The sequence below is a fragment of the Panicum virgatum genome, chromosome 9N (genome assembly GCF_016808335.1).
Source record: "Panicum virgatum strain AP13 chromosome 9N, P.virgatum_v5, whole genome shotgun sequence".
NCBI lineage: Eukaryota > Viridiplantae > Streptophyta > Magnoliopsida > Poales > Poaceae > Panicum > Panicum virgatum.
The window spans coordinates 58,127,849-58,270,525 of record NC_053153.1 but is presented as its reverse complement, the minus strand read 5'-3'; the positions used below and the strand labels follow the sequence as shown (position 1 = coordinate 58,270,525).

General features: G+C 46.3%; 8 protein-coding genes, 1 long non-coding RNA gene and 2 pseudogenes across 12 annotated transcripts; 4 read left to right on the top strand and 7 right to left on the bottom strand.

Annotated features, from left to right (window-relative positions):
• Positions 1-39,279: 39,279 nt before the first annotated feature.
• LOC120692380 (probable 2-oxoglutarate-dependent dioxygenase AOP1) lies at positions 39,280-41,039 on the bottom strand. Its single transcript, XM_039975647.1, has 3 exons — positions 40,568-41,039; positions 39,844-40,171; positions 39,280-39,749 (listed from the first exon to the last, which is right to left on the bottom strand). Exons 1-3 carry the CDS (start codon positions 40,918-40,920, stop codon positions 39,477-39,479), a joined length of 954 nt encoding a protein of 317 aa, XP_039831581.1. The 5' UTR covers positions 40,921-41,039; the 3' UTR covers positions 39,280-39,476.
• A 14,808-nt stretch (positions 41,040-55,847) lies between these two features.
• LOC120688587 (UDP-glycosyltransferase 73C4-like) lies at positions 55,848-57,506 on the top strand. The gene is made up of 2 exons (XM_039970951.1): positions 55,848-56,995; positions 57,263-57,506. Exons 1-2 carry the CDS (start codon positions 56,778-56,780, stop codon positions 57,294-57,296), a joined length of 252 nt encoding a protein of 83 aa, XP_039826885.1. The 5' UTR covers positions 55,848-56,777; the 3' UTR covers positions 57,297-57,506.
• Positions 57,507-61,159: 3,653 nt separating this feature from the next.
• On the bottom strand, positions 61,160-63,262 carry LOC120688588. Its single transcript, XR_005681169.1, has 3 exons — positions 63,054-63,262; positions 62,713-62,974; positions 61,160-62,618 (listed from the first exon to the last, which is right to left on the bottom strand). It is a non-coding gene; the product is annotated as an uncharacterized LOC120688588 (long non-coding RNA).
• A 1,704-nt stretch (positions 63,263-64,966) lies between these two features.
• On the top strand, positions 64,967-67,133 carry LOC120688585 (UDP-glycosyltransferase 73C4-like). 2 transcript variants are annotated; one of them, XM_039970950.1, is made up of 3 exons: positions 64,967-66,559; positions 66,647-66,683; positions 66,716-67,133. In XM_039970950.1, the coding sequence occupies exons 1-2, from the start codon at positions 65,061-65,063 to the stop codon at positions 66,678-66,680; spliced, it is 1,533 nt and encodes a 510-aa protein (XP_039826884.1). In that variant the 5' UTR covers positions 64,967-65,060; the 3' UTR covers positions 66,681-66,683; positions 66,716-67,133. The 2 variants fall into 2 exon arrangements, with proteins under 2 accessions (XP_039826884.1, XP_039826883.1); XM_039970949.1 differs by having other exon boundaries at positions 64,973-66,559; positions 66,647-67,133.
• Positions 67,134-68,949: 1,816 nt separating this feature from the next.
• Positions 68,950-70,982, bottom strand: LOC120691583 (UDP-glycosyltransferase 73C5-like). Its single transcript, XM_039974680.1, has one exon. It carries the CDS (start codon positions 70,616-70,618, stop codon positions 69,062-69,064), a length of 1,557 nt encoding a protein of 518 aa, XP_039830614.1. The 5' UTR covers positions 70,619-70,982; the 3' UTR covers positions 68,950-69,061.
• Positions 70,983-79,050: 8,068 nt separating this feature from the next.
• On the bottom strand, positions 79,051-84,844 carry LOC120693265 (annotated as a pseudogene).
• A 4,026-nt stretch (positions 84,845-88,870) lies between these two features.
• Positions 88,871-93,453, bottom strand: LOC120690394. Of its 2 annotated transcripts, XM_039973037.1 has the most exons (3): positions 93,322-93,430; positions 93,117-93,227; positions 88,871-89,961 (listed from the first exon to the last, which is right to left on the bottom strand). In XM_039973037.1, the coding sequence occupies exon 3, from the start codon at positions 89,897-89,899 to the stop codon at positions 89,102-89,104; it is 798 nt and encodes a 265-aa protein (XP_039828971.1). In that variant the 5' UTR covers positions 89,900-89,961; positions 93,117-93,227; positions 93,322-93,430; the 3' UTR covers positions 88,871-89,101. The 2 variants fall into 2 exon arrangements, with proteins under 2 accessions (XP_039828971.1, XP_039828970.1); XM_039973036.1 differs by lacking the exon at positions 93,117-93,227 and having other exon boundaries at positions 93,322-93,453.
• Positions 93,454-108,417: 14,964 nt separating this feature from the next.
• LOC120689774 (probable ubiquitin conjugation factor E4) lies at positions 108,418-115,652 on the top strand. The gene is made up of 16 exons (XM_039972173.1): positions 108,418-109,351; positions 110,328-110,532; positions 111,156-111,307; positions 111,408-111,675; positions 112,101-112,256; positions 112,799-113,002; positions 113,089-113,201; positions 113,296-113,410; positions 113,521-113,610; positions 113,688-113,891; positions 113,982-114,077; positions 114,302-114,424; positions 114,521-114,613; positions 114,689-114,853; positions 115,060-115,149; positions 115,235-115,652. Exons 1-16 carry the CDS (start codon positions 108,501-108,503, stop codon positions 115,397-115,399), a joined length of 3,090 nt encoding a protein of 1,029 aa, XP_039828107.1. The 5' UTR covers positions 108,418-108,500; the 3' UTR covers positions 115,400-115,652.
• Positions 115,653-118,326: 2,674 nt separating this feature from the next.
• Positions 118,327-122,112, bottom strand: LOC120688624 (pentatricopeptide repeat-containing protein At4g31850, chloroplastic-like). Its single transcript, XM_039971013.1, has one exon. The coding sequence runs from the start codon at positions 121,872-121,874 to the stop codon at positions 118,593-118,595; it is 3,282 nt and encodes a 1,093-aa protein (XP_039826947.1). The 5' UTR covers positions 121,875-122,112; the 3' UTR covers positions 118,327-118,592.
• Positions 122,113-126,790: 4,678 nt separating this feature from the next.
• On the top strand, positions 126,791-128,749 carry LOC120691699 (annotated as a pseudogene).
• Positions 128,750-129,190: 441 nt separating this feature from the next.
• On the bottom strand, positions 129,191-133,605 carry LOC120690598 (putative pentatricopeptide repeat-containing protein At3g01580). Of its 2 annotated transcripts, XM_039973305.1 has the most exons (3): positions 133,092-133,590; positions 130,518-132,980; positions 129,191-130,124 (listed from the first exon to the last, which is right to left on the bottom strand). In XM_039973305.1, the coding sequence occupies exons 1-2, from the start codon at positions 133,199-133,201 to the stop codon at positions 130,796-130,798; spliced, it is 2,295 nt and encodes a 764-aa protein (XP_039829239.1). In that variant the 5' UTR covers positions 133,202-133,590; the 3' UTR covers positions 129,191-130,124; positions 130,518-130,795. The 2 variants fall into 2 exon arrangements, with proteins under 2 accessions (XP_039829239.1, XP_039829238.1); XM_039973304.1 differs by having other exon boundaries at positions 130,518-133,605.
• Positions 133,606-142,677: the final 9,072 nt, after the last annotated feature.

Below are 142,677 nucleotides of genomic sequence, written 5' to 3'. Positions count from 1 at the left end.
GCCGTGGACGTAGGGAGGGACTTTGGTGTCCTAACCGAACCACGTTAAATCGTGTGTCTTGGTGTCTTCACGGGAGTTTGCATATCCTCTCCCTTACTGCTTTACTTACCACATTACGTTTCGGCATTTACTCTTTCTTGCTTACCTTTACTTTCCTAGTTAGTTTGATTAGGATTGGCTATAGGTTGCAAGTCTTTTTGGGTAAGTAGAGGGTAGCATAGATAAACCTTAGTCATAACTAGTATGTGTAGGACGTGTTAGGTTTATCTTATGCGCTTAGATTGAGCCCTAGGTTAAAAAGCGATTAGCGACCCTATTCACCCCCTCCCCCTCTAGGGTCGGACACCCCGGTGATCCTTACATTCTTCTTTGGCGCCGCTGATTCTTCTTTCTGTTGCGGCTCTTTACCTTTGGCTTCATCTGTCGCTATCTGTGCTTTGGGATCAACCGCCCTAGATTCCTTGGCCGATTGTGATGTGATCATCTTTTTTTGTAATGCATTCCCCTTCTTCCCAACATCTACCATGTTTGATGGCAAAGGATGCCCATCAATCTTCATCGGCTTTTTGGGTGTCTCAAACATGAGCCTTCCCTGTTCTATAGCCGAATGTATCTGTCGACGAAACACTTTGCACTCATTGGTGTCATGAGACGTTGCATTGTGCCACTTGTAGTATTTGATATTCTTCAACTCTTAATCTGTTGGGATTGTATGATATGGCTTCAGCTTGATCTGCCCCTCTGACACTAATAGGTCAAAGATCTTGTCAGCTTTGGTAATATCAAATCCATACTTCTTGGGTTCTTTGTTACTGAAAGGACATGAGATCGGCTTCTTATTGTTTTGAACCCACTCAGCCGATCCCACCATCTGATCACCATCTGAATCAGAAGCATCTGAGCAGTCAACGAAATTGACCTTTTTCTGGAAGTTGCTTCTCTTCTGCTCATATGGTCTTGCCTCCCCTGTCATCGTGTTGGCCATCTGACTGATGCTGTGAAACTCCTGGGAAGCATATTTCTCCTTGATATGTGGCAGGAGTCCTTGGAAAGCAACTTCTGCAAGATGTTGATCAGATAGAACCAGACTAAAACACCGGTTCTTAACATCTCTGAACCTCTGAATGAAGGCAGCGACCGATTCATCATTCCTTTGTCTCAAGTTGGTCAAATCGGTCAGTTTCATCTCTTCTATACCAGAGTAGAAGAACTGGTGGAACTGTTTCTCTATATAGGCCCAGTATATAATAGAGTTGGCTAGCAACATTATGAACCACGTAAAGGCCGATCCAGACAAGGACATAGAAAACAAACGCACTTTTAATGCGTCTTGTTGAGCTGCTTCTCCACACTGTATGATGAATCTGTTGATATGTTCGACTATGGAGACTTCCTCCTGTCCAGAAAACTTGGTGAAATCTAGAAGCTTGTACTTGTGGGGCAACGGCAACTGATCATAAGCAGCTGCATACGGAGTTCTGTACATCAGATTCTGCTACTTTGGCTTTAAACCAAACTAATCTCTCATCACCTCAGCAATCTTCGATGCCCAGTCCATCTGTTGACCACCAGCTGATGTTGCCTGTGGTGTTGGTGGAGTCAACGGCAAGGCTGCCGATGCTGGCTGGACATTTGGTGTGGTCATCGGCTGAGCAGCCGATGCAATCTGTGCGACTTGCTGAGGGGGTTGATTGGATGGTGATTGATAAAGTACCATCTCATTACCATGGCTGTTCTGTGCTGTCCTCTGATTAGGCTGTTGCTGTACTACAGAAGGCACATTCACATGACGCACAAAGCCGGTTGCAAGATCATGGAAAACCCAGGTGACTCCATTAGCATGTGGGACTTTGTTTGCCAGGACTTCTGTAGAAGACTTAGGCTGCAGTATCATCGCCAAATTCTATTATTAAGGTGTCGGCCATGGAGCCGACACATTGCTTGGGCTTGCTGGCGAAGGTACAGACGTAGGTGTAACCGTTGGTTGTGAAGCTGGTGCGGCATCTTGAAGCTGGGTTGGCTGTGCAGCCGACGTATTGACTTGCTGATTCGTCGGCTGAGAAGCCGATGTGTTTGGCTGCCCTGTTGGAGATGGAATCATGAATTCTGGAGGCACACCAAGTCCAGTAGTTGGATCCCAACCAGCTGGGTATCCTGACATAAAGCTTCCCTGTGTATATGTAGCCATCGGCATAGAATTGGTGTACAGAGGAGGAAACTGAGTTGACGTTACAGTACTAATCGGCTGTGCATCTATGACACCCTCATCTACCTGAGCTTGAGGATGAATCTATGATGTCCCAGTAGTCAATCCAGTAGGAGAGAAGACCATCTGACTAGCCTGATGATAAGCTGGTCCCAAAAAGCCAGGTGTTCCCCTATCTTGCAGTGTCTTGAGCACAGCATTGTGGACATAGCCATAATCGGAGCATGATTCACAAAAGCATGTCCAATTGCCTGATTCATCTGATGTATCATCCTATCCGCCTTCTGTGACTCTTCATATGGTACAAAAGTGGGAAAACTAAACTTTTTGATTACTTCCCCACTCCTGTTGGTGCTAAAGGATAAAAGGCACTGCTGCTCAAAAGCTTCTGTGATTGCTTTAAGTTCTACCTTATGTTCTTCCTTCAGCTTCTCCTTATCGATCGGGATCTAGTTTTGCCCAGAAACCTCTGCTTTCCCCTTGGTTGTCATCTTGATGTTACTGTCCCACCTGACGTGCCAAAAGATGTGTTGACATGAGATGATCACACACCAAGCCTAGGAGCCCCGTACGCCAAGCCCAGACTGCACTTGATTTGAACCAAGGCATGCCATTCAATTTGACCTGTAAATTGACAAGGAAACAGCAAACAGTCAAATTCAAGAGTGTATCGGCTGGATTTCCGAATCACTCTTAAGCGAGGTATCAGCAAGGCCCTGCCAATACAGAAAATGACAAAAGATCGGGTATGATGAGCGTATAATAAAAGCGATCTGCAACGGATCAGCAATGATCTGCCGATGATGATAAGCAACTAGATGGCTAGATCTAAAGCCGACACGTGCCGGGTAACAATGTACAAACCCACGAATGTATGGATCTGGACAAAGCTAAGCTTATGATTCAATCTAATCGGCTTTACAAGATTTATCGTGATAAACAAGTAGCTTACGGCCGATTAAACAGATCACTAAGCCGGGTAGTTTGTGAATAAATCTAAACGAGAAAACAGCGATGCGCCCGAGATCAAAGCTTAGATAAATTCGATAAATTTTGAATAGATCAGAACGAAGCCACAGCGATGCGTCCGAAAGCTAAAGCTCAGATTTACTCGATAAACAAAAACTTACCAGCAAACCAAGTCGCTCAATTGTGAGACGTCCTTGATCAGCTTGAAAGAACTCGCAGAAAGAAAAGGATGGCGAAGCCGCCCACGAGAACGTAAATTGCAAGTACAGTAAAGTTTATTTGTTGGATGTGTATCAACTTTTACAATAGCCAAGGGGTTCATATTTATACCCCACGCTAACACAATCCTAGCCGATTACGGCAAAGTACGATTCTATCTCAGGGAATAAAAACTACTTCTAAAAATAAGATAACCCTTGCCAAACCGAAGCCAAAAAATCTGGTCAACTTCCTCCCCTTTGGTCAATAAGATCTTTGACCGTGTCACACGACCATTTTTCCAAATCCACCGATTGTGCAATGCAGAACTTTTTTTCCTTCGCAACACGTGCCAAAATCTGGTGTCAACACAACTGCGTAACGGCCAGGCAATGTGATGGTGAGGCGGTCATGTCACGTGGCTGCGCGGAGTGGCTAGGCAGCGTCGTGTACACAGTAGGCAGAGCCGGCAGCACTCTCCTCCGAGATCTGATTTGGATTTTTCGAGTCACAGGCTGGCCCGTGGGCTGTCGGGCCATGCGTCGGGCGGGCTGGGGCCAGGTTTTTTTGGCTCGGAGCTCGGGTCGGGTCGGGTCGGGCCCGGGCCAGCAAAACAATATCGAGTTTCTTTTGGCCCTGTCCGAGATACGATCAGGTATAGCAGCGACGGCTAGCGGCGGCGTTAGCGGTGGGAGGCGGTTGGCGGTGGGCGATGGCCGGCAGGCGCTGAACGGGCAGTGGGCTCCAGATGGGCTTGGCAGGCCCTAGATGGGCTTGGCCGGCTTGCTCTTTCTTTGTTTTTTCTATTCTATTAACTGAGGCGGGCAAGAAACCGCCTCAGTTATTGCTCTATTTACATTGACTTTAGCTCAAGGCGGTAGGTGTTGACCGCCTCTGTTAATAGGTTTTAACCGCCTTAGAAAAGATTTTTTAGTAGTGATTTGTGCTTGTAAAAAACACAAAGCTTTCTTCTCTTACTACCTTAGCTTTGGCCCAGCCAAATCCCCTCTATCTTTCTTTTTTTCTCCCTCTTTTATTTCCTGCGCAGCCCAACACATTGGCCCAATCTTCTCCCGGCCCATTTCCACCTCCCTATCCCTCTCTGTCACCGCTGGTCGGGTCCCGCCCGTCAACTCCTCTGTCAAACCCAGGACAGCGGGACTGCTTATAGACATAGAATGTTCTAGAGTAAGGGATAGCTCATGGATGTACCTTACCTCTTTTGTAACTACCCGAATAGGCATAGAACTAGCTGCAGTACAAAGGAAACTACCCGATTGTGTTGTAGTAGGACTCCACCTGTACTCGACTAGGACCTTCCATGTAACCCTGTCCCCCCGGATACATAAGGGCGGGCAGGGACCCCCTCCAAACAATCATCAATACCTAAGGCAAAACAAACCACACAGGATGTAGGGTATTATGCAAACTCGCAGCCCGAACCTGTCTAAATCTTTGTGTTTCTTGTACCATCGAGTTCTAGAGCAGTCGATCCCTACCTACAAACCCTACTGCTAAGGGTATCCCTGAGCAGGCTTGACAGTAAACACCGACAGCTGGCGTGCTAGGTAGGGGATTCGGCGAGTTCACCAACGAATTCGATGGCCGGATCAAGCAACGCCAACAGCGTGCGAGAAGGCACGACTTTCATTTTTGGTTCCTGGGCTTGCACGGCTGACGGAATGGGAGGCTTTTCCAGCCACCTTGTCACGCCTAACTGCCTAAATCGAAAACCCACTCCCGATTCGCCGACATTCGTGAGTCCGCGGGTCTCGACGAAGAAAGAGTTCCATCTGAACTCGACTCGGACAACCCGGAAAACATATCAACTCAAAACCGAATTCCTGGTTTGGTCGAGTTCGACATAAATTCTTATTCCGAAAAGCCTCACTTTTCCAAAACTCTTGGAAAATACCTGGCTCATCTCAAGACAATCAAACGCCCTAAGATCAAAAACTCAGAACTACTCGCCAGAGTAGATCAAGTTTCATGATCAATTGAGGGCTGCATCGAACTTGCAGAAACAGCTCTCAGCTCATCTGCGCCACAGTAGAACCCTAAAGCACTAAACCCACCGCAGAAGAGGTCGGGCGATGTGCTCTCAGGGGTCGATCGGGTAAATCTGAAGCTTGCCAACTGCATTAAGGTGGCTAAAAGCATTCTGCAAAACAAAGAGCAGAAATCGGGAGGAGGAATCTGCGGGGGAGCTGGTGAGACAAACCCCCAGCTTGTTCGGATGGGACCGTCTATCTCCAGGATAACTGAGAGCCCTTAACCGAAACCTGCTCACACTTGGACTCCGAAACCAGTCGAGTCCAAGTTCGATCAGGACTTTGATCACTTCATGAACGGTCTCGAGAACTTGGAACCATTTGACGATCTTAAAGAGTGGTCAGACAACGTCGAGCTGTTCATGGACGCTATGGCCAAACCAACCGAGCATGTCGATGCTCTTTGGGAACCGGCCAAGCTTAAAAAAGGAAAAGCCCAGGCCCCAGATCAATCCAGCGACTCAATCTATGACAAACCCTGGATTAAGGATCCTGAAGGTCTAACTCCTACTCAATCATAGCTACACTGGATGAACGAGAACGCCCCCCGTGTAGAGATGGGCATACCGCTTCTCGCTCACCCAAAGCATACATACTCAAAAATCGGTGGGCTAACCGACTCCGAATCCGAGTACTCCTCCGATCCGGAGGAACAACTGGACGACCTAATCCAGTATAGTAAACAAGTCGAGTCCAACTCGGCTAAGAACCTCAAGTCCGATCAGGACTCCCTCCCTAACCTGATTATATATGCAATGCAGCAAGGACGGACGGTGCACCTCAGGAAGGCACAAGATCCCAACGCTCCTGCCTCACAGCTAGCGGATCTGCCTTACCAACAGAGCACTCCTTTAGACCCGTCCTCAAGCAAACAAGACCAAGAAATTCAAGACCTCTGCCATGAAATCCTCATGGTTCGTATCGCCGAAGAACCTGAGAGCGATCCCACGGAGCGTCTCAACCTCGACGACTACAATTCTGATGATTTCAACGAGTACCTTTCCGACAGCATAGAAACTACTCCTCCTACCATCACAGAAGCCCAAGTCACTACCAAGGAGGATCTATCCGCTCCTCCCCCTCCCCCAGCAGTGACCGTCACTGTCCAACTAGATAAGAAGCATCCAGCTGAAGATCTCTACGAACGTCATCACCAGCTCAACCAAAAGAGGGCGCTCAGGCGTCAGCGCCTTGCTAACAGCCTATAGGAACAGCAAGGCGACAACTACGACTACTCCAACTGCGACCTCCGCAGTATGATCAATGTTGGGCGCGATGCGCGCAACGTCATCATCTCAAGAAGAAAGGAACGGGAGGAAGTCGAGGCATACAGTCCTTCCAACTACCGCATCCCGCCAAAGGCTTCCGCATCTTTCAAGAAGTACAAGTCGTTAACCAGCAGTACCCATCCTCAGGGTAAACCACGCACCCAGCATCAAGCTGAATCGTCTCAGAATGGAAACAGGATCAACAAAGTACTACTACGCAAGTGCTTTATCCACCCAAAGAGTTCTCACACGATCTTCCAGTGTGACTCACTCCGCAAGGCCCTTGGGGCACCTCTCCTGAAGGAGACCCCACCAATAAATCCAGTCGACCTCTGCATTGACTAGCTCTACCCCAAATCTAGTCGACCCCCATATCGACTAGTACTATCTTCGAATAAGTTTTATTTAGTTATGTAAACCATTGCTCGCGTCCAACGAGCAAGGCATAGGTCTTAAGAGTCAGAGTATGTCACTTCACAGTTATTGTAATTTCGACAAATCCAAATAAAGTTGATTTCTCCTATATCGACAACTTGGCTCTCGCTCACACGACCAATACCCCACCTCGAAAGTCTTGCTCAGCATTAGAGCAGCTATCGAGTAGTTTTTATGGTTCTCACTCGAGTGCTTTTTTGACATTTATGTCTTGGGCAACCCGACGGGGTTCGTACCTAACAGTTCTGTCCTAAAAGACACTTTAGTCCTCCGGTAGGACATCCTACTCGCCCTGCTTGAGTAGGTCTTGGATACTCTTTCGGCACCTTCATCTTGGGCAACCCAACGGGGTTAGTACCTAACAGACTTGCCCTAAGAGTTACTCCAGTCCTTGGTTAAAGGATACCTTACTCGCCTTGCTCGAGTAAGTTTTGGATATCTTTCTGACATTTACGTCTTGGGCAACCCGACGGGGTTCGTACCTAACAGTTCTGTCTTAAGGATTACTCCAGTCCTTGGTTAAAGGACACCTTACTCGCCTTGCTCGAGTAAGTTTTGGATATCTTTTTGACATTTACGTCTTGGGCAACCCGACGGGGTTCGTACCTAACAGTTCTGTCATAAGGATTACTCCAGTCCTTGGTTAAAGGACACCTTACTCGCTTTGCTCGAGTAAGTTTTGGATATCTTTCTGACATTTACGTCTTGGGCAACCCGACGGGGTTCGTACCTAACAGTTCTGTCTTAAGGATTACTCCAGTCCTTGGTTAAAGGACACCTTACTCGCCTTGCTCGAGTAAGTTTTGGATATCCCTTCGACATTTACGTCTTGGGCAACCCGACGGGGTTCGTACCTAACAGTTATGTCTTACGGATTACTCCAGTCCTTGGTTAAAGAACACCCTACGTGCTGGCTCGAGTAGGTCTTGGATACTCTTTCAGCACCTTCATCTTGGACAACCCGACGGGGTTAGTACCTAACAGACTTGCCTTAGAGTTACTCCAGTCCTCAGGTAGGACACCTTACTCGCTCTGCTCGAGTAAGTTTGGGATGTTTCTAGAATATTCACGTCTTGGTTAACTCGATGGAGTTCAATCCTAACAGTCCTATTCTAGAAATAAATCCAGTCCATTAATAGGGCATACTACTCGATACGATCGAGTAGTTCGGGCCATTTTCGTAAACAGCTGCATACTATCTGGGAAACCAGACAAGGTCTATCCTAAATGGTCAACTACGAAAACCCCTCAAAGAGTATAGATAAGCCCTTGATACTCTAAAATAAGTTGACACAAGTTTCCCGCTTGCTTGGTTTACTATGGGAATCTCCGTTACAGAATCTTTTTGCCTCGAGTACTTGACGGGTACTACTCGCTTGCTTGAGATACAAAAAGAACTCCCGTTTTCCCTTAGTACTCTGAGTAGTTGTCGAGAGCTGCCTGTCTTCATATCTATCAAGAAACTTATTATACCTCCTAAAATACTCAATAAGAGTTCTCCCCTGATTTGACAACAAAGTTCATATTAGCCACGTGCTAATAAAAAAATTTTCCTTCAAAAAGGAAATTCATACTAAGCTACGGCTTCTCACACCTTTAAGTGCTATTCCTACTTGGTTAATCCCGCAGGATTCAATCCTAACCGGTCAGCACTATGGTTATGATTCAGAACCATACAAACTCAATTTGATTCGAGAATATGTTGCCTCCTAAGGCACCCACGGATACAATACATAGTATCTACTATTATGACTGAGTGGGCCCAATGCTGCCTACACTCAGGACCCACGAGTACAACTACTCGATACATTAAGGGATTCCATAATCCTAACAAGTACTTGACTTTACACAAACATCCAGCATTTGTTCAAAGTACTTCTGGCTCACACGCCAACTCAAATACAAGAAAAGCTTAAGGAGACTCTGCTCTGCTCAAGGCTTCTACAATCTGATCAGCCACCCCGGAAGTTTCCGCCAAATACCGACGGAACTGATCATCAGTACAATCAGCCTTGGCTCCTCGTCCAAGAGCATCTAGACGAGTGGTTGGCCAATAAGATTTCATCAACCCAAGTACGTGACCCACGTACTGGCGGGTGATGGTTGAAACAAACCTCTCAAAAGCTCCGGGAACTTTGCGAAGCCTCCCTGCCAGTGTGAACAGCTCATCTCCATCTCTAACTGGGATATCCATGGCCTCAGCTACCTCCAGGGCGGCATCTCTGACTTCTTTCAGATCCACGAGCTCATGCTGCATCGAGTCTCGAGACTCTCACAAAGTCTTGAGTTGTTGCAGCATCGATGCTGCCTCACGGTCTGAGTTCTCCTTGATCTTCTTGAGTTTCTCTATTTCATCTGTGTTTCGGTACATAAGAATCTTTAAATCTAGTACCAAGCTTTCCTGAATCCTTAAAGATTTGGCACAAGCTGTGTACTCAATTAACAAGAAAATCTTATAAACACCAAGCGGATCTACTAGTCGAGTGCATATCAAATGCTAAATACTAACCTTTCCTAGATTGGGAAAGCTTTTTCAGCTTCCCTTCAAGCGCAGTCTTCTCAGATGAGAGCGTCTTAACCCTCTCCTTGAGAGCATTCAGCTCTGTCTCATCTGGCGACTAGACACCCTTTCATCTCAGTGCCTCCTGCAAAACAAAAAGATCAGTATACTACTCGATCTACTCTAAAAGTACTCAAAGCATTCGACTACTTACCTCCAGCAGCTTGAAAGCTAGCTCCACCTTCTCTCTTGGCAAGTCACTTCCCGATATGACTGGGGAAGTACTCGCCACAACAACAGCCTTCTTGGGTACTTCTTCAATCCTTCCTACAGTATTCCCCGTGTTTTGGGAATCTAAAGGAAGAACATGCTACTTAATTACACTAAGACCAAACAAAAGGATACCTTTCTACAAGGCACTACAAGCTTACCTGCATGGGTCTCCGCAGGTTGTTTATCACCACCTCTCTCAGGAAGCTTCTTGCATTCTCCTTCTCCTGGAAATCTGCTGCTTCTGCCATTCTCTGGGATTTCCTCATTGGCCCTCTCCAAGTTCGGCAATGGAGAATCCAGAAGCATAGCGTTGGCCATCGCCTCCGCATCGCGAGCACTCATCTCAGGAGTACTCGGGGGCTTCTCCAGCCCCGGCTGAGAATCCGAGTGGCTCTCAGCCCCCACGTCCTCTCCCAGGACTGCATCTCTGTAAAGACAAAGTAGTTACAAACTACTAGATTCAAAATAGATCCTACACATACAAGTTCTAACGAACTTACGCAGGAGCTCTTATTAGGGCAAACCCCTTGATGCCAAATTTGCGGGCAGGCTTTGCGATCATGGCCAGCTTACCCGCATCGACGGTCTTATTTATATCGGAACTACTCACTAAATGAGTAGCCCCGATCCCACTTGATGGGTCCACTGTGGTGGATGGGACAGTTTGTCCCACCGCAGTATCATCCCCAGATGGTGAGGTCCGCGGCATCTTAGCCGCCAGACTAGGAAAAGAAAACACTCACATCCCTAGTCGACTACTTGACACTCTTTTCCTTAACTGGGATTACATTCCAATACAAGGATAAGTACTCGACACAGTACAACTACTCGACATTACAACTCGAGTACTTTTTACATAACTTTACAATGACTCGGACCTGCATGCCCATCGCCTGGATCTCTTGGAGCTTCTAGTCGACTCTCGCTGCAGACTAGATCGGTCCGAGGCCATTACAGTAATCACCTCGCAAGTCCTCTTGTAGCATTTGGTGAAGAAATTTCTCCTTCTCCCAGAATATGTTGTGACAAAATTAAGTCTCCCACCAGAGATGCAGTTCTTGGGCACCTAGAAACAGGCCACCCCAAGAATAGGACACAATGTGGTGTCACTCAACCTCTGAAACCCTACCTCATTGGAATATGCAAGGACATGATGTCCTGAATGGATCCGATGAGAGCACTAGGGATGCAGGATGAGGTAGCAGGGACTTCTCTTGTCACTCGCAAGTTCTCTTCTATCATCTCTTGCTGGAAAGGACTACACAAACTTCAGGAGGGCAAGAGCAAGAACACCAAGGAAAAGCCATGGCTGCTATACTTCGGTGCTTCTGCTAAGGACCTCTCCCCTGCCATTTATAGCCACAAGGAGACTTGCTGAAGGAGAATCCATGAATCAACAGTGCAAGTTTCATGGACGCATTCATGGCAGCATTCACGGACGCAGTCAAAGCTGCAATAATGCAGATTCTCCAAACAGTAACGTCTCATGTGAGCACTGAATAAAGAGCTGTACATCCCGGGTTTTATTCCTGAAATTATTTCGGATGCAATCAGTGTGGCGGATCCAATTGTATCATTTTTCTGGAATTTTACCCGAAAAAGAGGTCTTTTCGGATTCCGGATCTGATGAATCCTGCAAATAATCTGAAGGATAAAATTTGATGCCACAACTTAAATCCTGAATTCCAAAATCTAAGCTCGAGGGCTACTCGCAGCAAAAGGGATTTTGATTTAAGGCTCGGGGGCTCTGGATATAGGCATCAGAGATTTATTTTTCAATTTTTTTGAAAAATGGTCTGAAGTGACCCTCAGCCTGATTCTGCGATTCAACCTAAGGCTCGGGGGCTGCTCCATATGGAGCGCGAGTACTTCGCGCACCATGTATGATCAAGATTTCAGGGCTTGAGCACCTCATAGCCTCGAAGCACCTCACAGGGGGGAAGTACTTGAAGGACTACTCGACGTATTTGAAGCAAGGACCAGAAGCAACCAGAAGGATGTTCTGACTACTTGAAGTACTCGAAGACGCCCAGCCAAGTACTCGACGCCAGCAGGACTCGGCTACGAAGAGCTCGGGGGCTTGTCAGACCCGGGACAGCGGGACTGCTTATAGACATAGAATATTCTAGAGTAAGGGATAGCTCATGGATGTACCTTACCTCTTTTGTAACTATCCGAATAGGCATAGAACTAGCTACAGTACAAAGGAAACTTCCCGATTGTGTTGTAGCAGGACTCCACCTGTACTCGGCTAGGACTTTCCATGTAACCCTATCCCCCCGGATATATAAGGGCGGGCAGGGACCCCCTCCAAACAATCATCAACACCTGAGGCAATACAAAACACACAGGACGTAGGGTATTACGCAAACTCGCGGCCCGAACCTGTCTAAACCTTTGTGTTCCTTGTACCATCGAGTTCTAAAGCAGTCGATCGCTACCTACAAACCCTACTGCTAAGGGTATCCCTGAGCAGGCATAGCGGGAAACACTGACATCCTCCTTCCTCCTCCCCGCATTTCTTCCGTGTCGCACGCCCCGCTCACCGTTACTCCTTCGCATCATGCGCCCTCCCTCCTTCACTCTCCTCCTTTACTCGGCATCTTCAAGGCCTAGTGATGAGCCTCATTACCTCCCTCTTCCATTTCTCTCAATCAAAGCTCCCTCTTGAATGTTGCCATTGATGGCTGGCCGACCGAGCTCTGGGCACCCATTCCCTTCTGGCCCCTCTGCTTCCTTCCTCTCCCTCTAAATCGAGTGCCCAAGCACTCTACTCATCCCTTTCCAAACACGGCGCATGCATGCAGGCAGCCTTGGGTAACATAACCTCACTAAAGATTCTGCAAGTGTACAGATACCAATGTAAATTTCAACTTAGAGTATTCCAAGGGTTATCAAATCCAAGGGAACATGAGTATGATATCTACGGTTCAGACTCAACGAAGGACACAGCACCGGTAGAATCAATGGGTAGAGAGGATTATTAAGAATCAAGGAAAGATCGGACTAAGAGTCAGCTGTAAACGTCGAGCACCGGCTTTGCCTGGTCAAACTAGAAGTTCGGACATAGGCTCCTATCATGCAACCGAACATGGAGGGTCACGATAGCACAAAACGGGGATGTCACCATCTGTAGGCTACTTCTACAAACCATGGGAGACACAACAATCGAATGGTAAAGTCTAGCCTAGGCACCACACCTACACTATTGTTTACTAACACTAGTCTCGGCCAAGAACATATGTCTCTATAAGGAGTCTTAGACTAGAGATAACAACTAAATACTAGTAAACACTCAATCCAGTAAACAGCATGAAACTACTAACATGAACTTGAAATATAAATTATGAAACTGAAGTAGTCATGAACACTTACAGACTGAGAACTTACAGATCAATAAGGATCCGTCGAGGTACAAGCAGAGAAGAGTGTCGATAGGCCCGGCACTTCCCCCGACTTCTTCTCACTCTACCTATTTCTCCTGACCTCCTAGGCTGCCTAAGTTCCTAGGAAGAACTCCAAGCTCCAAGTGAAGGGTGAGAGGAGGGGTGAGATGTGTGTGTGTGTGTGTGTGTGTGTGTGTGTGTGTCCTATTCTATCCCCCCCCCCTCGCCCTCTCATATTTATAGGGAGGAGCTACAGGGCCTTCACACCGTAAATGCAGTAGCGGAGGCACTGGGAACCGACTTAGGGAAGCTGCCAGGAGCACGCGAAGGCTGGAGGTCGGTGGTGGGGCCCACCAGTCGGTCGACTAGTGGGTCCCACCACTGGCCACCGCCTTTGGCCAGGAAGCTTCCTGGTGGGTCCCCTTAGCCTTGCCACGTGCCTAAGCTTCTGTCATGTCGGTTTCCTTGCTCTGGTAGGCCATTTGATCCATGCGATGACACATTGCGCGTTTTGATTCGTTGAACTTTTGTACCTCGGATCATGACCTGCCATGTATCTCCAAATTAAGCTCAATTCCACCTGCATACATTCTCAAACTAGCATTTGTGGAATTTGTTAATAATTAATCATATGCTACCATAAATTCCACTTTCATGCACGATTTTCATGCCGAAGTTGATGGTCAAAACGGGTTGAATTAGATCGTCAACACTACCAATGGAGCTCCACGTTGGGGTAAGGATTGCCGCCTGTTGGGGATGCTACCTTCGAGCGTTGCGGGAGGCGACCATCCGGAGAACGGGAAGAAGCGACAAGATCAGCGAAGAGGCTGCCGGCGCAGCCAAGCCGACGGGGTGCCCAAAGGGACGAGGCCTTTGGGCGTCGCGAAGCCCAACACTCGAAGACATAGGGCTGCTGGCGAAGCCGAGCCGACGGGTCGCCCGTAGGGACGAGGCCTTCGGGCCTAGCAAATCCCAACGCCCGAAGGCGAAGGCCGCGAAGACATAGGGCGGGTCTCCGGCCGCAGCCGAGCCAAGAAGCCGAAGAGGGTCCGCTGCAGGCAGACCCAGCGAAGGACGCCTGGCTGAGCAGGCCCATAAGCATGACGTGAGATGGATTTATGAGTCTAGCTGTAATCCACTCAGGTGTAAATGTACTTAATTGCCCACAGAATATTTTGGGAATCTAGTAGTTAGGGGGCATTATGGGGAATCTAGGCCGGCAGGTAGGTGAACCGCCGGCTATAAATACTCTTGTATCTATTGATGATGGGACATTGAATACAAGTGAGCAGTTATGCTGATATTGATTTTCGTGTTCTTGCTCTTTGTGCTATCTGCGAAGGAGGCTTTGACCTTTAGTCTTCTGGCTGTTGTGATACTCCTTTGCCCCGAAGGGTATCTTCCACCAATAGTTTTAGCGCCCACCATGGTTCATCCCAACACACCACATGGTAGCGAAGAAGAAGGCCAACGGTAGCACTTCGACGGAGCCTCCCGTATCTATGGAGAACGCCATCGTCATGACCAACAACGCCGACAACAATGAAGACGCCTCAGTCGACCACGTCACCGAGGGGGAGCTCGAAGTCGAACTCCATGACTTGGGCATCCCATCCGAAGACATCCAAGACATGAGAAGAATTGAAGCGTGCCTCACGGAGAGGTCCCGCAACGCGCGGTAGGCGGCCGCCCAGGCTGACCTGTCAGCCGCGCCGATAATCACAAGAGCGAAGCGAAAGCAGAGGGCACTCATTGCCGAAGAGTTGGAGAAGCAACTCAACAAGCTCCGAGAAAGAGGAGCTTCGCTGCAATACGATGCGCCAACGCATTCATGAACGCATGGCGACACTGCAGCAAGAACAAGCCCCGGTCGTGGAGCCGGAGGTAGTGGCTCCGCCCACCCATAGACCCATCAGGCATCGGCCACAACCCATCGTCGTCGACGAAGACCTGTACTCCGACGAAGAAGAAGGCGAGTACAGACGAATGCAGCAGCAGCGTCGGCAGAACCGCGGAGGCCCAGGCACCCCCCCCCCTCTCTGCTGAGTTCGAAGAGCTCCAGTGACCAATGCGATTCAACCCGGCAATCCACCCGCAATACGACAGCGAGTCTGACCCGAGAGAGTTTCTACTCAAGTACAAAGCCGCCATTGAGGCAACCGGAGGAGGCGGCCAACGCCGAAGAAGGCGGCGAAGACGGGCATCAGGATGCCCTCGATCCACCTGTCCTCGGCTGCCCAGGCAGTCACAAACTAGCCTTGCTGAACGGGGAAGCACCGGCAGGCCATGTACTCCCCGACAAGGTCGTGGGAACTGAAGGCCTTCGTGACCTCCCACAGCAGTGCGATGAAGGCCCGGAGCTTCGTGGTCTCCACCACCTCCACCACCTGTGTCTCCCTAAGCAGCGGGATCCTCTCCATCATTAGCAGACTGGTCTTCATCTCAGGATCCACCAGCACCTTGTGGTAGAACCAGAACGTTGCCTAGTCAATGGGTCACTTGTTCCGATACGCCGCGACCGGGCTAGGAACCATTGTCTTGCAAGCGAAGGTGTAGCACCCATATTGGGGCTCGGCTTTGCCACTCCCCTCTTTGCGCTTGTGCACCGTTATGCTCTTCGGCTGATAATGGATGCGGAAGCCTCGGGCGAACCCTTCGGCGCTCAATGTGACCTTGCCCGTCTTCGCCAACCGCATGTACAAATTCAAGCGGACGAAAGAAGTGGGGGTTATTTGATGGAGGTATATCTTTAACAAGCCGAAGATATCCACCACCATGGGGTCCAACTGAAAACGAAGACCCACGGTAAAGAAATCCCAAAAAACCCACCACCTCGTTGGCTTCCGGGCGCGCCAAGGTCTGGTCCGCGGACGGAGCCCGCGCCAGTCCACGGGAAACAAAGCCGCGTGAGACCATGTCCTCCAGGAGTGCGGGTGTCATGCTACTCAGACCCAAGGATTGTGTCGGAGGGTTTTTCGCGCAAACTCGAGGCGCCATCTCCGCGGACGAAGCCGTCATAGCTAGCGGGCCAAGAACAAAAGAGAGTGAATTAAGCTCAATTTCACCTGCATACATTCTCAAACAAGCACTTGTGGAATTTGTTAATAATTAATCCTAAGCTACCATAAATTTAACTTTCATGCACGATTTTCATGTCGGATTTGACAGTCAAAACGGGCCGAATTACACCATCAACACTGCCACCGGAGCTCCACGTTGGGGTAACGATCGCCGCCTGTTGGGGATGCCACCTTCGGGCATCGCGGGAGGCGACCGTCCTGAGAACGGGAAGAAGTGACAATATCAGCAAAGAGGTTGCTGGCGCAACCAAGCCGACGGGATGCCCGAAGGGACGAGTCCTTCAGGCGTCGCAAAGCACAACACCCGGAGACAAAGGCCGCGAAGACATAGGGCCGCTAGCAAAGCCGAGCCGACGGGTGGCCTGAAGGGACGAGGCCTTCAGGCGTAGCAAAGCCTAACGCCCGAAGGCAAAGACCGCGAAGACATGGGGCGGGTCTCCAGCCGCAGCCGAGCCAAGAAGCCGAAGAGGGTCCGCCGCAGGCAGACCAAGCGAAGGATGCCTGGCGGAGCGGGCCTACGAGCATGACGTGAGACGAAGTTATGACTCTAGCAGTAAGCCACTTAGGTGTAGATATTCTTAATTGCCCATGGAATATTTTAGTAATCTAGCAGTTAGGGGGCATTACGGGAATTCTAGGCCGGTGGGTAGGTGAACCGCCGGCTATAAATACTCATGTCGCTATTGATGATGGGACATTGAATACAAGTGAGCAGTTACGCTTGCATCGATTTTCGTGCTCTTGTTCTTTGTGCTATCTGCGAAGGAGGCTTCGATCTTCGGTCTTCGGGCTATTGTGATACTCCTTCGTCGTGAAGGGTATCTTCCACCAACACCGCCGACCCATTCCTCCCCTTCTTTGCCCCCCTCGGCCATGCGATATTGCTCTTCGGAGTTCAGGAGCTGCGCCTCACCGCCGAGCTACCTCTGCCGCTCCAACTCATCTCCCCAATCCCACCATCGCATTCCCCTCCGCGCCCCCAATCTCCTTGGCCAAACCACATGCCGAACCGAGCCCCAGACGACCGCATAGGCCAAGTCCGGTGAGGTACGCTGCCCACAGCTGTCGTGCATTGTGGTGCACCTACTTTTTGACTCCGTGCTACCTGTCCAAGCCATCCACCGCAATTGCCATCACTTCCTCTCTCTCCATGTGCAAACTACGCTCGAAACGAGCAACAGAGTGTCGTTTTCGGCTTTCTCCGGTGACCTAACACCATGGTTCGCTCGCCGCCGACGCGCAGTGCCTCCCGCCCGAGCCGCCCAGACCCAATCAGCACCGTTGGATCAAGATCCAACAGACCAGATCCGCCTGATCTGGGTCAATATCGATCAACCTTTGGCATTTTTGCTAAAGAGCCCCTGGGTTTCCGATATTCAACCCGCGGTCCAACGTAGTTCAAAAGTAATTAGAATTAGGTCCTTTTCTTCCTGTTTTAGCCCCTGATCTTTCTAAAAATAGGTCCCACCATCCAAGACCATTCCTTTTGCAAACTAGCCCTTGTATCCAATGTTTTATTAGATTTTAGCCCTCGATTTCTTCAAGTCTAACCCCTGGAAGTATAAACATATCACAAATAAGCCCCTACAACCTTGTTTTAGCCATATCTTATTCATTTTAAATCTGATTTCAGCGATTCTCGCACTCACGCTATCCTTGATTATGCTCTACATCTTTTTTAGCTTATTCAGTTCTGTTTATACTATTTTATATATTGTTCCTTATTTTGTGCATGTGTTTTTCTTGTGTGATCGTGTAGACGACATGTCGTTCGAGGGTGATCAAGAGCAAGTGTTCAAGGAAGAGAATCCACAATTTGATGAGGAAGGCAAGTGGCCTCCCCCTCTGCATTTTCTATTTTGTCCCAATAATAGCATGTTAATTCACTTTACTTTGTTGTTGAATTGCATAAACTTGATGGGAAACCTGTTAAGGACATTACCTAGCCTTTTTACCCAAGCCTTGGTACACCGGGTTTAAAATAAATTTGTTAGGTACAATTGCTTAGATGCTTTATCTTGGGATGGTTATGGTTATAATTTTTGGAATATTAAACATGACTTTATTTACTGTTATGTTATGGTTAATGTACAAGATCACTTTGTTTAAATGGAACATGAAGAACCACCCAAGATAATCGTACAACCACAATGTCACATGGCTATAACCTTAGCCAATTAAGTAGGCACGTAGTTGACTAATGGCCTTACCGAAAGGGCAGGAGTGAGTCGGTGATGGGGGTATAGCTAGGTCCTCTTGGGGTAGTAGCCTTTGCTAAGGTGCTGACTATTAGGGAAGGTTATGGTCCACTCCGCTACTGAAACTCTAGCGGTTTGTTAGTTTTTTGCGTGTCTTTGTAAAGACTTCGTAGTATACCCCTCGCCAGTCACCAAAGCAAGTGTTTAAGGGTCTTGCAAACCCAGGTGACACAGGGGAACATGAATTGTGGGAAAAGTGTACAACCTCTACAGAGTGTAAAATTGATATATCAACCATGCTCACGGTCAAGAGTGGCTTGGACCCTCACATGATAATTGAACTTGAAGAATAATTAACTTGTGGTTCCTTGGCTTATGTTGGTTCCTTTATGCTTTTATGATTCAGTGGGTTGGTATAAACTTACACCTAGTAAATAGGTGCTTGCTAAAAAAATTGACCAACTAAACTGCTAACATCTATAAACCTTAGCCTTTCTTTGATGGTCTTGCATCTTCCTCCACTTGCTGAGTACCAAACATAAATGTACTCACCCTTGCCTAATTGATGTTCAAAAGATAACAATGGAATGGAGTACTTCAGTGATTTTGAGGAGTTCTAGGCGCGTTCACCAGTCAATTGCCTATGGGACTTAATAAAACTTTGTTGAAAAACTCGTTTAGGTTATCAGTGGAATGTTAAGACCTTCGTGTCTATTATTCGAAGTGTGTAATAAAGTACTTATTTCCTTTTGTTTACGTTGTTGAACATTATCTTTGATATATTCACTTATTACGTCTTCCATATGTGTGAAACTTGATCTTTGCGTACATATAAGACACATCTGGTCTTCTTTTCGAAACTGGGTGTGACACCTCCCCTCCATCCCATCCTATTACTCTCCCTCCATTCACTTCCCAGCACGCACTGCAATGACGCGGTGGTGCACGAATGGCAGTGCAGGTGCGGCGGCACGCGGACGGCAGTGCGGGCACGGCCGTGGTCGAGGCGGCGGTGCAGGCACGATCGAGACAAGGACTTCCTCGCGATAGTGGCGGAGCCGGATCCGGCGGTCGGCGGCGCGGACGAGGCAAGGGGGGCGGTCAGCTGCGTGGCCGAGGCCGGCGGCGCAAGCGCGGGCGAGGCTGAGTCGGGGATGGATCCAGCGGCAAAGACGCCGGATCCGTCGACAGTGGTGGAGGTCCCGGTGGCGGTGGACGTCCCGTGGGCAGATCGGGCGATGGCCGGCCAGACCCCGGCGGTAAGCACCGAGCGGCGGCGAAGGCCATGGATGGGCTTGGTGGGTCCATCCATGGGTTTTTTTCTTTTTTTACCTGTTTGATTAACAGAGGCAGGCACTCTAACTACCTCCATAGCTCTATTAAAGGTGACCTTTCATTAGAGCCAGTTGCCTTACGGGCCTCCGAAAATAGAAAATGACCGCCTCCGAAAAGAATTATATAGTAGTGTTTATCCTGACATTACCACAAGAACATCTAAGTATAACGACAGCAATGCGCCCGAAAGTTACAGCTTAGATGTGCGGGTAGCAATGGGTCAATCTAAACCTCACAAGCCAATGGATCTAATGACAATAGAACTCGATCCCAACAATACACGAGAGGTAGCCAAGATTAAGATGCAACAGGCCATCAAATAATCTATCATCTATTTCAACAAGATAAAAACTAACTAAAACAGATTAGCCAGCAAGATGATATATTGAATGAATATCAGCTGATGCGAGCTTAATTAAGGCTAGGATAACCATGATTCTACCTCATCTAGCAAGGGATCGAATGATGTGGCCTTACGATATAAAATAAAACTGATAACTTGTGAACACAAAATAGAGGTAGGGCAGGGAAGCCTAAAATGACAACCTAACTAGATCTATTGAATGTTTGGTAACTGGTGAGTAAACTATATCAAGATAGAAGCGATGCGTTGTAAATCATAGATCTAATAAACTCGAAAAAATTGTGACGGTGGAATTTTGGTACCCCTTCGCCGGAGATCAAAACCATGCAGCCCCACGTCAAGTGCCAAGTTCCATCAGCAGCAAAGTAAAAACGAGACATAAAAGTAGAGGGTGCTGAGTTGGCTAGATCTAGAAGTGATGTCTTTTACAATAGCCATAGGTCTGCTATTTATAGCCTAGGCTTGAGACAAAACTTGACTATCAAGAAATATCTAGACAAACTTGCCTAACAAGAAATATCTAGACAAGATATACATTCATTTATATAATATTTATTCAGGATATTTTCCATATATAGGAATTCACATATCCATATGTGTATTTGTATACACGTATGTATATGTGAATTTCTATATATATGAAAAGTATTAAGGACAGCCATTTTCGTCCTCGAACTATTGGCCAAGGCTCACTTTCGCCCCTGAACTATTAAAATGATCGATTTAGTCCTTGAGCTTTCTCAAACAGACCAATTTTATCCTTTTGCTGACATGCCTCGCCACATTAGAATGCCATGTCAGCTTCTAGTCAGCTAGGCCTGTAAAATATTATTTCTGTAACGAACATGGCACCATTTATGCCATTTCGAGTGATTTTGGTGATCGTATGACAACGCAATCAATGGGACTAATGGTTTTGTTGAGTGAACATTTCTAGATCCCAGGGATGATGTAAAAAGGCCATACAAACAAATACATGAAGAAAGACCTCAAAGAAATGCTGAATTAGACGAGTTCTACTGAAACTAGTAGCACCGAAAGAACCGATGCATATAGCATCGGTGCATCCGATGATTGCCGGAAGATCCGACGGCATGGCTTTGGTGCAAGATTGAGCGCCTCTGGAGATCAAGTGAAGAAAGAATGAAGCACCGGTTGAACCGATGGTGTCAAGAGAAGCGTTAGTGCAATCAACGCACTATGTTCCAGAGACGATGTCAAGCGCGAGGGAGCCACGCCTTCAGCACCGGTTGAATCGGTGGAGTGTCGGAGCAAGGCGTCGGTGCAATGACGTCAGCAAGGGCAACAGCTACATGGAGATCAAGAGGCACCGGTTGAACCAACACTAAGTCATCGGTTAAACCGGTGGTTGCCAACTCAACTGCAGAAGCGTCAGAGAAGCCAACGGCTAGTTTCAGCTTGTGAGTGACCGGATCTTCCGATGCCCTATGGTCGGATGTTCCGATGCCTACGCAGAAAACTGGCCAATGGCTAGTAACGGCTCTCTTGAGTTGGTGGCCTATATATATGTGTTCCCCCGACCATTTGAAGTTTGCTGGAGTCCCAAGACATCTCATACACATCCAAGAACACCTCCAAGCCATCCAAGAGCATAAAGATCAAATCCTTAGTCCTTAGCACAAGCTTTGTGAGTGTTAGTGCTAGGTTAGCTCTTGAGTGAGTGATCAAGCAAGGTTTAGATCCTTGTGCTGTGGTTCTAGAGTGAACCAACATTGTATCTTAGTGCGCCGGCCAACCTTGGAGCTTTGGTGGCTCGCCGGCAAGTCAACAACCCTCCGGCTTGGTGTGGAGCGGCGTCGACGATATTGTGCGGGGGACGGAGACCCCTCCTTCGTGGGCAATCTTCCTTAGTGAAGATCGGGATCAAGGTGACCGTGATTGTGTTCACGAAAGAGACTTGATTGCCGGGAAGCGATACTTTTCGTGAGTGCTTCAACAACGTGGATGTAGAGGCGCCTTTGTGGCAATCCGAACTACGGGATAAATCCTCGTGTCGAGAGTTCGCTTCCTCTCATCCCTCTCCTTAAGCTTCCGCATTTCATATTGCAACTTGTGTGCCTTTACTTTCTTAGTGTAGTATCTTGCTAGGATTGGCTATAGGTTGCTAAACTCTTTTGAGATGAGGGTTACACACTAAGGTGAACCATAGTTGCACATCTAGATAGCTTGTTTAGTTTAAGTTTTGTGCAAACTAGTTGGAGCCATAGGTTAAGGTTTTAATTGTGCCTAATTCACCCCCTCCACCTCTTAGGCTAGAGCACCTGATCGCTTTCAATTGGTATCAGAGCCAGGACTCACTTCTCTCACAAAGAAAGCCAATTCCATTGGCAAATTTGTGTTTACCGGCTCATTAGATCGGTAGGCTTCACCGCCTAGTGAGTTAGCTCTTAGGGGGAAAGGATGGATCCTTTTAGACCCGCTCCACGGTTCGACGGCACGAGCTTCCAACGATGGAAAGTTTTGATGCAATCCCATCTCCAAGCGACGGGGCTAAATGTTTGGAGAGTTATGAGTGAAGGTGTAAAAATAATGGTCAATAAGAGAAGCAATATGATGTCACCGCTAAATGCATAATCTTGTCTTCTCTTAGTGATAATGTGTTCAATCGTGTTTATTCTTGTGAAAATACTAAAAAGCTATGGACGACTATCATCGAGAACCATGAGGGCACAGAGGATGTTGCCAACGAAAGATATCATGTTCTCATTGATAAGCTTAAAAGATTTAAGCAACTTGATGATGAGAATGCCAAATCTATGTACTCATGATTGAATACTCTTGTGAATGAGGTTAATTCATTAGGTGTGAAGCAAATTGAAGATTTGTAACTCATTCGCAAGATTCTTCACTCACTCCGAAGGCCGGGTTATGATTTGTTGACCACAATTCTATATGAGAAAGATCTCAACACAATGACACCAAATCAAGTCCTCAACAAGGTGATCGCCCATGAGCTATGCAATGACATCAAGGCAAAAGCGTCATCTTCCTCACCAACACATAGTGCACTTGCATGCAAGCAACTCAAGAAGTTGAAGAAGATGGCCATCAAAGGTAGCTCAAGTGATGAGGAAGAAGAGGATGTAAGAAGTTCCTCAAATGATGAAAAAGAGCCAATGAACCCCAACCTCTACAAGCAAGTAAAGAAGATGAACAAATGCTTGAAGGAAATCAACTCAATGGGGTATATGGTCTTCCTCAAAGATGGGCGTCACCATCAACTTATGAAGGTTGAGAAGAAGTTCAAGAAGAACGAGCAAAAGAAGGAGAAGAAGCCCAAGCATGAATCATTTGCCATATTTGGTGAATGGGTTAGTGGTGGTGAAGAATCAAGTGCAAGTTCAAGTGATGAATCAAACAAGAAATTCACCACCCGCATGGGATCATCATCCAACACTTGCTTCATGGCAAAAGGTATGGATAGCGATGCAAGTGATGATGACTCCGACTCTCCTTCAATTTATGAACTTCTTGACTTAGTTCATGAGCACCAAAAAGTCAGTAAGAAGCAACCAAAAAAAATTAAAAACCTTAATGCTCTCAATGATCTAAATGCTTCTCTTGCTACAAATTTTGAAGATTTGATGTGCAAATTCAAATTGCTTAGCAAGGAGCATGAAGAACTCAAATTAAAATTTGAGAGCATTAATGATACTAATGACTCTTTGGAAATGGAGCAAACTATCCCTTGTGCAATTCCAATTCTAGGGTAGATGCTTCAACTTCTTGCATTGATTTAATTGATGAATCTTTCTCTAACCTTTGCAATGAGAAATGCTATGAGAATATTGTTGTAGAATCATACGATGATCTCATTGTCAAAGAGCTTGATGAGCTCAAGCAAGAAGTGGAAAGGCTCATGAAGGACTTGCATAGAGAGTAATGTCCAACCTTCTCAAGATAACCGTGAAGACATGGTGAAGAAGCTTGAGAAGGGGTCCACCGTGACTTGCTCAAAGTGCCACAAAGAAGGCCACAAGTCCAACAAGTGTCCTCAACCAAGAAAGAAGCTTCTGGATGAGAAGAACAAAAAGAAGCTCACAATCAAGAGTTCTCTCATCTACACCAAGTCCAACCAGAGGAACAAAAGCAATAGCACCTCCTATGTGATCAAAAAGAAGACCAATGGCAAGGTGGTTGCTCACAAGGTTGGGAAGAAAGAAAGGAGTTGGAACCACTCCATTTGGGTGCCCAAGGACATCATCACCAACATGAAGGGGCCTCAAATGGTGTGGGTTGCAAAGGAAACTTAAAAGCCAAGAACAGCTTCGGGGGATTTGGAGGCTTAGATTACAAGTTGAAGTGAAGATTCAAGTCAAAACAAGCTAAGCTCACAACTTGGATATTTATTGCCCAAGTCCCCCATAAGGTAATGGTAGCTAGATTTCAATTCAAGCATCATGTAGCTCCATTGCTTTTGCTAGGTTATTTGCATGCATTGCATCTCCAAGTGTTATATATGGTAGGTTGCTTGTGTCATGACTCTAACCCATGAGCAACCTACATGGTTTGATAAGTGTGTAAAAAGCTACATAAGGTTACCCTTCTTGGTACATGGATCTCATGAGTTATGTATTTCATATGTGTACCATGAACACAAGCTAAAGGGTAAACTTCCAAATTGTGTCAAAATCAATGTGCATACATTTGCTTGGTGATTCAAACATTAAATGCACACATATAGGGGGAGTTCATCCTATGGCTTGTGATTTTGAGACTAACATGTTTGCAAGTTTATTTTTTATAGTCTCACGTGGTGTTAGCACTCTAAGAGAATATTATTCACGATTAATGTGAACAAACAACTCTATAAGAGTGATTAGATAAATTGTGCTTTCATGCATATTGAGTCATTCTCTATTGAACTTAAATGCTCATATCTAAGTTCATAGGCTATGTACTCATACATTTGCTCAACCTTGGTGTATCAAGTGCTCTTCGTTTAAGGACTTTCAATTGATTGCAAGTCACTTTCAATTGCTACATGCAAGTGAAAGGCCCTTGTTTGGTTTTGGTAATTGAGTGACAACTTAGGTGGACTAATAAGTATTTATGTTGAGATACACAGGAAATTAGTCCGCACAAAGACACTAGTATGAGCAACATGTGCCATGGTGGAGAAATGGCTAAGGGATTGATGCTATGCTCATATAGTGTGATCGAGGAGCTCATTGCATATGAGACATGACATGGAGTCATGTGACCAAAGTGGAGAAGATCAAGACAATGCTTGGCTTGATGGACCGGTTGCAATGGAGAAGGGCAAGTCAAGGCTTTGAAGCGATGGACCGCGAGGCGGTGAAGCTTGGGCAAGATTTGGCGCCAATGGACCGAGGCAACGGTGAAGAGCGAGCAAGGTCAAGATCGATGGACCAAAGAGGTCATGTGATGATATGGAGTGGATCATATCATTCAAGGAAGATCAAGCCAAGTGTTGACTCATGAAGATGATCAAAAGGCTTGATGGAGTTTGGTGCTTGTGTGGCATCAATATTTGGAAAGATGAAATGGAATGCGCAAGGCAAAGGTATGACTTGTAGGGCATTTCATTTCACCGGTCAAAGGTTGTGTAGAGAAGTGCATGACCGGATTTAGGATAGATGGCCGTTCTATCAAGAGAGGCAAACTTGTTTGCATATCGGTCATCTAGTGCCACTTGAGCGATCTAACATTACAATGTAGCTAGGATCGAGTGGCGTGGTGAGATCAAGTGAAAATCCTTTGAAAATGATTGTGAAATGCTAACACACATGCACATGGTGTTGTTCACGTGGTTGTGTTGGCACATTTGCAAAGGAGAAAGAGTTGGAGTTGTTGTTGATCAACTTTGGGAAGCAAGAAAGGTCTTTTGGTTTTCTCCGGAAATTAGGTTGTCTCTTGGAGTGGAATACTGCTTTGATCCATTGTGTTTTGGATCAAGAATTCAGTTGGGTTGTGTAGCCCTCTGAATTAGCTTTCCATAGAGTCCAAGATCACCTAATTTGGACATCGGAGCTAAGAGTTATGGCCGTTTTACCGAGGTACATTTCTGCTGGAAATAGACCTGCGGACGGTCCGCCGTTATCTCGGTTGAGCTCAAACAGAACCGTTTTTGGCTCTGTGGGTGGTCCAAAATGACCTGCGGACCGTCCGGTCCATGGGGGCGGACGGTCCGCCTTTAAAAGCTGAAACGGGCGCAGAAACTTGGTTGTTCTGTCTTGGGTGCCCAAAATGACCTGCGGACCGTCCGGTCCTTGGGGGCGGACGGTCCGCCTCCTACTGAAATTTCTGGGACAGAAACACTGCGGTTTCTGTGTGTGCTCACGTTTTGAACTGCGGACAGTCCGCCCCTGGGGAGCGGACAGTCCGCCGGTAACTTCCAGATTTAGTCAGAGACGTTTGCAAATCGGTTGGTTCGAAGTTTTGAACCGCGGACAGTCCGCCCCAGGGGCGCGGACAGTCCGCCCGGGGCTCTAACGGTCGACTCTGACACATAATCATTGCAGTTCTAGCCGTTGGTTTTAAATGGCGGACAGTCCGGTTTTTGTGAGGCAGACAGTCCGCGAAAACTCAAGTTTTCACGGAATTTGAGTGTAACGGCTAGTTTGGGGCCTCCCTCTATAAATAGAGGGTGTGGCCGGCCATTTGAGATGGCTGAGCACCTTGGGGACTTAGTGTCCATATGTGAGAGTGCTTGAGAGCCCTCTACTCACTCTAACTTGATAGTGATCATCCGATTGAGTGAGAGAGCGATTCTAGTGCGTTTGCGTTGAGAGATTGCATCGAGTGGCACTAGGTGATTGTGTTGCAAGCCGGTGCGCTTGTTACTCTTGGAGGTTGCCACCTCCTAGACGGCTTCGTGGCAAGAGGCTCCGTTGAAGCCCGCAAGAAGTTTGTGCGGTGCTCCGGAGAAGTGTTTGTGAGGGGTTTTGTGCTCACCCCGCGGGAGCCGCGAAGAGTAACTCTAGTTGAGCGAGACGTGAAGAGCAACAAGTGGTCCGGCTGGATCATGTGCTAGAGCTCGGTGTGAGCACTCCACGTGGGAGAGTGTGACTTGAGAGTCACCGCTAGCAAGAGGATCGGCGGCAACCTTGGAGCTTGTCTCAACGGGGATTAGCTTGGTGGCAACCAAGTGAACCTCGGGATAAAAATCACCGTGTCAACTTTGTCTACTCTTCTCGGTGGTTTGCATTCTCCAAATCACAAGCATTGTATTTACATTCTTCTATATCTTGTGCTTGTGTAGTTGCTCTCTAGTAATTAGTTAGATTGTGTAGCTTGCTAATCATCTTCTTGCTTGTGTAGCTAGAAGTAGAGATCCTAGTGTATCTAGTTAGCTTGTGTAGCTTTATTAGTTGCTCTTGCTTAGATTGGGTAACTAAGCAAGTTGAGCTCTTGGATTTGGATTGTGTATCCTTGTCCTTGAGCATCTAGTGAGCTTAGGTTGGCTTTGTGCTTTTGCTCATTAGATTTGTGTAGGAGCTCCCCCGGTTTGTGTAGTACTAGTGCTTAGGCTTGTGTGACTTGGCTTTAGATTTTTTAAGAGAGCTCTTACTAGCTTGGCACTCCATTTGCTTTGTGTAGGATCTTTTTGCAGGTGCCTTAAAGTTATAGTTAGAGGGGTGTAGTCTTGGCTAAGCGAATAGTTTCAATTCCGCATAAGTTTCGGTTAGCCGACGCAATTAGTTTTAGAAAGGACTATTCACCCCCCCCCCCTCTAGTCCGCCATCTCGACCCTACAAGTGGTATCAGAGCCGAGGTCTCTCATTTGTGGTCCTTACCGACCCGAGAGGATGGCGACTTATGGGCTAGATGTTGAGTGTCCACATATTTTTGATGGCACACACTTTGCACGATGGAAAAATTGGATGATATGCAATTTTAAATTTAGTTGCCCTCAAATGTGGTGGATGGTGGATGTAGGTTTTTCTCATGTGTTAGATGAAGGAAATCTAACTCCAACACAAGAGAAATGCCTAGATCTAGACATCCAAGCTACTAACATCTTGTTTAGATCTTTGCATAATTGCATTCTTGGTGAGATCATGGACAAGAAAACCGCCCATGAGATTTGGAGTTATCTAAATGAGAAATATGGGGCGGCCTCCGATGATCATGATGATTATAAGACCAAGGAGGAAGTGCATGAGGATGACGAGCACATCCATGACATGGTGGTTGTGGAAGATTGCTCCACCTCATGGTCAAGTGATGACGATGATAATCAATCTACAACAAGTTCACTTAACATGATTGATGATGATTCAAGTGTTGCAAATTATGATTCTACTCCAAGCATACTTGATGATCAAGTTGGCTCATGTATGGATGATATTGCTATGTCAAGCTCATCTCCATCTCCACATTGCTTTATGTCACAAGGTGACACAAAGGTATCAAATTGCAATGTGATTGATCTTAATTCATATGATGAGCTCTTGAGTAGATATGCTAGCTTGACCAAATTATTTGAGGAAGTGTTAGCCAAAACAATCAAATTTGAAAAAGAAAACTCTTTTCTCAAAGACACATGTGAACAACAAAAGCATCTACTTTATGTCATGAGTTGTTCACATGATGAGCTAAAATTGACTCATGAGGAGCTTAGTGTTGCTCATGAGAATTTGGTACTAGACCATGCTTTACTCACTAACAAATTTTCTAGTAAAGGAATTAAAACTAGTGAGAGCTCATCACATGGGTTAAAAGATCAATTGCAAAATGTTGCTAACCCTTGTGATGTAGGAAAGAAACATGTATCCACCTCATGTGATGATTTATTGTCTATGCCATGTACTTCACATATAGATGCTTGTTCTTCTTCTACTATGCAATATGAGACTAACCTTGTAGAAGAAAACAAAGAGCTCCAAAATCAAGTGAAGTATTTGAGCAACAAGATAGAGAGATGGACAAAATCAAAAGTCACCCTTGAAAGCATAATCAAAAATCAAAGAAGCTTCGGTGACATGAGTGGCATTGGTTCCATCGAGAGCAAAGCCAAAGGCAAGAAATGGGGCAAAAATAAATATAATAGAAAGATGAAGAAGCAAGAAGAAATGAAGCTATCTCATTTCATGTGCTTTCAATGCCATGAGATGGGACATCTTGCAAATGGTTGCCCCAACAAAGAAAAGCTAAAGTTGAAGAAGGAAGAAGAGAAGCTTAAACATATCAAATGCTTCAAGTGCCGCACTTGGGGTCACCTCACCTCAATGTGCCCAACCAAGCAATTGGTGAAGCAACAAGAACCTCAACCAAAGCCACAAGTTGAGCAAGAGAAGGCACCCCAACCTCAAGTCAAGATCAACCATGATGATCAAGTTGATGACTTGAAGATGATGAAAAAGAGAACAAGAAGGGGTGGCAAGGCAAGAGCAAGGCATCCAACTCATATTCAAGATGCCAAGATGTTAAGCAAGAACATGATTGAAGATAAGAATCCACATGCTCACATCAAGTGCTATAGTTGTGCAAAATTGGGTCACCAAGCTTCGGGTTACCCAAACAAGCTTGAGAAGAAGGCTCAAGCAAACTATGAGAAGCAAGGCAATGAGAAGCATCAAATGAGTAAGAAAGAAAAGGCTCAACAAAAGAGAAGATGCTACTTATGCCGGGAAAGGGGACACATGGCTTATTCATGTCCCTTAGGTAACAATTCTAAGCTTATTTCAATTGATGCAAATATTATGCTTAGAAAGGATGGTAATGGTACCTCATTTGTTACTATTGCAAAACATCCCGCTATTCATACTAAGGCTTTGCCAAAGTATGTTGCTCCTAACTTGAGAGGACCCAACCTAGTTTGGGTACCATCAAAACGTGGATAAATGTGTGTAGGTACCAATGACATTGGAGGCTTGACTCAATTGGTTTTATCTTGTTCATCATGTGATTGAGTCAAGTAATCGAAGCCTAGTGCTATTCTCATCCCAATGTCAAGTCAAAACAATGAAGTCCAAGTTCTACAACATACAAGTATCTTTTTCTAGTTGTGAAGATTTATTGGAAATATTTGATGGCTTGCAAATTTATTTGAGTTGAATCTCGTTTTTGGATGAAAATCATTTTGCAAGTTGAGAAATGAGCTACTTGTCATTTGACTTCTCAAATATGACTTGAAAACTAATACTTATGGCATTTGGTTCATATATGCACTTCTTGTTTCATTTTTCTGAATTTTTAAGCCATTTATGAGTTTTCATGATTCTACTCGATTTATTTTTGAATTCTTGTTGAAACTTGCTCATATGAGTCTTTTCAAGGATTTCATGCAATATTTGAGATTTTTGGATTTTTATATGAGCAATGATCCCAAATTGAGGTTGAATTGAGAAAGTTGGAACAAATTCTGGACAGTCCGAAATTTGGTACTGCGGACAGTCCGCGGGTAAGGGGCGGACAGTCCGCCGTTCATGGGACTTGCTCACCAGAGGCTCTGCAGAGAAATTCTCAACCGCAAAAATACACTGCGGACAGTCCGCCAAAGGACCGCGAACGGTCCGTCTGTGTTGGGCAGTATTTGCCAGAGGCAGTTTCAGTCGGGCGGCGGTGTGAAAATTCAAAGGCGGACGGTCCGCTAGGATATCGCAGACAGTCCGCGAAAGGACAAAAAGGAGGATCCTGACAGCTGAACTTATCATGAACTACAAAGGTATATCCCTAGTTGATCACATTCATTTGGGTGCATATGAGATGTTTGAATTGGATATATATGCTCGTATTGCTTGCTATAAGATGTTTGAATGGATTAATTGCTTAGTATTCAAAATTGAGTTAATTTGAATGGATATGATCATGAGATGACATTTAGTATGCGATATAATTGAATATATGTCTTGTGAGAGTATTCAAACAAGTTGACATCAAGTTTGATTCAATTTGATGAAGTATAGCTCAATTGCTCAAAATCTATCCTTTATTGAAAATCTGAGTAAGCTGAGAAGATAGCCATAGTTGGATGATCAAATCTATTTAGATTGGCTTGAAATTTGGTATGCATGCCCTACACTTATGGTACTAGTTGCTGTACAAATTTCATGAGAATATGATGAGAAATACTTTAGTTTTGGAGTGGATCTTGTCAATGCATGTGCAGCAGTTTTCAGCATGCACCCATGAGTGAAGATGTGAAATCTGGTAGCAATCTAGAAAAGCATTGAAGCTCAATTTTTTATGGCTACTAGATGACTTAGTGCCACACATCTCCACAAATTTTTGTGGCAATTCAACATGTACTTTGAGAGATTTGATGTATTCTTTGAGAAGCACAAAATCTGCCAGAAAAGTGACAAATGTTGGATTGATCTTGAGTCACTTAAATTGAAAGGTCCTCAAGTTGGAATCATCATTACAAGTGGTTGAGGAACTTAGGTTTGGTTTTGAGAAGAGCTAGAAGCATGACAAGAAGCATGACAAGTATTAGGTACAAGGCCATTTGATTGTAGAGTGCGCTTATCACATTTTTGGTACTAAAATTGGAAGATCAAAAAAGCAAGCAATACCCAATATAGAGAGATTCATGATAATTCAAGTATATTCAAATGGTATTCTCTCATGCAAGCAAGGATCAAAGAGATGAAGCAAGCCAACCACAACAAGATAATGCATTTGATGATAAGTGATATTCATTTCATATGGGTGAAGGATGGTATTCATTGTCTTCACCAAGCTATTATAATTGGACTTCATGATGCTAGTTGGAGAACTAAATCGGAATCTAATGACTATCCTCTACTCCAACATAGCAAGGTGAAATTGATTGACATATGCATTCATTATATGCTAAGGACATGATTAGTGCATATAGTCATATATAGTGATCATTCATGAAAAATAAAATATTTTTAAATGTTTTATGATGCCACTATTGCTTCTATGGTTGATATGATCTAGTGGTAACATATGACATGTTCATGAGCTAGTAAACCCAAGTAGTTGATCTAGAAAATGAGTTTTCAAGTGTTTAACTCAACATTGTCAAGATAACCCTTTGAATGAGGAGTGAAGAAGCTTGTCATTGGTTCAAACCGAGTTGAATTATTTTGGCAAGTAGTCTAGATCAAGTCAAAGAGAAAGAAGCTCATGGAAACAATCTAGTTCAAGAATTGGTTATCAATGTCAAATTCAATAAAGTGGTCCATCATGATTTTACAAGTGATACTAGATTCAACAAAAGGTATATCATTGTATCTCTACAAGTGATATACATGGTCATACAAGTAGTATTCATTCAAGTAGATCTAGTGCAATAATGTTGGTTCCACAAGTGATCCTCAACTTTAAGTGATCAATTCAAATCAAGAAAGCTATCCTCATCAAGAAGAGCTCAAGATTCAAGTAGATTGACAAAACACTTTGACATAGGGGGAGGAGCCCCACTACAAAGTATCAAGGTCAAGGATCCTACTAGTATCCTACATGTGGCATTTCAAGGTGATCTTCATGCTTCCACATGTTGTTGTTACAAGTGGTGTCAATTCCAATCAAATTGAAAGTGTCCATCAAAAATGAAGATTCAAGACTCAACCATCTACCCAAGTCCAACTCTTTGTATCAAACCACAAATGCTTCATATGATTGCCTATAAGGGGTGTTCAAGTGGTAACCCTATAAGTACAAGAGGTACAACCTCAAGTGGTAGCCATTGATCTTCACATGGCCAATTTCATGTGGTTTCGGCCTTTTTATGGTCATTGATGACAAAGGGGGAGAGAAATGAACAAAGATATGAATTATCCTTGGATGACAAAGGGGGAGATGAGATGAGAGTGCAATCATGGACATGGATCAAGAGGAGCAATATTGAGGAGGATCAATATTCTTGGACAAGAGGAGCACACAAGTAGGGGGAGCAAGCTCATGAACTTGGTTGTTTGCATTTGATATGTGCATATTCATGCGCTTGCTTGCATTTTTTAAAATTTATATATGCATTGCTTGTGTGTGATGTATGCTAGTCATAGAACTTGATTGATGATTTAACAACTAGCATGCATAGATTGTAGCTAGACATTTTTTTTACAAGTGAATCAAGAGCTTTGCTAATATTGTTGATCTCATGAGGTATCTTGAGTTTTTGATGAATGTCTAGTTACTCATTGATGCTAAGGAATGAACTCCAAGGATGCAACTCAAATTGGTATCACGCTTCAAAGGTTTATCCTATATACCTTAGCATCACTTAGTAGTGATAACAATCCCACAAATTTCATATTTATGCATGTGTGTGAGTTTAAAACCAAATCTCTTGAGCACACATGTAGGGGGAGTTATCACTACCAAGTCGGATTTTTATGGTGCTTATCCAATCTTTACAAGTGGTCTTAATGGTGGATAAGAAACATAAAATCCAAACCAAGTTAGCTATTTACACATGTGTGAAGTGCTAGCTTGGAATATGCTTAATTTCCATATCTTTGTAGAGTTGTCATCAATTACCAAAAAGGGGCAGATTGAAAGGCCCTTGTTTGGTTTTGGTAATTGAGTGACAACTTAGGTGGACTAATAAGTGTTTATGTTGAGATACACAGGAAATTAGTCCACACAAAGACACTAGTATGAGCAACATGTGCCATGGTGGAGAAATGGCTAAGGGATTGATGCTATGCTCATATAGTGTGATCGAGGAGCTCATTGCATATGAGACATGACATGGAGTCATGTGACCAAAGTGGAGAAGATCAAGACAATGCTTGGCTTGATGGACCGGTTGCAATGGAGAAGGGCAAGTCAAGGCTTTGAAGCGATGGACCGCGAGGCGGTGAAGCTTGGGCAAGATTTGGCGCCAATGGACCGAGGCAACGGTGAAGAGCGAGCAAGGTCAAGATCGATGGACCAAAGAGGTCATGTGATGATATGGAGTGGATCATATCATTCAAGGAAGATCAAGCCAAGTGTTGACTCATGAAGATGATCAAAAGGCTTGATGGAGTTTGGTGCTTGTGTGGCATCAATATTTAGAAAGATGAAATGGAATGCGCAAGGCAAAGGTATGACTTGTAGGGCATTTCATTTCACCGGTCAAAGGTTGTGTAGAGAAGTGCATGACCGGATTTAGGATAGATGGCCGTTCTATCAAGAGGGGCAAACTTGTTTGCATATCGGTCATCTAGTGCCACTTGAGCGATCTAACATTGCAATGTAGCTAGGATCGAGTGGCGTGGTGAGATCAAGTGAAAATCCTTTGAAAATGATTGTGAAATGCTAACACACATGCACATGGTGTTGTTCACGTGGTTGTGTTGGCACATTTGCAAAGGAGAAAGAGTTGGAGTTGTTGTTGATCAACTTTGGGAAGCAAGAAAGGTCTTTTGGTTTTCTCCGGAAATTAGGTTGTCTCTTGGAGTGGAATACTGCTTTGATCCATTGTGTTTTGGATCAAGAATTCAGTTGGGTTGTGTAGCCCTCTGAATTAGCTTTCCATAGAGTCCAAGATCACCTAATTTGGACATCGGAGCTAAGAGTTATGGCCGTTTTACCGAGGTGCATTTCTGCTGGAAATAGACCTGCGGACGGTCCGCCGTTATCTCGGTTGAGCTCAAACAGAACCGTTTTTGGCTCTGTGGGTGGTCCAAAATGACCTGCGGACCGTCCGGTCCATGGGGGCGGACGGTCCGCCTTTAAAAGCTGAAACGGGCGCAGAAACTTGGTTGTTCTGTCTTGGGTGCCCAAAATGACCTGCGGACCGTCCGGTCCTTGGGGGCGGACGGTCCGCCTCCTACTGAAATTTCTGGGACAGAAACACTGCGGTTTCTGTGTGTGCTCACATTTTGAACTGCGGACGCTCCGCCCCTGGGGAGCGGACAGTCCGCCGGTAACTTCCAGATTTAGTCAGAGACGTTTGCAAATCGGTTGGTTCGAAGTTTTGAACCGCGGACAGTCCGCCCCAGGGGCGCGGACAGTCCGCCCGGGGCTCTAACGGTCGACTCTGACACATAATCATTGCAGTTCTAGCCGTTGGTTTTAAATGGCGGACAGTCCGGTTTTTGTGAGGCGGACAGTCCGCGAAAACTCAGTTTTCACGGGATTTGAGTGTAACGGCTAGTTTGGGGCCTCTCTATATAAATAGAGGGTGTGGCCGGCCATTTGAGATGGCTGAGCACCTTGGGGACTTAGTGTCCATATGTGAGAGTGCTTGAGAGCCCTCTACTCACTCTAACTTGATAGTGATCATCCGATTGAGTGAGAGAGCGATTCTAGTGCGTTTGCGTTGAGAGATTGCATCGAGTGGCACTAGGTGATTGTGTTGCAAGCCGGTGCGCTTGTTACTCTTGGAGGTTGCCACCTCCTAGACGGCTTGGTGGCAAGAGGCTCCGTTGAAGCCCGCAAGAAGTTTGTGCGGTGCTCCGGAGAAGAGTTTGTGAGGGGTTTTGTGCTCACCCCGCTGGAGCCGCGAAGAGTAACTCTAGTTGAGCGAGACGTGAAGAGCAACAAGTGGTCCGGCCGGATCATGTGCTAAAGCTCGGTGTGAGCACTCCACGTGGGAGAGTGTGACATGAGAGTCACCGCTAGCAAGAGGATCGGCGGCAACCTTGGAGCTTGTCTCAACGGGGATTAGCTTGGTGGCAACCAAGTGAACCTCGGGATAAAAATCACCGTGTCAACTTTGTCTACTCTTCTCGGTGGTTTGCATTCTCCAAATCACAAGCATTGTATTTACATTCTTCTATATCTTGTGCTTGTGTAGTTGCTCTCTAGTGATTAGTTAGATTGTGTAGCTTGCTAATCATCTTCTTGCTTGTGTAGCTAGAAGTAGAGATCATAGTGTATCTAGTTAGCTTGTGTAGCTTTATTAGTTGCTCTTGCTTAGATTGGGTAACTAAGCAAGTTGAGCTCTTGGATTTGGATTGTGTATCATTGTCCTTGAGCATCTAGTGAGCTTAGGTTGGCTTTGTGCTTTTGCTCATTAGATTTGTGTAGGAGCTCCCCCGGTTTGTGTAGTACTAGTGCTTAGGCTTGTGTGACTTGGCTTTAGATTTTTTAAGAGAGCTCTTACTAGCTTGGCACTCCATTTGCTTTGTGTAGGATCTTTTTGGAGGTGCCTTAAAGTTATAGTTAGAGGGGTGTAGTCTTGGCTAAGCGAATAGTTTCAATTCCGCATAAGTTTCGGTTAGCCGACGCAATTAGTTTTAGAAAGGACTATTCACCCCCCTCTAGTCCGCCATCTCGACCCTACAGCAAGGTAAACAAAGAAAAACCCCCGGAGGTATGCAAGGTTCTAAATTCATTCAATTGGTATTATTGTCAATTTATTATCATGTTTAGAGCTACCTCCGTGCATGATATGATCTAAGCTTTCCAGTTATAACATCTAATTGTGCACTTAATTTTCACATTATTATTTTGTGCACATTCTTATGGAAAGCTTAGCTCATGTCATGCTAGTTTCGTGATTTTGTGATCCACCGTAGTAAAATTTTCAATTGGTATCTTCATTGATATCATACATTTGGATCTTGAGTCATGAAACAAACTCCCGAGACTACTAATCTTCTCTTGAGCTATATTATTTTGCAAGACCTTTTAGGTGCAAAACTTTCTTAGGTGATTTGATTCCAAAGGGGGAGAGATGTGGATCAATGCAAGGCATGTTCCCAACAAAGAGGGAAAAATATTCCCAAGAAGGAAAAGTATATTCCAAAGGAAGAGAAATTCCAAGTGAATCAAGTCATTAGGGAGAAGTAGCGAGATAGGGGGAGGAACAAAAGGGGGAATCATGGTTTTAGGGGGAGGCCAAACCGTCATTGGATGATGGTAAGCATCCAAGCAAGTGTAAGTTGTTCAATTTGACAACTTTTGCAAATTTTATGCTTGCTTTGATTGTGTTGTGCATCAATCACCAAAAAGGGGAAGATTGTAACGAACATGGCACCATTTATGCCATTTCGAGTGATTTTGGTGATCGTATGACAACGCAATCAATGGGACTAATGGTTTTGTTGAGTGAACATTTCTAGATCCCAAGGATGATGTAAAAAGGCAATACAAACAAATACACGAAGAAAGAACTCAAACAAATGCTGAATTGGACGAGTTCTACTGAAACCAGTAGCCCTGGAAGAACCAATACCTATAGCATCGGTGCATCCGATGGTTGCCGGAAGATCCGACGGCCTGGCTTTGGTGCAAGACTGAGTGCCTCTGGAGATCAAGTGAAGAAAGAATGAAGCACCGGTTGAATCGATGGTGTCAAGAGAAGCATCAGTGCAATCAACGCACTATGTTCCAGAGACGATGTCAAGCGCGAGGGAGCCACGCCTTCAGCACCAGTTGAACCGGTGGAGTGTCGGAGCAAGGCGTCGGTGCAATGACGTCAGCAAGGGCAACGGCTACATGGAGATCAAGAGGCACCGGTTGAACCGACACTAAGTCATCGGTTAAACCGGTGGTTGCCAACTCAGCTGCAGAAGCGTCAGAGAAGCCAACGGCTAGTTTCAGCTTGTGAGTGACCGGATGTTCCGATGCCCTATGGTCGGATGTTCCGATGCCTACGCAGAAAACTGGCCAACGGCTAGTAACGGTTCTCTTGAGTTGGTGACCTATATATATGTGTTCCCCCGACCATTTAAAGTTTGCTGGAGTCCCAATACATCTCATACACATCCAAGAACACCTCCAAGCCATCCAAGAGCATAAAGATCAAATCCTTAGTCCTTAGCACAAGATTTGTGAGTGTTAGTGCTAGGTTAGCTCTTGAGTGAGTGATCAAGTAAGGTTTAGATCCTTGTGTTGTGGTTCTAGAGTGAACCAACATTGTATCTTGGTGCGCCGGCCATCCTTGGAGCTTTGGTGGCTCGCAGGCAAGTCAACGACCCTCCGGCTTGGTGTGGAGCGGCGTCGACGATATTGTGCGGGGGACGGAGACCCCTCCTTCGTGGGGAATCTCCCTTAGTGAAGATCGGGATCAAGGTGACCGTGATTGTGTTCACGGAAGAGACTTGATTGTCGGGAAGCGATACTCTTCGTGAGTGCTTCAACAACGTGGATGTAGGGGCGCCTTTGTGGCAACCCGAACCACGGGATAAATCCTCGTGTCGAGAGTTCGCTTCCTCTCATCCCTCTTCTTAAGCTTCCGCATTTCATATTGCAACTTGTGTGCCTTTACTTTCTTAGTGTAGTATCTTGCTAGGATTGGCTATAGGTTGCTAAACTCTTTTGGGATGAGGGTTACACACTAAGGTGAACCGTAGTTGCACATCTAGATTGCTTGTTTTAGTTTAAGTTTTGTGCAAACTAGTTGGAGCCATAGATTCTGGTTTTAATTGTGCCTAATTCACCCCCTTCCCCTCTTAGGCTAGAGCACCCGATCGCTTTCAGTTTCTGTCTCCCTATATGATATATATCACCATGCATGAATGCCTCTCATGACACCTCCACGATATACAATCAAATTCTGTTTAAAAAAACAAAATAAAACTTATTATATTTAGTATAACTTGAATTCACCTCCAGCCTTTAGCTCATCCACCCTCTAATATAAGTCCTCAGCCACCATGCATGGAGAGGGAGAAATGAGATGCATCATACTGCTATTCTGAGCCTAATGTGAAAAACAAAGGAGGTTAAAAGGGTTACTTCAAGCGAACTTTAGGAATACTAGATGACTAGGCCCCTTGTCAATGTGCCAACGTGGCGACACATGTCAGCGTAAGGATAAAATTGGCCAGTTTGAGAAAGTTGAAGGATTAGATTGACTGTTTTGATAGTTCAGGGACCAGTTTGAGAAAGTTGAAGGATTAGATTGACTGTTTTGATAGTTCAGGGACAAAACTGAGCCTTGTCCAATAGTTCGAGGATAAACATGGATATTCCACCAATATTATATAAATGAATATATATATATATAGTATAACTAAAATGAAAAGAAATGAATGGAAAGAAAAAGTGGGAAAGAAAAAAACGAGAATTTTAGTAACACCAACTAGGACCAAAGGATGTACCTGCCGCGCCAGGGCTAGCAGCCTCTTTTGTCCTGGTTGCCTAACCCGAGACTAGTATATTAAAACAAACCATTAAAAATAGCTATCTCGGCGTTATTCCTTCATGAGATCAATACATAAACAAGGAACATTTTATTCATTACAAACGTGATATTTTGCCGTTCGTTGATCTGAAAGTAGGAAATTAAAAGCCAGATAGATGAGTGTTACAGATAGCAATAGCTCTAGGGACGGATCCTAGCCACATGACACAGTTTGTTGGGCTAAGATCACTCTGTGGACGATCCACTCTTGTGCACTCCGCAGAACTCCTCCAATGGATCGCTTAACTTAAATGCTTCCTCCGAGTAACGGAACAGCATGTACTCATCTATCTTCAAGGGGTTGTACATCAGAGGATGGTCCGGGTCGACAAGTTCATCCATGGCACTCAACACAGCTCCGTTCTTTGCCACGACGGTGAACAGCACCGAGAAGCGTTCGCGATTGCTTGCGGTCTTTACACGGTGAACGCACGCGGGTACCCTCCCGTTTGTTACCACCTGGTCGACATGACAGTGCCAGGCTCAGAATGCGGGCACAGGCATCACTGAAGAACAGAAAGAAAAAAGAAGGGGATCGACAAACGATTCATACTGTGAGCAGGTCGCCGGCGATGATGGTGATCGTGTCCGCCTCGGGAGGGATGGTGATCCAGCAGCTCCCATCCTTAGCCTGCACCTCGAGGCCTTCCACCTCATGCTGCACGATCGCCGTCGTGAAGCTAGGATCGGTGTGCCTTGGCAGGGTCACGCCCATCTTCGACTCCTCCGGCACGCCGTAGTGTGACAGGCGAAGACTGTGGGTGAGCGTCTGGCGGTGGGCAGCAATGGTCTCTTCCCGGACGCCGAGGCCTTCCAGGGTCATCTTCTCCACCGTATGCTCCAGTTCGAGTAGGTTACTGACGAATGAAATGACTGTGTCGCTGGAGAAGAGTGGCAGATCGATCGACATGAGAATTTTTGCAGAAACAATCTCGATAAATTATAAAGCAACAAGATCTTATTTGGTTATTGATCCCCTCTCCAAAGGAATCCAGCATCGTGTCGGGCCTTGGAATCAATCGCTATGGAGATCTTCGCGAGACACGGGTGGCGGTTTAGAAATAGGCTTTTCTTTTAAAAATGTTTCCCTTTCTCGTTTGGATCTGGTGGTTTTTACTTTATAATAACGGCTGGATATATCTTGCTATATAGAGGTCGGGATATGACTATTCCATTATTAAAAAAAACTAATCCCTCAACCCACTCCAACCTCTTTCAAACCGAGCAAGCCTTATAGGGAATTCAGAGATTAAATGACGAAATATCAGTGGGAATACCAGAACTCCGGGTTTCCATGCGGCCAGAAGATGCTGCTGAAGTCACGGACACTGCGGGGCTCCGTGATCTCTGCGACATTGAAGCTCTCGAAGTCCAGGCCGGGAAGCTTCCCGACGTAGCCCCTCAACGCAGAGTCGGCTGAGACGTTCCGCTGCTTGGTCTCGGCGGGGAACTCAAAGAGCTCCGGCATGCAACGCTCGAACAGGGCCCGCCGGAGCTCCGCGCCGAGCGCGTCGCACGCGACGACAACACAGCCGTGCTCCACCATGGACACCGTCACCGTAGCACGAGCTGAGGCCCATCCAGGGCTGCTGGGATCCAGCCTGCACAGGTCGACCTTGGGAATCGCCATGAGCTTGCTTGCTTCTACTTTGTGCCTTGCTTCCTCAGCCACTATGGCTTTGGCTCTTCCACCTCTTGATTGACGCTTAGGCCTGGTTGGCTCCTGACTCGTCTTGTCTGCGGAGTACTACTTTATTAGCTGCAATATACTCCTGTTCCGTTTTGTAGGTAGTTCCTACCACTTTCGGATTCACAAAAAGTCCATTATACTCTTTCTAAGCCTTGTTTTGATGGTGTAAAATTTTGGTATAAAGTGTTACATCAGATGTTCCAGCACACGTTTGAAGTATTAATGTGAACTAATTACAAAATAAATTACGTCATGTTTCAAACACCGTCGGACTATAGCGTTGGAGTAATTACGTCAGCATGACACTTTCCAGAAGAGTAAAGGCTACCGTTTGGTCACAGAGTGACCGGATGATTCGACGCACGTGGTCGGATGATCCGACGACCATGGTCGGATGATCCGACGCCTCTTAACTTTTTCCATAAAGTTAGTAATGACTAGGGGGTGATCTCTAGCCTATATAAGGTAGCACCCCGGGTCATTTGAACTGCCTTTGGAAACCTTGAACACCTGAGGCCACTCTTGTGCTGAGAGAACAAATCAAAACCTTGAGATCCACCAATTTGATCAAGAATTCATCCTTTAACAAAGTTGCAAGTATGCTTGAGCTTAGGGCTGATAGGAAAGGTACACGCCCTGACTCTCAGGACGAAGTACTAGTTCAGCTCAACCAACATCAGCAGGCTTACTGGCATTGGGAATTGGTCGGAGATAGAAGAAGTATTGGAAAAGATGAAATGTGGCAAGACGCTAAGAAAAGCTTCACATAAATGTGTGAAAATAGAGAGATGGAGAATGGATTGTGGGGTAAGAAGATGCAATTGAATTCCCCAAAATCACAGAAGAGCGTGGAGGAAATCCGAAACAGGAACCACAAGGTCGTGTTCCACGAAATCATGAAAAATGACGATTTCAAGGGTACCTTCATATGGGCGGTCTTCTCCGTCGGCAGAACGCTCTTGGATTATGGCGCGACTCTGCAGCATCCCCATATTCTCTAATTCTTGCACATCGGTTTCAGATATTCCAGCCCTTTCCAAGATCAAGAATCTCTTCAACTTCTAATTTCCCCTTGGAAAAATCGAGTAGTTGTAGGCTCTCACGCCTACTTGGGTAATCCTGCGTAAATTACATGTGTCCTTGTAAAGGACTGAATACTCGATGGTTTAACCTTTCTTTGTCTCGCAAAATCAAAGGCATGAGATAAATCGCGTAGTCGTAGGCTCCCACGGAATGACTTGTAGCAACTCCTCAATTTTTTATAGAGCGGACCAAAGGTTCAGTCATTCCTATAAATGGAGCAGGGATACCGTAGCCGAAATCGGCATCTGAAAATCAATTTGTAGGGGCGGATCACCCCGTAACCCGCTTCTACAAATGGGCGCTATTTATAGGGGCGGGTGGGGGTGCCCGATGCTCCACTCCTGAAAATTTCATTTATAGGAGCGGGTCATCCACTTGCAACACCTAAAATGTCATCCATTTTTAGGAGCGGGGGTGACCCGCCCCTAAAAATTGATTTCTAGGGGCGGTTCACCCCTCCCCCCTCCCACCTACCTCTAGAAATAGCCGATATATTGCTACAGACTCCCTCTTCCTCCTCCTGAGAAGTCATTGTTTGCTTGGAAGAGGAGCTCCCTAAAAATCCAAAAAGAAAAAAGGGTTGGGAAGCTTTTAAAATTGATTTCCTTCAAATTGGAGCTTTTTTTGTCTCTAGCTATATCTGAATTTTCCATGGTGTGTATTTGCCATTTGAGACACCATTTGCCTCGTACTTTTGAATGAACTTGTGTGCTACTTTAGTCGGAGACTAAAATAATGCAATCACTTGGACTAGATCTATATGTTTTAGCCACACCCCTATAAGTAAATTATTTACTAGATCTATAGAGAGAGAAAAGAAGATTTGTTGTTTTTTCTATTTTTACACATATGCATGTTGTTGTTGTTTTTGTCAAGATTTAGTGCTACAACAATAGGTAGCATTTTGATTTTTTATTTAGTACTATTTAATTCACTTTTTTTAATATCTACGAATATATAGAAGTATACATATTTATGTTCATTTAAGGCTCGATTTCTTTTGAGAAAAGATTTGATTTATTTTTTCTATCTTTACACACATGCATGATAAAAAAAATTCAAGATTTAGTGGTACAATAATAGATTTAGTTTTGATTTTTTTTATTTAGGACTATTTTTCAATATCTACGGATATATAGAAGTATATATTTATGACCACTTATGGTTTTCCTTCGAGAAAAGAATTTGATTTTTTTCATATTTACATATTGTTTTCATCCATTTGAATTACTAGCTAATATGTCCGTGCATTGCTACAGGAAGTCATATAAACATATTAATTAGCATATAAAAATATATACATAATACATAATATGTATTTTATAATAACATTGTATGTAGGACTTCTATTTTACTCGACAAACACTAATTCTAACAGTCTCCAATCCGGGGCACGCTAGTTTACGGTCGACCGTAAGGAGGGGTTCCTTATGGTCGATCGTCCGACTGTTCCTTTTTTTCCATTTTTAGTAAACTTTTTATCGTTTTCTGATGGAAAAAGTTTAGAAAAAAATTCATGAAAAATTTTGAAGAGATAAAAAGTTTTTCAAGAAAAATCTAAAGAGGCAGAATAAATTTCAAAAAAAATGTTGGACAGACAGAATAATTTTTGTCGTTTGTGATTAAGAAATAGAAAAAAATGGAGAGCAGAAATATTTTTTCAAGGAAAAATTGGGGGAAAGGAAAAACTTTCAAGAAAAAATTTGAAGACAGAGAAAAAACTTTGAAAGAGAAATTTTTGAGAATTAAATTGAAAAAGTTTCAAAAGAAAACTTTTTGCATCAAAAATCTAAGAAAAAACTGTATGAAAAAAGTTTAGAAAACTTTTGCAACAAAAAGAAAAGAAAAAAACAAGAACCTTATAGACGGCGAGCCACCACGCCAGGCGTCCCCGCCGACGCCGGCCACGCCAGGCCTCCATGCCGGCGCTGGCCACGCCGCGCCACACCCTGGCTACCCCCCCCCCCCCCCCCCCCCCGCCGCCGCTTCTGGCGTCGCGCCGCGCCCCCCTGCCTCTTTCGCGCCGCCCCTGCCCGCCATGCCTCACCGCCTCCGGTCGCGATGGAGCCGCCATGCCTCCCTGCCGCTGGCCGCCATGAAGCAGAGGAAGGGAGGGGAGAGAGGAAAGGGGAAAGGGGGACGGGAGGGAGGAAGGGGAAGGGAGCCGCGCTGCCTCCCCGCCGTATCTCCAGTCGGGATCCAGATGGAGAAAAAAGTGAAAGGGAAAGGAGAGGGGAGGCGGAGAGATAAATCACATTGCGTGGGACCCGCACATGTGGGTCGTCGATTGCGCGTTCCCTTGCGTGCGGGCGATTGTTAAATCAGGATTGGGCTCAACCCCTTAACTCAACAAACAGTCATCCGAATTTCGATTGATGGACCAAGGAAACATTGCTTGCTTTAGTAATAGTAGAGATTTATTGTTGTTGAGAGATGGATAGGACATAGATGTACTTATTAAATTAATATATTAAAATTACGAGAACCTCGCAAGCTAGTCGATTTCCCTGAATCCTCCTCTCCAGCTTTCTCAGATCTTGACACCTAGCCGGCCGCTAGTGTGAGTTCGCCTCCTGACTCGTCCAATCTGCGGAGTCAGGGTGGGCATTCGGTTACTCTGTTCGGTTCGGTTCGGTTCAGTTTGGTTTGGTTCGGTTTTTTAGTTTTCGAAGAAATTCAGTTCCTAAGAAATAGGGACCGATCGGTTCCTGGAAATTTTAGGAACCGAGCACTTCGGTTCTCGGTTATTTCGGTTCGATTTCGATTCTAGCCAAACTAATCAAAATTTGTTAGTAGAAGATAAGATAATAAGGAAAACATACATGTTCTATGGTAAATTTAGACAATACTTTCTCTATTTTAGAGAATAATAATTAAGAAGGGAACAATAATGATATAATAAGATAACTACATAGCAATTGAAATATGACATATAACAAATAAACTAAATATACTCTTACAAAATGTAAGATTTATGTAATTCATTCTTTCAGTTAATTAAGTTAACCGAGAGTAGAAACCGAACATTTTTTGGTTATTTCGGTTCCATGGTTTCTGGAACCAAACAAGGAACCGATTTTTTCTGTTTCGGTTATTTCAGTTTCGGTTCTAGTTAATTCGGTTCGGTTTTTGGTTCTCGATTAATTATGCCCACCCTAATTGTGGAGTACTACTATACTCCCTCCATACTCTTAAAGAATGTCGTTTTGGATAAGGTTTAGATTAAACATTGGGAATATAAATCATGAATAATTTTCAAGTTGTTGAGATTCAAAATACAAAAACAATATGAATAGATTTGTCTTAAAAAATACTTTCAAAAAAGTATAAATATATATTTTTGCGATAAATATTTTTATAGAAATAAGAAGTCAAAGTTAAGCTTTGGAGACTGTGTCATTGTTCAAAATGAGATTTTTTTTAGTATGGAGGGAGTATTAGTCGCAATATATAAAAAAAATCATAGTTTAGATCTGTGGATGAGCAGCAGCTATTGCTATCTGCTGCGCTGTCTCTCGTAAGTATGAGAAATAATTGGAATGTTCGCAAGTTTACTGTGGCTCGTATTAATAACTTCCCTAGCAACCAACTACTCCACAGCTTCCTAACACTATGGGTTAGAGCAAACGCAATGAATGCGCCGGCCGTTGGGCGAAATGGAAGCCAGGCTGGCATGCATTGAATGCTGCTGCAGCAGGGTGGAGCGGCAGCAGCAAATAGGCAGCGAGCGGCGCAGCACCCGAGCGAATAGGAGCCTCCGGACGTGCGCATCGCCAGCTCCAGCCGGCTTCTCGCGAAACGTTCGATCTATTCTCTTTTCTATTTTTTTCTATATTCCACGTCGGACTCCACTGGCTCCCTATCGCCCATAATACATAATACTTGCTCTTACAAGAGATGGAGCTCGGGCGTGGGGTGCCGTGGCAGGCCAGCCCAAATGTCTAGTCTCGTGATAAACATAAACAAGTAGCATCCAAAGAACTGACCCTCAGAACGCCGCTAATAAAGCAAATATTCACTGCTGATATCTAGCAATTAAATTGCATCTAGATTCAGGAGACAAGCCTTGCCGATGTGGACGATGGAGATGATAGAAAAGCAGGCAGCTGCCACACTGTACCACAGCTACGCTAGCTTGCTATTTATCAGTGGAATTTTTTCCAATAATATTATTTAAATAGTTAATCGCAAAAATAAATGCCAACTTCATAAAATTACAAAAATAGGTGTCAGTCGGCCGTCAAAGAGCCGACAGGCCTCTAATCGGTGCTTGGACGGCCGATTAGTACCTGTCGGCCCGGGCCGACTAGTGCTGGCCACATCAGCGGCGCCCGTGGGCGAGCTGCCAGCGAAGCGCTAGCTCGATCTGTCGGCAACATAGGGCCCTGTCGAGGGCCGACAGGTGCCTACCGGGCCGATAAGACCCCTTACCGGCTTTTGGACGGCCGACAGGCCTGTCGGCCTGCGATGCCGGGCGCGCCACAGCCCCCTCCCTGCGCAGTAAGTTGTTTTTAATTAAGTCTTTATTAATTACATTATTTTGTAATTATAGTCTTATTTAATTAAGGTTTTTAATTGTAGTTAGTTTAGGTATATTTAATGTATTTTTGTAATTATAGTTAATTTATTTTGAACTATAGATTAGAGTTATTTATTAATGCTTAGGTATATATAATTATGGTATATTTAAATAATGTTCAGGTATGTTGTAGGTATATTTTTAATTAAGGTATATTTAAATAATGGTTAGGTATATTTTAGATTTGATATATAATTAAGGTATATTTAAATAATGATTAGGTATATTTTAGATATATTTTGAACTATAATTAAGGTATAGTTTAGGTTTATTTTAGGTATATATATTCTTTAAATGAGTAATATTTTAATAATTTTTAGGTATATTTGAACTATAGTTTAGGTATATTTTTTCTGTATTGGGTTTTAAGTAAATCATGAAAATTTGAGGGAATTGTACTGAATATTTAATACATATTCGAATGAAATAGAGTGTAGGTGCTTATATATTGTTAGAATACCGATTCGATTTGTCGTATAACGTCAGATTCTATAATGCATTAGCAGGGATGAATTCGGAACTAGTAAATATCAGAGTTCATCATGGCAATGAGATCATCAATTATTGTGACTCGGGGGTAGATTTAAGTAAGTTTCAGTATGTAGATACAACTGTGAGCATGTAGATACAACCGAGCCTCCCGCTGCCTTCCACGTTCTGGTAAGTATTTTTTTCTTTACGTTTCCAGATGCTAGGATTATATTGCGGCATGTAATGGATTGTTCATACAATCGTACGGTCATTTTTGTAGACCGATACTTGCACAGATGTCGGCGCGGAGCTGCTGTCGTTCGCGGAGCGTCTAGAGGCCAACCCGCCGCGTGTGGCCAGGAGGGAGTCAGTGAGTGGCCTACGACGCCTCGCACAGCGCTGCATTGACGGAGTTAGGCGTGCGACGTGCCGAGTGATGCCAGAGGTGACAGTTCCAGAGCACAGGTCGACTCCAGTGCGTGCCACCCGCACGACTTCTCCGGCACAGGCTCCTGGTCCGTCGACCACTAGTGCGCCGTCCACCGCACCTGGACCTTCAGCAGTCCACTCCACGGGGGCCGCCACGCTTACCGGGGCAGCAGGTTAGGAGTAACCAACCTCGTATAGTAAGTTCTATTTAATTCGTATTGATCTTATTAAAAATATTGTATTCACAGCGGTCGAGGCGGTTTCAGGTAGCATGGACAGTTTTTTCGTGCCAGATACAGACATCTGGCCGCAAGACGACCTACTCGAGGCCTGGCAGATGCATGGAGCCCCCACGCCGACACAGCCGACCCAGGACGACGCAGGCTAGTCCACTCCGCTTCACCCCCTGGAGCCACGTATTAGCAAGGCAGCGGACCGTTTCACGTTTCCGTCTGATCAGCTTGTTAGGAAGAAACCAAAGAAGTAGGTTTAGGACATTGCAGTTGTACTCCATATTATGATGTAGTTGTCTTATTTTACTTCTCGACAGCTTTGTATGATTATTGTGTATCCCACGCCATGACGCTCATCGATACCATGTCAGCTTGCATCAGATTCTTCTGCACCCCCACTCGTTCACTGTGTGTGCATGTGCTCGTACATCAATTGACTGCTGTGCGCTTTTCAGGTTGCGTGAAAAGTAGTGGTCCACACAATTCAACGCACACAACACATGAAATGGCATGTCAGGACCTGTTGAAAGCTACGGTAATGAGGTCCAAGACTAAACCAAACATGCCTTAGGTAATTCCAACAAACAACATTACATAGGCAGGCAGAAGAGGCTGTCAAAAATAAACACGCAACATATTGGCCCGGCAGCTACATTACTTATTCTGACAGCACGATTCATCCAAATGAGATGGAGCAGTACAACATCCATCATTCACGGCCAGTACCCTTATCACGTCCCGCCCGTTCTGCTTTCGCGCGCTCGCAGTTGCGTACATCTTCATCCACCTTCTTCAACCACGCCATATATTACTGATCACGACGAGTAATCCACGTGTCAATCCACTCATGGAAATGACACCAATGAGTATGCGTCTCATCACCAGCGTACTTTCGTAAACAAGAAACGAAACAAATTTATTAAAAATAACAAAACCACTAGACGAACATATTAAAAATTAATCTATACCTGTGATGTTGCACCTCTTTTTTGGATTTCCTCGATATTCTTGCAACACCAATACCTCTGGCCAAAAGTCTCGTAATCACGAGATATGTTCGAAACACAACGCATCTGGCAATAGCAATCGGGTGGCGCTACACCTTTCGGCCATACCTTGCAATCTGTAATACATCTATTGGGATCATTAGGAGAGGGTCCTAAATTAGGCTCCATTTCCCGACGGAAAGCTACCCTGGAGAATGAGGAGCTCATAGCGGTTTGTTTGGGCTAACTGAAAATATGTGGAAGCAAAATTGCAAGCCTGTGGTCTCGGCAACCACATGCTCGCCTTTTATACATGCAGGGCTGCCTGCATCGTCCTTTCCAACAGCGAGGGAGTCACGGAGTCTATCATTTAGCATTCACATGGATGTTTCATGTGAACGGTTCAAGAACTTTAAGCACAGACATGACCTCTCACTGCTCCACACGGCTCCACACTTCTGCACTCGCACGCTCCACACCGCTCACTGATCGCACTTTAAACACGGACGTGACCTCTCACTACTCTTGACTTCTGTACTCGCACGCTCCACAGCGCTCACTGCTCGCACTTTAAACACGGACACGACCTCTCACTGCTTCTGACTTCTGCACTCGCACGCTCCACACCGCTCACTGCTCGCACTTTAAACACGGGCACGACCTCTCACTGCCCCTGACTTCTGCACTCGCACGCTCCACACCGCACACTGCTCGCGCTTTAAACACGGACATGCCCTCTCACTGCTCCTAACTTCTGCAATCGCACGGCAGTAAAAGCGATCTCTGTTCACTGCGGCACACTATTACACTCGCACGCCAGGTCAGACAAAGCAATCAATTAGCGTCCTTTGAACGTCAACTTATGTCACTTCACTACATAGTCGAATCCAATGCACGATTAAATGAGGCCGACGCAGCTGCGCAGTGGGATATGACAACTCTATGCGTCATATGTCGGCCACAACGTTCAACACATTCATAGTTGAATCCAATGCAAACTTCACACATTCAACACAAATAAAGTACCGTGTTACATAATTCAATGCGCACAACACATGAAATGGCATGTGAGGACCTGTTGAACACAACGGTAACGAGGTCCTGGACTAAACCTAACATGGCTTAGGTAATTCTAACAAACAACAAATACTAACACAATATCGAGCGAACACGATATCTAACTCCTAATACTACTCCCAATTAGTAAATTGTGTCGAACCGTCTCCATAGTATGCTCCCGCAGCAGGAGGTGATGGCGGTGCAGGCGGCCCATTGTTGTTGTGACACGGGCAGTTGCAATATGGATTAGTGCATGGATACTTCGGTGGGCTGGGACCTTTGTTCTCATCTTCCTCCTCTTCGTTGTTGCCACTGCTTACTTCCATTTCTAAATCAAAGATACGATTCTGCAGATAATAGATGTACTCCGCGTGAGGATGAATTGGGGGAGGATCGACCCATCGTACGAACCCGCAGTTCTCTGGAACATTGGATGCCTGAAACACAAAATATAATGTAAATCATACAATACATATTAAACATATCCAACACACCCTTAGTACTCAACATTACCCATGCTCGAGGGCACTTGAAGAAACGACGACCTCCATCCATTCCCTCGGCGCACATCTGCACTAAGCAATCCTCACCATGCATGCATTTTGGCCAATCTTCTATACGGTTATCGTACCCTCTCAGCGGTGAATCCTTGGTGAAATCACTCCTGCTCTCAACTAGAAACTCATACACTGCTTCTGGAAAATCCTCAGGGCTAATGGAACCGGACCACACTATCGGTGGTCCTTTCCTAGCCCCTTTTCCTCTCCCAAAGCCGAAACCCTTCCCACTAGCCATTAGTACTGCAGCTAATTTTTTGTTGCCACTGACCTGAATTGAGGCCTATATATAGGCACAAGTGGAGTGGAGCAGGGCGGACCTGTCGGCTCTTGGATAGCCGACAGGTCCCTGTCGGCCCTCGGAGGGCTGACAACACCATGTTTGGGCCGACAGGTCCCCAGATCGTTATTTGGCCGATAGCACAGTCGGTCCGACTGGTTCCTGCCAGCCATCCAAGGGCCGACAAGGCCTTTTGGTGCCGACAGGCCGCGTCCGCATGGTGCGCGTGCGCCACATCACATGCCACGTAGGCTATCGGCTCTTCAACAGCCGATTATTTGCCTGTCGGCTTTTCAAGAGCCGACAGGCACTTATTTTGGCAATTTTCTCAAATTAGCATTTTTTGTGATTAACTATTAAAATAATATTATTCAAAAAAATCTTTATCAGTGAGAGGAGGAAAAAACGGGGAGCTAGCATAGGCCTCCTCCAGTGGTCCTAGCCAATGCTAGCGACGTCCCTCGCCCAGGTGGAGGAGAGAGATGAACTTGCACGCGTTGGGAGGCTGCATTTACTCCCTAGGGCACGCGCGCTCTCTCCCATCGCTGCAAATCGACTGGCGACAAGTTTGTCGCTAGCTCATCCTCTCTCTCCTCTATTTTTCCCTCCCCGTCAGCTCCGAACCTGCTTGCGAGCCTAGTCGCTAGCGACATTGCCTCCCTTTGGAGGAGGCCTGACAGCGTCCTCCTGGGCGAACGGACTCTATCCGGCTCTCTTCTTTATCTGGTTCTCCATCCCGTTACTCTCGTAATACAAAATTACTGAGTCCGGAAGATACTGGGGTGCGCCCCTCGCGCACAGGCCACCGTGTGCGCCCCCTGCTGCTATGCGCGACACCTGGTCACAAAAAACCATCAGACGTGAACTACATGCACACCCAAGCCGAGCCGATCCCATCTGTGCTGGGGAAACTGAGCCGCAAGCCTCCTCCTCCGTGATAGATTTTCTGTCACCATCTGATTTGCAGATGTCACATATCGCGGCAGGGGCGCACGCGGTGGCCTTTGCGCGAGGGGCGCACTGTATTTTTTCGCCCTTGCTATTCCTCTCCTTCCGCCCGTCCCGCGCCCTCCCCTCCTCTTCCCTCGATGGTCCAGAAGTCGAGAGCTGCCCTCTTGGCACCAGCGCGGCACGGTCCGAGGTGGCAGAGGTGCGGCGCCCACAGCGCGGTGGGCAAGAACTCTACGGTGGCACAGCGGTCCAGCATGGCGGGGCGGTGCTATGGTCCGACACGGCAGGGCCGGAGCACTACGGAAGTGCAGCGTCAAGGGCGAGGTGGCCCAGCCCAACCTTGATTTTCCGGTTGGCCGGACGCAACGCAATTCATGGTCAATCCGACCGACGCACATGGTGGGGTCCATTGCCCGATGATGAATCTCCGGGTGACCGCATGCACCTAAAGTCATCCCACATGGCGGGCCCCACACACCCACGTGACTCCTCCTCCCACTATTTTTCTAGCGGCGCAGGCGTTCTCACTCCCCTTCCTCTCGCCCTCTTTTTTTCTCTCTAGATCCAGCACTAGCGGATGGGTGGCCGGGAGATCCGGCGGCAGGAGCGCGGCGGGGCCACCGCCGCCGCAACCAAGAAGGCGGTCCTCTGCGCGCCGCTGCTGGACTAGCAGCGCGCCGCCGCCGCCGCACGCTCCATTGACGTCGCCGCCGCCGGATCCGCCTCCCCGGGGTGCGGCGGCCTCGCGCCTCCCTGGGTCGCGCACTCCCCCGTCGGCGGGAAGGACGACGAGGCAGCGCGGATCCGCCGCCGCCTCTCTGAGATTTTTTTTGTAATTTTTTTTCTTTATTTTAAAATTTCTCTTGATTTTTTTAATTATTTTGTACAATTTTTTTTCAAACTTTTTCTTGAAGGTTCCCTCCCCCTAATTTTTCATTAAAAAAATTCTGCTCTCCAATTTTTTCTTTGAAAAAAAATTCTGCTCTCCAATTTTCCTTGTAAAATTTGTTACTGCTCAAAAATTTTCTTGAATTTTTTTTCTAATTTTTTTCACCAGAAAACAACAAAAAACTTACTATAAATAATAAAAAGTCACGGTCGGAAAATCAACCGTACGGTTGACCGCAAACTAGCGTGGCCCGGTCCATTGCAACCTTATCACTTTTACTCGGCTTCCTCTGGTTTGTTTCCATCGGCCTTCTCTATTCTTTCTATCTCCTTTCTCTCTCAGAGCAGCAAGCGGCGGAGATGTAGAGCGGCGACAACAGCGACGGCGAGCTCCCCGAGAGGAGCAGCGGCAGCGGCTGGATGGAGCAGCGCGGCTGATGTGGGGCGGCGGCGGCACGGCGAGGTGAGATAAGCGACATGGTAGGGTGGAGGCGGAGCAACCGTGGACTTTCCGGTGAGCTCCGCGCCTGGCGCGACAACAGACTCCCTGGGCCTCGCCCCTCGCAGTGGCGGGGAACCTCCCCGGGCGCTCGCCCCCGGTGGTGGCGGCGAGCTCCTCTGGTAGCGGCGCTTTTTTTTCTTTTCCTTTTTTTGTTTTGATTTTTGAATGCAAAATTTTTTTATAAAACTTTTTTCAAACTTTTTTTTTAGTTTTGGATGCAAAAATTTTCTCTTCAATTTTTTTTCTCAAAACTTTCTCTTTCAAACTTTTTCTCATCAAGGATTTCCGGTCTCTTCAATTTTTCCTTGAAATTTTTGTTTGAAAAAATTTTATGGAATGAAAATATTGTACAACTTAATATTGGCGAAAAAACTTTTCTAGGAGAAAAAACTCTCTTTCAAACTTTTTTTCATCATAGATCCCGATCTCTTCTTTTTCTCTCTTGAAAAGTTTTTATCGAAACAAAATATTATTCCAACATGTGTATTCCGACCAGCAGTCGGAAATCGACCATAAGCAGGTCTTCTTCCGGGCGACCGTAAATTAGATGAGCCCGTGGCCCAGTGCGTCGGAGTCGGACCATGGCGGCGGCGGGCGCCCAGAGCAAGGCTGCCCGACGCGGGCGGTGGTCTGGCGGGTCCTTGAGGTCGGCAGCCGGTAAAAGGGTGGTCGTGGCGAACTCCCCGCGGTGAAGGGTGAGAGGGCGCCATGGATGGGGAGTATATGATGGGAAGTAGATGATATTGTGGGTCTACGCGTCAGTGAGTTGGAGAGAGGAGAGGAGACAGGAAATTGGATATGAAGAGTGAGATTTGACTAAGTTGTTGCAGTGTAGTCAAATATAGAGAAAAAATTTTAGTTCAATAAACTAGTATGTCAACCGGTGCTTCCGCACGGGCTAATTAGAATTAATATAAAAAATTAATAATTATAATTATCTATCTCACGTTATTTTTCATCTATAAAGTATTTTAACACATACTCTAAAATATATATTTATTATTATCTAGTTACAACAAAATTATTTTTCATCACACATCCATATATATTCGATATATAGTTTTAGTTGAACTATTTGTTTGTAAATTGGTATTCTTATCTTTTCTGTCATACATGAATATATGGTGGCATATATCATGGGTAGTATTTTTATATAAATAATAATATAAACAATATATTAATAATGATAAAAATAGCAATTTAGAATTTTATATTAGTGCACTTTAATATTTTTATTATAATAATATGATTTAGAATCAGATTTAGGAGTAATTTAACTTGTAATAATAATGATATAATTGGATAATTTATATGCAAATTTATGGGGGTATTTGTATTATTTTTACAATGGCATGTGTGGGTAACTTATACAAAGATTAGGGGTTACTTTAGATATTTTTAGAAAAAAAAATCTATTTTTAACCATCCAACTCTTACATCAGTTTGATTTTGACCATTGAACTCCAAAACCGAGTATCCTTGACCATCTAATTATCAAAACCGTTCACATCTGACCATCCGGTGGTTTTGATGGATGGTTTCACTGATGTGGACGCCACGTGGCAATGGGGCCCACTTGTCGGTTTATTTTTTATCTCTCTCCTATTTCTATCTTTCTTTCCCTCTCTCCTCTCTCCCGGTCCCTCTGCTCGGTGGCCATGGCGACTCCGGCCGCAGTGCCGTTCCCAGCGGAGCAAGGCGGGACGGCGGGGAGCCAGGGCTGGCCCTTCGGCCAAGGCAGCCCTGCCGGGTTGGCGTGTGCGAGGACGAGCACCGCCGCCGCACCTGTAGCGTCCCGGGTTGGTCTGTGCGAGGACGAGCACCGCTGCTGGCCCTCTTGCACGCCGCCACGGATGACGCCTGCGACGCGTGGGCGGATCCAGGGGCGCGGCGACGTCTGGGTCTGGTGACGTTTGGGTCCCACCGGCCGCCCGCCAAGGCGGCGCGCTCGAACGATGACGATGGCGGAGTGCACGAAGTCGTCGTTGTTGGTCCCCTCTCGCTGCTGCCGGCAGCGGCGGCGCCGGCAACGACAACAGGAGACAGCGGAGCAGCAGGGCACTCGCCGCCGTGCATCGAATGGCTCAACAGAATGCCACCTCGATCGGTTGTGTTCCTGTGTTTCGGCAGCTTGACCCATGTCTCCGACGCCCAGCTCATGGAGCTGGCTCTCGGGCTCGAAGCCTCAGGGAAGCCGTTCCTGTGGGTGATCAGGGATGACTAGGCAGGTTGGCGCGCAAAGCGCGCCTGTAGCAAAAGATTTGATGTAAAATAATAATAATAATATATTATCGTATATTACAGTTAAAGCAATATCGTGCTGATATATTTTGGCAACGTGTTGATGTATTGAATGAAGTGTGATAGGTATAGTTGATAGATTGTCATATAATTATATTTTGCGAGTTTATGAAGTGGAATTAAAATCCAATAAGTAGTAGGGGCTAGCACGTGTAGATGTAGTGTATGAAATATGGTTATTGTTTTCATGTAAATAAATAATTAAATATATTTTGTGGGTGGATTCTAATTGAATATTATGTGGGTAACACTTAAATAACACACAGGGCCCATCCCTGTATAAATAGTACATAGAAGAATTTATTTTGTGTATGTTAGTAGATATAATTGATGGATTAGCTTACACTAATTATTAATTTTGGTAGGAAAAATGATAGGGTTAGAAATGAATGTATGATTCAATTATATTTTGCGAGTTCACAAAGTGAAAATAAAATCTAATATATAATAGAGGTAAATGTAGTATATAATTTTTTTTTATAAAAAACTAAACATTTAAACACATGGGGCCACTTTTTATTTTTTTATTTTTAATTTCGAATTGCGAGTTTATGAAGTGGAATTAAAATCCAATAAGTAGTAGGGGCTAGCACGTGTAGACGTAGTGTATGAAATATGGTTATTGTTTTCATGTAAATAAATAATTAAATATATTTTGTGGGTGGATTCTAATTGAATATTATGTGGGTAACACTTAAATAACACACAGGGCCCATCCCTGTATAAATAGTACATAGAAGAATTTATTTTGTGTATGTTAGTAGATATAATTGATGGATTAGCTTACACTAATTATTAATTTTGGTAGGAAAAATGATAGGGTTAGAAATGAATGTATGATTCAATTATATTTTGCGAGTTCACAAAGTGAAAATAAAATCCAATATATAATAGAGGTAAATGTAGTATATAATTTTTTTCATAAAAAACTAAACATTTAAACACATGGGGCCACTTTTTATTTTTTTATTTTTAATTTCGAATTATATTTTTTTATTATGAACAGTACCCGGGGGGCCCACATGAATAGCACCCTTTTATTATTTTTTATTATGAACAGTGCCCCCGGCCCCACATGAACAGTACAATTTATTATTTTTAAATGATGAACAGTACCCCTGGCCCACGTGGGGCCGCGACGCATGAGCGCGCGCCAATTCCTGGGCGTTAGTATAGTACTCAATACGTGGGCGCCGCCGGATGGGTGGATGGATCGCGTTGGGGAGAGGGGCATGGTCGTCAAGGGCCGGGCGCCGCAGACACGGATCCTGGAACACCAGGCGGTGGGGGTGTTCGTGACCCACTGCGGGTGGAACTCCGTCTTGGAGACGGTGAGGGGCCGGCGTGCCGGCGCTGACGTGGCCGATGGTATTCTAGCAATTCATCATTGAACGGCTGCTGACCGAGGTCCTGGCGATCGGGGAGCGCCTGCTCCCTAAGGGTGCGGGGTGCGGAGCACTAGGTACGAAGAGAACGACATGGTCCCGGCCGAGGTCGTGGCGCGGTCGGTGGCCAAGTTCATGGAGCCCGGAGGCGGGGTAGACTCGGCGAGGAGACGGGTGAAGGAGCTCTCCGCCCGGGCTCGTGCTGCCGTGGCGGAAGGCGGCTCCTCTCACCGCGATCTGCAGCGCCTGATCGACGACCTCGTGCAAGCAAGAACAGAGCAGCACCAGAGTAATAGCAGCACCCTCCAAAAGTAAGTACTACTGCTATATATTGTTCACATTTGATTATCTGAGCTCATGCAGTGTGCTGCTAGCAAACAGTGACGAATCCAGCAGCCAAATTAAGTGTGGGCTCATCTCCTTTGTCTTCTTTTTTCTTCATCTTTTTCTTTATTTTTTTATTCAAAAAATGGAGGGGAGCTTTACGGGGTATCCATAAATCTTGGGGAGGTAGGAGGAGTCTGGATCCCCCTAGGCTACGCTGGCAAATACTGATATGACATATCTGTTGTTTGAAGGACTATTCCTCACAGCCTCTCCGCTGTGGCTTGAAGTTGAAGCGACTAGCTGGTGCCATTCTGAAACTTCGAAGGTGGAAGCATCGAGCATAGCAATGTTTTTCTCTTATATCAAATTAGCACTAGGCAGCCAGCAGTATTTTTCCCATAATAAATTAGCACTAGCTATCAGTCACAGCCTAACAAATATAGTGGATGTATCGTATGGCTACAGTCGGCCAACACGTAAACTTAGAGTTTTTTATCTTTCATGAAATCCTTATTGATTACTAGCATAAAAGCACACGCGATATGCCCGTGATTTATGAAACTTAATTTTATTTTAATTCAGAAGTGTATTAAAATTAGTATTAATAAAATAAGTATTCAAAATAAATTCTAAAAGCATGTATAACTACTGCTATCTCATTATATATGCAGCACGTGGTCCACGAGAGGGGGGGGGGGGGGGGGGGGAGCGCGACTGGGAAAAGGGCACTGCATGGTCGAGGACGACCGGGTTACCGGTTGCGAGAGAGGGACCACGGGCGTGGGGTGCCGTGATTAACATAGACAAGTAGCATCCAAAGAACTGACCCTCCTCGGAACGCAGCTAATAAAGCAAACATTCACTGCTGGTATCTAGCAATGAAATTGCATCTAGATTCAGGAGACAAACCTTGCCGATGTGGACGATGGAGATGGTAGAAAAGCAGGCAGCGGCCACACTGTACCACAGCTACGCTAGCTTGCCATTTATCACTGAGAGGAGGAAAAACGGTGAGCTAGCCTGACAGCATCCTTCTGGGCGAACGGACTCTTTATCTCTAGTTCTCTTCTTTTGTCTGGTTCTTCATGCCCTTGCTCTTGCAAGGCAAAATTACCGGTTCGTCGCCCTCCTTATCCCTCTCCTTCCGCGCATCCCGCGTGGCCGCGCCCTCCCCTCCTCTTCCCTCAGTGGTCCGGAAGTCGAGAGCTGCCCTCTTGGCACCGGTACAGCATGGTCCGAAGCAGGGAGGGGCGAAGCTAGAGCTGAATCATGGGGGGTGCCATGTCCATGGTTCTGCTGCTAGCTCTTTAATTTATAAGGTAAAAATTTGATGATCACCATTGCATTTTCATTTCGACGTGGGTGCCCGGGCACCCCCTAAAATGAATGTACCTCTGCGGTAAAAGGATTTTACTCCCTTGAGCTCCAGCACGTTCTATCCGGACCGTCGAAGTCGCGTGGTTGGAGCAGAGGTTTTGGGATTTGTGATAGTATATCAGAGCAGAGGAATCTTAGACAGTACTCCCTCCGTCCACAGAAAAATACAATTCTAGAGTTTGAAAATTGTCCACAAAAGAATCCAACTTTACAAAACACAGTATGAGTCCCATGATGGGAGTTCAACGGCGGCTCGGGCGGAACCCCCGCACGCCGCCATCTCCCACAAGACCGGCCACCCCGTCTTGCCGCCGCCAGAGCGGCCACCGGAAGTCCGGTCGGCTGCGAGGAAGGCGGCGGCGGGGCTCTAACTCCCCCATCCTTGCCCTCTCTCGGCGGCTGCCGTCCATGGCGGCTCGGAGCGACCGGATCCGCGGCCCCGCTCTCCGGATCCGCCCACCCGGAGGCTTGGCTCGGCGCGGCGCGGCGGCGGGACTCGAGGCCGGGCGTATGGCGCGGTGTGGCACAGCATGATGCGTGGCGCGCGACCTTGCGCGGCGGGGCGCGCCGTGGCATGGCGGCGGCGGCTCTTGTGGCCTGCTGCGACTGGGCGCGGGCGCGGCGGTGCCGGACGCGGCGGCGCCATTTGCGGCTGCGGCGGCGCGAGTGCAGGTGCTGCATTTGTGCTCTAGCGGGCGTCGTTGTGGCGTGTCTCTGGTGTGACCGCCCCTGCGACGTTGCGCTGCACCGGCGGCTGCGTGCGGGCCAAGCTGGCAACGACCGGCTTGTCCTTCCGGCGGTGACGTATTGACGCAGGGGTCGGCGTGGGCAGCGGCGGCTGGATAGCTTCGTCCCGGCGCGGCAAGATGAGATGGCACGACAGCGGCGCTGCCCTCGATGCTTGTTCCGGGCTGGGAGCGCATGCTGACGGCAATAGCAGCAGGGCGTCGCTCTCCCCGTTAGGGGCGTCATCTTCAAGCTTCACCAACCATTGTTTGGGGTTCTCTGGGAGAAAGACCGGTCCAGTAGCTGGACGGACAACGGCGGCGTCTTAGGCGTCGTGACCTTCTTGAAGGCGTTGCTCCTTGAGACCAAACCCAGCCTGGGTGTCGGCGGCTGAGGGTGGTGTGGCTACGTGCAGGAGGGTGAGCTTCAAGGGGGTTGACAAGCTCACGTTTTTGGCGTCTCGCAGTTATGGTGACGACCAGGGGTTGCTTCATGGTTGTGGTTTGGCTGCATGCAGCGGACCGCGGCGGCTGGCACTGCTTAGCGGTTGTCAGTTCGGTGTGGCACAACGTCTAATGGCGGCGCTTGCAGCAACGACAGCGTGGGACAACTAGGCTTGCAACGGATTGCAGAGGATGGCTCAGCTGTGCTATAGTTACTTCGGCGTGGTTCATCGTCGGAAGATGGCGCAAGCGACAACGTTGGTTTGCTGCCATGGTGGCGGAAGCTATGCGCGTGTGCAGTGCAACGAGTTGCTGTCGACTGACAGGGCGCGGTTCGGCTGTTTGATGGAGATTTTGGAAACAGGGCAATATTGTTCTTCTTCCTAACGGCAATTCATTATACGGATCCGTGATATGGAGTACTGAGGTGGACGTGGCGAGGCCCCCGCGTATGGTGTCTTCGGCTTGGCGACGAGAGGTGGCGTCCGACGGCGGGCGAGGCGAGGCGAGGCCCCCGCGTGTTGTGTTGTCACGGTGGCGACTGCAAGACAGCCAGCGTTGCAGCAGTAGGGTTTAGGATTCGGTGGTTCCACTCTGTTGGACGGTGAACACCGTTGCAGCAGTACTACGGCGTCGGGTCCTGCATTGCGGTGGCCTGCTCGGTGCAGGGCTGCCTGTTTCCCTTGTTTTCTCTATCGGCGTTGGACCGTGCCTTGGCGGCGACTTCATGTACTTGAGTAGGTTGCTTGCCGCACCGGCTTGGCTTGTTCGGCCAGGTCTGCCTAGTGGAATGGTCTTGACCGCGTTCTCTAAACGGTTGAGGCCTCTCGAGGTAGTTTCGAGTTCTCCCCGTATTGATGTCCCAATCCAATCGGGTGAGCTGAGTAGTTGTGTTTCCCGTATTGACGCCCCAATCCAACCGGGCGAGTCTTTTTTTCGTTTCTTTTTGTTTTCCTGACTATGGTCTCCTAAGACCGTAGACTTGTATTTTTTTCTCTGCTATATCAATGAAATTCGCACTATCTTGTGCGGTTCATTCAAAAAAATAACATGAGTTCAAATCTTGCACTTGTGTTGGCTGTAGAGTTTTCCCTAGAGCTTTCCAGATCCGGCACTCCAGCACGTTCCATTTAGCAGTGATATTATGGATCAGGTAGTAGCGATGTGGCAGGAGCATGTTGTTTACTCGTACCAATAAGCACTGTTCAGACCAATATTTAATTGACCACTCTCATACCCTGCCATAGGGGTATAAGTGTCTTTTTACCTATTTATTAAGTCCCCGTGCAGAGTAGGATGGTTCGAGAGAAGACATTAAAAAAGGAGCAGGATGGTTCCAGTAGTACAAGAGTAATTCTTTACACAGAACTCATGATGAAATATTTCTTTTCAATTGCACACAGTAACAAAATATTGCATTATCTGGATGCGCATAATTTTGCACCCTAAAAACTCACGGATACATTAGTACATGCACATGTGCATATTTTGACAGATTTCAACGCCAAAATTATTAAAAAATTCCATTCTAATGGAGCTGCACATACTCCTACTTCTGGACAGAAGAACGTAAATGCACATATATCCGCATCCTGGATAAAATACAAAACACTAAAGGATGCATATGTTTTTCAGGTTAAAACATTGAAAAATCAATATCATATTTCTTTTTACACATAATACAAATTCTCCAAATAGGCAAAATAACTAAATAAGCAAATACCACTAAGTTGTGTGATAATGTACATGTACCCGATGTTCAATACATTGGGATGCAAAAAAAAAGGCCGGCTGGAGGTGGTGAAAAATCTAGATGCATAATAATAGGACAATAGATGTTGCACATTTCAATTGTGATCCTTCAAGAAAATAATTAATCAATTGTACAATAAATCAGGATGAAAAAAAAACTCGACCGGTGGGGGAAAGACTGGAAAGACCGCCCCCACGGCTTTCAATTAAGAAGATGTTAGTTGACCCCGGCCGAGAAAACCCCTGAAAGCCGGCTTCCGGGCTTGGACTGGCGGCACCTTGGCCCTGAGCCGGTCCGTAACCTTCATGGGCCGGGTTCTGTCGCCCAAGAGCCGTGTCGCACAGCCAAGCTCAACGAAAGCACAGCGAGGGGTTTTTTTCCCACAGGCGGGGTAAATCCGCCCCGGTGGGGGTTCGAACCCCCCACCTATGGAGTGCCACCGGTTGCTTCGCACCAACTGGGCTAATAACATGTACAAAATAAGAGCATGCACAACTGTTTGTGTATAACAAGATTTGAGATAAAAGTACAATGGCCTGGACATATTTACCTTCTGTGCTAGAATAATTATCTGGACGTATTTTTCTTCCAGAATAATAGGTCAAATGCACAACATATTAGAAATGCACATTTCTTATACATGAAAAGATTGAATTGTTCTCTGAGCAGCAAAAATAATGTTTTTTGTAGATAAATAAATACGAAAATATGTGAAGTACATGAGGATGCACAATTAATTTTCCTCAGCAGAAATTAACCCTAACATTCAACGAGCATGATGCACCAGTATATAATTGAAGTTCTGGAACTTCCAAGATATATAAGGTGCAACGAGCATGATGCACAAGTTTTATAATCAGGAGTAAAAATTGTGAAACCATTAAGCATACAAAAAACCTGAACATCTCGAGCAACATTCAGATCATGATGCACACGTTTTTTTTTATCATGGAAGTACATGCACACTGAAGTCAAATCTTGCACATACTCACTATCTTGCACACTGAAGTCAAATCTTTTTGTGCACATAAAATATTACAGAAAACTATTTGCCGATGGATGTTTCTTTCATAAACCACAATATAGATTAACCAAATCTACAAGGATGCATGTATTTTTCTGCAAAAGAAATATTCACTGAATTTTAAGGTGCACAATTCTTACAAACAACAAAAAAAATTGAGTCAAATTCTAATAATAAACACCAAATAGTCTCACGATGCAAGAATCAGCTGGACTCAGAGGATCTGACCACTTCACAGATCTAGCTGCCGCTCCAAATCTATGTCAGATGCTATCCATGGTAAGCTGCTAGAAATAAAAATCAGCAAGATCAGAGAAGGAATGAGACGGAGGAGCAAAGAAGGGGACGGAGGGGTGCATGAGTACGAGGGAGGAGGACCTGCGTGGAGGAGGAGGCGCACGCCTGCGCCTGGCCGTGGAGCAAGTGCCCCGCGCCGCCACGGAGAGGGGGCCCGGCGCTGCCGAACACATCGCTCGGGGCTATGGATGAAGCTCGCGGAGGAGCAGAGCAGCAGCTTCCCGACGGCGGCGTACAGGTACACCGCCTTGAGTGCCATGGCTCAGCTAGCTTCTAGCTCGAAATATCTCTAGCAGCTTGCCTCGTAGCAGGTTCGATTGGCAGCATAAAACAAACACAGATCCTAAACAAAATGAAAAGAGTAAATGCGAATCGGAAAATCACTTCAGCAGATCTACTCTAGAAAGGGGATCTGAGCCTACCTGTACCTCTCCTAAACACTGGAAGATGCTTTCATTGCTGTTGCCACTAAACTTGCACCATTTAGGATTAGGATCGACTCAATCAGTGCATCTCAGTCCATCTTCTTGAATCCTCCCTGTTCTCGGCGGATCCGCCATGGGGAGGCGGCGGAGCTCGAGAGACAAGGAATGGCGAAATAGAGTATGGGCGTGTTTAGTCCGCGAAAATTTTTAGGTTGCCGTACCACTTTCGTTTTTATTTGTTAATTAGTATTTAATTATATACTAATTAGGTTTAAAAAATTCCTCTCATCATTTCCAACTAAATTGTATAATTAGTTATTTTTTAAAATTATATTTAGTACTTCATATATGTATCCAAAAATTTAATGTGATAGAAAATTTTAAAAAATTTTGGAAACTAAACAGGCCTATTCCTTCTTTGAACGAGTGGTCCAAAATTCACTAGACCTTGTGTGTTTTTCCTTTTAAGATTGGTACTGTGCGGGCCGGAAACCTGATGCTCTGCCCACCCTCCTTCCCTCCGGCCCACCTGAGCTACTGTGCTAGATTTTTAGCATCTCTCATCTCGATGTCTTGATCCTGGACGGCCAGGATTGCTTGTGCCCCAGCACCACAGTGCATAGAATTCTCATTCGTAGCTCCGCCCCTGGTCCGAAGCGGCAAAGGTGCGGCGCCCGGAGCGCGGTGGGCAGGAGCTCTGCGGCGGCGGGGGGGGGGGGGGGGGGGGTCCGACGTGGCGGGGCGGCGCTGGGGCCAGACACGGCAGGGCGGGCGCACTACGGAAGTGCGGCGACAGGGGCGAGGTGGCTCGGCGCTGCGGGGTCGGACCACGGCGGCCGTAGGCGCCCGAAGCGAGGCTGCCCGGTGCAGGCGGTGGTCTGGCGGGTCCTCGAGGCCGGCGGCCAGTAGAAGCGGCTCTGCGCCATGGATGGGAGTAGGATGGGAAGTAGACGATACTAACCTCCGTTCACAAATAATTGACAATTTTAATTTTACTATTTAAAATTTGATCTTCAATTTTTTTATAAATTCATTGTTATGTCATTTTAAACATGTGTCATACTTAAATTATTTTTGACAAAAATACAATGATACTCTAAGTGTTCAAATTAATTGGATACTTTTTAAATAATTAGCGGTCAAAGTAGCAATAATAAAAGTCGAAATTGACAAGTATTCATGAACGGAGGTTAGTATTGTTGGTCCAGGAGAGGGAGTTGGATATGAAGAGTGTGATTTTACTAATTTATTACATTATAGTCAAATATAAAGAGAAAATTTTAGTTAAATAAATAGTTAAATGGAAATAGAGAGAGTGAGATTTGGTTAAGATTTTAGAGATGTTATTAGGCCTGGTTGCGTCCTGTGTCAGCCGAGTGCTTATTTTATTAGCTGCAATATATTAAATAATCACAGTATGGATCTGCGCTGTCTAGGAGTAATAAAGTACAGCAAGAGTTGGATAGTTTGCTAGCGACCAGTGGACAGTGGTCCACAAAAAACTAGCAGTTTACTGTGGCTCGTATTATTAACTTTCCTACCTATCTACCTACTACACCACGGCTTTCTCATACTATGGCCCTGTTTATTCCCACAAAAAAAAACCGTAAACACATTAAAGTGAAAAGGAATCTTACTAATTTGAAGTATTAAATGAAGTCTATTTACAAAATTTTTGCATGGTTGGGCTGTAAATCGCGAGACGAATCTAATGAGTCTACTTAATCCATGATTTGCAACAGTGATGCTACAGTAACCATCCGCTAATTATTGATTAATCATGGATTAATTAGCATCATTAGTTCGTCTCGCGATTTACAACTCATCTGTGCAAAAAATTTTATAAATAGACTTCATTTAGTACTTCAAATTGAGAAGATTCTTTCGAAAATTTTTTGCGTTTACACCTCCCGTAAACTAAACACGGCCTATATCTGGAGTTGGGAGAGAGTTTTCCTAACACTACACCACAGATATCCACCAAGACAACTGCATTAGTGAGCCATGGCTTCTCCTGTCAAGAGCAGGAAGCTGCGCATCCTCCTCATGCCCTTCTTCGCCACTAGCCACATCGGCCCATTCACCAACTTCGCCGTCCACCTCACGGCTGCGCGGCCGGACATCGTCGAGGCCACCATCGCCGTCAGCACGGCGAACGCCGCGGTCGTACAGTCAGCTCTTGCACGGCAGCAGAGCCCCGGCAGCGTGACAGCGGTGAGGGTGGCGACGTACCCGTTCCCGGTGGTGGATGGCCTCCCACCGGGGGTGGAGAACCTCTCGACCGTCAAGGCCGCGGATGGGTGGCGGATCGCCGTCGCCGCTTTCGACGAGACCCTGATGAGGCCCGGACAGGAAGGCCTCATCAGGGAGCACTCGCCGGACGTCATCATCACCGACGCGCACTTCTTCTGGAACACCGACGTCGCCGCCGATCTCGGCGTGCCATGCGTCGCTTTCCAAGTCATCGGAACCTTCGCGGCGACGGCCATGACGCACCTCAGGGATATTGGCATCCATGGCATCGCTGAAGGTGTGGTGGCTCTGCCTCGAGCTGAAGGCGGCGGCGACATACTGATCCCGCACACGGAGCTGCCTGAGTTCGTGAGGAGCCAGAAAATCATGGATGGCCCCGTCATGGATCGGGTCAGCTCAAGCATGGTAAGGTGTGCCGGCCGGGCCGTGAACACCTTCTTCGACCTGGAGCAAGGGTACTGCGAGATTTTCGCGAGCGGTATAAAGACGAAGCCCTCCTACTTTGTTGGGCCCGTCTCGTTGCCGCCGCCGGCGGCGGCACCGGCAGTGACAGCAGGAGACAGCGCAGGAGCAGGGGACTCGCCGCCGTGCATCGAATGGCTCGACAGAATGCCACCTCGATCGGTTGTGTTCCTGTGTTTCGGCAGCTTGACCCATGTCTCCGACGCCCAGCTCGTGGAGCTGGCTCTCGGGCTCGAAGCCTCGGGGAAGCCGTTCCTGTGGGTGATCAGGAGGGATGCGTGGTCGCCGCCCGATGGGTGGATGGATCGCGTTGGGGAGAGGGGCATGCTCGTCACGGGCTGGGCGCCGCAGACGCGGATCCTGGAACACCAGGCGGTGGGGGCGTTCGTGACCCACTGCGGGTGGAACTCCGTCATGGAGACGGTGACCGCCGGCGTGCCGGCGCTGACGTGGCCGATGGACTTCGAGCAGTTCATCATCGAGCGGCTGCTGACCGAGGTCCTGGCGATCGGGGAGCGGCTGTTCCCGGAGGGTGCCGGGGTGCGGAGCACCAGGCCTGAAGAGCACGACGTGGTCCCGGCCGAGGTCGTGGCGCGGTCGGTGGCCAAGTTCATGGAGCCCGGAGGCGGGGCAGACGCGGCGAGGAGACGGGTGAAGGAGCTCTCCGCCCGGGCTCGTGCTGCCGTGGCGGAAGGCGGCTCCTCTCACCGCGATCTGCAGCGGCTGATCGACGACCTCGTGCAAGCAAGAACAGAGCAGCAGCAAAGTAATAGCAGCACCCACCAAAAGTAAGTACTACTAGTTCGCATTTGATTATCTGAGCTCATGCAGTGTGCTGCTAGCAAATACTGACATGACATTTTTGTTGTTTGAAGGACTATTCCTCACAGCCTCTCTGCTGTGGCTTGAAGTTGAAGCGAGTAAGCGACTAGCTGGTGCCATTCTGAAGCTTCCGAGGTTGAAGCATGCCAACACCAGCAAAGTACTAGTTTTTATTGCAATAAACTTAGGATTGAGTATCTTTTCTGGAAAACTTATTGATTACTCGTTGGGGTTAATAATCTGAAACCCACGTATGCTCGTGGGTTTGAAGTTTGTTGTGTTCCTCATTATTAGTGTTTTTCATTGGTGGATCTGTTTAATTACGATCTTTGCATGGTTAGGGCATGCTGTAATTGGCCACCTTTAGGTACCACGCCGGCGGAGCTGCGGCGGCTATCGAAAAAAAAACACCAAATATAATGCATCACTTCTCACAGATCACTTGCATATGTGGCTGTGATAAGCATGCACAAACTGCATTTATATCAATTGTATCAACATTGGAGAACATGTATGAAGATGTATGCAAACATTCAGACATTCACCCTTGTGCAAACATGAGCCTTTTATCAAACTTGGACAGGAAAGTGCAAAATTTATAACCTATCAAATATCAATTTGGTAAAAAAACATGACCCTGGGAATCCCACGACGCGAGGAGCACAGCGTCAGTAGAAGAGCAGGGGCGGCGGGGGACGCAGCAGCCCGAGACGGCCAGCTCCTGCGCGTAAGGATGGATCTACACATCCGAATTCTTAGAACAAATTTGATATTTTAAAATAGATATGTTTAAAATTTTATGCTAATTTTTTTTATATTATCAAGCATATTATTACACATAAGAATAAAATTCTGTATAGATTTTTTTTATGTATTATTTGCTCCCTACAATTAAAAATGTGAAAAAAGATTCGAATCCGTATCCGATCCGTATTCGAATTTTTATATCTATTATTTGAGAATATATATGATAAATTTGAGGTTTAATTTTTATGAATCTTTACAAGATCAATGTTAAATACAAGGCTATGAATTTACATAGTAAATTTTATATTTTATTTATCCATAATCGAAGAAAAATAACAAAAAAATATGACATTCGAATAAACATCCGAATCCATTCTTACCTGCCCGTGGATGCCCGTCCGGACAGGGATGAGCGGCGGCGCGCGCCGACGGCCCGCCCTGCCGAGGATGGACGCAGCCTGAGCACTGAGCACGCAGGATTCGCATTTCGCGGGAGGGGACGGCAGAATCGATGGCACCCGCAGGAAGGCCGGCGAGCATGTGCGGGTGGGTGATGGAGCAGGCCAGCAGGGGGCGACGCCGCGGCGGGGGGAGAGAAGTCGCCGCCGTGCAAGTCGGGGCAGGGAGGGGGAGGTAACTTTTTGGAACGGTGAAGCTGAAACCGTAATTTTATCAGCCAGCCAGCCACCAATCTCCAGATTCGGGATTTTTTTAAAAAAATATATACGTTGTATAATTATTTTTTGGAAATCGTGATTGGAAACGCTTTTATTATTCTTGTGTGAATGCCTATTATAATATTTATTGTTAATTGTATTCGGTTGGAGCAGGTGAAGCCTACCAGCTAGGAACTGTTATTAGAGCAAGTATTATAAGAGAGAGACGAAAAGCAAATTGTAATCTTACAATAAAGTTTGTGAGAGAGACAAGTGGACTGTTCTTAATCTTACAAAAAAGTTTGTGAGAGGGATAAGTGGGCTGTTCTCTCAGCTTCGACACAAGAACCAATAAACTTTGTAAGAGAGACAAGTGGACCACGTAGTAGAGGAAGGACTAATAACTATCCGAGTGAGTTGAGATACAGCTAGCAGTGGCCTGTATTGAGGAGGAAGAGGTGGGAGATGAGGTGAGGCAAGCTCGCCATGGTCACCAGGGACCAAGGAGAGGTATAAAAACCATGAAATTTATTATGTCCATTCAAAAAACCATGCATTAGATCTGTAGTTTCTATAGATCGTCTCTTACTGATAGGGAATTGTAGACAGTGCTTATATGTAATATGGGTTGGAACTGCCCTAATCTCATCTAGCATTGTACGTGGAGCCTCTCACCAATCTCAAGATGGTGATGCAAAAGAATAAAAAAAATTAGAGGCACCATCTGCAGTCAAACTAACGGGTGAAAAGTGGAAAACAAAGTCCAGAAAAGGACACCGTGCCAGGCTGTTTTAAATTTCACGAGACGGCATCACGCATGGGCCAATTGTGCTATCTGTATGCTCTTCGGTGGCGGTGCACATCGTGCCGGACCGACACGCATAGCATAGCCCGACGTGGACGAAGTGTTCTACTGTAGTTTTTCGGTTCGGAAGCATATATACAACGAAACAGATGCAAAACAATACGAATTTATTAATCAGATTTGCTGACACCAACAATATAATTGTCCAAGTTCTCTCTGATTCTGCTGGTGGTGGTGGCACTCCCGGTTTAATTGGTCACTCATGACGCTGCGCTAGACTTGTCACTAGGCGCGGCTGCAGCGCCCTTCCCGAAACGCTTGACCAGATCCAGCAGGTTGGCGTGCGACGACCCGCCCTCCTGCACGGCGGCCCTCGCCTTGGCGGCGAGCTCGCGCGCCCGCTGCCGCCGCCTCTCGGCCTCCTCCCCGCCGCCCATGATGTCCCTCACGGCCTTCTCCACCACGCCCCGCCCCACCAGAGTCTCCTTGTTCGAGGCCTGGAACGTCAGGGGCTCCTTGACCCCGACGCTGACGCCGATGCCCAGCACCTCCACGGCCATCTTCTCGTTCAGGAACTGGTCCGTGAAGTGCGGCCACGTCACCAGCGGCAGCCCGGCCGCGATGGCCTCCAGCGTCGAGTTCCACCCGCAGTGGGACACGAAGCCGCCCACCGCGGCGTGGGACAGGATCGCCGCCTGGGGCGCCCACCCCCTGACGAGCAGGCCGCGCCCCGCGACGCGCGCCTCCAGCTCCGCCAGCGAGCCGCGCACCGCCTCGTCGTACCCGCCGGCGTTCCGGACCACCCAGATGAAGGGGTGCCCCGACGCCTCCAGCCCGAGGGCGAGCTCCAGGAGCTGCTTCGGGCCCGCCTGCGCGATGCTCCCGAAGCTGACGTAGACCACGGAGCCGGGCTCCTTGCCGTCGAGCCACCGGAGGCACTCCGCGGCGCCGATGGCGGGGGCGCTGTCCCCCCTCGACGCCAGCGTCGCGGCGCCGTGGTGGTACAGCGACACCGGCCCGACGGTCCAGACATTCATCCCCCGGGCCTCCGCGTAGCCGGCGACGTACTCCGGCTCCATCTCCAGGACCGTGTTCATGACCACGCCGTCGGCCTCGGCGCGCGCGCGCTCGATGTAGTCCGCCAGCTCCACCCAATCGGGGATCGGGATCCCGCGGAGGAAGCCCGGCGCCTGCGCCCGCGTCACCACGACCTTCCTCTCGATGCCCGGCACGACGACCGGCGCGTTGGGGTCCTCGACGCCGTCGTACGCGTTGAACCTCTCGAGGTTGTGCTGGCACAGGATGGTGAAGGCGCAGATGCTGAAGAAGCTGAGCCGCGGGACCCCGAGGCCGGCGGCGAGCTCCGTGGTCCAGGGGTTGAAGATGTCGGCGATGATGCAGGTCGGGTACGGGTCGTGCGCGCGGAGGTAGCGCTCGATCGGCGCGCGGAGGAGCCCCACCGCGCGGTAGTAGTTCATCATGTACGTGCCCTCGATGCGGTCCGCGTAGTCCGCCCCCTCCGGCAAGCCGGCCGCGGCGTAGTCGAGGGGGAAGTCGACGAGCCGGACCGGCAGCCCGGACTGCTGGGCGGACTCGACGGTCTGGCGCACCTTCGAGGTCGTGGACGGGGGCCCGACGATGGTGCAGACCGCGCCGTGGGTGGCCAGCAGCAGCGCGGTGTCGACGGCCGGGATCAGGTGGCCGCGCTCGTTAAGCGGGACGAACACGAAGTGTGCCGCGGCCTTGGTGCCGCCGCCGGCGCCATCGTCCGCGTCTCCCCGGGCGAGGGGCGCCGCTGCTTGTCCTTGGCTACTCATCCTGAGTGATGACGTCGCCGATCGAGGCCAAGCAGCTGGCTAAAGGGCAAGGAAGGGTGGTTGATTTTCTTGGCTTTTGCGTGTTATGGGCTTCCAGTTGGTGGCGTGTGCCATTTTTTATAGATCGTTGGTGGGGTGGTGTTGTTGCTTGTTTGTCAGCTCCGGACCTCTGATCCTAAGCTTTGGCTGGCGTCAATACGCCCGACTCTGAACAACACAATAAGCTCTGAAATGAAACTAGCAGCAGTTAACACCAACGTTAACGCCATGGGAAATCCAGATCCAAGCTATTGGTTGAAGTCTGTCAGTATCTCGCAACGACGACGAGTGGTGGATGACGGCAAGGTCACCAGCACTTGACTACTATTGAGATATGGCAACGATAACGACAAGCTCGTGTAACACGCTCTTTGACCCTGTTCTGTTCCAGCCAGCCAGCAGTGTTTTTTTCTCACGCCATTTCAGCAACAACTTCCAGTCATCAGCCAGCCAATAGTATTTTTCTCTCATACCACTCCAGTAGCAGCCTCCAGCACCAGCACAGCGAACAGGGTAGGTTCTTAATTAGGTTTAGTGGTTAGTTGTTAGATCCGTAGAGTTAGTAGTATTTTGTGTAAGAAATCTTGATGAATCATATTATCTTTATTATTACTAGTATAGTGCACGTTGCTATGGTAATATAATAATAAATCTACATAATAGTACTAACAAAATAATATTACCAACTTTGTGCCCGTTCTTCGTGTGCTTCGTGTGCAGGTCATGTTGTGATCATACGTGATATTGATTGTCTAGGATCCGATTGAGATTCCGATTAATTTATCCAAATTTTGATTATGATTCTGATTGATTTGTCCAAGTTACATTTAGGATCCAGACTGACGAAAGGCTAGTCCGACTCGCATGTGGGATGGACTAAGACCCACATGTCAATGATACAAGACGGACCAAACCAAAAGTTTAGGTGGAAATCTTACTCGCTTTAGTAATAGATATAGATTTACCTACCATATTATGTTTGTTCTAAGTTAAATTTAGCAAACTTTGACCCAATTTATAGGAAATAATTATTATTATTATTATAATGTCAAATTTGTTTAATTAAATTCACCATTAAATATTTGTTGATAGTGCCTATGTTTGGTAGTAAAATTGTTGCAACGCCATGGACAATCCTGATCCAAGCTGTTGGTTGAAGTCTGTTATCTCGCAACGGCGACGAGTGGTGGATGACGGCAAGGTGACCAGAATCTGACTTTTTTGAAAGACATGACCAGCATCTGACTGCTATTGAGATGTGGCAACGATGACGACAAGCTCGTGTAACACGCCCCATGTATATAGTATAGGTATTTGCTATTAGGTTTTTAGTTAGGTTTAGTGGTTAGTTGTTAGATCCGTGCAGCAGTATTTTGTGTAAGAAATCTCTATGAATCGTACTCCCTCCATTTTAAATTATAGTTCATTTGACTTTTTTGTTATTCTAAACTTGATTACTCTTCTTATTCAAAAAATTTGTGCAAAATATCACTTTTTATGTGGCTTGCTCTATCAATAAAAGTTCTTCAAGAATGACAAAATTTTAACTATGTTTGTATAAATTTTGTGAATAAGATTAGTGGTCAAACTTGAGGTTAAAAAAATCAAACGACATATAATTTGGAACGGAGAAAGTACCTTTCTTGGAGTACCCAAACACAAATCCAAATCCAAGCTACAGGCTGAACTCTGATATCTCTAATCGATCTTAAACTCTTCGGGTGGTACCAGCTGCAGTAGCGAAAATTTTAGGAGTCACATGTGTAACTGACAGTCAAACCATCACATAAGGTGGAACATTTTTTATATTAATGGAACAATTGTTTCAGCTTTTAAAAAAATTGTTTCAAGTTCAAAAAATGTTCCACACAAAAAATCTTCCAAGTGGGATCTTGTTTCGAAGATTTCATCACAAGGAGCATAGTGGTGTAGTTAAATTTTAATTTGAATATATAATTTTGAAAAATACTATATGACACCTTAACTGTTAGTCGCACGTGCAACTTCTAATAACCCTTGGCAGCAACCCCTGCTGCTTGTTAGAGCAGAGAAAGCACGCATGCCGTCTTTGTCCCTAATATTCCAAGCTCCAAATCCACCAAGGCAACGGATCTCCTCCCGGCTTCCTCTCAACTCAAGCAGCTTAGTAAGGATGGATATGGATAGCTGAACATCCGAATTATTCGGATTCGTATCCGCTTAAAACACTAATATGGATATATTCATATCCGATTTTAATATGGATGTTATATGGATGTATCCGAATTCGACTGCTAGAGTTTTTCTATATCTGATTCCATATCTGTATTCGAAATAAATATGGAATATCCTATCATATCCGTATTCGCAAAGAAAAGTGGCTAGTGAAATCATCTTAAATTTATCTCTATAGCTAATTACTTAATAATGTACACCATTTAATTTTTCTAAAAGCTAAATAACTAATAATGTTAATTCCAATATTATTAATAATATAAAATTAAATTTAACTATTTATTATATTTATTTAATGACAAAATTATTTTATATGAGTCAAATTCTTATTTATTGAATGGTGAGATATTATATATATATATATATATATTAATTATTAAGTATTTGAATATTTATTTACTTGCATTTGAAATAATTTTATATATTTAATATAATGTATAGATAAATGTTCTTTTTATTAGCTATCCTCTAATCTTTTACTTTCTATTTATATAATCATTCTGATCTACTAAACATTTAATAAAGTGAAATGATACGTGCTATGTTTCAAATCGACAAGATAATCCGATTTTGAACTATTCATTTTGCATTTGTATCCGAGAAGATCCTATTTGCATTCGTATCCGAGTTAAAATATGGTAAAAGATGATATCTGGATCTGATTTCATCAGTATCTGATCTGAATCCATGCTTGCAGCTTAGTCATGGAGACCGAACTGGCAGTAGCATCTTCTTCTGCATCATTTCAATACCGAGCAGCAATTTGCCCCAGGCACAAGGAAGCTCGGGGTGTGTCCCCGGCCAATGGAATTGCAGCGATGGCTTCATCTTTTGCGGCTCAATTCAAAGCATCTCTGGCGGCTTCGGAAAACACATGGGCTAGGGACCTCAATGTAATTTTTGTTTTCTTTAAGAGCCTCAGTGCAAGCTGGTCAGGACAGCTGTCTGTGTATCCTGCTTGTGCGTATCTGTATGTGTTTGAGTCTTTGCCCTTTTTTAGATACATAAAGTTTTGGGTGCAAAATACTATAGCACTTTCGTTTGTATTTGGTAATTATTATTCGATCATGGGTTAACTAGGCTTAAAAAATTCGTCTCGCAAATTATAGACAAATTGTGTAATTAGTTATTTTGTTTAGCTACATTTAATACTTCATGCATGCGTTCAAAAATTTGATGTGATGAGAAATCTTGTAAAGTTTTGAAATTTTGAAGGCAACTAACCCCTTATTTAGTTGCATAATTCAAAATTCTAAAAAAAAATTCCGACACATACATGGAGACTTAAATCTAGACGAAGTAAAAAACGCATTGCACAGTTTGCCTGTAAATCGCGAGACGAATCTAATGGACCTAACTAGGCCGTAATTAGACGCTAAATTGCTACAGTAATGCTACAGTAAACAACCTCTAATGACAGATTAATTATCTCATTAGATTCGTTTCGTAATTTACAGACGAATTCTATAATTAATTTTGTGATTAATCTATATTTAGTATTTCAAATATAGAAAGATTTCTTTTTAAAAACTTTACATCCTACGACTAAACAACTAAGGCCCTGTTTGGGACCGTGGCCTAGGTAAGCGCGACGCGTATAAGCAAAACGCATCTCCAACCCCGCTTCTCGCTTTTTGCCGGCCGCACGTTGAAACCGCAGCTTTTTCTGCGATTCGTGGTTGTGCAACGCGCGGCCAACGCGGGGCGTTTGGCGGGTGTATTTTGCTTTTTTGCTCAAACGTAGCGCGGAAGCTGAAACAAACACGCCCTAAACAAGACCTAAACAAGGCCTCTTACTGATCTAAATACAGATACGTTTCATCAAAAAAAAACACTGAGCAGCAAAGCACACCAGCACACACTCCGCCGCTCCTCTCTGCCTGGATCTGGATCTGCCCTGACCCCCTCACGCAGGGGCATGGCGGCAGTGGCACCACCGGTCCCATCACCAATTACTGCAGGCACGCCATCATCAACCACGTGCTCCACGTTGCGCGCCAACTAACCTGCGGGATCCGCATCATTCACCTAACGAATTATTGCCTCAAAGCACTGTAAATCCTGAAGGACGGGGTAAACAGTATGTCAGTATCGTGAGGATTCAGGAAAAGGAGTGGGCATGGAATTAGAGTGTGTTTAGATTATTTTGCCGTAAATTTTTGGAAAAAAATCTTAATATTTTAAAACACTAAATAAAATCTATTTATAAAACTTTTTGTACGGATGGGTTGTAAATCGCCAGATGAATCTAATGAGCCTAGTTAATCCATAATTTGCAATAGTAATGCTACAAAAACTATTCGCTAATTATGAATTAATTATGAATAATTATTAGACTTATTGGATTCGTCTCGCGATTTACAACTCATCCGTGCAAAAAGTTTCACAAATAAATTTTATTTAATATTTCTGTATGTGTCCAAATATTCGATGTGAGTTTGTTTTGGTGGAAAACTATGGCGCTCCATCAGTTGCGGGGAATCAAACAAGAACCAGCAGAGGCGAGGGGAGTTACTGTATATGCGTTGCTACTGGGGTTTAGGAAGGCAGCAGAGGACAATAGACAGGCAACAAATGAGATCGACGTATGACGTTCCAACCGTCTCCATTACTAGGGAGTAATTGCAGTCACTAGATCTTATTTGTACGAATATTAATTATGTTCGTCTAGCTGTTAGGTCAACGGCACACACCAAATCAGCAACAGCCACCAACCACCAGTCAGCAAGTAGTATTTTTCTTTTACAATAAATCAGCACCAACCATCAGCTACAGTCGCCGACAAAATTATATATATATATATGCCTTAATATTATTATGATTGGCATAGCTACTTCACTTCATCTTTAAAATTGGTCTGTTTTGGCAAAGCTCGGTTTGGCTGTTCTAAATTGTAGAGAGGAGTGGCGGATCTACAGGAAGGGAAGTCCCCCTAATTCTCTAAGATCAATGGATATGTCCTAAACCTCCCTCTATTTTTTGGAAGAAAGAATGAAGAAGAAGGGGAGGAAGAATAAGAGAAGATGAGTCCTCTCTTTATATGTTGGCTGGATTCGCTCTTGGTAGAGACAAGTCCGAATGAAAGCAAAAACCATTGAGGGAGAGGTGAAGTCGATTTTTTTTTAATTTTTTGCTTAAGCGGCTTCACAATACAGTGATGAGCAGTATATGAACAGCGTGAGAGCCGAAGCCAGTTGAAGCCATAGCAAACGCACTCTAAGAGTGTAAGGACGAGATGGTGAGTTAGATTGCCTAAAATAAGTGACGAAGTAAATTACACGCCAGGTCTTTAAACTATTTCGACATTATTATCTAGATAAATCAAACTCTAACATATCAGTCTAAGTCCCTAAACTATTTAGTGTGGTTCACCTGGATCCAAAGCCATCCACCTGCCCTCCATGCGCTGATGTGGCGTCGGGGTGGATCCCTAGCTTTCTGCCTTTCTCTAGACTCCACCACCTTCAAATGGCCGGCTTTAGTTGATCACTGGGAAAATGTCTCGTTAATATGGAGAACACTAGGACCTTGTTGGAAGAAGAACAAGTTGGATCCGGAGATGCAATGGCTGGCTTATTGTGGAGCTGGAACATTGTGAGAGGGAGGTTCCTCCGTGTGGCGAAGAGCTCCTGCCACGCCGTTCATTGCTTACCGGAGATAATTGATGCATCTCCGAGGTCAGTTTACGACAATGGGCTGGTTGGGTGCCCAAGCATAAGAAGGTCATCTGCATAGACCAAGTGCTCCTGTGCTGGGATTCTGGGTGAGGCGATTTTGTGGCTGATGGGCTTCTGGCACAATCGTCCTAAAGAGGGCCTACCAAAGAAATCTAAGGGCAATCAAATCGGGCCCAATGAGCCAGCCGGCTCAAAAGGTCTGTGGATTTACCTCGGGCATGCAGCAATCTAACTGGGCCCTGTTCCCAATCGCACGTGCGACTACCTGCGACTGGGATGCGACTACTCCGCTGGTGGAATAGATAGATGGCCAAAAGGCCCATGGGGGCACGAGGTCCGGCACTGTTTGACCCGGTCCAAGCACGATTCGAATACGATATCTTTAGGATTCGGGTCGGCACGGGCCCAATAGGTGGGCCGTGCCTTGCCGTATTCTCAGCCCTGTGAATGTATCCAGGCACGGCCCGATAATGCCAGCCCGATCAGCCCGATGGTCAGCACGCTGACCCACATATCCCTGGAGGCCCACAAATCCAGCTAAACCCTAATTTGTTCCAATCTTTCCTCTTTTCCCTCACCCTTCTTGGAGCAGCCGCCACCACCCTCCCTCTTCGGCCCTCCCCTATCCCTACGGCTCACGGCGACGGTGCAACGGCTCATGGCGGTAGCGCGGTGGCTGCATGACGGAGGTGCGATGGCTACGCGGTTGCGGCAGAATGAGGTCGAGAGCGATGCGCACGCCTCATGTCGAGCAGCGGCAGCAGGCAGAGGCTGAGGGCGGCGGGTAGGCGGAGCCGGAGCGGGAGAATGATGGTTGGGAGGCGAGGCGTATCCCGGGTGCGCGGAGGACGACGGCGAGGCGTATCCCGGGTTCGCGGAGGACAACGACAAGGTGGATCCCGGATGCGCGGAGGATGGCGGCGAAGTGATCGCGGACGGACGGAGAACGACGGTGAAGCGAGCCCGGGCGGGCAGAGGCTGGCGGCGAGGTGGATCCCGGACACGCAGCGGATGGCGGCGAAGCGGATCTGACGGGCGGAGGACGGCGGCGAGGCGAGCCCGAGGACGGAGGCGAGGCGAGCTCGGGCGGACGGGGGGTGGGACGGGGGCGAGGCGCGGACGACGGCTGCCGGCGGACGTGCCGTGACCAGGGTTTACCTAACTGGTGGGAACCGGTCCGGTTTGACTGGTTACCGGTCAAACCGGTCCGGTCCGGTTCCGGTTTGGGCCGGTACCAAACCGGCCCAAATTCAAAATTTAAATTTAAATTCAAAAAATGAAAAATTCTCAAAAAAAATCCTAAAAATACTTTAAGGTGCGACGAATCTAATGGTGTCAAATTTTCTCAAAAATTCATTCATTTATTATAGTTTGCGGGGATTTGAAGTTAAACAAAAAAACGTGCATACAAAAGTATACAAATACAATGTAAAAGTAGTACAAAAGAGGGTTGGAGGGTTCATTTAGACTAAAATATATTATACACACATTTATTTAGTATACTTTGCGGGTATTTGAATTTAAACCAAAAAAGAAAAAAAAATTGAATTTGACCGGTTACCAGGCAAACCGACCGGTTACCAGTCAAACCGGCCGGTATACCGATCTAACCGGCCAGTATACCAGTACGAACTGGTTGAACTGCGCCTTTTGAATTCAAATTTGAATTCCACCGGTTCCGACCGGTAACCGGTCAAATCGGTCAAACCGGTCCGGTAAACCAGAATCGGAGCCCGGCGGTTACCGGATACCGGTCGGAAAATAAAACCCTGGCCGTGACACCATTCGGCTGTCGGGCCAAATGGGTCCCAGCACCATGCTTATGGGTAGTCCTGGCCCACTGATTGACTAACCGACTGTTGGTAGCCGGTGGCTCCCACCACCTCATTGCGCCACCCCCCTCGACCCGCCACGACCTTCGAGCTTCCCTGCTACCCTCTTCTCCTCTTCTAAGCTTGAAGGCCATAGGAACCCCCGGCAGCTCCGCTCCCCGAACTCCGCCGGCGAGCTCGCGAAGGAAGATAAACAGGAGCTTTCAGGATCACTTGCAGCGATTGAGCATGGCCTTCTACGACCTTTTGGCTCGCAGCCGTACGCGTGACTGCGAGTATTTGCAACCTAACCTGCATCGCTGCGGGTGATGCATTAAAAGGCCGAGAGCTCATGTTGGATCCGGCCCATAATTCCATGGTGGCCCGGGAGCTCACGCTGGTTTGGAACAATTAATTTTTTTCCGTTTTCATTTCTTTTACACGTTCTTTTTCTTTGCTACATTTTCCCGACATCAAGTCATGTATAAATATGTGCCAAGACAAGCGACACAAAGTCACTATTGTCCTATGTATGTGCGATGTGCCAAGACGAGCTGGGCGTTAGTTGCAACAAAAGAATGTGCAGTCCTGCTGCTGCTGCTACAATAATAGGGAGCTGCACATTACCCCTCCGCTTATATGATTATATCTGCACCACAGCTTAACGACAACACAGAGAGACAGTAAAAGATAACCGAAAAGAACCTGCACCTCTGTAAGTCTGTATGTGATGCCAATGTGAGAACAACCACAGGTTCAGAGCACAACGGGCTATACAGAATACAAGCAAAACCTGTACATTCCAAGCCACATGCCTTACACATACGGGTAACAAGGAGGTCAATTGCAAAGCGACCTGTAATGAGGTACTCATAAATAAAGCAAACACCATACACCTACCTCATCCTTTTCTACTACTACTACCACCACTACCACCACTACTACTACAAAGCAACTAGGAGAACACCACTGGGACTGCAGTTAAATACCACCGCGACAAGGGCCCATGCCCTTGTTGCTGCTCACCAAGTCACGCCCTAGTCAAAAGCATGGGGTTTGGCACAGCAAACCTGCCAGCAAAAAACGGCCAAAACTTAACATAGTTTACTATCATGGGAAAATCTCTCTCTAGATAAAATATTCATATATATGTATATATGAAAAGCATGTCTGTTCCAATGTCCACTTGCCAAATTATATTTATCGTTGGCAATAAGTTTTTTGGGCCTGAAGTCAAGTTACAGGCTTACAGCTATTTCTCTTGATTCCACAGGTTATTTTCTCTTAGCAGTTGACTTGACCCAGGCCATTTATCATGTACTTAGAGATATTGAGCAAAGTATAAATGCAGTTCCCCAATGCATAAACAGCCACAACGAGCAGCATGGTATTGAAATAAACCATTTAAATTGTCAAATTCCATGAAAGCCTAAGACAAAATAGCATGTTAAGCCACTTAATTATGACATCAAATCAATCTGAGATTCTAAAGTAGTACTGAAGACGCTCAATGTGCTCCACCATAATACAAAATTCCATACCGTGAAAGTAAAGTACACTAGTAACAAAGAATATCTTATGCAATTTTGTTTATAGTTTAGTGTGTCTAAGAGAGTGTGTTCTTCCTAGGGTGTGTTACACCCTTTATCCCTGTAACATTTTTGTTTTGGGGGCTCTTTCCCCCCTTTTCATTCTTCTTAATATATTGATGCGCAGCTCTCCTGCGCGTTCGAGAAAAAAATTTGTTTATAGTTTGCGACACCTGTCAGACATTTTTCTTTCCTTTCTCTTAGCAGTGATTAGTTTCAACTAAATCTGGTATCTTCTCTATACTAACCTAAGTTCAAAAGCAGGCATTAGAGAGTCACACAATCTCACTTTTCAACAAATCCAGTGATACATCAAACCTATCAAGAAGTTCTAAGTAATAATAAAACATCTAGGATGTACTAAAGATACGCTTAACATTAAACAAGCAATAAAGCAGTCATGTTTATGCACATGAAATTAGCTGATTAAGATAAAATGCTTAGCATTTCACTCAATACTTCAGAATCAAAAGTTTCAAGTACAAACTGTAGATAGAATGGATAGTGTACGAATATTACAATCGCAGACACCTTAGAAGCAAGCGTTCTGCCATGCATAGCAATAATTTCAGTATGCAGTCAGATGATTTAATCAATATCTCAGGACAACATATTGACTCATTAGCTCAATCTATTAAACCATGAACATTACAGGGCAATATTATAAGTATATGCAAGGTTTATGTGTTAGTTCACTTGAAGGTGATCTTTCTTTGACAACAAGAAATGCTTCATTGATATAAATTACTTAACTATACACTAAAGGCAATTTTAGACTCTAGTATCCGGATTAACTAAAACTGACACCAAGTGGGAGATAATTACATATGTAGCCAACAATTTAAAAATAAAACATGCACAAAAATCATCATAAATTACTCAGTGTACAATAAAGGCATTTAGGTTCTCTATCCAAATTAACTAAAACTGACACCGAATGGGAGAGAATTAAATCTGTTGTCTATAACATGAGCATGTATTTTGTATCCTAAAGAAAAGGAAGCTTAAGCATGCAAATACCTGGTTCAAGTCTTGATCACTCTTCCTTTGTATCCTCAGAATCTGAGAAGGGCATCAGAGTGCATGAACCAATGATGTGCCCATTAAGGCATACATAATACTCAACAGAATCATCATCCGCGTCCAACCTCATGGAGGCACTGCTCGGTATCATATTTGGTTGCATCAAGTGCCATAGCTTTGTTTTACAATAAATACACACCTCATTCGGATGGAACATTGCCTGCCTCTCAATCAACATTCTCTTCATATTCGACCCAGCAAATGACTGAAGATACCCCGGAAGAGGCCCAAGTCACCTTCCTCACCCTGGTCAAGATGTTCACAAGACTCCGAGATATACAACACATCTGACCTGCACTGTGGTGTCAATAAGCTCTTCCCCAACGTCCTAGAAAAACGGGTCCTGTAGACAAAGTGCCCTGGGATTGGGACATGGATATTACTAAACAGGTCTCCGGTCTCCCCTAGGGCACCCTGAGCAGTAGATAAGAAGCTTCCCTAGGGCTTTCCAGTTGCCATCGACAATATGGCTTCCATCAGAGTGCAAATCATTCATCATCTTTGGTGCCGTGGCTTGGCAGAATTCCTTCCAGAGCACCTTCTTGGCGAATTCATCAAACCACTTACATACGCCGGAGAAGATAGCAATCATCTTTGGGTTCCAATTCATGTGTTTAAACACGACATACATTGCATCCTCACTGATGTGGCCCTTGAGGCAAACACAGTTTGCAGAGTGCGTACAGTGGTGCCGCTTAACCACCAACTCCATTTCAGGCGATCAGGTCAATTGGGCCCAACTGTATATAGCCATTCAATCCTGCTCCTGCAGCAGTTCAGTACCACAGTTTGAGATGATATTCACGGATTAACCAAACACTGAAACTAGCAATCACCTAGATGATTAAACCAGTAAGTGAACTATCGAGACAAAATATTAGTTTCGATATTCTTGTGCTGCCAACATTACAAGGCCAATTTTTGGAAAAAATAAAGAAATTCAGCAATATACGTGTTGGAGAACGGCTTCCTGTTCTCCCGATCCGGAACGTGCGCAACCGCCCACGACGCACGGCGCGCCTCTGCCGGCACGCACGACGCCCGCCACGCCCTGCATGGCGTCCGGCGTGCGCGCCTACGCCGCGCCCTTCTCCGATAGATCAGGGTTCAGTTAGGCTATAGAACTCTTGTGTACATGTATATATATGAGCTCTTGAGATCAATACAAGCTGAGGTTGATCCAATACTTGTTCTACAATACGCATAAAATTCTTAGGATTATGACCAGCTAGTACTATCAACCAACCTTTTCTGCCTCAAACATCCACTCATTAATATAACCAGTAAACGAGGCAAAAAAAAAGTAATCTCTAGAACAAGTTTTTTTTAGAAAGAGGCGACAACGCCCAGCCCCATTCATTAGAACAAAGCATAGCTTGCTAAAACGTTTACAGCATAGAGAAAGCTAACCGACAATTTACAAGCTGACCACCAGCAGCCACCTGCAGAAACCGCCGCAGCAAGACAGTTTTACAGGCTTAAAGCCCGCCAGGCACAAAGTTTTGGGCAGACAAGCAACTCCGGGGAGAGCACATGAAAACGGCAGAATTAGAACTCCAACTTCGGCACCCCAGCTTGAGCTTCTTCAGGAACATTTGAGTTCCAGAGGAGCTCTGAAAGTTGCCTCCAGATAATTGCACCATTGGGCAACGCCAGCTTTTCCAGAGACCCCAGGAACATCGGCCTATCTCCAGAACAGGTTACCAGTCAGAAGATGGGTCGGTGCGGATCTCGCCGCAAGAAACGAATTGATCAAAGAACAAACCAGCCGGCAGAAGACAGACGAGTCCAGGATGATCCTCAATGCAGCCAACAAAAGAAATTCCCCACACACCCTAAATGCAGACGGGAACAACTGCCCAAATACCAGAGGAAACACCAGAGACTGAGGAATGTTGAGTACTCTATCCTGCTTGTGATGAGTGAATTGTCAACCGTGTGGTGTGATCGTGCGCTTGGTCTTTGGATTGCAGGTACACGGGCGTCGAGTGTCGACGGGGAGCTGCCGTGGAGGTGCTGTGGCCGATGGACCGTGCGGTGGACGGCGGTGAAGGGCAACCGGGACCGGAGCTCGGACCGGGCGGCAGCTGTGGCGTCCACTACTGGATCGAGGGCGTAAGCGGCGACGGAAGGCGGGTTTCTTGGTTTGCGCCACAAAACTAAGGAGGCGGATGGCGGTTGAAGACGCCAAGTCGTGGAGGCACGGGCGTCGGTCTCGGGACTGACGGAGGCGACGGGCGTCGGGCGGCGTCTAGGGCCGTCAGAAGGCCGAGGCGGGAACGGCGTCTAGGGCCACGGCGTGGAGGCGGGAATCTTCCCGCGCGTGAGGTTTTGACGGTTTTCTCAAAACCGGCCACCTACCCGGGTTTCGCGGACCCTCCAAAACCGCGGACCGGATCTTCGTCGACGTGGCGGGATCGCAGCAAAGACTTCGAGTCGAAGAAAGAAGCTCCGCCGTCGATCGAGGCTGTACAGCAGGGTGCTGCTGACCCGACCGGTCTGACCGGTCCCCTGGACCAGTCTGACCGGTCTGGCCGCAGCAGCCGGGTATAAATACCCCCACCAGCCCGTGGCTGGTTGAGTCTCTTGAGCCTTTTGTTTTCTCTTCGTTTTTCCTTCTCCCTGCCCCTGCTCTAGGTTAGGGCCAAGGTCTCCAACGCAAATGGAGGTTAGATTATAGCTAATCTCTTCGATTTAGACGGTGGGTGATGGTGTGGTCGGCTCTAGCCTTTGTATAGGTGAATTCCTCCGTGAATTATGAATGAAATTGTGTTGAGATTCACCCGTGTGTGCTGAGCTTTTCGTCCTCCCCTTCCCTTTGTATTTTTGGACTTGATTTTTCCTCCTTTGAGGTGTTTTGTGTTTGGAGGAGTCAAGTTCTTCGATTCGTGGTTTGATGGACTCGTTGTGATGATTCTAATCTATCTAGCCTAGTGCCAAATCTGCAGGAATCGCGAGTTCTCACGGATTGAGATTTTTGGGTTCTTGAGAAAACCCCAATTCTCTTTGATCTGCCCTCAATTTTTCATGTTCTGTTAATCTTTTGGGAAAGATCTTTTGGGAATATGTTCATGGGGTAGATGCGAAGCTTTCCTCCAAGTTTCGTTCGATTTGGACTTCGTTTGCTCGAGATTTGACATTTGGAGCTTTGTTGGCGAGCTGTCTGGGAGCGACCGGTCTGTGCAACCGGTCTGCAGTTTGAATTCCCAGCCCGACCGGTCTGACCGGTCTATGCAACCGGTCTGACCGGTCTCTGCAGTCCAGTTCTGCGTTTCGACTCGCTTTGCTTCCGCGCTGCGATCTGGGTCTTCTGCTTCGAGATAGCTTGTCCATAGCTATTCTCGCTGACCTAGGTTGGAGGGCTTGCGGTGATTTTGGGACATATACCGACGTTTCAATTTCGGAAGAAATTTTGATCGGCTCCCATTCACCCTCTTTGGTCGCCAGTTTCGGTCCCTCAGAGACACATCAAAATATATGCACATTTCCAGGCTGAATCGAGCCAAGAAACCTACCTGACAGCTTGGACGGTGCCAAGATCGCTGCTTCCTACCTCCCCGCCCCCGCCTCCGAACCTCAGGCCTGACGCGAGAAATTAGACGAACACCTCCGGATGCTGGGCCCCTCTGCGCCCGCTGAGGTGGGGGAGAACTGCAGTTTGGGTGGGACTGGGTGAAGGGGGGCCAGTTGGTTGATGGCTCGCTTTGATTGACGCCACTGGCCTTCTTCCTGTTCGTGGCTCCTGGTGTCTCCGCGGAAGGGAGAGGCCGAGAGGTAGAGGGGGGAAGCACACGGAGATTTTTGTTTTGTTTTATTATTATTATACAGACATAGAGATAGAGGGAGGCGATGTATCGAATTGTTTTTTACTCTACACGTGTAATTCTTCGAAGTTGCCTTATATCGTATCAATTTTACCTAGATTCATTCATCGTTTTCCTAGAGAGATATCTCAATAAAGATTGCAAGTTAGCTATCTTTCAAAAGATTTGAGGGAAATTCACCTCTCAGCAAAAGCACCTCTCAGTAAAACCGAGAGGTTAGAAAAGAAGAGAAACGAAGCAAACTCAATGTTGATTTTGAAACTAAATATATCTATCCATCAATATCTTTCCAACACGCGGCGTACATGCAGAAAGAGTTGTGACACTTGTCGAGTGTTGTGGTTGTCAATAAATTATGTGACAACTTGTTGATACCAAGTGTCATAGTGCTAAAATAAGATAGAAGACTAATACTAAAGTAAGGTAGTTTTGGTTGTATCCACCGTGTGGTTATAAAAGATTGGTTTTTAATCTTAATTAAAAAAATGAGGTAAGGTAGCGCATCTCGTGTGCATGAGTATTGATGCCTAGCTAACTCAACTTTAGTTGTAGCAGCTGATACACTATCTCAAGCCACCCATTCCCGCACCATGAGACCACCCAACATGGCATTAACAGTAGAAAAATGTGCAAACTACCGATCGGGAGATATTGCTGTTTTTTCCTACATAGTCTTCCATCCTGCTGCAGGGCTGGATAGCGAGCTGGCTCGACTCGGTCCGGCTCGTTAAGATAACGACCCGGCTTGGCTCAGTCCGACTCGTTAAGATAACAATCAGGCTAGGCTCGGCTTGTTATCCTAATAAGGACAAAAGCTTGCTCCGCTCAGCTCGGTCCAGCTAGCAAGCCGCTGCCGAGTTCCATCTCCGAGGACACTAGGGTCATCTTCGCCGCCACCTTGTACATGTTCCTCGATTATCGGCAGTGGGGCTGGGTCTTAGTGGCGGTACGGCGGCGATAGCACAACAGGGTGTCGACTGTCGAGGCACGGCAGCGGCGGTGCAGCAAGGGGTTCAGGGCCTCGGGGTTGAGGCATGGCAGCGGCGGAGCTGCAGGGGTCGGGGCCGAGAGCACGACAGTGCAGCAAGGGGTCGGGGCTGAGAGCACGACAGTGCAGCAAGGGGTCGGGGCCGTGGCGGCGGCAATACAGTATGGCCTTGGGGCCGAGGCGCAGCGGCGGCGGCACTGCAAGGGGTGGTGATGCATTGTTGCCTTGTCAGGCCAAATATCTATGCTTCTAAACGTTGTATTACGCTTGAAGCCTAGTAGTATGCATGGTTGGTTTGGCTCGCGAGCTGGCTCGAACTCTCTCGTTGTACTAACGAGCACAAAGCTCTGCTCGGCTCGTTAGGAATTGGACCGAACCGAGCCGAGCCAATTGCGAGTCGAGCGAGCTAAACGAGCCACGGGCAATTTTTCCAACTTCACTGCTGCTTCCAATTATGTTTTATGACTCTCACCGTTGCCATGCCACGGCATGCACATGCTTTACTCCCAATCTGTTCGATATAAGGTATGGAAACATATACACTCTCTACTATCACCAATGCTATCCTAGGATATATCTCCCAGTACCCCTTAGCATGGTGCATAACCCACTATGACACTGACTGCAGCAGTAGAAACGCACATGGAAACTACCAACCAAGGGATATTGCAGTTTCAATTCCATCTTTTCCCTAACAAACCGGTCATTTCATCTGATGATTTTTTTTGGCTTCTAACAACCTTGTGTAAACTTCATATACGCTGACATATAGAAGGATATTAATTGAACAGATTCGTGTCTCATTATCATCAACCTACTATCCCCATTCAATCATACTCACTCGTAGTAGGAGTTAGGATTCAACAAGTCAAACTTCATAAATTTGATGAACAATTAGTCATGTGCATTCTTATTGTTAAAAAAAATCGAATACAACATTGATTTTGTAACAATTCATGATACATTGTAAGGGAAATTGACGGCCATATAACCCTAATATGGCTATCTACTAAAAAGAATGAAAGGCAGAGTGAAAATTGTTTTTCAAGGGCACAAAATTCACATGGAACTTCATTGAGTGAAAATAGTTTTTCAAGAGCACAAAATTCACATGGAATTTCCATAGTGACAATAGTTTGTAAAGGGCACATAACAAAGCAAATTAAATAGAATGAATCCTTGCCACTTGATTAGCAGTACAGAAAACTGGCCAGTATGTTAAGAGGATTTTTTTAAAAAAAAATGCAAAGAGGATCAAACTAGGATATTGATTATTAATCTGTCTATTCTCAAGAGAAAACTTCAATACTAGGGAGAAAAGAAACACTTCGGAACTTGACAAAACTCACTGTTTTAACAAAAACAACTTAATGAATATGTTTTGCCCAATTTTCAAACTAATTAAACCCTAAAAGTCAAATGTGAGTTGTTTTTTCAGTTTCATCAATGGACCTCCTAGTGGCAGCAGCCAGTGAAAACATACGGTGATCTAAACCACACCATTGATCAATGCTGTAAGGCCAAAGTAGGGAACAATGTTTTAATTGGAAGTACCATGTACATATTGAACATAACCGCCCCAGTAAATAGATATGCCCACTGTCTGCAGTGACATGCTTTGTTGTGTGAGGAAACCAAGTAAAAGAAAATCACACATATGTAACAGTTTAGTTCTTTGAGAATACCAATCTTTGAGAATACCAATAATTGAGAAAAATTCTACCCAGCATGAATGGTTGGTTTTGGTTTTTTTATATATGTAGGACATTTGAACAATAGTTATTACTTTAGCATATCGCTTGATGCTAATACAATAGTAGCTTATGCTTCCGATGTAGAGTTGCAGCCGGTAAATCCTATGTGAAGTTGAGGACAGTGGGGACTAGGAATGTAGCAACAATGGATCGATGGAAAAAAAAAATTACCTATATATGAAGGTGCACTTGCTCTAGTTATTGCATTGTATACTATACAGTTATATGGAGTTCTTTTAAAAAATTCCCTGAATGGATTCTGATTGTATCTTGTTTAGAAAGTTCTCAATAAAACAAAAAAGAATTTAAAGGCTTGGATCTTGACAAACAGATGGAGTGAATCAATGCCACTTTGTATATGGATGACATGACTAGTATGCAAATGTCCAGCTGGATGCATGGAATTGTACTCTACAAGTCTACATTGTCTAAGGGAGAATTTGGACCTCCACAGGGAAGAGAGTTGCAGAACACTTGAAACTAACTAAAGCTCACCGTAGTTAAGACTAGCATGTGCCAAGTTGTTGCTTTTTCTAGATGGTGTAACTGTCAAGGGCTGGCAGTTGCACAATGTTTTGAATGGCCCTATGTGTTAGCGATGGGGGAGTGCTCACACTGGCTCCACTGAGAGCTGTTGGATCAAAAACCAATGCTCGCGATTGCTGAATACCTATATCGCCAAGTGGGAGCCGACGGTCATAGTTGCTTTTCCTTTCCGCCTTGCGTCCTTGGTCCATTCATGGACGTCAAGATCACCAAGTTGCGAGTCGAGGATATGGAGGATGACCAGTGAGATGCCAAGTCGATGGCACGCTTGTGGGCTGGGTTGCAGATGATGAGAGTATATTTGGGAAGATACCCATGCCGGCCAAGTTGGCTGCTTGCTCACTTGCTGGTTGCTGCTGCTATCATCTTCTCGCCTCGGCAGCCAAGCGACCAACCACTTGGTTCCCCGCTTGCCAAGTTGCTCCTGCACCTGTCGCAGAGAAAACAACGATCTTTAGCTTGCTTTCGTGAACACTTGGGCAGTGCTGGCACTTCAGCTTGGTCCACCCTCTTGTCCAATGCCTGTGATGTTCACGTTTGCTGTAATGAAATACACTGCCTGGTCAGGTACTGTTAGTTCACACTTTTCTTCTGTCGTTTTCAGAATGCAATTCTGTTCACCATTTGCTCCAAAATTTGTAAGATAAGATGATTCGGCAGCTGGGCAAAAAAAATGCAAATACTTCATGTGAAATCCCAGAAGTAAGCTTCAGACTGCACAACATGCCATTCTAAGCACTCCATGCAACTGATTCCCAATATGATTGGACATCAGTTTTGGAGCATTGTAATTATCGTTTGCAATGTAACAGAGGCCTTTCCATGCAAACTTGAGGCAAACACACTACACCTAGTCGAAGCCAAAACATTGCAATACATTTGCACTTACAACAAATACTAGGGAGTTCGGTTACACAGATCAAACAACAGCATTGAGATTTCGCCTAACAAGGAAATCTCAAGCAAATATTTCTCTAACAAGCCAGTCTAGGCTTGGATAGGCAAAATACAGTATCAAGAACGAGGGAAGTGCAAACAATACAGTGATAAGGGTGTACAATAACAAGACCGCTGCGCTGGCTGGGATCGCATACAGAACTATGAGGAGGAAGATGAACACCAGGGGAAACTTGGCAGTCAGGTGAACCAGGAATGACAGCGACTTGCGCAGCGAAGCTTGCACCCTCTCAGAGTTCAGGAGAGGGATCCCATGGTTAGCGTGATTTGCACTGGATGTGTCAGCCTGTGGCGGGAGGGGCCGTCGAATGGGGTTTGCACAACCTGCATTTCCATTTGATCTGCTGCTGCTTGGGAGCCATGGAGTATGTTGCTCATTATGAATAACAGAGCGTGATCGTGCACGCTCACCATTCATCCCCTCAACCATCCAAAGGAGGAAGTAATTCTTGCGTGGGAATATGAGGTTCCCTTTGTAAAATATACGGAGTGACAGGAGGTTGCACCAGGGACAGCAGATGAAGAATGGAAGCTGGATTGGTACCGTTGGAACTTTGATGACAGCCCATTGAAGGCCTAGGATGCAGTTCTTGCACATGCTGTGGCCGCACCAAAGCACATAAGGCACGTTCTCCACTATGTTGAAAGATTCCCAACATATTGGGCATTCCAGGCCTTCTTCCCTGCTTGTGCATGAGGATGCCTCGTCATCAGAACAAGCAGCACTGGGAGAGGCGCAATTTGGAGGACTCCTCTTTCCCAGCCCAGATGTCCAAGCATTTGATGCAAAACCCCACATTTCAGAAAGCTACCTTAAAGACCCTGATTTGACTTGCATAAAAAATTCACTTAGGGGTAGACCTGAAAGGCCAAGTAAATCATGTATGAGGACAATGACAATAAGAAAAAAGAGAACCAAATTCCAAAACGAAACCAATGTATAGCTGATGTTGGCATTTTACTAAGAGCGAAGATAGAAAACCAATATGCATAACAGCAGCACATTTTCAGGAGATAAGAAACATCTAACTAGTCAGGGATCAGCATAAAGTCACAGACACAAGGGTCGTTTAGATCCATTGCCTGTCTTGTGCAGCTAGGCAGGGGAAAACTAGTCCACACGAGCAGAGGCTGATGGAAGCATGTTAGCAGCCCTAGTTGTTTTCTCTATTTGCTTTGACGTCACAAAATAGATACTAAAACAAGTAGAAAAGTTTATGGTTTCTGTATCTAACTAACCAACACATTGCTAGGCAAGACTAGATGAGCAGATGCAGGAGGCAGCAAAGGAGCTAAAAATGAACAAGTTTATCTGCTCTTAACTATGCAAGTTTTACCAAAGCATGACTGCACAGGATACTCAACAGTACATTAGTAGCACAGAAGAAACCTTCTGCCCTCCATAGATATATGAACTTAATTAACAACATGATGGTAAAACCAGAACTTTATAAGACAGTAGGTTAAGATATGGGGTCTTTTTTATTCATGTCATATTAAAGAAAACCGAAGAAGTGAGTGGAAAGCATTCCAATCATGTATGATAGGCAAACAGTTAAAATATCTGGACCCTTGGTTAGCATGCATAAAGGAGGAGAGTTGCGTTAGGTTTTGGCAAACCAGCATAAAAAATAGCCACTCTAATGGATTTGAAACCCACAAGAAACTCGTTGGGGCGTAACCCTCTTAGCGACGCGCTACATCAGAACCCGGGTGTGGTGATAAATGGGCAAGGGCCGGGTCGCCATCCCCCCAGCCTACCCCAACTTGCTTGGGAAAAAAGGCTATGTTGTTGTTGTTGTTGTTGTCTTGGTTAGCATGCATCAGTTATGTTCTGTTTCATATCACTAACCAATGTATCCTTGTTGCAAGAATTTTTATGTATAAAAGAAACATTGTGCAGCTGACTTAAAACTCAGTTCCTAACTTCAACTAGGGCACAACATTCGCATATGGCTTGATTGTATGGCTACACCAAAATGAATGGCAACCCAAAAGAAGCAGGGACCCAAGAAGTATCTAGGGAAACTGCGCAGGCAAATGGCATCTATGTTTATCAAGAACTGGCACTCTGTTTAAAATCTTCATTTCTGTTAATTAAAATCGAGTAGCATAATTATGAAATAAGTAAACAACACTTCAAACAGGTCAATAAAAATTCAGATAAAAAAAGGTCAATAAAAATTGACACATATAACATAAGTACTTCCATTTTGCAAATGAAAAGATTTTGTCCAACTAAAAGTTCTTAAATATCAAGATGGACTTTAGGAACTTATTCTAAAAGGCCTATCATACACAATTCAACAATCCACTATTACTATAGCAGACATTAGCAGAGCTGATGAGCAGCAGATCTTAACAAACACAAGAACTAATAAAACCATATAAACACTGAGTTTTCATATCACGAGTGTGGTGTTTCATGTTTTCCTTTTTTTAAGAAAAAAAAAGGCACAATTCACGTTACGAAATGAAACATGTTGTGACACACTTGAAAGTACATACTTTAAACAAACAAATAACAAAGTGTATCTGATTATCAGAGAAAAGTAACAATGGCTGCAGTTATCTAAAATTCTCCTGAAACACTTTATAAAAGAGATAGCTTTGGACCATGCAGTTATTTTGACTTTCTACAAAATTAGAACATGATGCATGCAAGCAAATTCCTTTGGGCTACTAATAAGAAGCAAGAAAGGCATGGTGCGCACACAAAAAAGAAAATGCCAACTACATCCTCCCCTAGAATTTGTTTCGTTGAAGCAACCTAGTGTCTAGTGATAGCTTGAAAACAGCAATGAAATAGTTTGTGGTCACGCCAGAAGGCCCAGAGGCCATAACCCACTTTTTTTTATTACTAATAAATAAGAAATATAAAGCCAGAACTAAGTAGAGAACCGGTCTTTATAGATCCTGGAAGGATGCAATTGGAGAATATGTCCAGACCTGGATGCTATCTGCAATCGCGCCTACATACAGAGTTACAGACACCAAGCCACCAAGGTAAGCTTAGTTACTTGGCTACACTATTATGCTTTCAGGACACTTGGTAAAACTGTTAGCATCTGGAACAAGGTACAAACCTAACTCCCTCGCATATATTTCCCGGATAGTGTAACTGATTGTTGCATGGGAGAACTTGTGACGTTCAATGGAAACCATACCAAGTCCAATTTAAAAGGTTGCTGTAGTCTAAACGCAGCTAGAAAAAAATCAGTCCATATGTTTTTAAATTGATCGAATTCAGGTAATCAAACAACCTGTTGGAACTCCATGATGACAATCATTACACTCTAGTAGAATTATATGTGAGGTAGGTTCCTGATACATGTGAACTTTCAAACAGTTACTCTACAAAGGGAAATTCAGCTTACCTGCGCTGCTTGGCAAGGCATGTGATGCTGAACACGGTGCTAATGTATGTCAGACAACTCTTTCCCCATGAAAGTAAACAATTTGATCCCTTTTTCCACTTATGTGATATCTGGTTCCTTATTAATTACTAATAAAGTAAAAGAATTCAGTGCCAGCACACATTTATGCAGAACAGGCTTACTTGATCCCCATCTGTGCTTATGTGCGTAACCACATTCTACCTCTCGCAATGCCATCTATCACACAGCTAGCCTAAGAACACCTGATGATTGCATCATGGACACCTATTTTATTCTACAGGTTTCTACCCACGGATCAAAGCTTCACATAATCCAACCGGAAACATCTGTCTAACAGTCCACAACCAAATCCCGTTCATCATATACTGGAAACACAACTGCACGACAATGGATCGAACAGCCGAATCATATCTGGCGCAGCAAGAATCAGATGACGCATGCACGCATGGAAGTTGGACGACAAGGAGGAAAGTGCAAAAGGACGGCCGCAATGCTTCTTTCCAGGTTCGCAAGCGCCCAAATCCGCCGCGCCTAAACTGAATCCATGAACCGCTATTCGCACCGATTCCATCAACAGCGGAGCGAAGTACGGGTGGGGCGCAGGAGCAGGACGCACACCTGTCCCGGCGAGCCACGCTGCGCGGACGGCCTCGACCCCGGCCAGCGGCGGGCACCGGCGACGGACGCCGCCGCTGGCCGGAGAAGAAGCGCTGGACCCAATCTGCTCGTCTGAAGCGAGGTGGGGGTGGGGGTGGGGGCGCAAACGTTGTAAGGGGAAGCGCTCGAATCACAGCAAGGGGAGAGCTCCCGCGTCGGGACTCACCTGCAGTGGCGGGACGGAGGGAGACGCCGCGGCCGCGGCCGTCGCAGCTCGGCTCGGAGGAAACGAATTGGGGATCTGCGGGGTGGCTGGCGGGGGGTGTGGATGGGCAGTGGCAAATGGAAGGGAGGGAGGGTTGGGCCTTGGGCGGCCGCCATGTGGATGCGGCCCACAGGTCTGCGTGGGGCTGGGACCCCTACGACGCGGCCCACGTGTCCGTGACGTGGGTGCCACTCTGATTTTTTTTTCCAAGGAGCTGTCACGCAAGGCAATTTCTATTTGTCGCGCGCGCTACCCGCGGGTGAGCTATCGCACCCCAGAACACGGCAACGCAGGCCGAAGCTCGCAGGCGCACGGCCCAGGATGACATAGCTTCATCATTTTTTTTATTGGCCAGTTCTTTTATTTCTTTCTTTTTCATTGTTCTTTTCACATTTGCTCGCAACGGCTCATTCGTTCTTTTTCTCATTCGCTCATTCGTTCGTTCTTTCTTTCTTTCTTTTTTCATTAGCTCTTTTGTTCTTTTCTTATTTCGTTAGATTTATTTAAATATATTTTTTATTTTTCCAAGTGTATTATATTGAAATCCAGTGGCGAAACAAGAGAAAATTGAAAATATGCACTAGCTTTGTAGGTGCATAGAGTTGAGCTGTAGGGGTGCATATGTCACAACCGGGGCCACAGGTACCTAACGGATGCGGATCAACATCATATATGGGATGGGGCATTCTCGTACCCCCGTATACAGCACTCGAACATGCGGCGCGAGGAGGGGCTCGATGCAACACCTCCTGCGTGGAGCAGTCAGACCGATCAGAGGTACCGGTCAGACCGGTCGCCGGGGTGAATTGGCGAAGTCCGACGAACGCTTGTCCGAGAGAGACACCGTCAGGGAAGGCACACGCAAGATTGTTCTAGGGTCGGCAAGATTGTTCCCAAACAATTGGAATATTTTTAGGAACTTTCTGGCGAAACAATTAAGAGTGTTTCCGGAAAACTCTTAATTGTTCTAAACATTTCAGAAATATTTACGAACATTTTTTGGAATGTTTCCCTGGAACACTAGGATTTTGTTTCCAAATAATTCTACATAACATTTCTGGAATCTACATAACAATTCTACGGAACACTCTTAAATGTTCTAAACATTTATAAAATGCTTACAAACATTTTTGGAATGTTTCACGGGACATTATGATTTTGTTGACAAACATTTCTGGAATGTTTAGAAACATTTTTCTGAAATTGTTAGCAAACAATTTCGATTGTTCCCAAACATTATATATGAAACATTATGATTTTATTTCCAAACAATTCTACGAAACATTTTTGTAATGTATTAAATAATTCAAATTGTTTACCAAATATCCTTAAAAAACTCAAACTATTTTTGATGAATATTTTTTGGGAAACTTTTGGAGAACTACGATACTCTTAAATGTTCTAAACATTTTTCAGGAATATTTTTGAAACATTTTATGAAATATTATTAAATAATTTTTGAATTTTTTAGGAACATTTTCTAATATTTTCTAAACTTATTTTTGAAAAAAAATCTTTGAATTGTTCAATATTGGTCAATACACTTTTCCTATAACATTCTACGGAATATGTTTTATTTCGAACAATTTTGATCGTTACAGAACAAATTCAATTGTTCCCAAACAGTTCAGAGTGTTTACAGAACATTTTTATGAATTTTTTGAGGAAACAACTAAGAGTGTTTACGGAACACTCTTAATTGTTTGGAAACATTATGATTTTATTTCCAAACAAATCTACAAAATATTTTTGGAATTCTATAGCCAATTCTAAACATTTTTGAAATATCTAGAAACATTTTTGGAATGTTTCACGAAACATTTTTAAACAATCATCAAACTTATTCAAAGAAATAAACTTATTTGAAGAAAGGAACGAAATTTTCTAGCGTTGAAACTATTTCTGAGATCATGAAACAAAATGAAACACATTTTTAGAATATGGGCCGCCACCTACCTACACTAATATGGGTCAAATAAAATGTCTTAATATTCCGAACACTTTCGAAATGTCCCGAAAACAAACCTAAATGTATTGGAACAATCTTGAAAAATTTTCAAAACATTTTTGAAATGTTCACAAAATAAATCTGAATGTTTAGGGGTAAACTGAAAATTTTGGAACATTTTGAAAGCAGAATAATTTACTAAACAAGTCAGAATGTTTCAAAACACTTTTGAGAAATATCTTAATATTGTTAACACTTTTGAAATGTTCCGAAAATAAATTTTTGAAATATTTTAAAAACAAATTTGAGATATTTCATAACACTCTGGAATGTTTTTAAACAAACTAAAAGTTTCGGAACACTTTGGAAAATAGAACAATTTGGACATACTGCTAAACAACTAAGAATGTTCTCAGAACAAATCTTAATGTTTCGTAATGAACTGAAAGTTTCGAAATATTTTAAAAATAGGACAATCTACTAAACAAGTCAGAATGTTTCGGAACACTTCTAAAAACGACTTAATGTTCTGAAACACTTTTGTAATTGTCGTGGACTTTTGGGGTACCCACAGCCGGGTGGCGGAACGCACCCGCCTATTTCCCGAGGGGAAGTACTCGGGGAAGTGCAAAGCGATTACGCCAATCTAGCTTGGGGGCAAGAGAGCAAGAACACACGGATTTAGAGTGGTTCGGGCCGCCGGAGCGTAATACCCTACATCCACTGTGAGATGAATTGCTCTTAGCATGAATGAGTCTATCATCTGCCTAGCTGGGGCTTGAGTTCTTTCCTAACGGGCGTCTCCCTTTTATAGAGCAAGGGGACGTGTACACAGTCGTTAGACCCCGACAGGTGGGTTTAACGTGGATGTATAGTATACTGCACAGGAAGCTTCAATGGAGCTACAGCGGGTGAGGATCTCTTCTCGGATATGCTTCATCGCCCTGTCGACTCTCTGACCAAGGGGAGTCCTTATTTGTCCCATCGGCGAGGCGCCCGTTAGGGCAGTGTAGTTTTCGGCGTAGACTGCTGGGTCTACCGTGTAGGCGTCATAATGGGCGAAGCCGAGCCATCGTGTCCAACTGGCATAGTAGACTGTGGACGGTGCCAGCGACTATACTATGCGCCTTGGTAACACGCGACCAATAGTGCAACCTGGCAAAAGCCGCCTCGGGCTCTGCTGTGGCAGGGCGCACTTCCATCTACCGCATTGAATGCGGTAGGTAGGCGAGTCTTCCAGTGGAAGCCAAGCGGTACCGCGCGCGTGCCTGCACCTGTGGACACGTGGCGGCTCCGGACCCAGGCGGGGTGCCGGTTCCACCCGCTGAGGGGTCCGGATAGTATATGGGGGTCCGAGACCCGGCGGGGGTCCGGGGCCCTAGCGGTTTCGGCGGAGGGCTACCTCCTTTCTGGACACGTGGCGTCACCGGACCCTCCCCGAGCGGGGAGCGGGTCCGGGGCCATTTGCCAGGAGAGTAGGGCTCCGGACCACAGGGGTCCGGCTGCTCGGCCGTCAGGGCATAGCTAAGGATAACTACGAGACCCTTGCCTAGACACAGCAAGAGGGGGTACCCCAGTCCTGAGGTACCGATAGTGGCCCCCGGGTCCACCTCGGGAGAGGTACGAACCCGCAGGTGGGGCCACCATTATGATGTGTTTCCACGCAGCTTGGTTGTGTCGGCGTGCTCTTGTCGAGAGCGGGTGCTCCGGACCCCTTGGAGGCCGGATCACCTGTTGCCAGGTTCAAGTACTAGAGTGCTCTCCGTAGGGCGGCGAAGGTGTAGGCTTGGGGTACGGAACCAAGCCAAGCGGCTACACAGACCTCGGACCGCTCAGGGAGCGAGAATCACTTCCCCGGACCTAGCTCCTGGCGACTGTGGCGAGTGGTCTCCGCCGGAGCGGGCCACCGGAGTGGACTTTGAGTCGACCGTGGCGAGCGCTCTCCGCCGGAGCGGGCCACCGGAGTGGACTTTGAGTCGACCGTGGCGAGCGCTCTCCGCCGGAGCGGGCCACCGGAGTGGACTTGAGTCGACCGTGGCGAGCGGTCTCCGCTGGAGCGGGCCACCGGAGTGGACTTTGAGTCGACCGTGGCGAGCGGTCTCCGCCGGAGCGGGCCACGGAGTGGACTTGGAGCGACCGTGGCGAGCGGTCTCCGCCGGAGCGGGCCACCGGAGTGGACTTGGGTCGTTGCTGACGATCCCACGAATTACGCCACCGGACCTTGCAGCAAGGTGTAGGAAACCAGGCCTTATACTAGAAAGGAGCCCGGGACCTCTAGGGACAGCAGCCTCGGATACTAGGGGACTCGTAACAGGGCAGCGAAGTGCGTAGGCTTAGGGTACATTACCAGGCTAAGCTACGCGGAGCTTCTCTACCCCAGGATACAGGCACCACTTTTCCTGAGCAGGTCCCTAGGGGTCCGAACTGTCTTCCAGCTAGATGGGGTGTCCTCACCTGACCATAAGCCAGCAGCTCAACTTGGGGGTCCGAACTGTCTTCCAGCTAGATGGGGTGTCCTCACCTGACCATAAGCCAGCAGCTCAACTTGGATCGTTAGTAACTAAAGAAAAGACTCCATTTGGGAGTAAGACACAGTTAAACCAAAATGGATAGGTGTAATCAAGGTAAATGTAAAGATAGGACTGAGGAAGCACATCTCCTTTATCGCTTGACTCGTGGTGTACATCAGAGGTCGGGATTACGAGGGCGGACCTCTACCGCTCTGGACCACTTGCTGGTGTCGCCTGTTTGTGCGATGAAGCCAGAGATCGTGTTTACAAGGGCGGACCTTTACCGCTCTGGACCATACGTAGGCACCAAATCATTACAAAGGAGAAACACACTCAATCCTATCTAGTGATAACCTTCAGCCGTTGCCCCGTAAGGCGTACACATTGCTGGGCGTAGTGGAGCTGCCACCTTGAAGTTTCTTCATGATCGTCGGAGGCGAAGGCGTCCTGGGCATGCCTGTACAGCATCATCCAGCATCACCTCGGGAGCTCAAGGGGCCCTTCCCTGCCTAAGAACTGTCATATGCCTAGGTAGCATAGAGACAAATTCCTTAGCTTTGAATGGGAGTGGCCCAGGCGCCGCCGTCTGCCGCCAGCCTGTTGATTACTCATCTCGAGCTAGGTGCTCATTTGGATGAATACGGAGCGTGGAGAAGGGCGATCGTTCGCCGGCTCGACCTTGGTGCTGGCATTAGGCCCCCGCGCCTGGTGGCGGGATCCTGTCTGCAGCAGCACCGAGAGAGACTCGGTCCTGGCGAGGGAGGAGACGGCGGTAGACTTCCCCCGGGCCACAGCGGTTGTCACACCCGGTTTTAAGGACAAAACCGAATGCATAACTATATGTATGCCAGGATCAAATTTTATACATATAGAGACATTATAAGTGAATAATCAGTAACAATATCACGTAAAAGAGAATTACAACAAATAAAAGACTATCAGAGTTTACAGCTTATCCTGGAAATGGAGGCTTCAAACTTCACAGGCAATCGACTGGGGGTTGCGTACGCCTAGAACTCAGCAACATCTTCAGAAAACTTCATAAATCTTCTCCTTCTGAGCAGCAGTAAGCAAGGGTGAGTACACTTATGGTTGATACTCAGCAAGGCCACAATAAATAACCAGAATGTGATTTAAATCCATCTTTAAGTTTATTAATCATGTGAGGGTCCAAGCCGCTCTTGACCGTGAGCACGGCTAACTGGTTAGTTTTAACTCTGCAGAGGTTGTACACTTTCACCACAATTCGCGTAAAAGTTCCGAAGAACTTTGAACCCAACCATGCAATGTGCTAGCTAGGCACAATACCACACTTCCGAGGTGTGATTGCATAGGGACGCTACGAGGCCTTTCCAAAGAATCACTATATGTACGCACTGGTCCCTTTTTCTGCGGTGCCTCAGAAGAAGAAGCTTCCTTCACCCGCTCCTCAAAGCACGATAACCCGAAAAATCCACCAATCACCGCCCCAGCACGACATATAGATCATCTAGTTACTTAGCCAAGACCAGAGTCATATAGTATTGTGGTTGTACTGTTTTCTTGGGTGGTTCTCCATGTTCCAATTAAATCATAGTACTCTTGTAAATAAAGCATAGATAGAAGTATGGTTAGGGTCACTTGCCTTTATCTAACGAAAAGCTACTCTTACTGCTCTTCAGCTCTGGCTCACTTGGAAAACTTGATCCTCAATCTTCAAACGACGATCATTCTACTCGGAGCAATCATCGAGCAAACATACAAAGCAAACAACAAGATACAACTAAGAACAATACACCAAACAAGATAAAAGCTTTAAAAGAACACACTAAAGGATAGGGCTCGCTACTACGGTTACGAGAGCTCAAGAAATACAGAAAACGGAGCTAAAACGGCGATTCTATGGGATAAACGGTGCTTCAGGGATTTAGTCGCGATCAACTAAAGGGTTAAGAGCTAACAAAAAAAGATTTGTAAGACACAACAAAGTGTGCTCACAGAGGATAAAAAGGTTATAAAGCTATTGCACACGTTGCAAGGATCACGTGAGCGCGAGAATCGATGAAAACGGAGCTAAAACGAAGAAGTTATGGCTAAAACAGGGTTTCATGGGCTTATTTGTAAAGAAACAGAGCTTCCAGGGGCTAACTCTAAAGAAACCAGGGACTTAAACATAATTAAACCTAACTCGTGAGGGTTAGAAAGCAAAACTACACTTCCTGGACGGCGGGTTCTATTTCCTAAAAGGTCAGGGTCTAAAACATAAAAAAGGGGCTGTTTTGTAAATACTTTTCAACTGCATAGGACGGCGGGTTGATTTTCTAAAAACGGAGGGATTCTTATGCAAAACAACCACACGAACCGGTATCTAGGGTTCTGGGGCGTCGGATCTGGATCTAACGGCTTGGATCGATCGGAGAAACCAATCTAATCTACACCGTAGAAAGCAGATCGGGCGGCTGGGGAGGCTCGTGGCGAGCTAGCGGCGGCGCTGAGCTGCCGGCGGCGAGACTGGCGGCGGTGTGCGGTGGCGGGGTCGCCGGCTTAGGCCAAAACGGCCTCCAGGGCACGAATTCGAGCGCGGGTTGGCCTGGGAGCACGAGGGGATCTCGGAAAAAGCGATTGTGGGCTCGGTTCGGGGTCATGACGAGAGGAACAGGGCGTTCCGCGGCGGCGTGCGGGTGCCTAGCTCCGGCGAGCTATTGCGGAGGTGAGAGGACACGAGAAAGAGGGGAAAAGGGGTTGGCAAGCATCCTCACCACGATGCGAAGCTCCTGCGGGGGTCAAACTCGACGAGGAAGCGGCGGATCGGCGGCGGCTCCGAGCTCCGAGTACTGGCGGCGCTAGGGCTAGGGTTTGTGAGGGTGGAGCGGTGACCGCGGATTTGGGGCACGGAAGGGCGGAGGTGGTTACTATTTATAGGGCGGATGAGGTCGGCCTCGACGTGCGGGTCGCGGCTGGGCGACGCGGCATGCGGCCACAAGACTCGGGCTCGGACCTGAGTCCGGCTCGAAGAAGGGGGCGAAACCGGTTTGGTACGGGTGCGGCGCAGACACCGGAGGTTCTCGGCGTGCGGGCCAAGCTTGGACGGGGTCCACGGGCAGCGGCGGAGCTCGGCGCAGGGCCACGGGCAGCGACACGGCGCAGCGCGGCCCAGACGCAGAGGCGGGGCGTCGACCGGAGGTAGAAGGCGACCCTGACAGGTGGGGTCCATCTGTCAGCGGGAGCGGCGAAGGAGAGCGCGAGCAGGCTGGTGGAGGGAGCTGGGCCGTGCGCGAGGGGCCAGCTTGGGCCGCTACGCGGGCCACGCGGGAGAGAAAGGAAAAAAAAGGATGCTGGGGCGGGATGAGATTGCTGGGCTGAAAACGTTTTTCTCTTCTTCTTTTTCTCAAAACCAAACAAACAAATTCAATTCAAATTCAAACACAAAGATTTGAATTCAAATTGAACTTCAAACATTAAAACAAAGCAAGGAGGCTTGAAAGCAACACACAAACAACTTCATTTTATTTTTTTAGAAATTCAAACAAGCTTTATTTATTTCCTCTAAATTCCCTGCGAACAAAAGAAAATGTTGCAAAATTTTAAAACTATGAGAAAATCGTTGCTTTATTATTTTCTTTTAGTCACATCCTGAAATTTGAAAATTTCAGGGTGTGACAGCAGTCGGCTCCAGGCTTCACATTGAGAGAGAGCCTTGAGCCGACGCCATGCCGCCGCAGGGGAGTCCTGGTGGTTGCTTGATAGAAAACCTTGAGCCAACGCAGAGTTGTTGTAGGGTGACGTACAGCGGGCGTCTCCGCGGCACGCCACCGCGTCGGCTCTGAGGTGTCGCAGTGGCGACGCACAGCAGGCACCGCTGTCGTGCGCCGCCGCACCGAGGCCACCGCTGCCTCGGCGCTGTGGCATGCGGCGTAGGTGCCGCCATACCCCTCTTCATCTTCTCGTCGCCGTTGCAGAGGATGAGCTCAGCCTCAGAAGCCTAGAGATCTAGCCAACGCTTGCACGTCTCCCCACGGACGGCGCCAAATGTCGTGGGCTTTTGGGGGTACCCACAGCCGGATGGCGGAACTCACCCGCATATTTCCCGAGGGGAAGTACTCGGGGAAGTGCAAAGCGATTACGCCGATCTAGCTTGGGGGCAAAAGCGCAAGAACACACGGATTTAGAGTGGTTCGGGCCGCCGGAGCGTAATACCCTACATCCACTGTGAGATGAGTTGCTCTTAGCATGAATGAGTCTATCCTCTGCCCAACTGGGGCTTGAGTTCTTTCCTAACGGGCATCTCCCTTTTATAGAGCAAGGGGACGCGTACACAGTCGTTAGACACCGACAGGTGGGTCTAATGTGGATGTATAGTATATTGCACAGGAAGCTTCAATGGAGATACAACGGGTAAGGATCTCTTCTCGGATATGCTTCATCGCCCTGTCGACTCTCTGACCAAGGGGAGTCCTTATTTGTCCCATCGGTGAGGCGCCCGTTGGGGCAGTGTAGTTTTCGGCGTAGACTGCTGGGTCTACCGTGTAGGCGTCATAACGGGCGAAGCCAAGCCGTCGTGTCCAACTGGCATAGTAGACTGTGGACGGTGCCAGCGACTATACTATGCACCTTGGTAACACGCGACCAACAGTGCAACATGGCAAAAGCCGCCTCGGGCTCTGCTGTGGCAGGGCGCACTTCCGTCTACCGCATTGAATGCGGTAGGTAGGCGAGTCTTCCAGTGGAAGCCAAGCGGTACCGCGCGCGTGCCCGCACCTGTGGACACATGGCGGCTCCGGACCCAGGCGGGGTGTCGGTTCCACCCGCTAAGGGGTCCGGATAGTATATGGGGTCCGGGACCCGGCGGGGGTCCGGGGGCCCCCAGCGGTTTCGGCGGAGGGCTACCTCCTTTCTGGACAAGTGGCGTCACTGGACCCTCCCCGAGCGGGGAGCGGGTCCAGGGCCATTTGCCAGGAGAGTAGGGCTCCGGACCACAGGGGTCCGGCTGCTCGGCCATCAGGGCGTAGCTAAGGATAACTACGAGACCCTTGCCTAGACACAGCAAGAGGGGGTACCCCAGTCCTGGGGTACCGACAGTAATGTTCCCAAAACAAATCTTAATACTTCGAAACAAACTAAAAGTTTCGGAACATTCTGAAAATAGATCAAACCAATTAACAAGTCAAAATGTTTCAAAGCACTTTTGAAAATATCTTAATATTCAGGAACACTTTTTGAAATATTTCGAAAACAAATCTTGATATTTCGAAATAAACTCAAAGTTGCGGAACATTCTAACAACAGGACAATCTACTAAACAAGTCAGAATGTTCCAGAACACTTTTCAAAAACATCTTAATATTTTAGAACACTTTTGAATGTTTCCAAAATAGATCTTAATATTTTGGAATAAACGAAAAGTTTCAGAATATTCTAAAAATAGGACAATCTACTAAAAAAGTCAGAATGTTTCGGAACACTTTCAAAAATGTCTTAAAATTTTTGGAACACTTTTGTAATATTCTGAAAACAAATCTGAACATTTTGGAACAATCTTGAAATTTGTCCAGAATATTTTTGAAATGTTTCCGGAACAAATCTGAATGTTTTTAGAATAAATTGAAAGTTCTGGAACATTCTAAAAACAATACAAACTACTAAACAAGTCAGAATATTTCAGAACACTTTTGAAAACGTCTTAATATTTCATAATATTTTTTGAAATGTTTCGAAAACAAATCTGAATGTTTTCCATAATATTTGTTATATGTTTCCAGAACCAATCTTAATGGCTCGTAATAAACTAAAAGTTTCGGAACATTTTGAAAACTAGACAATCTACTAAACAAGTCAGAATATTTCGGAACACTTCTGAAAACGTCTTAATATTACAGAACACTTTTGAAATGTCCAGGATAGACAATCTGAATATTTTCGGAACAATCTTGAAATTTTTCCAGAACATATTTGAATTGTCCCAAGAACAAATCTGAATGTTTCAGAATAAACTAAAAGTTTTGGAATATTCTAAAAATGTCTTAATGTTCTACAACATTTTTGAAATGTTCCGAGAACAATTCTGAATATTTCGGAATAAGCTAAAAGTTTCAGAACATTCTAAAAATAGAACAATCTAATAAACAAGTCAGAATGTTTCGGAACAGTTTCGAAAATATTTTAATATTTTGGAACACTTTTGTAATGCCCCAAAAAAAACTAAACATTTCGGAACAATCTTGAAAATTTCTCAGAACATTTTTGAAATGTGTACAGGACAAATCTGAATGTTTCGGAATAAACTGAATGTTCCGGAATATTCTGAAAACAGGACAATGTACTAAACAGGTCAGAATATTTCAGAACAAAATGTTTTCTCTTTCTTTTAGAAGAATATCTTTTGCTGAACATTTTCATTTGTTTCAGAACGTTAGCGTGAATTTGTAACATTTGTTCCTCTTAGAGTTATAATTGTTTCCGCTTCGCCATCAAATTGTTCCAACTAAAGAAGTATTTAAATATACTCATGTTTATGAATGTTTCAAACATTTTTTTCGGCTGAATGTTTCAAACATTTTGAAATGGATTTACAACTTTTTTTGAACAGTTTGAAACATTCTAAAATGTTTGAAACATTTATAAATGCTATAGCCTATTTATATATGTTTAAAACAATCTGGAACGGTAAACAACTCTTTTGAATATTTTGGAACATTTATAAATGCTTTAAACATTTTGAAATAGGTTCGGAACTTTTTGAAGACTACAACAATTTTTTGGATAGTGATTGAAACATTCTGAAATTGTTATATATTTTTTTTGAATATTTTGGAACATTTATAAATCTTTCAAACATTCTGAAAAAAATCAGGCTATATTTTATTTAAAACATAAGATTAATATTTTTCAAATGAATTTAAATTTCCATTCGTTCCTATGTTCAGACTGTTGATCATGCGCTCGTTGGCCTATTGAAGATGAATATACAATCAGAGCATTTTTTAGTAGTGAGAGACTTGGTGAATCAATAATGGGCATCGAGTTTCGGTCCGTGAGGTCCGCCTGCGGGCTGGCCGCTCTGAAGCTGCTCCTGCGATGCGTCAGCGCAAATTCGCTCGCGCTACATATAGACGCCCCGTCACGCATACCCTACCCCTACTAATCACTTGCTCTAAAAAAAATCAGATTAGTTAGAGATCTGATCATCTGTAACTGTAAGTGGGACTAGAGGATGAAATATAAAGTAGAATGGGTGCGAGAAAACTGGAGATAGATGAGAGAATTTCGATGACCAAAACAGAATATTTATTTTAGAAGATGGATATAAAAGATCATGAGTGTAGACAGCCTAAACATGCACTCAGAACTCAACGGCATATGCATCGATCAGACTCCACTCTCACTACTGGACAGCTCGAAAGGTTTACCACACCCGGAGAAATGCCTTCTTTGTAAACAGGAGCAGAAAACACATGCAAAACTTGCTGAGCACCTGTTCCTTCGCCAGACAGGTTTGGTTTTTCTTTGCTAGGGTTTCCAGGTTTTGGCGCTAATGCTAGAAGATGATGTGCTGAGTGCTTGGTGGGTTAACCCTGGTGCTAATATAATCTAGACTCTGGAGTCTTGGGTGGGTGGGTATTGCATTCATAGGCTAGGCTAGTTTCAATGGAAGTTTCATGAAAAATTTTATTACATTAAATTCTATGCCACATTACCAATTTTGCTAATATGGCAAGAAGAGAGAAGGAGGAAACTTCATAGGATTAGAGAGGAGTTTCATCACCACAAAACTCACCTTGCACACTTACCTAGTTTTCAGTTTTGGTAACTGTGTCATAAAATTATACACTGAGGTTGACCTTATATTCTTTTCTCCTTATGCAATGATATACATCTCTTCAGCATATTTCAAGAGTAAAGAAGCTAAAGCACTCCGAGTCAGGTTTATATTTACATTCTCCATTCACAACGTGTTATTATTTCAAGTTTGGAGCTGAAGCTCATCATTTGTTAAAAAAAGGTGTGAAAAAATGATAGTTTGCAAATTGACCGACAATATGCCATATTAATTAAGTGAAGTTGTGAGCTCGAGTTACACCTTTTGATTTCGGAGGAAGCTCGGAAAAAAAGTAAAAGCTCACGAGACTTATTTATTCCAGTGACAAAATTATTAATTAGGATATACTCCCTCCGTCCTGAAATTAGGACATTTTAGGATTCAAAATTTGTCCAAAAATATAAAACATTTTAGGTTAAGAGTGGACCCAACCATGTTAATTGTGCATCGTTTTCGGATATTTTCCAATAGAAAGACTTGCATGCAACCATGTAGGGGGAGGTGCATATGGAGGTGTATGTGAAAGGGCATGCTACTCTAATTAGCATATATTTAGTGCTTAATAATTAGGGGTAGGAGAGTCTTTTCTACATAGTCATAATCTGTCCTAAAAATTTTAGAATGCCCTACATTTCAGGACAGAGGGAGTAAGATTTTTGATAATTAACATTTTGTAAGGGCATGTTTAGTTCCCAAAAATTTTTGGGCCACCCTTTGGACACATGGATGGATTAAATGTAGTTGAAACGAAAAACTAATTGCATACTTAGGATTTACACGACTTGATGAATCTTTTGAGCCTACATGATTAGTCATAAGTGCTACATTAACCCACTTTTACTAATGACTGATTAATTAGTCTCAAAAGATTCGTCTCACGGTTTCCAGGCAAGTTATGAAAGTAGTTTTTTATTTAGTGTCTGAAAATTCCTTCCGACATCCGATCAAACGTCTAATGTGACATCTTGTGCAAACATTTGTGCCAACTAAACACAACCTTTGGGGACATGGTAGTACGATTTTATAGAGCCTGGTACTAAATTCTACTAATCCAATGGTATACCAGAGGATGTTGTCTACAATGTATATTCGTATAAACAATTATCATATAGTTCCTCCGTTCGAAATTGTAGAATTTGGAATAGAGGGAATAGTGTATACAACCAAAAGATTCCATCAAAATATGTGCTGTGTCTCTGGTTTCTCAAATGGACACTACTATTGAACTAGTGTTTGGTGATCATCAATAGTGATGGAGCAGTATCCGCAAATTGGCAAAGTTTCGTGATCACGATCAAGCTTCAGCAGATGTTCTTCAGACTCAAGTTGGCAAAGCTTCGTGATCACGATCAAGCTTCAGCAGATGTTCTTCAGACTGCATTTAAACTTGCATCGTTGGATAGAATAGATCCTTGGCAGCGCTATAGTTGTCGGGGATGTCACCTTCGGCCATTGCCGAAGGCGACCAACCGGAGGACGCGAAGAAGTTGCAAGGCCTTCGATGCTGAGGCCGGCGAAACCAAAGACGACCGAAGGGACTAGGCCTTCGGGTTATGTGAAGCCCCGGGAGCCGAAGGCGCAAGACCGCGAAGACACGAGGTTGGCGGCGAAACCCATCCGAAGAAGCCCGAAGGGACAAGGCCATCAGATGGGGCGAAGCCCAAGAGCCAAAGGCGAAGATCGCGAGAGACAAATCGACTCCACGGGCGTCGCCAAGTCAAGAGGCCGAAGAGGGGCTGTTGCAAGCAGGCCCCGCGAAGAGCGCATGGCCGAGCGGACCCACGAGCAAGGCACTGTACGGAGTGTTGAGTCTAGCTGTAACCCACTCAAAGGCGAATGTACTTGATTGCCCATGGTATATTTTAGTAATCTAACAGTTAGGGAGCATTACGGGAAATTTAGGCCGGCGAGTAGGTGAACTGCGTGCTATAAAAACCCCTGTAACTATTAATGATGGGACATTGAATACAAAAATCAATTACGCCCACCTTAATATTCGTGCTATTTTTTTTTTGGCGCTGACTGCGAGGGAGGCTTCAACCTCCCGTTTCCGAGCTCTTGTATTACGCTTACGCCTTCGTCCCCAAGGGTAACTCCCACCAACAATATGTTTATGTCAAATTTTGCATTTCTTTTGTTACTATGTAAATGAATTTGAAATCTGCGTAGCAGTATTTTTTTGATTCTCGGTTTGGCTTGATAACCCGAGTTGTAATGAATATAGCTGTGGATGTTCTCCCAAAATACAGCATGAATACTTACAACATGAAGGAATTATGCTTTCATTATTATAGCATGGGTATTTTTTCAATTCTAGAATAAAAAATAGAGTTGCATTTCAATTGGAACCATGTACCTAAAAGTGGAAATTGGTGGCTTTTAGGTGCACCTCCAACCTTTTTTAGTCCAAAATTTATACTAATTTTTCAAATTAATTTTTCAAATTAGTACAAATTTTGAACTAAAGAGGACTAGAGATGGATATAAAAATCACCAATTAACACCCCTTCATGTACCAAAATGATGAGACGACGAGAGAGTTGATGGAGCAGAAACCTAGAATGTACTTTTGTACATAGTAATATAAGGTCTGATTGATCATGGATTTGTTTCATTACGACAACTGATTGAAAAATCTTCACTCTGCTGCCCGACACACCGTAATCGGAACTGGGTACGCGTATACGGAGAGAGAGGATTGTATCCCAAACCGTATGTATACGTAGTATACAACTGTACAAGTGTAGCGTAGTCGGATGATTGGTACTATACCGTATACCCTGGCGGCCCCTTGAAACCCCGAAGTCCAGGGCTCTCTCGAGTCTCGCGACCCACAGCAGCACGCGATTCCCCAAGCCGAAGCAGCAGCCCGAGCCTCCCGCCGCCGATGGCGTCCCCGTCGCCGGCTTCGGCGCGGCCGCAGCGCTCGCCCGATGAGGTGGAGGACATCATCCTCCGCAAGATCCTGCTCGTCTCCCTCACGCCCCCGGCCAACCCCAGCCCCGCCGTCGCCTACCTCGAGCTCACCGCCGCCGAGCTCCTCTCCGAGTCGCGCCCGCTCCTCGCCCTGCGCGACGCCGCCGAGCGCCTCCTCATCGACCGCCTCTCGCTCCCGGACCTGCCGGCCGCGTCCCAGCCCCCCTTCACCTTCCTCGCCGCCGCCTTCGGACGCGCCGCCGACGAGGCCCGCAAGATCTCCACCATCCGCGACGCAGGCCTCCGGGCGAGGCTCGCGGACTCCATCGCGCACCTCCGGGGACTCATCCTCTCCTACGCGCGCATCGTCGCCGGGAACCCCGACACATTCCCCTCGCCGACCGCCGCGCCCCACCCCGCCGCCGAGCTCCTCGTCTTCCTGCTCGCTGAGGCCGCCGACCCGCTCGACCCCACCCCGGCGCCCGGCGCACCGCCGCCCCCGGGCTTCATCGACGAGTTCTTCGGCGGTGCAGACTACGAGTCCATCGAGCCGGCAATGGGGGAGCTGTACGAGCGCCTCAGGCAGAGCGTTGAGAAGGTCTCGGCGCTTGGCGATTTCCAGCGCCCGCTGCGGGTGCTTAGGCGCCTCGTGGGGATCCCCAGCTGTGCCAAGGCTCTGGTGAACCATCCCAAGTGGATACCAAAAAATCAGATCATGCTCATTGGGGAAGGAAGGGCCATGGAGCTCTCCAGTGTGCTTGGCGCCTTCTTCCACGTTAGCGCCATCCGTGACCGTGAGTTTGCCAGCAAGCCTGATGTCGGGTGAGTGCTTTTGCTCTTTTTCTTTTTATTGATTGATCGCTTCACGGTTGTTATGACATTTTATTTGGATGGGGAAAACTTGCATTTTGGATATTGTACCTTGGTGTGTGTTTTGATAACTATGAGTAGAACTCAACTGCTGATATGCTCATGTAGACACCAAAATTATGACTATTGCTTGTGTATATAGGCTTGAATTCTGTATTTTTGATGTATCCTCAAGCTTCCGAACAACCTTTGTATAGTCCAATGATTCAGTCAAACTGTGAACTGGCACTGCACTGTTGATAGACTCATAAACGCAAACTAGCTTGGACAGGTTAAGAGAGTTGGCCAAGAATGTTGAACTTTTTTTATGCTGCTTAGTTAAAGTTAGAAATTTTACTAATGAGCTACTGATATGGAAGCTCAGATTTTCATCTTATGTGTAGTTGGCCAGTTATCAATGTTTTGACATCCTTGATTCTTTCTTAGGACTTAGGAACAGCAATCTTCAATTGGAAAACATTATATGAAGCATGCTTTCAATTAAGGATTAATTGTTTATCCGCTATGACTATGTGGGTCATCTGAGGGCATGGCGAACATTGGCTTTTAGATAAGGAATTTCCCTATCAATTAACATTCATCACTATAAGATTTAGGCTATCAATGGAAGTCTTCTTGTACTTCTGGATTCATTAATAAAATTTGTCCTTTGCTCATGGGATTCTGCGGGTCCTTTCTCGCTTTTTTTTTTGCTGCAAAGAAATTTCTTGAGCAGAAGATATTTCATAGTTTCCCTTTACGCATGGTTGTAAGTAGGTATGCTTTTCGATCTTCATAGTCTAGCTTTTAATTTACCATGTCTTTGGGTTTTCTAATGTCTTCCACTTCAAGACTAGCTGTTTTCAATCCAAGTCTGCTACTTAATTTTTGTGCAGATAATCATATTGCCTTATGTTTTTCTTTCCATTGTTTTTAAACATCTGGTCAGGCAACAGTGTTTCTCGGAGGCATCTTCCCGGCGACCGGCTGATTTGTTCTCATCTTTCACAACAATCAAGAGTGTCATGAATGGCTTGTATGACGGCCTTAAGGATGTTCTTCTAATCCTCCTTAAAAACTTGGATACTCGAGAAAAGGTTCTTGAGTATATAGCAGAAGTGATAAATAAAAATGCTTCCAGATCTGGCATGCAGGTAAAGCTGTTCTGTTAGAATAATTTTCCTTACCTTGTGCCATCTTTCATTTAAATCACACGCTGTGGTGAGCATTTAACAATAAAGGCTTGTGTGATCAAATTTGGTTCACTGTAGCATATAGGATTGTAAATTGCTTATTGCTAAGGACAAGTTTGAGGATGATGTACCAGGTGTGTTGCAAAGCGGAATCTAGCTACAGAAAATTTAACTAATCCTTGCAGGATTTTACTGTAATACTGTCTCCATGAAAGATTTCAATCCGTTCTGTAAGATAAAGTGCTCTATATGAGTTGCCTTAGTGCAAAACAGGGCCTAAGTGGAGGAAAAAGGAATTTTCATTTATGGTCTGTACTCTGAACGTGAACACAGCATTGACATGGTACAATCTTGAACTTGTTGATTCTTTGGATATCACTGTTACACCTAAGTACCTAACAACTAACATGAAATAATGCCTTTATATGTCTCAGATTGTCAGAAATTTGCAATATACACAAATCGTGTAATACATGGCAACCTATATGGCATAATGCCCTTTGTTGTGGGGATCAACTATACCTAGGATCAACTATACCTAAAATTGTAAAATGCTAGTAAACTCATTCTGTTTCCTGCAACAGGTAGACCCTTTAAAATGTGCGAGCTCAGGTATGTTTGTGAATCTTAGTGCTGTGATGCTCCGCCTATGTGAGCCTTTTTTGGATAACATGGAGTCAAAGAAGGACAAGATTGATGTCAATTACCTCTTCTACAACAATAGAATTGATTTCAAGTGAGTTTCTTTGGAACAATGTGACCGAAATGTTTGATGAGCTGAGTATATGCATATTCTGCATTGATTTACTAACTATTACATTACATTGCTATTGTAGAGATTTGACAGCAATAAATGCTTCTTCAGATGAAGTCTCATCTTGGATAGAGAGCATAAACAATGAGCATGATCAAAATAGTGCCAGTGGAGAGGTCCGCTTAATGGAATCACAGGAAGCCACAAGCTCGGGCAAAAATAGCACATCTTTAGTTAGGTGTGCAAAAAAGGAGAATTTTTCATTTATTTGCGAATGTTTCTTCATGACTGCAAGAGTACTTAATCTGGGGTTGATGAAAGCTATATCAGACTTCAAACATATTTCTCAGGTGTGGAGATATCTTCATTTCACATCTGTTTCTTCTTACTTTATGTACATCTGTTCTTTTGTTGTACTCTGTTAAATAACAGATTCTGGTATGCTGTCTGTCAAAGATATAGGGCACATATTTTGAATGGCCTTGTCCATAAATTTGGGGCATATTCCAGTGCAAAACGTGTCCTTTACATATACAGTGTCTTACTCTGTGTTGCTCACTTTTGCATGTGTTTAATATAGCCGTTAGATATAATCATAAGGGCTACTATAGTCATTTTAAATGTCTCCTTGGTCTATGTGCTAGATAAATGTGCTATATATTCTTGGATGGAGGGTATACACATTACTAGTTCTTTTAGGTTGCGCACATTCTTATTGCAAATTACACGCACTCAGCTCTCTACTGAATACATTCTATTTATGTTACAAATTTAGCAACTTGCGAGGCTTGAAGATGACTTGGAATCAAATAGAGCAATGAGAGACCAAGGAGGGGGCTCACCGCAGCTGGAGCAAGATATAAATCGCTTGGAGAAGATCGTCGAGATTTTAACACAGGACAAATTCTGTTATGAAGCTCAGATACTACGGGTATGGTCACAAACCCAGATCTGTTTTATTTGCCTATTGATGTGAATCTTCTTTGATCAAAATTTGGGACTGTATGACCTATTCCTAGTCTTTTCCCTGTTATATCATAGAATGGATGTTTAGCACTTAAGAGTGTGTTCATCTATGCAATATGCACCCTACCTTTTTACAATCCTCTTTTGTTCAAGCTCAGTATCACTACAACAAATATTCTTCTGTTGTTTTTTATATTTTCAAACTATTGGAAAATGTACTTACTTGGTTTTGTTTCTTGTTGATCATTTTTTCTCTACGGTGCTTAACATTTCTTATCTAAGAGGAGGCTTTGTGCCAGTTCCTTGTTTCGTACATGATTACTCGTGAAGGTGTCAATACACGCCTTGTGGACTGTTTCTTAAGATTTTTTTTTCCTCAGAAGTCTTGTGTACAGATCTCCTTCGGGTATCAGTCAGAGTTTGCTGTTATGAAGTGCCTTTATTATCTTTAGCTTCGATTGCTTTTGTTTAAACTGTGCGATTTACTAATAGTTTATCTTTTATCAGGATGGTGCATTCCTTCAACGAGCATTATCTTTCTACAGATTGATGATACTGTGGTCAGTAGACCTAGTTGGTGGATTCAAGATGCCTTTGCCATCACAGTGCCCCAAGAAATTTTCTTGCATTCCAGAGCATTTTCTTGATGACGCAATGGATTTACTTGTTCTGACCTCTAGAATTCCAAAGGCATTGGAAAGCTTTGTATTGGTGAGTATCCTCTTTGTCTGTTGTGCAATGCACTATCCCTTAGCTGCATATGATTTTTGTTGCAATGTTCATTTTTTTTTTGGCAGGATGACTTTCTCAGTTTCATCATTATGTTTATGGGAAGCACATCTTACATTAAGAATCCTTACCTAAGAGCAAAGATGGTTGAAGTTTTGAATTGCTGGATGCCACAAAGAAGGTTCATAATTTTGTGCACCCTATTATAAATTATAACCTATGATTTAGGACCATAAGGTTGTGTACTGAAAGTTCCTGCAACATCATTCGTGCAGTGGCTTGAGTTCTACAGCGTCGCTATTTGAGGGGCACCAACTATGTCTTGACTACCTTGTCAGAAATCTTCTAAAGCTTTATGTGGATATTGAATTCACTGGCTCCCATACACAAGTTAGTGGCATGATTGGTTTCATAGTTTCCATTGAATAACCTATGCCTTGTGCTAATCCACTTCAAATCTTGTCAGACTCATGTGATTACATTGTTTCCTGTTTTTGCAGTTTTTTGACAAGTTTAACATTCGACATAATATTGCTGAACTTCTGGAGTATTTATGGGATGTTCCAAGTCATCGAAATGCATGGAGACAAGTGAGTAATATTTCCTGCACACGTTTATTCTGCAATCACTTCGTACTGAAGCATTTCCCATATTTTTTATGTGACAGATAGCTAAAGAGGAGGAGAAGGGTGTATACTTAAATTTTCTGAACTTCCTTATAAATGATAGCATCTATCTTCTTGATGAGAGTTTGAACAAAATTCTCGAACTGAAAGAAATAGAGGCTGAAATGGCTAACACCATTGAGTGGGAGCGCAGGCCCCCTCAAGAAAGAGAGGAGCGACTGCGTGTATTTCATCAGTGGGAGAATGTTAGTCCTGTTTACGAGTGTCTACAATTCATGTCTAATTGAACCCTTTTTTATTGTCTTTCTGACCTACCATGTATTTTCACGTTTCAGATTGTTCGATTTGACATGAAGCTGGCCAACGAGGATGTTGGGATGCTTGCATTCACTTCAGAACAAATTCCAGCACCTTTCCTTCTCCCTGAAATGGTAAGACCATGAAAGGATATTTTTTGTTTCCCTTAATATGTCATCATGCCCTGTGTTATTTTTAAACTTTGTAATAGAATTACTTAAGCTTTTTTATTTACACTAAATTACTAATATTTCTCACCAGCACAATATATTACTTGTCATGTCCAAATGGGAGTGGAGTCATGTTAGACGATCCATTTATGTTACAAAATAATTTGATAACCCTTATTCTTATTCAGGTGGAAAGGGTTGCGAGCATGCTTAATTACTTCCTCTTGCAACTTGCTGGTCCCCAGAGGAAATCTTTGACGGTAAAGGATCCAGAGAAGTATGAGTTCAAGCCAAAGCAACTGTTGAAACAGGTCCCATGAAGACGTCTAGCTTTTCTTGAGGCACCTTTTTTTTCATCTGTTATTGGACAGTTCTTTTCCATCTTTTTTACTGTCTTTCTATTGTAGATTGCCACCATCTATGTCCATATCTCAAGGGGTGATAAGGAAGCTGTCTTCCCAGCTGCAATCTCAAAAGATGGTAGAGCTTACAATGACCAGGTATTTTTTGCTTTCTTTATCCAGTTTGAGTTTGCTCCTGTACTTGTAGTCTGACATTTGCCCTATCCATTGCAGTTGTTTGCTAGCGCAGCTAATATTCTGTGGAGGATTGGGGGTGATCCCCAGATTATAAAGGAGTTTATGCAACTTGCTGGTAAGGCAAAAGCTGCTGCTTCTGAGGCTATGGATGCTGAGGCCATCCTTGGGGACATACCGGATGAATTTCTCGATCCAATTCAGGTACAATATTTTAGACTATGTAGAAGGTTTTCAATTTGCTGGTCAATGTTGACGTCTCCTGACTTTATTAGCAGTCACAACTCAATTCATTCGACTCATGATATGAGTTGTTCATAAAATCTTGTACGCATTGGCATCATCGGACCTCCATCTGAAACATCAGAAATTTGCTACTTCTGCTAAACATGTGTGATCTTGTAATGCAGTATACTCTGATGAAAGATCCTGTGATCCTCCCATCATCGAAGGTCACAATAGATCGCCCCGTTATTATCAGGCATCTGCTGAGTGATTCTGTAAGTACTAATTTCCTAAATTCATTGGTCTCTAATAACTTTTGATGCAACACACTAATCTGACATGCATACTGTTTTTATGCAGACGGATCCATTTAACCGATCCCACCTCACTCAAGACATGCTGATACCAAATACTGAGCTGAAATTGCAAATAGAAGAGTTTGTCCGGTCTCAGCAGTCAAGAAAGCGAACAGCTGCTGAATCGGAGATTGGCGAACCAGATGGCACTGCTGATATGGTTGAATGAAGTTTGGCAGGAGCAGGGGAGGGACATTTTTGGGGGAAAATGGGGGATGATTAATTTACACGATGTTTTATCAGTACACATCTAGTTGATTTCCCAGCTTGTGGCCCCAATGTCCTGATTCTTTGTAAATGTTGTAAGTGCACAGTTGAAAGGTTCATCCATGCAAATCTAATTATACAGCGAGCCTGCTCTCTAAAATTGTACACTACCACCAGTTGATACGAGCACGGCCTTTCGTAGTGCCGTTGGAGCAGATGTATGTCGATTTTTTGTATGACTGTTTCAGCAAATACCTCTTGAGGCATGTTAGGTATGCCACGTTGGGTTACGGCTAGGGGTGTAAATTTGTAACTACAATCCTCTTTAATTTAAATATTTGTACTACTTTAAAATAAAATTTTATTTTAGAGAAATAATATAAATATTTGAATTAAAGAGAGTTGGAGGTGCATATATGAGCTACCAGGCTACAAATTTGCATCCCTAGTTACGGCCGGGCAACTGGAGCATTTGCTCCCGCATCGCACGAAAGGTGTCGCTTTGCCGGCACATCCTGGAAGGTTACTGTTGTGGGAGTATTTCATAATAAAAGAACAAGTGAAAAAGTTGTAATTGCAATAAAAAGTAGCGGTAAGAATATTAATCTCTCTCATTTTTCAGCATTTTACACTGTTTCCATCATTCGTGCAAGGTTAATCACACGAATAAGTATTGAGGTTGAAGTGAGGTATTCACAATTCATACTCTTCCATGGGCGCCTCACTGGCAACAAGACCGCCGAGTACGCCATGGGCCTTACCCTTCCCGCAACACAGATCAGCGCCCACTACGCCGGGTGAGGAGCAGCACCAACTCCCGACCCGCCCACTGCGCGCCAAACTCAGCGCTTCTATCTATCCCGCCGCCGACGCGCACAGGCCGGCTCTCGACCCCAGAAGAAAAAAAAAGAAAAAAAAAAGTCTATATCACCCCATCACCTATGGGGTGGACTACATAACTCCCAACCTATGAAACAGTCTATATCATCCCCTGAACTTTTCAAAATCGATCAAATTACTCCCTAAAGTAATTTTGAAAAATCATAGTAAATCATAAAAAAATCATAAAATAGAAAATCCAATTATGTTAGACTCCAAATGAATAGATATACACAGTGAACATATAATATGATATGCTTTAGTATATTTTTTTTGCTGTAGCTTTAGATCTATGCTTTTCTTCATAGCTGTAAAAAAATGTATTAAAGCATACCATATTATATATTCACTGTGTAGATCTACTCATTTGGAGTCCAACACAATTGGATTTTTCATTTTATGATTTTTCTGTGATTTACTATGATTTTTCGAAACTGCTTTAAGGGGTAATTTGATCGGTTTTGGAAAGTTCAGGGGGTGATATAGACCGTTTCATAGGTTGCGGGGTTATATAGTCCACCCTCATTGGTGAGGGGGTGATATAGACTTTTTTTTCCCAGAAAAAAAAGCCAAAGTAAGAGTCTTTTAGTCTTTCCCACTGCCTCTCCATTTTCTATCTTTTCAACTTTCTTATCATATCTAAATCTGTTACTAGCTTCAAACAGGCATCAAAGATCAGGGCAAACGGTAGGTTCATTGGGAAAAAAAGGGTATTTATGCAAAGTAAAAAACAAAGGGAAAAATCTGCTATACACTCTTGAATTATTACAAAAGTTTGATTTTCAACCTTTAACTACAAAACCGGATAACAGATCATCCAACTGTTGAAATCGAATAAATTTGACCCTTTATGTGGTTTTGAAGGTGGTTTTGTATTTTGTGAGAATTTAAAATATTCAAATTTAAACTAAAAAAATCATAAGTAATTTATTTTAAATAACAAAAATACAAAATGAGTACAAAATTTTTCTAAAAACGTAACATATCTATTGGTACGATACTTTTCAGTTATTCAGATCCATTTTTTGTTTTCATAATATTTAATTGCTTATAATTATGTCTATTGTTTTTAAATAACTAAGATTCAAATAGAGCAATAATACATATGTTGCATTTTTAGAAAAAATCGGTACTAGTTTCATATTTTTCTGATTCAAAATGAATTAGTTTTGATTTTTTAAGCTAATTAGAATCTTTTATTTTTTTAAAACAAAATACAAAACCATCTTGGAAACCACTGCAAGAGCCAAATTTGCCTGGTTTCAACAGTTGGATGACCTATGTTATCCGGTTTTGTAGTTGAAGGTTGAAAATCAGACTTCTGCACTAGTTCGAGGGTATAATTTGGATTTCTCCCAAAAAAATGATAAGGGCAAACAAGGGAGTTAGACTTGAAAATAGGGGTACTCTGCAAGTGTCCCTTTACTTACATGGAGCAAAATGAACAGATCTAGAAGACATGCGAATATTAAGATTCATTCTTGTAGCCCAAATCAGCAGGGGAGACGCAAACACCCTACTAAGAAAGGAACATGAATCAACAACCCATTCAGTCAGAGCAGCAGTAAAGGTGAGCATTTTTGTAGGTATAACAAAGCCACCATGATCACGGATTCAGGAACACAGATCATCGTGACAAAATTTATAAGCGACAAAGTAAAACATGAATACATGACCAGCTCGAGGGACCAGCTGAAGGATATCTTAAAGGTTAACTTCAAGCAAGAAGATTTTCTATGCCACTATTATTCTGGAATTGCTACAGCACAGCAGAAAAATAGATAGATAGATTGAATGAATGAATGCTTGATAGAACAAAGCCCAAAAACAACATTACGTCTCAAAGGCGATTATGGTCATCACAATCATGAACAAAATTTTATCGATGGAATTACATGCAGTGGCACATTAATGGCTGCAGAAACAGAAACCATATTATAGTAAAACAAAACTAACTTGTATCAATCTGTAGCTGTACTTCAGATCAATCTATTTCACGGAGAACATAAATGAATATGAATATATGGGTGGCGCTGCTTTCAATGTGTCAGTAAAAATGGAGGATACGGTTCCTTTAACTTGTATTACATAAATTTAGGCCAGCAAGAATGGAACAATACAGTAGACTATGATCTAAATGTACCCTCAAATACGTTAAATAAAGATCAGCTACTATATTGTTTTGATGAAAGATCAGCTACTATATACAGTTGATCATTTTCCCGATATGGACAAAACTATACAGAACCAAGTACATAGTATAACTAACCCCTCAGTCACAACTGATTTGGAAGTTGCATGTAAGTGCTCGAATTAGGTTGGCACCCTCCAACAATCATCCGGCCATAGGCCGCATATGCATTCTCAGTACTGCCAGAAACACTGTAACCCCTGATAAGGGCATTATATGTGAAAACGTTAGGTTTCCATCCTTTCATCAGCAGTTCTTCATACATTTGACTAGCTTCAGCAGCCTTCCCTGCTTTCCCTAAGTGGAGAATCAGTGAATTGTATGTGTACAAGTTCGCAGCAACTCCTTTTTTCTTCATCTCATTGAAGAGAGAGATTGCTTCCTCTATTCTTTCAGATTTGCCAAGGCCATCAATCAGCAAATTATAAGTGATAAGATCAGGCTCAAGTCCTAATTCCACTAATTGTCTAAAATAAGACAACCCGTCGTTTAATCTTCCTGCTGTACATAGGGTGTCGATAAGAACTGTATAGGATTTTATATCTGGGTTTATTCCCTGCTCAACCATCTTCTCAAAGAGCTGACAAACATTTTCTGTGTTACCAGCTATTCGATGTCCATTCAGTAGAATATTGTAGATGGTGCAATTAGGTTTGCAGCCGTACTCTAGCATCTCGTTGAAAAGATTTTCTGCCTCTTCTATCTTCCCAGTTTTTAACAACCCATCAAGAAGAGGACCATATGTCCACGGTGTTGGGGAGAAGCCGTCGCTCACCAGATTGTAGTACAAGTCTATAGCCTGGTCCAACCTCTTTGATTTTACAAGACCTGAAATGATTGTGTTATAAGTAACATAAGTTGATTCAAATCCCTTGCGATGCATCTCCTCTTGGACTTTTAACATTTCCTCAATCCGCGTCGACTTCCCCATGGCATCAAGAATCAAATTGTAAGTGAACTCATCTGGGCCACATCCTAGGCTTTTCATTTCAGCGAACAAGCCTTCAGCGACATCAATCAGGTTTTCATCCACAAGACCACGGATAAGAGAATTATATGAGCTAGTTTTTAGTGAAACTCCAAGACTCTTGAACTTTTGGGAGAGTTCATGTGCTTCAAGAGCTTTCTTGTGCTTACAGAGATGCCTAATCAATGGGCATAAAAAGAAATCATTAAGGAGAATTCCCCTTGATGCTATATTTTCGGCAAACTCGATTGACTTTTCCACACCAGCCTTCTTCAGTATCCCTTCCATAAGTGAATGGAATGACGACTTATCCATATTAGAATCAGGCTTAAAAATATATTCCTTAACAGCATGCAGAGCTTCCTTCATTAATCCATTTTTCACAAAACTTGGGAGGATAGTACATAATGTTGCATAATCTGGAGCAAGAACCTTCTTCATTTGACAAAAAAATCTGAATGCCTCTTCAAATCTGCCCTCTTTAACAAGGCCATACATGACAGTGTTATAAGATGAAAGGTCAGGTGTGCAGCCTTTTGCAGTCATACTGTACAACATATCTATTGCATAGTTCACCTCTCCATTTTTGCAGAGACAATCTAGAACTGTGTTATATGTAATTAAATTAGGCAGGTAAATGCTAGAGCTCATCTCTTCGAGCATATGCATTACCTCCTTTACTTTGCCTTCTCTTCCTAATCCTGACAAAAGTGTGTTGTACGTACCATCAGTGGGCTCAATTTTCATTTCTTTCAATTGATGGAAAATTTGCCACGCTTCATTTCCCCTGCCTCCCTTGTAGAGCGTATCAATCAAAGAATTCACTGCAAGTACATCAGGAACACATCCATTTTCCACCATTTCAGAAAAAATCTTCACAGCTTCATCAACCTTTGATGCCTTGCTGCAACATTTTATCATCATTGTGTAAGTGATAGTGTCTGGAGAAACTCCCATGGCTTTTAATTCATAAAAGACCCTTTTCGCCATTCCAAGTCTGCCAGATCTAGCAAGGCTATACAAAACAGCATTGCCAGCAACAACATCTGGAACAATCCCTTTGCTTTTCATGTGTTCGTACTTTTGAATTGCTTTCAGAGATTGACCAGATTTTCCATAGTAATTAATGAAAAGCACATGTGTGTAGCCATTTGGACTAGGGCCATGAACATTCATATGGTTCAAGAGCTCCAGGGCACGGTCAAACATATCAGCTTTCAGAAACCCAGATATTAAGGAGTTATATGAATACTGTTCAGGCGATATACCCTTTTGCTTCATCTCCTCAAAAACAGAAAAAGCTTCATCAACCCTCCCAACTTGGCACAATGCATCCACAACTGCAGTATAAGCAACAATATTGTCATTATACCCGTCAGTTTCCATTGCATTCCAAATTTCTATCACAGATTGGGGGTCACCACTGTCACCACACTTGTCTAAAAGAGTAATGTAAGTGACGCGATCAGGTTTCTGATCACTAGCTTTCATCTTCCAAAACACATCTTTGGCATCACTGAGCCGACCAGCATCACAGAAAATCTGTATCAGCACAGTATGCGTAACAACATCCGGTTTGCACCCTGCATCCTCCATCTTCCCAAGAATCCGATACGCCTCATCAAACCTTGCAGCATGCCCAAGAACCCGAATGCAGATGGTGTAGCTGTACACATTTGGCTTGACGCCGCGAGCCTCCATCTCGCTCAATAGCCAGAGAACCATGTCCACATCCCTCTTCTTCCCGAATGCCACCATCAGCACAGAGTAGGTCCTCACGCTAGGCACGATACCGTCCTCCACCATCACCTTATAGACCTCCATGGCCTCTCTGTCAAAGCCGGACTTGACGAGGAAATAAATCAAGCCATTGTACGTGTAGGCGTTCAGGGACATCCCAGCCTCCCTCATCACCGGCAATGCCACCGGCGCACTCTGAAGGCCGCCCTCGACGCCGACGCCGCTGAAGATGGTGGCGAAGGTGCCGACGTTGGTCTTGACGATCTGCCTCTGCATTAGGTCGAACACCTGCGCCATTTCCCCGACGCGGCCGTGGGCGCGCATCAGCTCCAGCATGTAGTTGCATGACTCCGTGGTGTGAACCGCCGTGGGCTGCCGCGCCGCCGCCGTGAAGAGCTCCAGGGCCTCGGCGGGGCCGGGCGCCGACCGCAGCATGTGGACGATGCTCTCCGTGGCAGCGGCGCGGCGCTCGTCCCTGGGCGGCGCGGGCGGGGCCGACTGGCGGCAGCTGGCGCGGCCGCTTCGCCGCGGGTTCGGCGGGGCCACGAGGAGCCCGGTGGACGGAGCCCTCACGCTCCCGGTCCTTGGGTTCCTCGGCGGCGGCGCTCGCGTGGCGCCACCGCCGGCGCCGCTGAGGACGCCCGAGCAGCAGAGTTCCATGGCCGTTCCAGACGGCAGCAATGGCGAGCAGAGCAAGACCTGAAATTTCCCAAGAAACGTGGGAGGGCGAGGAGCTCAGCTCAGAAATCCGCGATCGATTAGCTGGTCTTGCTTCATTATCAGAATCAGCCAACCTCACTGACTCACTCTCGCCGTGGTGTGGTGGTGGAAGGAAATGGAGAGGGGATAGGGGCTCTTGGTTTCTCTTGGGGATAATGTGCAGATACTTCCGGCCCTGAGCGAGTGAACCCTGATCAGGGGTTTACGTCATCCGGCAACCGTATCTTTTCCATATGACTTGTGCCGTTGGCCTTGTTTGGCGCGCACATTTCCCGTAAAAAGAATCTCGCATGCATAAAATATTAAATAAAATCTATTTATAAAATTTTTTTAGAGATGTGTGTAATTTTTCGCGACGAATCTAATGACGGCAATCAATCGATGATTTGCTACAATGATGCTACAGTAACCATCCTCTAATCGCGCGGTCAAAAGCCTTATTAGATTCTTCAGGGTCACTAGCGCGAGGGTTCTGAAGTTGATTTTGTAAACTGGCTTTGTTTGACACCGTAATTAGCGGTCAAAATAATACGGGGACAAAACCAAACAAGACCGTTGTACCATACTGCCATACCACTTGGGGTCTATGACTTTTTCCTTTTGGATTTTTTAGTGAGACAACTCGTGACTCGTAAGGTTTAAGAGAAATTTTACGATGATTGAAAAAAATAGAACTGTCTATCTGATAAAATCCTACGGTGGTGAAAGTAAAAAGTACATAGAAGTATTTGTGATAAAGTACCTAGTATTTCCAAAATGTGGGATCAAGTATCAAAAAGTGGAATCGAATATTAATTTAATTTAATTTTTATAAATATTTTTGAGTAAATTGCAACCACCATACAACAACTTGTAAAGTGCTCAATTTAGTGCAATAACTTGACAGGTGGGTGCAGATCGGTCCAACAATTTCTAAAATGCTTAATTTAATGCAATAACTTGGTAAATAGGTGCATTCACAGTCTAAACATGACATGTCAATGTAACTAACGCAAGGTCTCAATAAAGAGTATATTCACGTTATGACAAATAGTTAAGTATTTTTTACCATTGATTTTTGTGTTGTGCCTGCGTCGCAATGTATTTGGCTAAGATAAGAACCCTTCGTGTTTAAAAATTAATATTATGTCTTTACATTAATTATTTTTGTATGGTAATTTAATTTTGATTAAAACTATATAATTTGATATTCAATATTGAAAAATTCACCCTCACTATTTTCGATATGTTTTATTATATGCACTATTAAGCTAAAAAAATCAATATGTTGATACAAACTATCGATACCTTTTAGGAGCTTTGGTACATATATTTTTAAAGCCTCCTATTTTGTTACAAAGGAAAATGAGCTAAAGAAAGTAATAAACAGAAACAAACATGAGCATTGTTGAATACATGAGAAGAAGCGCAGAAAAAACCTATGGTTTCAGGGTCTCTCTTATCGACTTCAGTGTTTCAGTGATGCTAATGGTGTAATTTTAAATTTAATTGAATTTGAACTAAAAAAATTATACATAGTTGAAAAGCAACAACCGAATCACCATCAATAATTTCTATTTATACAATTTAAGTATTGTTGACGTTCATGTACTGTGTTATGTTGTTGTTGGAATGGTGGTTAAATAATATATTATTTTTATAAAACCAAAATTAATTTATTCTAAGAATAAAATTATTGGCATCCATTGCGACATGAAAATCAATAGTCACATAATACGTTCTGATGTGAATATAATGTTTATTGTGACCCGATGTTAGTAAATACATTGTCGTGTGAATGTACCAATTTACCAAGTTATTGCACTAAATTAAATATTTTCTAAGTTGTTGGATCAATCTGCACCCAGTTGTCAAGTTATTGTACTAAATAGAGCACTTTACAAGTTGTTGGACTAATTTGCACCCACCTAACAAGTTATGTATGGTGAGTACAATTTACTCAATATTTTTTATAGATGAACGGCTCGAAAAAAATTTAAGGTAAAAGTACCTGAAAATATCCATTAGTACTTTACAATCATTGTAACTCCATCCGTCCTAAATTATATATTATTTTAACTTTTCTAAATATGCAATTTTTCTAATGTATCTACATATTATATATCTAAGTGCATAATAAATATTATGTATCTAGAAAAGCAAAATCGATCTAATCTGCATAGGAGTGCAACTTGACTCATGTTTTACTAATTAAGAATTCTTGATTACTATATCGATATCAACTCTAAAAATACAAAATAATAATAGTTTTATGCTGCTACACAAGTTCGAAGAGAAGGGAGAATCATGAGGCTGGAAGCGAAGCCCAACGTGATGTTGGCGGCATTTATGTAGCTATGAGTTGTACTATGTAATCTAAAAAAAATGTAGCTATGAGTGATATATGAGGGTAATGTGCAATAGCTATAATGAGGCGGTGTCAAAGATATGTTATCCATGCGGTGGGCAAGTATTAACAGGAACAGATACAAATATAAAGAAGGAATTCAAGACAGAAAGACTTAAATTTTTAGTAGGTTCGTTAGGCTGCTAGTGGAGCGGCTTAAACTGTTTTCTGTTTCACTAAATGTTTCATGTGCAATGAGTGGTAAAGGTAGGTAATTAGTCCACAACTTTATAATGAGGAATGAAAATAGAGTTTTTGAAGCATCCCTTAAGGAGTTCTACGAAATACATGGAGCTGACTCCTAGCTCCATATTTTTCCGAGCCGGAGTTTATGGAGCTGAACGTGTTTGACACGAGAATTTGATAATGTAGAGTGGAGCATTTCCAAACAGACTTTTAGATGGATCAAAAGGGTTATAAGTATATAGTGGGTCGGCTTTGGGTCTAGATTGTATAACTACAAAATGGTCTGGGCTTGAAAACTGATGAATTAGTTTTTATGTGGGTTAGTTTTAACCCATTAGCAGGCCTACTATTGATTTTTTTAGCACCTCTTTTGTTTTATCTGCTAATTGGAAACATTTTTAGCTAGATAATGAATAGCTAAATAGTACATTGATTTGCTGAACTGAAAGTTGCTGACATTGGAGAACCAACAGATAATCAGACGTGCGGTCCATTGTGCATCTCCGCTGTAGAGTTTAAATTCTGTCAGCGATTGATGATTGATCCATCCTAAAGAGATGAGGTATCAGATGATAGTGTGTGCAGACAAGAGACAACCACCTAGGCCCTGTTTGGTTTGAGGGATTTTTGTTGAAGTCCCTAGGACTTATGAGACTTTTAAACCAAATATATGGGATTTTTAGGGATTTTTTTAGAGTAGAGATTTTTTTTAAGAAGACCCTCATGAGGAGCTTTTAGGGACTTTTGGGCTACAATTCCACCTACTGCTTCCTATCCTATCCGCATGCATGTAGGGAGAAGGGGTAAAAATGTCTTTTGAACACACCATTTAATGAGGTTTAGTCCCTTTAATCATTGAAAACAAACAGGATGGGACTTTTGTTTATACCCAGAGTCTTTTGGAGGGGCTAGAGACTTATGGAAACCAAATTGGGTCCTAGAATTTTTTTTTTAGCTCTCTCCCTCTCAGAAAAAGAAGTCCTCTTTTTAGATAATGAACCTCCTAGAGTCCTACTAGTACGTAGATGCTTCCTAGCTAGACGACGTACGTCATTTTTCTCGCATGGTTTGCTGGCGGTGGATTCCATTGCTCGAGATCTTGTCCGGGGATTGCTAGTTTACGTCAACCGCACGGGAGGCGTCCGTACAGTCGATTTTCCGACATGAATTTTTTTTCCGTTTTTAGAAACTTTTTTGTCGTTTTCTAAGAAAAATAAATTCAGACATTTTTTTTATGAGTCAAATAATTTTTCAAGTGAAAATTTGGTGGGTAGAAAAAATTTCAAGAAACAAATTGGTGAGATAAAAAAAATTTACGAGAAAAATTTTGATAGAGAGAAATTTATCAAATGGAAGAAACAAAAAATGTACATCCAAATAAAAAAACTCGGCTAATATTTTTTTAAAAAAATTGTATGCAAAGAACAAAAAAAGAAAAAAAATCTCCCCTCTCTTTCTCCGCCTCTGCTTTCCCTGCTCTCCCCGGCGCGCCGCCCGTGGAGCTCCCCCCACCCCCTCGCCGGCGCCGCTCCTCAAACCACCTCGCCGGCGACGCCCCACCACCTCCTCCTCCCTCTCCGGTGCTCGCCTCCCGCTCCGGATCCGCGCGGCCCTCCTACCTCCACCCTCCCTAGCGAATCGTGGCGGCCAAGGTGGCGGCCAGCCCCCTCCTCGGCGCCTCCTCCCCAGATCCGCCTCGCCGCCGGCCCCTTGCTCCGCCTCTCCACCTCCTCGTCGCCGTCGAGGTGGAGCGTGGGCGAGTGTAGCCACGAGAGCGTGGGCGAGCGTAGCCACGAGAGCATGGACGGCGAGCGCGGCCGCAGCCGCGGGTGCGCGAGGGCTGCGCGTGGCCGCCGGCGCTGGGCACGCGCGCGGGGCGTGGCCGCAGCAGCGAAGCGCGGGGCTGCGGTGGCCGGCGGGAGTTGGGAGGATCTGATGGCGGCGGCGCGGGACCATGGCGTCTGAGTGGCGGCCGTCCATGGCGCGGCCAGCGAGCGCGGATGGGCGGCCACCCTGGGGGCGCCATGGCTCGAGATCCAGATGGGAGGGGAGATCCAGATGGGAGGGAGGGGGAAGACCGTGTGCAGTGGAAAAAAAGGAGAGGAGCACGGAGGATAAGGTCGCGTGGGCCCCGCGCATGTGGATGAAAAAAAAATCGACCGTTGGAGGTGGTATGTTACGGTCACCGCAGATTGAGCATTGCCGTCTTGTCCTGCTCTCCTCTTCTGAGATACATATTCTAGTGACGGCCACAAGCGAGCAGCAGTCACCATCACCAGCTGACATGGATGAGCTCTCCTTCGGCAGCTGCTTGTCTCTAGCGGCTCTAGCCACGATCCTCCTCTCCTTGCTCGTCAGCCTGGCGCTGGACGGCAAAGAAACGGCCGGCGCAAGGCTCCCCCCGGGGCCGTGGAACCTCCCCGTCATCGGCAGCCTCCACCACCTCGCCGGCGCGCCCCCGCACCGCGCGATGCTCCGCCTGGCGCGCCGGCACGGCCCGCTGATGCTGCTCAGGCTCGGCGAGGTGCCCACCTTCGTCGTCTTCTCCCCGGAGGCGGCCGCGGAGGTGATGAAAACCAACGATCCCGTCTTCGCCAGCCGGCCGCAGGGCGCGATGGCGGACGTCGTCGGCTTCGGCGGCAAGGGCCTCATCTTCGCCCCATACGGGGAGCACTGGCGGCAGATGCGCAAGGTCTGCGTGGTCGAGCTGCTCAGCGCCAGGCAGGTGCGGGCGCATGGAGCGCATCCGGCAGGCCGAGGTCTCGCGCCTCGTCGAGTCCGTGGCCGCCGCCGCGGCGTCGGCCAGCTCGCCGGCCGACGCCGTGGTCAACCTCAGCCAGGGACTGAGGGCGCTCGCCAACAACGTCATCGCGAGGGCGGTGTTCGGCGGCGAGTGCCGGCAGCAGGAGGCGTACCTCCGGGAGCTCGAGGTGGTGGCGACGCTGGCGGGAGGGTTCGGCCTGGCGGACCTGTTCCCGTCGTCACGGCTGGCGGCTGAGCGGCGCCGCGCGTGATCTGAGGAGGAGCCACGCCCGGGTCGAGAGCATCACCGCCGGCATCATCCAGGAGCGCGTGGCGAAGCGGAGTACTGCCACTACCGTCGCAGGTGACGATGTTCAAGACGAGGACCTGCTCGACGTGCTTCTCCGGCTGCAGGAGGAAGGATCCCTCACCTTGCCCCTCACGACGGAGATCATCGGCGCCGTAATCTCCGTAAGTGCAATTAAAGACTGCATCTCCCTCTAACTCATTTTTGTTTTTGCAAGAAGTACTTTTGATTGTATAAGTGCACCTTGTTCAACATCAATGTTCAAAAAAGTGTATAAGACCAGCCGATACCTTTTTGATTTTTTTGATTGTTCAACAATCAATTGTTTGCACATGTAGGTATCGAATGTTCATGCTTACAATATCACTGATGAGCTAGCTTCACATTATTCCAGGACATATTTGGAGCAGCTACGGACACCACGGGCACTACACTCGAATGGGTCATGGCGGAGCTCATCAGGAATCCACAGGCAATGTCAAGGGCAACGTGTGAAATTCGACAAAAGCTCGGCCAGGGAAGATTAGTTACTATTACCAACGCAGACCTTGTTGGCGGCCTCCCCTACCTAAGGATGATCATCAAGGAGACTCTAAGGTTACGTCCAGCCGCTCCGTTGATCCTTCGCGCCAGCCAAGAAAACTGCCGGATCATGGGCTACGACATACCCAAGGGTTCCTCCGTCTTCATCAACGCCTTCGCAGTTGCGAGGGGCCCAAAATACTGGGACAAGGCCGACGAGTTCAGGCCGGAGAGGTTTGAGAGCAGCACGCCGGACTACAGGTGGACGGACTTTGAGTTCATCCCATTCGGAGCTGGGCGCAGGCAATGTCCAGGAGCTTTGTTCGCGACCACAACCATGGAGCTCACACTGGCGAGCCTCCTGTACCACTTCGATTGGGCGCTTCCTGATGGTGCCGACCCCAAGGCCCTTGACATGAGTGAGGTGTTCGGGATCACTATGCGCAGGAGATCCAATCTCTGTCTGCAGCCAAGTCAATTCAGTGATTTTTGTGTGGGGGGTTTTACCAAGAGGAGAGCCAGCGGAGAGCCAAAGTCGGATCCAACATTCTTGATTGACTAGATCAACTCCATAGTAGGATGTGGATTTTTCACTAGAAAGAACAAAGAACAATAAGTTTATCGATGTAAACCTTCCCCGATTCTATCTGGGTTTTGCAACTTAGAAACCAACACCACTCATTTCAAATTATATATCATTTTTGCTTTTCTTGATCTATAATTTTTCTATACATCTAAATATGTGCTATTCGAAATAACACATAATTTGGAATAGATGGGAATATTCGGTGCCCGGCTCTTAGCAACTTAAAACTATTCTCAACTACTCGCGATCCTGTCCTCTTCTCCTCTCTTGCGATAACATATTCACCTCCCATTCAAAAAAGAAAAGGTAACATATCTCTCAGCCACGATCACGATGCATCTCTCAGATTACATTGCCAGGGTTCTAATTACAATTTGATTAATTTATCCAGGTTCCGATTAGAATTCAGATTAACAGATTAAGAAATGAATCATTGCTTACTTTAGAAATAGTAGAGAAGTACTTTAATTGTAAGTGCACCTTGTTCAACAATCAATCCTATAATTTGTGATTCATATACCACAAAATCAATAACATCGGATTCATTTTTTATTATTTTTATTCTATATCTTGCAATGTTTGCACATGTAGGTATCCAATATTCATGCTTACAATCACTGAGCTTCACATCATTCCAGTTCCAGGACATATTTGGAGCAGCTACGAACACCACGGCCAGTACACTATAGACTGGGCCATGGTGGAGCTCATCGGTAATCAGCAGGCAATGTCAGGGGCAACGTGCGAAGTTCGACAAAGCTCAGCTAAGGAAGAGTTACTATGACCAACGCAAAACCTTGGCAAGCTCCCCTACCTAAGGATGGTCATCAAGGAGACTCTAAGTCCAAGGTTTCCGTCCAACTCCTCTGTTTATTCTTCGTGCCAGCCAAGAAAATTGCTGGATCATGGGCTACAACGTACCCAAGGGTTCCTCCGTCTTCATCAACGCCTTCAACCTTCGCAGTTGCGAGGGGCCCAAAATATTGGGGCAAGGCCGACAAGTTCAGGCCAGAAGGTTTGAGAGCAGCACAACGAGCTACAAGTGGACAGACTCTTAGTTCATCCCATTTGGAGCTGGACGCAGGCAATGTCCAGGAGCTTTATTCGCGAATCGCGACCACAACCATGGAGCTCACACTGGCGAATCTCCTGTACCACTTTGATTGGGGGCTTCCTGATGGTGCAGACCTTAACGTGCTTGACATGAGATCACTATGTGCCGAAGCTCCAATCTCTGTATTCTGCCAGCCTTGCATTGCCTCACTGACTATGAGACTCATGTAGGCTCCCTACTATACTTGGTTCAGAAGAATAAATGTCACGAGGTTACAAACAGCATCCTCTGCCGCGATTTCTCATGTCATCGTCTGGTTAAAGTTCCACATGGTACCTACATCCACTTGTCGTCCAGTATGGCATTTATGCAACCTGACACATCCAAGCTAGCAGTCCTTCCCTTCTCTGTGACAGTTTAAGAATCATTATCAGAAACATATACCATGAAACACGAACTAAAACTTATCTAGCGATATAGGGAATCTGACAGGTCATACATCCGGTAGTAAGTAAATGTACAACAACGACAAGGCCTTAAGTCCCAAGCTACTAAGTATGCCTGCTGGCTAAGCAATCACAAATTGCAAAATGTAATTTTCTACAACCAATACAAGTCTAAATTAGAAAAAAATCGAATGGGATGCTTTAATTTGGTCACTTCAGGATTTTATTGGGATAATAATTTTCAGCAAATACTCAATATTCTGGAACTAAACACAGCTGTTTGATCTTTGAATGAGACTCAACAAGAGAAATAATGTAAAGCAGAAAAATCAAGCCAAGCCTGTGCTAACATACCATTGTCTGCTGCTTGCGTTTTTCAAATATCCAGCTTGATCCTTGAAGGAATGAAACAATAAGCATGTCCAAACATGATGATTCATCTCTTTTTTCCAAATAAGAAGTCAATAGAGGACATGCGTGCATATTCGGTGAAAGAACTACAAACTTTACAGTTTTCTGCTAAAATGATTCAAGCTATCAGCGCATAACAGAATTTTGCTCCATATCGAGATTGAATGGTGGTTCAAGTGCATAATAAAGGAGCCATTTATATGTGATGTTCATGCACCTCTTTAACGCAGATTGTTAGCTTTCTCCACTGATTCAATGAAACTAGAACCAGGAAGTTTTCTCAACCCACTTTTGTTTGCTATATTCCTTATAGTAGCTGATTTATTCCATTGTCCTTTCTGAGCAAATACTTCTGAAATCAAAGCATAAGTACCTGGATTCTGTTCGAGCTCAAGGAGCTCATCGCTAATAATCTGTCCAAGTATTGTATTTCCATGAGTTCTGCATGCAGAGAGCAAAGCACAAAGTACACTAGATCTGTCATTTAAGGTAGATAACTTTATGAGCTTGTATGCTTCTTCGAGATGCCCTGCTCGACTCAGTAAGTCAACAATGCAACCATAATGCTCTTCCTGTGGAAGAACTGAATACATAGAGGTCATCGACTGAAAAATACGCAAACCCTCCTTAACTAGTCCAGCATGACTGCATGCAGAAAGCACTGAGGAAAATGTTAACCCATCAGGATTAATGTTTCCTTCTTCCATTAGCTTAAACATTTCAAGCACCTTAATATAAAACCCATGCATCCCGTAAGCACTGATCAAAGCATTCCATGAATCTAGGTCTCTGTTTTCCAAACTTAAGAACAAACCTACAGATAAATCCAACCTTCCACATTTGGCATATGCAGTTATTATAGAATTTGCGGTCTTTGTATCTTTCTCCAACAAGGCACGGTAGACAAAACATTGAATTTGTTTTACACCTTTCAAATGTCCAAGCTCAGAAGCAGCCTGAGCTGCAGCCATAAGAGTGACAGAATCAGGCTTCACACCATGTTGCTGCATTAATTGCAATAATCGAACTGTTTCACTACCATGTCCACAGAATAAGCATCCCATCATCATGGCTGTCCATGAAATCAAAATTTTCTTTTCCAACAAAGCAAATACAATCCTTGCTGCTGCAATCTTTCCACAGAAAGAATACATACGTATAATTTGATTTGCAATGTCAACATCTGAACAAAATCCATGCCTAATTGCAAATCCGTGAATCCACCTCCCTCTAACAAGATCCTTGTGATCAGCAATAGCTGCAAGCAGACTAAGAACAGTCACAGAATTCGGTGCAACACATTGTACCATCATTTCTTTAAGTAATGTAATGGCTTCATTGGCCATGCCACTTTGGAGATAACCATAGATCATAGCGTTATAGGAGACAACATCTTTAACCATCAATTGATCGAAGAGATGCCTGGATCTCATAATTCTAGTGCATTTGAAGTATACCTCGATAAGGGCTGTGGCCAAAACTACATCTAGAGGAATGGATCTTCTAATTAGATAGGCATGAACACTGGCAGCACAGCCAGAATTGTGTAGCTCAGCACATGCAGAAATTACATTTGCATAGGTTACAGAATCTGGAATTGCCTTATGCTCATGCAGCATGACAGAGAAATGGTGGACTGCATTTCCACTCTGTCCGGTTTGAACAAGACCAGCAAGCAACGCATTCCAGGAAGCCACAGCTTGCATCGAATTCTTCAAGACAGTAGATGCTAATTGGTAAGCTCCACATCGAGTGTACATGTGAACAAGGCTGGTCTCTAGAACTTCATCTGAGACACCAATTCCCCTCCTTATGGAATAGCAATGTACTGATTTGCCTTCTCTAATTGCTCTCAAATTACCAGCAACTTGCAGTAAGCTAACCAGAGTCACACGGTTTACTTCCAAGTTGCTCTGCAGCATGTCACTGGCAATTTCAAATGCATTCCAAGAAGTAGAATCCATATTTTCAGAATAACCAGTGATCATCGAGGTGTAAGAAACAATATCCTTGTCCAAAATCTCTTCAAACACCTTATGCGAATCAGCCATCCTGGCAAGCTTAGAGTATAACCCAACAAGAGAAGAACCAACAAATTTATCCCTACTGAGGCCAAGCTTCAGTGAGTCTGCATGCATTCCTTTACCCAATAACAAATTTCGGAGCTCAGTGCAGCTTTTCAACCCAAAAGTAATAGTTTTTTCATCCAAGCCAATCTGACGCAGCTTCAATCCCCTGTACAAATGAATAACTTCCTCTGCATAACCAGCTCTAAAAATGTCAACCATGGCTGAACTCCACTGGGCAAGATCATTGTTTAAAAAGCCTTGGAAACAAAGGCTTGTCATGGGCAGGATGCCTAGACCGGCGTAACGAATCAGAATTTCAGAACCAAGAGTAACATCCCTGCCAAGTCCAAGCGTGAGAACGCGAGCATGGAGCTTCTTTAGAGACCTCACATCTGCGCAGTTTTGGAACAACACAGCAAACTTAACAACATAAGATGGCCTACTATACCCAGAATTTGCACCAGCAACAAATCCCAATAACCTCCTGCACAGCTTAAGCGCCGCAATTTTGTCGGTCCTTGCAGCAGCAGTCTTGGATAAACCTCTTATTGCTAGCATCCTCGTGATTGCATACAGAAGAACAGGTAACTAGTAATTGCCCTCAAATTGAACAGCATGATATGGCTCTATGGTGCGCTCCAGTGATAGAGCATTCACCTGAGGACGAAGTATTGTGTGCCTTAGATCCAAAAGGGCGTGGAACGGACCCGCGGCGAGCCGGGGACGCGCGCAGGAGCTCGCAGCCAGGCGGTGGGACCTCGCGGTCCGCGGGAATGTTGGAGGCCGAACCCTGGCGAGGCGTACCGGCGGGCAACCGCTTGCGACTGGTGCCGCAACCCAGGGATGCCGCGTCGCGCGAGGATCGGCGGCGATCACCGGCCCCTGCGGCGGCGGCGGCGCGAGGGGGACTCGGAGCCTCGGAGGCGGCGGCGCCCCGGCATGAGGCCTTGAGCATTCGGCCCAAGGGGGAGGGGACAGCGCGTGCAATCTTAATGGGCTGGGAAATGGGCCGAAATGGACCTCCACACCTAGAACAACAGCCCGTGCGTGGCCTACTGGCCTGTTGATTTTTCAGTTTTCTTCGGTAAAGTAGCTTGACACAAGAAAAAATCATAGTAATTTGGCCTCGCCGGTACCTATTAATTTTCCCATTTCAAAAGATTTTGTTTGAATATTTACACACCGGTTGGTCAATAATAGATCCTACCGAAAGATGAGCTCTTTCAAATTTTCTTTCACATTTCATGGAAAAATCTCTCTAGACTCGATAGAGTATTTATTTACATTTAGTCAAGAATTTGGGCCTTCCGTTGTCAAAAAAGAAAGAATTTGGGCCTTCCTATTGTTCGCGATTCGCGTACGCGCGAGCCCGCACACGGGCGCGAGGGCGGCGAGCACGTGGAGGTTGAGATGGAGGCGTCGCTGTGATCGTGAGCCCCGTGAGGCCGTGACAGGTACTCGGCGAGCCGAGTGCGCAAAGCCGCAAAGGCCGCGGGGGCGCCGGCGAGTTGCGCTACCGTGTACGGTGTACCTGACGGTGACGGGAAGTCGGGAACGACGCAAACATATGAGTTTTTTTTAGAGGATGACGTGTACTACTCCTAAATAGTCCCACAGTTTCAAATTATAAGTCATTCCAAGAATCTCGGAGAGTCAAATCATCTCAAAATTTGACCAAAATTATAAAGAAAAATATAAAGATTTATGACATCAAATATGTCGGTGTCCCGACCCGGGGGCCCGGATCCCAACTAGCAAATGCTGCGTGTTTCCTCGTCCCAGATGATGGTGCAAGAGGCAATCACAGTAACGCACGGTTTATCCTGGTTCCGGCCGCGGGGCCGTACGTCCAGCAAAGAGGGTGTGCGAGGGCACTGTATTATCTTGCACCCGGAGTGCTTGTAGTAGGGGGTACAAGCAAGGCGAGAGAGGGAGAGAAGCTCCTAAGTCTCAGCTAGTAGTGGAGTCGGTTGAGAGGAATGCTCAGTTATTCCTGAACGTCCTCTTGGAGAGAGCAGCCAGAGAGACCAAGCAGACTAGAGTCCCGAGAGAGAGCTAAGGGGAGCCCACTTCTTCCTTTTATAGTCACAAGGAGGGGCGGCGTACATGAGTGGGGCATGGAAGTCGCCCCCCTCCCGTGAATCGTGGGGTACAATGGTCGAACACTGTAGAAAGTGCACTGTGGGAAGGCGGCGTGGGTCGCTGTCGTCCCGGATTTCGTCCTTGGTACGGTGAAGGTGACGCCAGTCGTCCGGTAGTGTCCCGGCGGCAGAAATGGCGCGGGACGGCCCCGGACCCCCTGGTCGGAGTGCGGTCGTGCGCACTAGAAGGTCCGGGGGACATGTGGAGGTCCCGGGCTCCAAAAAAGGGGAGGTCCGGGGCCCCGTCCGTGTACGCTGAGCGCTCCGTTTGGGAGAACACATGACGTTACCGGACCCCTTCCCCAGTGGGAGGGGAGTCCGGATGGTCGGTGTCGGCAGAACAGGAACGGGGCCGTGCTGGGCCCGTCTTGTCTCGCGTTGCATGTCCCACAGTGTCGCTACAGCCTTCTGGATGGCGGAGCGGTGACCGAAGTCAGCGGATGGGACCCCGGTCACATCCACTGTGGAAGTGGTGGCCTGACGCTCTTGTCCTTTGAGCCGTGGCAGAGTGGCTGGCTTTCAATGTCTTCGTACGGCGAGCGGTTGGGCGGCGGGGTCGTTTGTCCCTTGTGCTGAGAGACGGCCTCGAGCGAGGCGGAGATGAGTCACCGCTCGAGGGTAGATCCGCTACCCTCGAGCGAGGCGGAGGTGCGTTGCGTGATCGAGGGTCCCGAAGGGAGCCCTCGAGCGAGGCGGAGATCGTCCAGCGGGCCCGAGAGGGACCCTCGAGCGAGGCGGAGAATGAGTCACCCGCTCGAGGGGGATGTGAATGGGCCGTGTGCTGGGCTTCATTGAATCCTTTCCTTTCTTCCAGATTGGAAGGAGGCCGTGGGTCTAGTTGCCTTGACAGGTGTTTGTGTTTTTTTTAAAAGCGGTCTTAGTACCTCGATTAGGGTGTCCCTAATTGTGATACCCGACAGTAGCCCCCGAGGCTTTGGTTGAATCAGTGGGTTCGGCCAAAGGGTAATTCGGGGATTTCCCTTTTGACGTGATCAGTCAATGTCGCGCACCCGCTAGACGCGTCTGAGCACCAGCCCGGCGGATGTGACAACACACCGGTTGGGATAGTACGCCCGTGGGGGGAGTACTTCGAGGCACGCGCCTCTTTGTTTGTTTGTTTAAAGGACAAGACGTGTCCGCGCGCTGAGGGGGGCCAGGGCGACGGTGGCGCCCGCTGCTTGGCAGCTGGCGCTTTCGTCGCGCTGTCCCGCACGTAGGGCCTTGGCCCCGGCGTTCCTGGTCGCCTTGCGGCGCGCCATTCGAGGGCAGCCGGCCAGAGCCGTCGCTGCACCACTTGGCGTCCAGGAGCCCAGCTCTGCTTTATTTCGTTTGGTCGTGTCTCGACATGGGGACCGAGGACATCTTTCGCTCGTGGAGCGCCACTTCGTCATGGGCGATACAAGCCTCCGCTCTTTGAAAAGCTTGAAGCTTTGTGCCCGGCGCAGCTATAAATAGGGGTCGTGGGGTTCCCTTTCTTCTCCAGCCTCCTAACTCTTTCTTCCACCATTGCCTAAATCTTGTAATGTTTCCTTTGCCTTTTTTGTGACCGGCCCCCAGATGGGGTGGCCTGGCTTTTTTAGGCTTTTGGCGCTAGAAGAATGCTTGCGAGCGGTAGGGGAAGACCGGAGTGGGCGTGCGCTCCATCCCCCAGGCTCAGTGGGATCAGCAGAAGAGCATTGGGCCCGTGGGGTCATGCTTCTGCGATGTCACCTAGCCTGAAGGGGGATGGAGACGCCTGACCGTGGCGCTGGCGCCAGGTCTGGCGGCTGTTTTTCGCATCGTCCCCCCCCCCCGTGACAAGGTTGCTCTCGGGGAGATGGTGCGGAGGGTGCTGTCCGCCAGCGCGACCCCCCGCGTGGTCTTCGGTGGAGGAGACGCTAGAAGAAGACTTGCGAGGAAAGCGTCCCGCTGGACTCGTGTGGTCTGGGGGCTATTCCTCGCATCCCTAGCAGCCTCGCTGCTGCGTCAGCTAGGGGCTCGGTGCCTTTCTTCGTCGTTCGCTCTTCCCCAAGACAGGGAAAATTGCCACGTAGGTGGCAACGTGTTTGTATCTTTCGATGGCTTCGCGCCGGTGACCCTTTGTAATCTTTATTTGCATTGAGCAAAAAAAATTCCCTTCCTCCTTCGCGGGGAGGATCACCGAGGGTGTAGGGGTGTACATAGAGTCACGACCCTCGAATATGTGTGAAGTCACCTTTGCGGGGGCGCGTCAGCGCACCCGCGGGTGTAGCCCCCGAGGCCTTGGAGGAGAGTTTGTGCTCATCCAAGGGCTTATGGACGTTGTCCCACAGTGTAGCTTTACTGGGGCGGCTGCCCAGCATCTTTTTTCAGCCGGCATCGGCACTCTTTCAGCCGGCCTCGGCATTCTTAGTGCTGGCACAGTGGCCCGGTGCTTAGCTTAACATTCAGGAGAGCGCATGTCAACAGCGGAGGGTTTGGTTAGACACGTGGAGCTTCACAACGGACGGTTGTCGACCTATTCGAGGGTGTGGTTTGAACTGTGGTGTGCGGGGAGCCCCCGAGCCCAGGCCCGTGTGAAGGCGTTCAGGGGAACCCTCGACTTCGATTACGACCCTCGTCGCCCTTCCGCAGGGAGGAGGGGTGAAGCGCGCCATGCTACCCATGCCCGGGCCGCGAGCTATGGCTGCTTCAGTGAGCTATTAGCGGGTTGTTCAAGCGGACGTCCGTGCCCCGTTCGATAGGGGTCGGCTCGTGGTCCATAGACACGTCCTATAAAGCGCTCGCGAGGGTTTGCTAGGTGGGGCTCGAACCCATTCGGTAGGGTTCGAGGGCTCGATGCTCTCCCTCGATGGGATCCCCCTTCTAGGCACGCTCGACTGGCCTTGAACACTGCGTAGGATGTCTCGAACTCCGCGTTCGAGGGTAGCTTGTACGGCACATCCCTGTAGTCCCTGACTCTGGTGATCTGGGGTGCCTGTCGAACCCCCTGAAGGGCCAGGCTTTGACCCCCTGATCAGTAAGGCCTCGAAATGCGATTCCTTCGAGGGTAAAGAGACCCTATGAAGGAATATTCCATCGTGATCTGAAAACATCGCAGAGCCACGAGCCACGCGCGTGCGGGTCTTCCGCCGGTAGCGGGTGATGTGGCCCGATTTGTGCGGCACGGCGTGGGTGCGCCTTTTCAGGCGTCCGCCTCGGGCAGACGAAGCGGCGTGGGCGGCGGCTGACGGATGGGATAGCGCAACAGTCGCGCCGCGCCCGCCGGTTACCGTGCCACATTTATCGCCGCGTGCGCGCATGGGAGACTCCGCGGTCGTGGGGCCCATCCGTCAGCGATAGCAAAATCTACTGCATTCAATGCGGTAGATTTGGGCCATGGCTATGGATGCGCCCGTCATGGTGAATAAATATGAAGAGAAAGGGGATGTTTTGGGTTCACCTGGCCATTTGCCTCCATCCTGCTTTGTCTTCTCCGCCTCCGTCGCCTCCTGAACCCGTAGCCAAGAGCGAGAAGGAGGAGGAAGAAGGAGAAGGAGAGAAAGAGAGAGAGAGAGACTTAGCCATTTCGGTGCCTCCTTCCCCCCATCCTGCCTCGACTCGCGGAGATGTCGGAGATCCAGGAACCTCTGCCATGGGGGAAATCCTCCGCCACCGTGGCGGTTCTGGAGCAGCTGGTCGCCGACCGGCTGCTGCCGCGGAACCCCGACTCGGGAGCGCCGGCGTGGATTTCCCCGCACCCAGACGAGACTGAGCCGAAGCCCCCGCAAGGCTATGTCGTAAGCTTCGTGCGCCTCCATGAGCGAGGCTTCGGCGTCCCCGTCAGTACGTTCATGAGGGCCTTGTGCGAGTACTACGGAGTGGAGCTGCACAATTTCAGCCCCAACTCCATCTCGCAGGCGGCGGTCTTCGTCGCCGTCTGCTAGGGGTACCTCGGCATCGAAGCCCACTGGGACCTCTGGATCCATCTGTTCCGCAGCGAACTCTTCATCGAGAACACGCGGAACCAGCCGAGGCGGTTCGCGCGCGCCGGTGGCCTGACGCTCCACGTCCGCCCGACCCGGAAGAACTTTTATATCTCGAGCAAGATGACGACAAACAACTCCGGGTGGAGCCGAGGGTGGTTCTACCTTCGGAACCACAAGGGTGCGCTCCCGGCGTTCACTAACAAAGTTCTTCGGGAGCGACCGCCGAAGTGGGACTGGGTGTGTCACCCCCAGTGCAACAAGCCAGGCTCGAGGGCCTCACCGACGCGCTGGCGCGTCTGGGGAGGAAGGGGCTGACGGTAGCAGCCGTCATCGCGAACTTCCACCGGCAGAGGATTATCCCTCTCGTGGAAAGGGCCCTGCCGATTTTCGAGCTCACCCCCGGGAGCAAGGTTGAAGGCTCGAGGACATCAAGCAAGCTTCTCTCCCACACCAACGCCGCTCGGAGGGCGAAGTATGCGGTGGCGGAGTTTCCCCAAGATCCCGCGGATCTTTGGAGGATCAAGATGCGCCCCGAGCCAGGGTATATTTCCCTGGTAAGTTTTGGCTTCGAACTTGTCGTACGTCGTGTAGCTCCCTTCTCCTGACCCTATCTCGGGTGTGTTTTACAGGGGTTGAGGTGCGGCACCTCGAGGCCCCCGGTCCCAGAACAACGCCTGATCAATCGCCTCCACACGGAGAAGATGAAGAGGTGGAAGGACGCGACGGAGATGAAGGCCGAGAGGAAAAGGAAGAGGAAGGCGAGGCACGACAAGGCATGCAAGCTCGCTCGCGCGGAGGGGAAGCCGCAACCCGCCACACCCGAGTCCTCGGAGGAGGATGAGGAGGAGGCCTCGGACACTGAGGACCACGCTCCGAGGAGGGACGGGGAGGGCGCGAGCCCCCCACCGTTCTATCTGTGGGACGAAGAAGAGGGAGCGACCGTGGCGCCAGAGGAGCCGAGGGCCGTAGCGGGGTCATCGGCGAATCCCTCCCTCGAGGGTGCGGTGCGGGAGTCATCCCCGCCGGCGGCCGGCGAGGAGACGCCCGCGCCCCAGGTGCTGATCCGTGGTGACGAGGCTGCGGCGGGAGAGGAGTCGTCCGTGCTGGCAGCCTCGAGCCACCGAGACGACACGAGAGGGGCGCCTTCGGGGCAGTCTTCGAGGGACAGCGCGATGCCTCGGGCTCGAAGGAGCGCCTCGAGGAAGGGGAGCATGAGTGCTCGATCTGGGTAAGTATTTTGGATTTCGTTTTGTTACGTATTTGGTGGATTTCTCGATCCTGCTCAACTCGCGTCTCTTGATTTCCAGCCCCAGGGCCGTTCCCAAGGATGTAGTGCGGCTTGCCCCAGCAAAGGCTCTCAAGACCGGGGCACGCAGCACTCCGCACACGGCGCCGCAGCCCCAGCCCGCCGTGGATCTCGAGGCGGCGGCCGCTAGGCTACGGGAGGCCGTAGCGCGAGGGGCCCAGGCGGCGCAGCAAGCTCGGGCACAGGAGGAGGAGGGTGACGCCGGTCAGAGTGACGCCGGCCAGCGTGATGCCGAAGCGGCTGCTCAGGCGGCCGATGCCGGCGAAGAGGCCGGCCAGGGCCGTGTCGGTGGCGCTGCCCAGGCGGCCATCGAAGTTGAGGCCGGTCAGGGCGACGCGGCCAGTGCCGCCCGACCGGATACGGAAGGAGAGACCGGTGGGGGCGCGCAGGAGCGCCCTGCCGACCGTGTGGAGGAGACCCTCGTCTTCGAGCCCTCGAGGGCCGAGGGCGGGGGCGTCGCGGAGGAGGGTACGGCGCAAGAGGCGCCGACGGTGGAAGGAGCCCCTGCGCCGGGGCCCGCGGAGGCCCTGGACGAGGGTACCGTTGCGGTAGTGCCTCAGCCAACGGCGCAAGGGGGTGTGACAACGGTGGTGGAGCTGCCGGACAGCAGCGAGGAGTACGGGGATTCGATGGACATCGACCCCGCTGCTGCGGCGAGCGCTGCCGCACACATCGCCGAGTTCGCGTCGGCCAGCGCGGGCGTGCTCGAAGCGGGGGCGTCCGAGGGGAGCCACCTCGGGGTGATCGTCCAATCCGGGGTCCCCTCGGAGTTCCTCCGCAAGGAGCGGGAGGAGGAGGAGGCCTGGAACAAGCAGATGGGCGTCGGTCGCGAGATCTTGCAGGCCCTCGACCGCGCCTATCAGCTCCATTAGAATGCGAATTACCAGGTCAGCCAGGTAAATATTTCCCCCCGGAAATCGCTCGGATTCGGTTTTAGCTTTTATGCGTCTTCACCCATGCCCTCCCCCTTTGCAGCAGCTGAGGGAAATCTCGTGCGAAAAGAGCGCCGAGATGAACCGGCTGTATTCCCAGATGAGCCAGCTCGGGCAACACAACGCCGAGCTGGTGCTCAAAAACATCGACGCGAACACAAAAATGGCCGATCTGGGAGCGCGTCAGCAGGCGCTGGAGGAGGAGCTGGCGCGGGTTGCTGGTGAGCGAGACGTCCAGAGGGCGGCAGCGGAGCAGAAGGCCCGGGAGGCTGAGGCGCAAACTTCCGAGCTGCAGCGCCTTCGGACGGCGCTCGAGGAGGGATCTTGCGAGGCGGAGGTGCAGAGCGCTGAGCTGCAGCGCCTCAGCACGACACTCGACCAGCAGAAGGCCGAGCTCCTCCATAAAGAGGTGGCCATGGTCGCGCTCACCGGGACCCTCCGGGAAAAGGGGGAGGCCCTCAAGGGGAAGGAGATGGCTCTCCAGAACATGGGGGCTGCCCTTAAGGAGAAGGAAGCCTCCATGTCCTTGCTTGAAGAGGCCGCTCGAGCCCAGAGGGAGGAGGCACAGAGGAACGTCACGGGTGAGTACCTTCGATTTTTCGTTGATTTGTTACTTTTCGTAACTGACATTGGTTTCCTTTGCTCAGAGCTGAGGCAGAAGGTGGCGGACGAGACCGCGGCAAAGGAAGCAGTCCACACCGCGCTCACGGTGACGCAGATGGAGTTTGCTGAGCTGGAGCAGACCGCCGTGAGCGTGTGTCAAGAGCTCGAGGGGGAGGGTGCCGTCTCGGGCAGTTCGGTGATCAGCCGCCTGCGCGCGCTAGGCGGCCGAATTGCCGAACACGCCAAGAGCACCTTCCGTCTCGGTGTCCTGCGGGCTCTCGCCGTGGCCTCAACACACTACCTCATGGATCTCCAGAGGGTGTCGTCGGGGTACGTCGTTCCCGATGATGCGGATGCGGACGCCGCGTCGGTCATTATGGACGAAGCTGATGCAGCCGCGGAGGAGTTCGTCACCGTCCTCGCCGAGAAGCTAGAAGCAGACATCCCTCCCATCGCCGAATTCGACGCCCCTGAGGGCCCGCAAGGGGGGGATGATAGCCTGTAGGAACACTGGGCCTCGAAGCCCATGTAAATAGATTAGTGTTTATATCATAGTCGCGCTTTGTAATTGAATCCTATGAATATAAGAGATTTTTGTTTCGTAATTTGAATGTGTGGCCCGTCGAGGCCTTGTGTGTTCGAGCCTGTGTTCCTTTACTTTATTCCCGTGTTCTTGTATGCGACTTGGACGAACGTCTGCGAGGGGGTTCGCGTTCATAAGCAACGTAGGCGTAGGGTGGTGAGGGGGGTGCCGTATCCCGGAGGCGTAGGCGGCCCCACGACTCGGCCGGCCCCGTACCGTAGTTGCTTACGCCTCGCGTCCATTTTTTCTAAGGATACGAGAAGCTTAGGGTCGAGACGGAAATATTTTGAAAAAACATTGGCGACTTTTTAGGGACGTTCAGAGGTTCCCCCCGTAGTAGCCCCCGAGGGAGGCTCGGCTTTGCCGAGGGTAAAGCCGAGCGTACCTCAATGTTCGTGCGCACTCGAGCCCTCGAGGGTCCAGAAGGTTCCCAAAAAGCAATAAGTAAAGCGTACTTCCTTATTATTTGGGAAATTGAAAATGCGAGTACGAACAATATACAAATAGCTTGAAATGCTAAGGATAGAAGCGACATAGCTGTTG

Excerpts from the sequence above, each read along its gene's own strand:
- LOC120692380 (XM_039975647.1), bottom strand. The coding sequence starts at position 40,920 with ATGGCGATTCCCAAGGTCGACCTGTGCAGGCTGGATCCCAGCAGCCCT. Across the intron at positions 40,172-40,567 it reads CATGGAAACCCGGAGTTCTG|CGACACAGTCATTTCATTCG; the intron begins GTATTCCCACTG and ends ACTCTTCTCCAG. Across the intron at positions 39,750-39,843 it reads TCGCCGGCGACCTGCTCACA|GTGGTAACAAACGGGAGGGT; the intron begins GTATGAATCGTT and ends CATGTCGACCAG.
- LOC120688587 (XM_039970951.1), top strand. The coding sequence starts at position 56,778 with ATGGTCCCGGCCGAGGTCGTGGCGCGGTCGGTGGCCAAGTTCATGGAG. Across the intron at positions 56,996-57,262 it reads AATAGCAGCACCCTCCAAAA|GACTATTCCTCACAGCCTCT; the intron begins GTAAGTACTACT and ends TGTTGTTTGAAG.
- LOC120688585 (XM_039970950.1), top strand. The coding sequence starts at position 65,061 with ATGGCTTCTCCTGTCAAGAGCAGGAAGCTGCGCATCCTCCTCATGCCC. Across the intron at positions 66,560-66,646 it reads AATAGCAGCACCCACCAAAA|GACTATTCCTCACAGCCTCT; the intron begins GTAAGTACTACT and ends TGTTGTTTGAAG.
- LOC120691583 (XM_039974680.1), bottom strand. The coding sequence starts at position 70,618 with ATGAGTAGCCAAGGACAAGCAGCGGCGCCCCTCGCCCGGGGAGACGCG.
- LOC120690394 (XM_039973036.1), bottom strand. The coding sequence starts at position 89,899 with ATGTGGGGTTTTGCATCAAATGCTTGGACATCTGGGCTGGGAAAGAGG.
- LOC120689774 (XM_039972173.1), top strand. The coding sequence starts at position 108,501 with ATGGCGTCCCCGTCGCCGGCTTCGGCGCGGCCGCAGCGCTCGCCCGAT. Across the intron at positions 111,308-111,407 it reads AACAATAGAATTGATTTCAA|AGATTTGACAGCAATAAATG; the intron begins GTGAGTTTCTTT and ends TTGCTATTGTAG. Across the intron at positions 113,003-113,088 it reads CATTGGAAAGCTTTGTATTG|GATGACTTTCTCAGTTTCAT; the intron begins GTGAGTATCCTC and ends TTTTTTTGGCAG.
- LOC120688624 (XM_039971013.1), bottom strand. The coding sequence starts at position 121,874 with ATGGAACTCTGCTGCTCGGGCGTCCTCAGCGGCGCCGGCGGTGGCGCC.
- LOC120690598 (XM_039973304.1), bottom strand. The coding sequence starts at position 133,201 with ATGCTAGCAATAAGAGGTTTATCCAAGACTGCTGCTGCAAGGACCGAC.